The 138,025-nt window shown below is 37.8% G+C and overlaps 6 protein-coding genes across 14 annotated transcripts; 2 read left to right on the top strand and 4 right to left on the bottom strand.

Annotated features, from left to right (window-relative positions):
• Positions 1-22,464: 22,464 nt before the first annotated feature.
• On the bottom strand, positions 22,465-42,753 carry a2ml2 (alpha-2-macroglobulin-like 2). Of its 3 annotated transcripts, none has more exons than XM_056474016.1 (34): positions 42,599-42,751; positions 42,241-42,421; positions 41,969-42,125; positions 40,818-40,870; positions 40,666-40,686; positions 37,270-37,435; positions 37,100-37,184; positions 36,927-37,026; positions 36,699-36,816; positions 36,509-36,618; positions 36,270-36,440; positions 35,950-36,183; positions 35,640-35,855; positions 35,416-35,565; positions 34,767-34,883; positions 34,580-34,655; positions 33,933-34,044; positions 31,935-32,160; positions 31,738-31,864; positions 31,545-31,660; positions 31,412-31,463; positions 31,246-31,329; positions 30,967-31,143; positions 30,791-30,866; positions 30,482-30,638; positions 26,303-26,377; positions 24,415-24,595; positions 24,138-24,331; positions 23,854-24,066; positions 23,627-23,748; positions 23,379-23,463; positions 23,149-23,232; positions 22,792-22,897; positions 22,465-22,671 (listed from the first exon to the last, which is right to left on the bottom strand). In XM_056474016.1, exons 1-34 carry the CDS (start codon positions 42,682-42,684, stop codon positions 22,634-22,636), a joined length of 4,266 nt encoding a protein of 1,421 aa, XP_056329991.1. In that variant the 5' UTR covers positions 42,685-42,751; the 3' UTR covers positions 22,465-22,633. The 3 variants fall into 3 exon arrangements, with proteins under 3 accessions (XP_056329991.1, XP_056329992.1, XP_056329993.1); XM_056474017.1 differs by having other exon boundaries at positions 24,415-24,577; positions 42,599-42,750; XM_056474018.1 differs by lacking the exons at positions 22,465-22,671; positions 22,792-22,897; positions 23,149-23,232; positions 23,627-23,748 and having other exon boundaries at positions 23,383-23,463; positions 42,599-42,753.
• Positions 42,754-47,217: 4,464 nt separating this feature from the next.
• LOC130241993 (alpha-2-macroglobulin-P-like) lies at positions 47,218-62,277 on the bottom strand. The gene is made up of 34 exons (XM_056474014.1): positions 62,165-62,277; positions 61,160-61,340; positions 60,893-61,049; positions 59,250-59,302; positions 59,147-59,167; positions 58,853-59,018; positions 58,667-58,751; positions 58,411-58,516; positions 58,185-58,305; positions 57,967-58,076; positions 57,695-57,865; positions 57,376-57,609; positions 57,080-57,295; positions 56,851-57,000; positions 56,531-56,656; positions 55,810-55,897; positions 55,316-55,457; positions 51,716-51,941; positions 51,519-51,645; positions 51,320-51,441; positions 51,189-51,240; positions 50,657-50,740; positions 50,213-50,389; positions 50,007-50,082; positions 49,768-49,924; positions 49,502-49,576; positions 49,258-49,420; positions 48,981-49,174; positions 48,697-48,909; positions 48,474-48,592; positions 47,952-48,033; positions 47,784-47,864; positions 47,576-47,681; positions 47,218-47,453 (listed from the first exon to the last, which is right to left on the bottom strand). Exons 1-34 carry the CDS (start codon positions 62,269-62,271, stop codon positions 47,395-47,397), a joined length of 4,347 nt encoding a protein of 1,448 aa, XP_056329989.1. The 5' UTR covers positions 62,272-62,277; the 3' UTR covers positions 47,218-47,394.
• An 11,025-nt stretch (positions 62,278-73,302) lies between these two features.
• LOC130241996 (alpha-2-macroglobulin-like) lies at positions 73,303-86,827 on the bottom strand. The gene is made up of 34 exons (XM_056474019.1): positions 86,721-86,827; positions 86,041-86,221; positions 85,657-85,813; positions 84,495-84,547; positions 84,357-84,377; positions 84,042-84,207; positions 83,860-83,944; positions 83,597-83,711; positions 83,373-83,493; positions 83,153-83,262; positions 82,890-83,060; positions 82,571-82,804; positions 82,239-82,454; positions 82,002-82,151; positions 81,706-81,828; positions 81,463-81,556; positions 80,868-80,994; positions 77,713-77,938; positions 77,516-77,642; positions 77,317-77,438; positions 77,184-77,235; positions 76,753-76,836; positions 76,506-76,682; positions 76,338-76,413; positions 76,099-76,255; positions 75,685-75,759; positions 75,441-75,603; positions 75,164-75,357; positions 74,880-75,092; positions 74,654-74,775; positions 74,473-74,556; positions 74,260-74,344; positions 74,060-74,165; positions 73,303-73,966 (listed from the first exon to the last, which is right to left on the bottom strand). The coding sequence occupies exons 1-34, from the start codon at positions 86,825-86,827 to the stop codon at positions 73,926-73,928; spliced, it is 4,335 nt and encodes a 1,444-aa protein (XP_056329994.1). The 3' UTR covers positions 73,303-73,925.
• A 3,024-nt stretch (positions 86,828-89,851) lies between these two features.
• Positions 89,852-105,575, bottom strand: LOC130241707 (alpha-2-macroglobulin-like). Its single transcript, XM_056473623.1, has 34 exons — positions 105,469-105,575; positions 104,498-104,678; positions 104,213-104,369; positions 102,310-102,362; positions 102,172-102,192; positions 101,849-102,014; positions 101,667-101,751; positions 101,404-101,518; positions 101,181-101,301; positions 100,961-101,070; positions 100,698-100,868; positions 100,379-100,612; positions 100,056-100,271; positions 99,815-99,964; positions 99,502-99,627; positions 99,243-99,330; positions 98,692-98,836; positions 97,372-97,597; positions 97,175-97,301; positions 96,977-97,098; positions 96,847-96,898; positions 96,320-96,403; positions 96,073-96,249; positions 92,415-92,490; positions 92,177-92,333; positions 91,998-92,072; positions 91,754-91,916; positions 91,477-91,670; positions 91,193-91,405; positions 90,951-91,072; positions 90,772-90,853; positions 90,336-90,419; positions 90,135-90,240; positions 89,852-90,041 (listed from the first exon to the last, which is right to left on the bottom strand). Exons 1-34 carry the CDS (start codon positions 105,573-105,575, stop codon positions 90,001-90,003), a joined length of 4,347 nt encoding a protein of 1,448 aa, XP_056329598.1. The 3' UTR covers positions 89,852-90,000.
• Positions 105,576-114,185: 8,610 nt separating this feature from the next.
• Positions 114,186-122,723, top strand: usf1 (upstream transcription factor 1). 7 transcript variants are annotated; one of them, XM_056474334.1, is made up of 11 exons: positions 114,186-114,287; positions 114,706-114,773; positions 114,882-114,931; positions 115,029-115,156; positions 116,362-116,475; positions 116,565-116,715; positions 120,537-120,624; positions 120,841-120,899; positions 120,991-121,085; positions 121,179-121,307; positions 122,192-122,723. In XM_056474334.1, the coding sequence occupies exons 2-11, from the start codon at positions 114,766-114,768 to the stop codon at positions 122,279-122,281; spliced, it is 912 nt and encodes a 303-aa protein (XP_056330309.1). In that variant the 5' UTR covers positions 114,186-114,287; positions 114,706-114,765; the 3' UTR covers positions 122,282-122,723. The 7 variants fall into 7 exon arrangements, with proteins under 7 accessions (XP_056330309.1, XP_056330308.1, XP_056330313.1 ...); XM_056474333.1 differs by having other exon boundaries at positions 115,017-115,156; XM_056474338.1 differs by having other exon boundaries at positions 115,011-115,126; positions 120,537-120,591.
• Positions 122,724-124,484: 1,761 nt separating this feature from the next.
• LOC130242336 (uncharacterized) lies at positions 124,485-137,663 on the top strand. Its single transcript, XM_056474415.1, has 23 exons — positions 124,485-124,659; positions 124,780-124,886; positions 125,012-125,056; positions 126,249-126,402; positions 127,255-127,326; positions 127,547-127,635; positions 128,082-128,238; positions 128,333-128,410; positions 128,830-128,921; positions 129,000-129,105; positions 129,689-129,768; positions 129,921-129,989; positions 131,231-131,291; positions 131,396-131,412; positions 131,574-131,631; positions 131,718-131,810; positions 131,888-131,948; positions 132,807-132,920; positions 132,990-133,047; positions 133,183-133,251; positions 136,759-136,822; positions 136,967-137,038; positions 137,389-137,663. Exons 1-23 carry the CDS (start codon positions 124,603-124,605, stop codon positions 137,473-137,475), a joined length of 1,860 nt encoding a protein of 619 aa, XP_056330390.1. The 5' UTR covers positions 124,485-124,602; the 3' UTR covers positions 137,476-137,663.
• The last annotated feature ends 362 nt before the right edge of the window (positions 137,664-138,025 follow it).

The following is a 138,025-nucleotide window of genomic DNA, read 5'->3' as shown; positions in this document are numbered from 1 at the left end:
CGTCATTACATACTTAAAGTCCAGTAAATAAAAAACACATATTCCATAACATAAGACACCAAATAATTTACAAAATACAGCAACAAGGTCTCTACAGCTCTGAATGATAGTGTGTACTACTGACCTCCATGTTTGATAAACTCACAATAATCTTGTTGTTGCAAGCATTAATTCGGGAGATCAATTTATACATAAAGTTCCATCTAGATCTCCTTAATAAAATTCTCAAAGCATCAGTATAAGCAACTTGGAGCTTCTTTAAGCTAGATGCTCTGTAGTTACACCACATGTGAGCATTATACATTACAAACTGACCAAATTGACTAACACATCATAAAATATGCAAAGCTAAATTGAAAAAGTTACAATATAAAAAAACAACAACAGCAAAAGTGAATCTAATCTGTTGTGAAATGGTGCATAGCTCTGATGACTTCAGGTAAGTAGAAACTGTGAAATAACATATCAAGACCAGATTTCCTTACGCATGTCAGCTTCTTCAGAAGGAAGAAACTACACCGATGCCAGAAGTCACCAACAGGTAAGATGTTAAACAATGTTAAAGTACAAGCGGGATTGTAATTAATTAGTACAGTTGTCAGATAATGATTGGTTTTGATACACAAAAGTGAATTAATTTGAGAAGCACATAATATTCTTCAGGGCTTTAGATTTTTTTTAGAGTCACGTTTTACAGTATATTATTATTGTCAAGTCAACTTGTCGCTAGTGACGTCATCAATAAAACAAGATGCAAATGCTTTGCATCATTCCACAGTTTGCTATTTATGTGCAGGAAAAATATATACAGGACTGTTCAAAATAATAGCAGTACAATGTGACTAATCAGAATAATCCAGGTTTTTAGTATATTTATATTGATGCATGGCAAATAAGTTACCAGTAAGTGCAGTAGATTCTCAGAAAACAAACAAGACCCAGCATTCATGATATGCACGCTCTTAAGGCTGTGCAATTGGGCAATTAGTTGAAATGGGTGTGTTCAAAAAATAGCAGTGTCTGCCGTTGACTGTACAAACTCAAAACTATTTTGTACAAATGTTTTTGTTTCTAGGATTTTGCAATCCTATGAATCACTAAACTAATATTTAGTTGTATGACCACAGTTTTTTATAACTGCTTCACATCTGTGTGGAGTAAAGTCAACCAGCTTGTGGCACCTTTTAGCTGTTATTCCACTCCATGATTTTTTAACAACATTCCACAACTCATTTACATTTCTTGGTTTTGCTTCAGAAACAACATTTTTGAGATCATTCCACAAGTTCTCGATTGGATTAAGATTCGGGAATTGGCCTGGCCACTCCATAACATTAATTTTGTTGGTTTGGAACCAAGACTTTGTTCATTTACTAGTGTGTTTAGGGTTATTTTCTTGTTGAAACAACCATTTCAAGGGCATGTGTTCTTCAGCATAAGGCAACATGACCTCTTTAATTATTTTGACTTATGCAAACTGATCCATGATCGCTGCTATGTGATAAATAGGCTCAACACCATAGTAGGAGAAACATACCCATATCATGATGATTGCACCACCATGCTTCACTGTGTACTTGAATTTAGATTTTGGGGGTTGTCTCACAAACGGTCTATAGCCCTTGGACCCAATAAGAACAATTTTACTCTCATCAGTCCACAAAATGTTCCTCCATTTTTCTCTTGGCCTTTAGATGTGTTCTTTGGAAAATTGTAACCTCTTCTGCACATGCCTTTTTTTGACAGAGGGACTTTTCTGGGGATTCTTGAAAATAGATTAGCTTTACACAGACGTCTTCTAACTGTCACTGTACTTACAGGTAGGGCTGCTCGATTCTGGCTAAAATGAGAATCACGATTTCTTATGCTTAAAATCAAAATCACGATTTTCTCACGATTCTGTAGATGTAAAAAAAGGTTAATATGAGTAGCCTATTATTATTGTTGATTCTCAAACATAAGGGTAAAACAACAATAATAATATTAGGTCTATGTGTTGGTCTACTGTTGGTTAAAATGCTACATTTTGTATAGACTTGGAACTGTTGACTTGAACAGAATTTAAATGTTCTGGTTGTTAATTCACAGTAAAGTGATTAGATCAGAATACAACTACTCCTAATTGAATAACTGAAGTTGATTTACTATGTTTGAGACATATGCTTGTCATTTGTCATTGACATTATTAATAGACCTTTTTTTTTTCACTGGTAAAATAAAACATTTGTCATTATCAGATTCCCTCTTGCATTTTATTCAACATTATATAGGCTAGAGTATACTGACCCAGTAAACATTTATTTTCATGCACAACACTTTGAGTTCACTATGAAAGAAAAAACATATCAAATGCTTGTCGTAATCATAAATGTGATATGGTCTAAAATGTGATATGGTCATAGAAATGATGTGTGCGCTAGTTTAACTTTCAACTCTGAGTGCGGCTCATGGCTGCTGTCAATTCGAGATTTTTTTTCTGTGAAGATTTGAGCAACTGCCTTTACGCTTCTCTCTTGACCTTGAAAATATAATTGGCTGAATCGTAGAAAAGCTGAATAAAGATCGTGTCTAGGGTCCAGTGGTGGAAAGAATAAGACAATAATATGATCATGGTGTTTACATTAGTTGGTTTTTGAATGTTCCTTTCATGATCCTGTCTTACATGTTATAGTCAGTGATGGTTCTAGACCAGAGAAACTGTTTTATATAACATTTATAAAATGTTATATATAACTAGTAAAATGTTATGCACTGACTGTCCCCATAGGGAAGATAAAGTAGAAATTAGACATTAGTTAGTTAAACTATTGTTTAAAAATTTGTTGTAAATAAATCATGTGTTGAAGACGGAAATCAAAATGAATGAAGGCAAAAGTAAACGAGTTGAATATGACTTACATGACTGATAACTACATTTGATTGTATTACATCTGTTCTTTGGTACTTGCCGATTGTTTGTAAATTCAATACTGCATTTCCTAACGTAAAACTATGTACACTAGATTTCTGATTAATAATGGTCTCTGCATAGTCCAGCACTTCCTATATTAAAAGTGTTAAAATCGCTATTACCTGTGTCAATTTGGGCATCAACCTCTGACGAATGCGGGGAACTAGGCTAATGTGGGCTGCACCATCACTGACAGAGAGAGCAAGTGCGTGTGGGAGCGAGTGCGTGAGAGACACCTAGAGTGTACAGAGAGGCCTCGGTCATATCTCCGCAGTTTGCCACCGATGGCTGATCTCGCTTCTCCGTGGCGTTTTGACACAAAAATCCGCGCCCAAATTTTGGGGGGCCAAGCTTGGTGACACAGGGACTGGTGGAAGAGTGTCTTTTAATGAAATTTGATACCGCACGTTAAATGGAAAGAAAAAAAACCTCTGCATTTCGCGACGCAAATGTGTTATTAAGTTTGAGGTGTTTTCCCCTTACACGCAACTTTTGTAAAGCATCTGCTTTATGTTGCAGTGTCAGAATCATTGCTTGTAAAATACGTTTTAGAATGCTTAGTTTAAGCAAATATGATGAACGCGATCATGCTTGTTGATCTGAAGAGAGTCGCTCTTGCTCACCGAATAAGCTGTGCTGCGTGTGTCCATTCCCTAAGCAACCAGAACAAACGTCTGACATAGCCTGTCTGTATTCCTCAAAGTTGTTTAGGATTAAATGTTTAGAGACGGTGGGACAACGTGTACCTATGTCTGCCTTTTATGCACCCCTTGATGCTTCTTACGTCCTTGTCGCAGCACCAGTGGCACCGAAATTAGGCACCGAAATTCATATGCTGTTTTGATCCAGTACATACGGGTTACAAAGGTACCGGTACTATAATGGCACCAGGTTTCGGTACCCAACCCTATTCCCAAGACATCATCATCAACATGTCACAGAGTACAACAACCAATCACATTACTTTTCTAGTGTTGCGTAAATGTGATTGGATAGCATCTGTTTGAGGGTAGATGCATGCTGTAATCTAATCTAATGTAATCTGGTTGACACCTGTGTAACAATTTAAAGTTCATTTAAATTTCATGTAAATCATTGACGCTGACATAAGAAAAATAACATTTAAATTAATTTCAATAATACAAGACCTGTAATACAACAACGCTATTTCACCGAGGTAAACTGCTGGAGATAGGATTAGGGTGTGTCCTTTAAGGCCGCGGTGGGTGGGACAGAGTGCACACCCTAAGTTGCCAAAAATGACAATAATTATTTTTGACTGTTTTTGCTATTTTATTAAACAAAATCAAATGTGTGGCTGATTGGCCTTTATGTCTGAGTGCAAAGAAAGAAACGTTGTGGCTCTGCATTATTGCTCAGACTAACTAGTTGTGCGCCCTTTGTGCAATTTGTTATAATCTGAATCTAAGAAACCTGCAAGCAACTGAACAATTAGCATATGACTGTCCATGTAAGACGAGGTAAAATGTTGGGGCACTTGTTTCTTGACTGTTAGACTATCAAGGGCTCAAGAGGAAACTCTGTTATTGTGTACCTTGGCCATCTGGATAATATGGGGACGGCTGTCATTTCACCCTAGGTAAACCGCTGCAGATAGGATTAGGGTGTGTCCTCTAAGGCTGCGGTGGGTGGGACGGAGGGCACACCCTAAGTTGCCAAAAATGACAATAATTATTTTTGACTATTTTTGCTATTTATTAAACAAAATAAAATGTGTGGCTGATTGGCCTTTATGTCTGAGTGCATCCTAGCTCCAGTGCAATACTCTGGGTGGAACTGACTATTTATGCGCCCATGGTGCAGTCTGTCATAGTCTGCATCCAGAGAACTGGCATAAGTCGGAAAGATCAGGTTATGAATGCCCTTTCAAAATGGAAAAAGTAAAGTTATGACACTGCATTTATGCAGGGTGACTGTCAAAAGCCTGAAATGCCATGGTCCAACATTGTAAAACTTTCCAGTCCATAGCATAATATGCATCCTGAACAATCAGGGGATGACTGCCTGTTCAAAACAGCAAAGAAAGAAATGTGGCTTTGCATTATTGGCCAGACTGACTAGTTGTGCGCCCTTTGTGCAACTTGTTACACTCTGTATCTAAGAAACCTGCAAGCAACTGAACAATCAGCATATGACTGTCCATGTAAGACGAGGTAAAATGTTGGGGCACTTGTTTCTTGACTGGAAGACTATCAAGGGCTCAAGAGGAAACTCTGTTATTGTGTACCTTGGCCATCTGGATAATATGGGGACGGCTGTCGTTTCACCCTAGGTAAACCGCTGGAGATAGGATTAGGGTGTGTCCTCTAAGGCTGCGGTGGGTGGGACGGAGGGCACACCCTAAGTTGCCAAAAATGACAATAATTATTTTTGACTGTTTTTGCTTTATTATTAAACAAAATCAAATGTGTGGCTGATTGGCCTTTATGTCTGAGTGCATCCTAGCTCCAGTGCAATACTCGGGGTGGAACTGACAATTTATGCGCCCATGGTGCAGTCTGTCATAGTCTGCATCCTGAGAACTGGCATAAGTCGGAAAGATCAGGTTATGAATGCCCCTTCAAAATTGGAAAAAGGAAAGTTATGACACTGCATTTATGCAGGGTGACTGTCAAAAGCCTGAAATGCCATGGTCCAACATTGTAAAACTTTCCAGTCCATAGCATAATATGCATCTGAACAATCAGGGGATGACTGCCTTTTCAAAACAGCAAAGAAAAAAAAGTGGCTTTGCATTATTGGCCAGACTGACTAGTTGTGCGCCTTTTGTGCAATTTGTTAAATCTGTATCTAAGAAACCTGCAAGCAACTGAACAATCAGCATATGACTGTCCATGTAAGATGAGGTAAAATGTTGGGGCACTTGTTTCTTGACTGGAAGACTATCAAGGGCTCAAGAGGAAACTCTGTTATTGTGTACCTTGGCCATCTGGATAATATGGGGATGGCTGTCGTTTCACCCTAGGTAAACCGCTGGAGATAGGATTAGGGTGTGTCCTCTAAGGCTGCGGTGGGTGGGACGGAGGGCACACCCTAAGTTGCCAAAAATGACAATAATTATTTTTGACTGTTTTTGCTATATTATTAAACAAAATCAAATGTGTGGCTGATTGGCCTTTATGTCTGAGTGCATCCTAGCTCCAGTGCAATGCTCTGGGCGGAACTGACTATTTATGCGCCCATGGTGCAGTCTGTCATAGTCTGCATCCAGAGAACTGGCATAAGTCGGAAAGATCAGGTTATGAATGCCCTTTCAAAATGGAAAAAGGAAAGGTTATGACACTGCATTTATGCAGGGTGACTGTCAAAAGCCTGAAATGCCATGGTCCAACATTGTAAAACTTTCCAGTCCATAGCATAATATGCATCCGAACAATCAGGGGATGACTGCCTATTCAAAACAGCAAAGAAAGAAATGTGGCTTTGCATTATTGGCCAGACTGACTAGTTGTGCGCCCTTTGTGAAATTTGTTATAATCTGTATCTAAGAAACCTGCAAGCAACTGAACAATCAGCATATGACTGTCCATGTAAGATGAGGTAAAATGTTGGGGCACTTGTTTCTTGACTGGAAGACTATCAAGGGCTCAAGAGGAAACTCTGTTATTGTGTACCTTGGCCATCTGGATAATATGGGGACGGCTGTCATTACACCCTAGGTAAACCGCTGGAGATAGGATTAGGGTGTGTCCTCTAAGGCTGCGGTGGGTGGGACGGAGGGCACACCCTAAGTTGCCAAAAATGACAACAATTATTTTTGACTGTTTTTGCTTTATTATTAAACAAAATAAAATTTGTGGCTGATTGGCCTTTATGTCTGAGTGCATCCTAGCTCCAGTGCAATACTCTGGGTGGAACTGACTATTTATGCGCCCATGGTGCAGTCTGTCATATTCTGCATCCAGAGAACTGGCATCAGTCGGAAGGATCAGGTTATGACTGCCTCTTCAAAATGAAAAAAGGAAAGTTAGGGCACTGCATTTATGCAGGGTGACTGTCAAAAGCCTGAAATGCCATGGTCCAACATTGTAAAACTTTCTAGTCCATAGCATAATATGCATCCTGAACAATCAAGGGATGACTGCCTGTTCAAAACAGCAAAGAAAGAAATGTTGTGGCTCTGCATTATTGCCCAGACAGACTAGTTGTGCGCCCTTTGTGCAACTTGTTACACTCTGCATCTAAGAAACCTGCAAGCAACTGAACAATCAGCATATGACTGTCCATGTAAGACGAAGTAAAATGTTGGGGCACTTGTTTCTTGACTGGAAGACTATCAAGGGCTCAAGAGGAAACCCTGTTATTGTGTACCTTGGCCATCTGGATAATATGGGGACGGCTGTCGTTTCACCCTAGGTAAACCGCTGGAGATAGGATTAGGGTGTGTCCTCTAAGGCTGCGGTGGGTGGGACGGAGGGCACACCCTAAGTTGCCAAAAATGACAATAATTATTTTTGACTGTTTTTGCTATATTATTAAACAAAATCAAATGTGTGGCTGATTGGCCTTTATGTCTGAGTGCATCCTAGCTCCAGTGCAATACTCTGGGTGGAACTGACTATTTATGCGCCCATGGTGCAGTCTGTCATAGTCTGCATCCTGAGAACTGGCATAAGTCGGAAAGATCAGGTTATGAATGCCCCTTCAAATTGGAAAAAGTAAAGTTATGACACTGCATTTATGCAGGGTGACTGTCAAAAGCCTGAAATGCCATGGTCCAACATTGTAAAACTTTCCAGTCCATAGCATAATATGCATCTGAACAATCAGGGGATGACTGCCTGTTCAAAACAGCAAAGAAAAAAATGTGGCTTTGCATTATTGGCCAGACTGACTAGTTGTGCGCCTTTTGTGCAATTTGTTAAAATCTGTATTTAAGAAACCTGCAAGCAACTGAACAATCAGCATATGACTGTCCATGTAAGATGAGGTAAAATGTTGGGGCACTTGTTTCTTGACTGGAAGACTATCAAGGGCTCAAGAGGAAACTCTGTTATTGTGTACCTTGGCCATCTGGATAATATGGGGACGGCTGTCGTTTCACCCTAGGTAAACCGCTGGAGATAGGATTAGGGTGTGTCCTCTAAGGCTGCGGTGGGTGGGACGGAGGGCACACCCTAAGTTGCCAAAAATGACAATAATTATTTTTGACTGTTTTTGCTATATTATTAAACAAAATCAAATGTGTGGCTGATTGGCCTTTATGTCTGAGTGCATCCTAGCTCCAGTGCAATGCTCTGGGCGGAACTGACTATTTATGCGCCCATGGTGCAGTCTGTCATAGTCTGCATCCAGAGAACTGGCATAAGTCGGAAAGATCAGGTTATGAATGCCCTTTCAAAATGGAAAAAGGAAAGTTATGACACTGCATTTATGCAGGGTGACTGTCAAAAGCCTGAAATGCCATGGTCCAACATTGTAAAACTTTCCAGTCCATAGCATAATATGCATCCTGAACAATCAGGGGATGACTGTCTGTTCAAAACAGCAAAGAAAGAAATGTTGTGGCTCTGCATTATTGCCCAGACAGACTAGTTGTGCGCCCTTTGTGCAACTTGTTACACTCTGCATCTAAGAAACCTGCAAGCAACTGAACAATCAGCATATGACTGTCCATGTAAGATGAGGTAAAATGTTGGGGCACTTGTTTCTTGACTGGAAGACTATCAAGGGCTCAAGAGGAAACTCTGTTATTGTGTACCTTGGCCATCTGGATAATATGGGGACGGCTGTCGTTTCACCCTAGGTAAACCGCTGGAGATAGGATTAGGGTGTGTCCTCTAAGGCTGCGGTGGGTGGGACGGAGGGCACACCCTAAGTTGCCAAAAAATGACAATAATTATTTTTGACTGTTTTTGCTATATTATTAAACAAAATCAAATGTGTGGCTGATTGGCCTTTATGTCTGAGTGCATCCTAGCTCCAGTGCAATACTCTGGGTGGAACTGACTATTTATGCGCCCATGGTGCAGTCTGTCATAGTCTGCATCCAGAGAACTGGCATAAGTCGGAAAGATCAGGTTATGAATGCCCTTTCAAAATGGAAAAAGTAAAGTTATGACACTGCATTTATGCAGGGTGACTGTCAAAAGCCTGAAATGCCATGGTCCAACATTGTAAAACTTTCCAGTCCATAGCATAATATGCATCCGAACAATCAGGGGATGACTGCCTGTTCAAAACAGCAAAGAAAGAAATGTTGGCTCTGCATTATTGCCAGACAGACTAGTTGTGCGCCCTTTGTGCAACTTGTTACACTCTGCATCTAAGAAACCTGCAAGCAACTGAACAATCAGCATATGACTGTCCATGTAAGACGAGGTAAAATGTTGGGGCACTTGTTTCTTGACTGGAAGACTATCAAGGGCTCAAGAGGAAACTCTGTTATTGTGTACCTTGGCCATCTGGATAATATGGGGACGGCTGTCGTTTCACCCTAGGTAAACCGCTGGAGATAGGATTAGGGTGTGTCCTCTAAGGCTGCGGTGGGTGGGACGGAGGGCACACCCTAAGTTGCCAAAAATGACAATTATTTTTGACTGTTTTTGCTTTATTATTAAACAAAATAAAATTTGTGGCTGATTGGCCTTTATGTCTGAGTGCATCCTAGCTCCAGTGCAATACTCTGGGTGGAACTGACTATTTATGCGCCCATGGTGCAGTCTGTCATAGTCTGCATCCAGAGAACTGGCATAAGTCGGAAAGATCAGGTTATGAATGCCCCTTCAAAATGGAAAAAAGGAAAGTTATGACACTGCATTTATGCAGGGTGACTGTCAAAAGCCCGAAATGCCATGGTCCAACATTATAAAACTTTCCAGTCCATAGCATAATATGCATCCTGAACAATCAGGGGATGACTGCCTGTTCAAAACTGCAAAGAAAGAAATGTTGTGGCTTTGCATTATTGCCCAGACAGACTAGTTGTGCGCCCTTTGTGCAATTTGTTACACTCTGTATCTAAGAAACCTGCAAGCAACTGAACAATCAGCATATGACTGTCCATGTAAGACGAGGTAAAATGTTGGGGCACTTGTTTCTTGACTGGAAGACTATCAAGGGCTCAAGAGGAAACTCTGTTATTGTGTACCTTGGCCATCTGGATAATATGGGGACGGCTGTCGTTTCACCCTAGGTAAACCGCTGGAGATAGGATTAGGGTGTGTCCTCTAAGGCTGCGGTGGGTGGGACGGAGGGCACACCCTAAGTTGCCAAAAATGACAATAATTATTTTTGACTGTTTTTGCTATATTATTAAACAAAATCAAATGTGTGGCTGATTGGCCTTTATGTCTGAGTGCATCCTAGCTCCAGTGCAATACTCTGGGTGGAACTGACTATTTATGCGCCCATGGTGCAGTCTGTCATAGTCTGCATCCAGAGAACTGGCATAAGTCGGAAAGATCAGGTTATGAATGCCCCTTCAAAATGGAAAAAGGAAAGTTATGGCACTGCATTTATGCAGGGTGACTGTCAAAAGCCTGAAATGCCATGGTCCAACATTGTAAAACTTTCCAGTCCATAGCATAATATGCATCCTGAACAATCAGGGGATGACTGTCCTGTTCAAAACAGCAAAGAAAGAAATGTTGTGCTCTGCATTATTGCCCAGACAGACTAGTTGTGCGCCCTTTGTGCAACTTGTTACACTCTGTATCTAAGAAACCTGCAAGCAACTGAACAATCAGCATATGACTGTCCATGTAAGACGAGGTAAAATGTTGGGGCACTTGTTTCTTGACTGGAAGACTATCAAGGGCTCAAGAGGAAACTCTGTTATTGTGTACCTTGGCCATCTGGATAATATGGGGACGGCTGTCGTTTCACCCTAGGTAAACCGCTGGAGATAGGATTAGGGTGTGTCCTCTAAGGCTGCGGTGGGTGGGACGGAGGGCACACCCTAAGTTGCCAAAAATGACAATAATTATTTTTTACTTTTTTTGCTATAATAGTAAACAAAATCAAATGTGTGGCTGATTGGCCTTTATGTCTGAGTGCATCCTAGCTCCAGTGCAATACTCTGGGTGGAACTGACTATTTATGCGCCCATGGTGCAGTCTGTCATAGTCTGCATCCAGAGAACTGGCATAAGTCGGAAAGATCAGGTTATGAATGCCCCTTCAAAATGGAAAAAGGAAAGTTATGACACTGCATTTATGCAGGGTGACTGTCAAAAGCCTGAAATGCCATGGTCCAACATTGTAAAACTTTCCAGTCCATAGCATAATATGCATCCGAACAATCAGGGGATGACTGTCTGTTCAAAACAGCAAAGAAAGAAATGTGGGCTCTGCATTATTGGCCAGACAGACTAGTTGTGCGCCCTTTGTGCAACTTGTTACACTCTGCATCTAAGAAACCTGCAAGCAACTGAACAATCAGCATATGACTGTCCATGTAAGACGAGGTAAATGTTGGGGCACTTGTTTCTTGACTGGAAGACTATCAAGGGCTCAAGAGGAAACTCTGTTATTGTGTACCTTGGCCATCTGGATAATATGGGGACGGCTGTCGTTTCACCCTAGGTAAACCGCTGGAGATAGGATTAGGGTGTGTCCTCTAAGGCTGCGGTGGGTGGGACGGAGGGCACACCCTAAGTTGCCAAAAATGACAATAATTATTTTTGACTATTTTTGCTATTTTATTAAACAAAATAAAATTTGTTGCTGATTGGCCTTTATGTCTGAGTGCATCCTAGCTCCAGTGCAATACTCTGGGTGGAACTGACTATTTATGCGCCCATGGTGCAGTCTGTCATAGTCTGCATCCAGAGAACTGGCATAAGTCGGAAAGATCAGGTTATGAATGCCCCTTCAAAATGGAAAAAGGAAAGTTATGACACTGCATTTATGCAGGGTGACTGTCAAAAGCCTGAAATGCCATGGTCCAACATTGTAAAACTTTCCAGTCCATAGCATAATATGCATCCTGAACAATCAGGGGATGACTGCCTGTTCAAAACAGCAAAGAAAGAAATGTGGCTTTGCATTATTGGCCAGACTGACTAGTTGTGCGCCCTTTGTGCAATTTGTTACACTCTGTATCTAAGAAACCTGCAAGCAACTGAACAATCAGCATATGACTGTCCATGTAAGACGAGGTAAAATGTTGGGGCACTTGTTTCTTGACTGGAAGACTATCAAGGGCTCAAGAGGAAACTCTGTTATTGTGTACCTTGGCCATCTGGATAATATGGGGACGGCTGTCGTTTCACCCTAGGTAAACCGCTGGAGATAGGATTAGGGTGTGTCCTCTAAGGCTGCGGTGGGTGGGACGGAGGGCACACCCTAAGTTGCCAAAAATGACAATAATTATTTTTGACGGTTTTTGCTTTATTATTAAACAAAATCAAATGTGTGGCTGATTGGCCTTTATGTCTGAGTGCATCCTAGCTCCAGTGCAATACTCTGGGTGGAACTGACTATTTATGCGCCCATGGTGCAGTCTGTCATAGTCTGCATCCAGAGAACTGGCATAAGTCGGAAAGATCAGGTTATGAATGCCCTTTCAAAATGGAAAAAGGAAAGTTATGACACTGCATTTATGCAGGGTGACTGTCAAAAGCCTGAAATGCCATGGTCCAACATTGTAAAACTTTCCAGTCCATAGCATAATATGCATCCTGAACAATCAGGGGATGACTGTCTGTTCAAAACAGCAAAGAAAGAAATGTTGTGGCTCTGCATTATTGCCCAGACAGACTAGTTGTGCGCCCTTTGTGCAACTTGTTACACTCTGCATCTAAGAAACCTGCAAGCAACTGAACAATCAGCATATGACTGTCCATGTAAGACGAGGTAAAATGTTGGGGCACTTGTTTCTTGACTGGAAGACTATCAAGGGCTCAAGAGGAAACTCTGTTATTGTGTACCTTGGCCATCTGGATAATATGGGGACGGCTGTCGTTTCACCCTAGGTAAACCGCTGGAGATAGGATTAGGGTGTGTCCTCTAAGGCTGCGGTGGGTGGGACGGAGGGCATACCCTAAGTTGCCAAAAATGACAATAATTATTTTTGACTGTTTTTGCTATATTATTAAACAAAATCAAATGTGTGGCTGATTGGCCTTTATGTCTGAGTGCATCCTAGCTCCAGTGCAATACTCTGGGTGGAACTGACTATTTATGCGCCCATGGTGCAGTCTGTCATAGTCTGCATCCAGAGAACTGGCATAAGTCGGAAAGATCAGGTTATGAATGCCCCTTCAAAATGGAAAAAGGAAAGTTATGGGCACTGCATTTATGCAGGGTGACTGTCAAAAGCCCGAAATGCCATGGTCCAACATTGTAAAACTTTCCAGTCCATAGCATAATATGCATCCTGAACAATCAGGGGATGACTGCCTGTTCAAAACTGCAAAGAAAGAAATGTTGTGGCTCTGCATTATTGCCCAGACAGACTAGTTGTGCGCCCTTTGTGCAATTTGTTACACTCTGTATCTAAGAAACCTGCAAGCAACTGAACAATCAGCATATGACTGTCCATGTAAGATGAGGTAAAATGTTGGGGCACTTGTTTCTTGACTGGAAGACTATCAAGGGCTCAAGAGGAAACTCTGTTATTGTGTACCTTGGCCATCTGGATAATATGGGGACGGCTGTCGTTTCACCCTAGGTAAACCGCTGGAGATAGGATTAGGGTGTGTCCTCTAAGGCTGCGGTGGGTGGGACGGAGGGCACACCCTAAGTTGCCAAAAATGACAATAATTATTTTTGACTATTTTTGCTTTATTATTAAACAAAATCAAATGTGTGGCTGATTGGCCTTTATGTCTGAGTGCATCCTAGCTCCAGTGCAATACTCTGGGTGGAACTGACTATTTATGCGCCCATTGTGCAGTCTGTCATAGTCTGCATCCAGAGAACTGGCATAAGTCGGAAAGATCAGGTTATGAATGCCCTTTCAAAATGGAAAAAGGAAAGTTATGACACTGCATTTATGCAGGGTGACTGTCAAAAGCCTGAAATGCCATGGTCCAACATTGTAAAACTTTCCAGTCCATAGCATAATATGCATCCTGAACAATCAGGGGATGACTGCCTGTTCAAAACTGCAAAGAAAGAAATGTTGTGGCTCTGCATTATTGCCCAGAGAGACTAGTTGTGCGCCCTTTGTGCAACTTGTTACACTCTGCATCTAAGAAACCTGCAAGCAACTGAACAATCAGCATATGACTGTCCATGTAAGACGAGGTAAAATGTTGGGGCACTTGTTTCTTGACTGGAAGACTATCAAGGGCTCAAGAGGAAACTCTGTTATTGTGTACCTTGGCCATCTGGATAATATGGGGACGGCTGTCGTTTCACCCTAGGTAAACCGCTGGAGATAGGATTAGGGTGTGTCCTCTAAGGCTGCGGTGGGTGGGACGGAGGGCACACCCTAAGTTGCCAAAAATGACAATAATTATTTTGACTGTTTTTGCTATATTATTAAACAAAATCAAATGTGTGGCTGATTGGCCTTTATGTCTGAGTGCATCCTAGCTCCAGTGCAATACTCTGGGTGGAACTGACTATTTATGCGCCCATGGTGCAGTCTGTCATAGTCTGCATCCAGAGAACTGGCATAAGTCGGAAAGATCAGGTTATGAATGCCCTTTCAAAATGGAAAAAGGAAAAGTTATGACACTGCATTTATGCAGGGTGACTGTCAAAAGCCTGAAATGCCATGGTCCAACATTGTAAAACTTTCCAGTCCATAGCATAATATGCATCCTGAACAATCAGGGGATGACTGTCTGTTCAAAACAGCAAAGAAAGAAATGTTGTGGCTCTGCATTATTGCCCAGACAGACTAGTTGTGCGCCCTTTGTGCAACTTGTTACACTCTGTATCTAAAAAACCTGCAAGCAACTGAACAATCAGCATATGACTGTCCATGTAAGACGAGGTAAAATGTTGAGGCACTTGTTTCTTGACTGGAAGACTATCAAGGGCTCAAGAGGAAACTCTGTTATTGTGTACCTTGGCCATCTGGATAATATGGGGACGGCTGTCGTTTCACCCTAGGTAAACCGCTGGAGATAGGATTAGGGTGTGTCCTCTAAGGCTGCGGTGGGTGGGACGGAGGGCACACCCTAAGTTGCCAAAAATGACAATAATTATTTTTGACTGTTTTTGCTATAATAGTAAACAAAATCAAATGTGTGGCTGATTGGCCTTTATGTCTGAGTGCATCCTAGCTCCAGTGCAATACTCTGGGTGGAACTGACTATTTATGCGCCCATGGTGCAGTCTGTCATAGTCTGCATCCAGAGAACTGGCATCAGTCGGAAGGATCAGGTTATGAATGCCCCTTCAAAATGGAAAAAGGAAAGTTATGACACTGCATTTATGCAGGGTGACTGTCAAAAGCCTGAAATGCCATGGTCCAACATTGTAAAACTTTCCAGTCCATAGCATAATATGCATCCTGAACAATCAGGGGATGACTGCCTGTTCAAAAGCAGCAAAGAAAGAAATGTTGTGGCTCTGCATTATTGCCCAGACAGACTAGTTGTGCGCCCTTTGTGCAATTTGTTACACTCTGTATCTAAAAACCTGCAAGCAACTGAACAATCAGCATATGACTGTCCATGTAAGACGAGGTAAAATGTTGGGGCATTTGTTTCTTGACTGTAAGACAATCAAGGGCTCAAGAGGAAACTCTGTAATTGTGTACCTTGGCCATCTGGATAATATGGGGACGACTGTCGTTTCACCCTAGGTAAACCGCTGGACATAGGATTAGGGTGTGTCCTCTAAGGCTGCGGTGGGTGGGACGGAGGGCATACCCTAAGTTGCCAAAAATGACAATAATTATTTTTGACTGTTTTTGCTATATTATTAAACAAAATCAAATGTGTGGCTGATTGGCCCTTATGTCTGAGTGCATCCTAGCTCCAGTGCAATACTCTGGGTGGAACTGACTATTTATGCGCCCATGGTGCAGTCTGTCATAGTCTGCATCCAGAGAACTGGCATAAGTCGGAAAGATCAGGTTATGAATGCCCCTTTCAAAATGGAAAAAGTAAAGTTATGACACTGCATTTATGCAGGGTGACTGTCAAAAGCCTGAAATGCCATGGTCCAACATTGTAAAACTTTCCAGTCCATAGCATAATATGCATCCTGAACAATCAGGGTATGACTGCCTGTTCAAAAGAGCAAAGAAAGAAATGTTGTGGCTCTGCATTATTGCCTAGACAGACTAGTTGTGCGCCCTTTGTGCAATTTGTTACACATCTGTATCTAAGAAACCTGCAAGCAACTGAACAATCAGCATATGACTGTCCATGTAAGACGAGGTAAAATGTTGGGGCACTTGTTTCTTGACTGGAAGACTATCAAGGGCTCAAGAGGAAACTCTGTAATTGTGTACCTTGGCCATCTGGATAATATGGGGACGGCTGTCGTTTCACCCTAGGTAAACCGCTGGAGATAGGATTAGGGTGTGTCCTCTAAGGCTGCGGTGGGTGGGACGGAGGGCACACCCTAAGTTGCCAAAAATGACAATAATTATTTTTGACTGTTTTTGCTATATTATTAAACAAAATCAAATGTGTGGCTGATTGGCCCTTATGTCTGAGTGCATCCTAGCTCCAGTGCAATACTCTGGGTGGAACTGACTATTTATGCGCCCATGGTGCAGTCTGTCATAGTCTGCATCCAGAGAACTGGCATAAGTCGGAAAGATCAGGTTATGAATGCCCTTTCAAAATGGAAAAAGGAAAGTTATGACACTGCATTTATGCAGGGTGACTGTCAAAAGCCTGAAATGCCATGGTCCAACATTGTAAAACTTTCCAGTCCATAGCATAATATGCATCCTGAACAATCAGGGGATGACTGTCTGTTCAAAACAGCAAAGAAAGAAATGTTGTGGCTCTGCATTATTGCCCAGACAGACTAGTTGTGCGACCTTTGTGCAACTTGTTACACTCTGCATCTAAGAAACCTGCAAGCAACTGAACAATCAGCATATGACTGTCCATGTAAGACAAGGTAAATGTTGGGGCACTTGTTTCTTGACTGGAAGACTATCAAGGGCTCAAGAGGAAACTCTGTTATTGTGTACCTTGGCCATCTGGATAATATGGGGACGGCTGTCGTTTCACCCTAGGTAAACCGCTGGAGATAGGATTAGGGTGTATCCTCTAAGGCTGCGGTGGGTGGGACGGAGGGCAGACCCTAAGTTGCCAAAAAATGACAATAATTATTTTGACTGTTTTTGCTATAATAGTAAACAAAATCAAATGTGTGGCTGATTGGCCTTTATGTCTGAGTGCATCCTAGCTCCAGTGCAATACTCTGGGTGGAACTGACTATTTATGCGCCCATGGTGCTGTCTGTCATAGTCTGCATCCAGAGAACTGGCATAAGTCGGAAAGATCAGGTTATGAATGCCCCTTCAAATTGGAAAAAGTAAAGTTATGACACTGCATTTATGCAGGGTGACTGTCAAAAGCCTGAAATGCCATGGTCCAACATTGTAAAACTTTCCAGTCCATAGCATAATATGCATCTGAACAATCAGGGGATGACTGCCTGTTCAAAACAGCAAAGAAAAAAATGTGGCTTTGCATTAATGGCCAGACTGACTAGTTGTGCGCCTTTGTGCAATTTGTTAAAATCTGTATTAAAAAACCTGCAAGCAACTGAACAATCAGCATATGACTGTCCATGTAAGATGAGGTAAAATGTTGGGGCACTTGTTTCTTGACTGGAAGACTATTAAGGGCTCAAGAGGAAACTCTGTTATTGTGTACCTTGGCCATCTGGATAATATGGGGACGGCTGTCGTTTCACCCTAGGTAAACCGCTGGAGATAGGATTAGGGTGTGTCCTCTAGGGCTGCGGTGGGTGGGACGGAGGGCACACCCTAAGTTGCCAAAAATGACAATAATTATTTTTGACTGTTTTTGCTATAACAGTAAACAAAATCAAATGTGTGGCTGATTGGCCTTTATGTCTGAGTGCATCCTAGCTCCAGTGCAATACTCTGGGTGGAACTGACTATTTATGTGCCCATGGTGCAGTCTGTCATAGTCTGCATCCAGAGAACTGGCATAAGTCGGAAGGATCAGGTTATGAATGCCCCTTCAAAATGGAAAAAGGAAAGTTATGACACTGCATTTATGCAGGGTGACTGTCAAAAGCCTGAAATGCCATGGTCCAACATTGTAAAACTTTCCAGTCCATAGCATAATATGCATCCTGAACAATCAGGGTATGACTGCCTGTTCAAAAGAGCAAAGAAAGAAATGTTGTGGCTCTGCATTATTGCCTAGACAGACTAGTTGTGCGCCCTTTGTGCAATTTGTTACACTCTGTATCTAAAAAACCTGCAAGCAACTGAACAATCAGCATATGACTGTCCATGTAAGACGAGGTAAAATGTTGGGGCATTTGTTTCTTGACTGTAAGACAATCAAGGGCTCAAGAGGAAACTCTGTAATTGTGTACCTTGGCCATCTGGATAATATGGGGACGACTGTCGTTTCACCCTAGGTAAACCGCTGGACATAGGATTAGGGTGTGTCCTCTAAGGCTGCGGTGGGTGGGACGGAGGGCATACCCTAAGTTGCCAAAAATGACAATAATTATTTTTGACTGTTTTTGCTATATTATTAAACAAAATCAAATGTGTGGCTGATTGGCCTTATGTCTGAGTGCATCCTAGCTCCAGTGCAATACTCTGGGTGGAACTGACTATTTATGCGCCCATGGTGCAGTCTGTCATAGTCTGCATCCAGAGAACTGGCATCAGTCGGAAGGATCAGGTTATGACTGCCCCTTCAAAATGAAAAAAGGAAAGTTAGGGCACTGCATTTATGCAGGGTGACTGTCAAAAGCCCGAAATGCCATGGTCCAACATTGTAATTTTTCCAGTCCATAGCATAATATGCATCCTGAACAATCAGGGGATGACTGCCTGTTCAAAACAGCAAAGAAAGAAATGTGTGGCTTCTGCATTATTGGCCCAGACTGACTAGTTGTGCGACCCTTTGTGCAACTTGTTATACTCTGTATCTAAGAAACCTGCAAGCAACTGAACAATCAGCATATGACTGTCCATGTAAGACTGAGGTAAAATGTTGGGGCACTTGTTTCTTGACTGGAAGACTATCAAGGGCTCAAGAGGAAACTCTGTTATTGTGTACCTTGGCCATCTGGATAATATGGGGACGGCTGTCGTTTCACCCTAGGTAAACCGCTGGAGATAGGATTAGGGTGTGTCCTCTAAGGCTGCGGTGGGTGGGACGGAGGGCACACCCTAAGTTGCCAAAAATGACAATAATTATTTTTGACTGTTTTTGCTATATTATTAAACAAAATCAAATGTGTGGCTGATTGGCCTTTATGTCTGAGTGCATCCTAGCTCCAGTGCAATACTCTGGGTGGAACTGACTATTTATGCGCCCATGGTGCAGTCTGTCATAGTCTGCATCCAGAGAACTGGCATCAGTCGGAAAGATCAGGGTATGAATGCCCCTTCAAAATGGAAAAAGGAAAGTTATGGCACTGCATTTATGCAGTGTGACTGTCAAAAGCCTGAAATGCCATGGTCCAACATTGTAAAACTTTCCAGTCCATAGCATATTATGCATCCTGAACAATCAGGGGATGACTGCCTGTTCAAAACAGCAAAGAAAGAAATTGTGGCTTCTGCATTAGTTGGCCCAGACTGACTAGTTGTGCGCCCTTTGTGCAATTTGTTACACTCTGTATCTAAGAAACCTGCAAGCAACTGAGCAATCAGCATATGACTGTCCATGTAAGATGAGGTAAAATGTTGGGGCACTTGTTTCTTGAATGGAAAACTATCAAGGGCTCAAGAGGAAACTCTGTTATTGTGTACCTTGGCCATCTGGATAATATGGGGACGGCTGTCGTTTCACCCTAGGTAAACCGCTGGAGATAGGATTAGGGTGTGTCCTCTAAGGCTGCGGTGGGTGGGACGGAGGGCACACCCTAAGTTGCCAAAAATGACAAGTAATTATTTTTGACTGTTTTTGCTTATTATTAAACAAAATCAAATGTGTGGCTGATTGGCCTTTATGTCTGAGTGCATCCTAGCTCCAGTGCAATACTCTGGGTGGAACTGACTATTTATGCGCCCATGGTGCAGTCTGTCATAGTCTGCATCCAGAGAACTGGCATCAGTCGGAAGGATCAGGTTATGAATGCCCCTTCAAAATGGAAAAAGGAAAGTTATGACACTGCATTTATGCAGGGTGACTGTCAAAAGCCTGAAATGCCATGGTCCAACATTGTAAAACTTTCCAGTCCATAGCATAATATGCATCCTGAACAATCAGGGGATGACTGCCTGTTCAAAACAGCAAAGAAAAAAATGTGGCTTTGCATTATTGGCCAGACTGACTAGTTGTGCGCCCTTTGTGCAATTTGTTACACTCTGTATCTAAGAAACCTGCAAGCAACTGAACAATCAGCATATGACTGTCCATGTAAGACGAGGTAAAATGTTGGGGCACTTGTTTCTTGACTGGAAGACTATCAAGGGCTCAAGAGGAAACTCTGTTATTGTGTACCTTGGCCATCTGGATAATATGGGGACGGCTGTCGTTTCACCCTAGGTAAACCGCTGGAGATAGGATTAGGGTGTGTCCTCTAAGGCTGCGGTGGGTGGGACGGAGGGCACACCCTAAGTTGCCAAAAATGACAATAATTATTTTTGACTGTTTTTGCTTATTATTAAACAAAATCAAATGTGTGGCTGATTGGCCTTTATGTCTGAGTGCATCCTAGCTCCAGTGCAATACTCTGGGTGGAACTGACTATTTATGCGCCCATGGTGCAGTCTGTCATAGTCTGCATCCAGAGAACTGGCATAAGTCGGAAAGGATCAGGTTATGAATGCCCTTTCAAAATGGAAAAAGGAAAGTTATGGAACTGCATTTAGGCAGAATGACTATTAAAGGACCAAAATGGCATGGACTGCCCTTTATATTGAATGTTTTTTGGACCCTTCATGAAAACACAACTACGACACATTGCAATATAATGTGTTTATTTTACATGAAACTTTATTTCAGGGAATCACTCAACATTTTAGTCACCCATCTGTCATATATAAAGAGCTTAACAAGGTCTCAGTACATTCATTCCAATGCAGGGGTGTCCAAACTCGATCCTGGAGGGCCTATGTTCTGCACAGTTTAGCTCCAACTTCCTTTAACACACCTGCCTTGTTCAGGTGTATTTAATTGGGTTTGGAACTAAAATATGCAGGACACTCGCTCTTCAGGACCGAGCTTGGACACCCCTGTTATAATGGGTTGTTTTCCTGTTGGTTTGTTTGGTTGGGTTGTTTATTTTATATTCTATTTTTTTTGATTAAGTGAAAAAGAACATAAATGCTTGATATAACAAACATAGTGAAAGGCAGACTTTACACTTTTCCCTCTTAAACATTCGTAACAAGACAATAAAACATTTATAAATAATAAAATAGTGATAAATAGCATGACTTCTAATAATACAGCAACAACAACAATAGTAAATGTAAAAGAGTAAACAAAATAATAATAGTAATAAATAAATAAATACAAGCAAACATGATAAAAGAAGGAAAAAAGAAAGGGGGAAAAAGTTTGGAGGTGGTAAAGTCAAAGAATTAGCTAGATACAATCAGTGGACAAACTTAGAATGGAACTTTTACTTATTTACTTACTTATGAAATCTTGTCCTGGATGCAGTAGGTTCTGTGAGTGCGGTTAACCTAACCACCTTTTCTCCCCTTTAAAAGTAGTGAAGCTCAACTTTGTCATCACATCATGAGCAATCTGATCTAGTTATAAAATTGACCCATGTAATTTAAATATGCACAAAAAAACAGGGTACTTACCTCATTGAATTAACAAATAATGGCACTGAAATCAAGAGTCAGAAGTCAGATATTGCATGCCCACTCAGCAAGTTACTGTAAACTAGTAGTAAGGTTTACAAACCTATTGACCAATAGACCCTTTTCACAAGACTGTTATGGTGCCTTTAACGGGCATCATAATCTAAAATCCTTGAATGTATTTAATTAATTTTTTTTAATTGTATGAACATTTATATGCATGTATTAATGTATTATATTACCATCGCGTCAAATGTAAAAAACAAATTGCTGCTTATGCGAGGTGTTTCCAATGCAGTGTCTATGGGGCTCTGCCCTCATCTGTCTCAAACTATTTTTAAGCTTTTTCTGAAAGTCTTGATAACACAATCGTGGAGATTTTCCTTTTATTGTTTCATCAAATAGAGTTTAAAAAAAACTATTTGTTGTACTCTTCGATTCACTGCACTCTAAGTTAACCCAGCTATGATGCCTTCCGCTACTGAGCAACCCGGAAATGTGAAAAGGGTCTACTCTAAATGATATAACAATCTGTCCTATAAGATAGCACAAGCAATCATAAAACAAGTAGGTAAAGATGACTAAATCAAAAGATTTTGAAATGCAAAGATACAGGTAATAATGAATACACAGAGCATAACCTGTTTATTCAGTCATCTTTTAATAATCATATCTTTTGTGGTTTGACTAATCAGAGTCTCACAGGTTTTGAGGGTCTGTTCACATTCGTACTAATGAATTGGGAATAATTTTGCCCAGGATAAAGAATAAACAAATATACATTTGTATTCAAGCTTTACTTGTGCAGCTTCATTAACAGTGGAAGTAGTATTCAGTTTCTGCCTGATCACCTGATGAAAAAAAGAGGATTTTATCATTCATACAGCATACTTATATATTAAATAAATCTGCAATAAACTCAAATCAGCATCACAAATTTAAATATTCAATGCAGGAAAATAAAATCTTACTTGTTTGGTAGTAATCATACACTTTAATCACAGCTGGCTTGAGATTTATCACACGTAGAACCTGTTTCATTTGTATCTGGTAATTCGCAGGAAAATGTTTATGGACCTGCAGATAAACACAACTTTATTAGTCATGCACATTATGAATAAAATGTTTATAAAGAAGTGAATCTCAACCTTTTTGGCTTCAAATCCCCGTTTAAATTGAGGACTGACATAAATAGAAAAACATATATTCGGTTTAGAAATAATAATAATTGTCATGAATGAGAACATTGAAAAAAATTAACTCAGGCCCCCTGGAGTAGAAGATAATTAAAATTGTTAAATTAGTTTGCCATTTTAATGTTCTCTCACCTCCTTCAGATGCACAATGACATGATCATCTTTATAATCGACCTGCTCCACAGGTGGTACATACAATCCTGAAGAACTGCCAAGCTGTGAAGAAAAAGAGCAGGTCAATCTCTTAATACAGCATACTTAATTCCACTGCACCTATTATATCATAGTTAATATCATTATTTAAAACCACTATCACCATATACAGGTTACACATCCCTACTTAACACTCAAACATACAGTACCATTGTTGTATCATCAGCTGTGAATCCAGATAAGAGTTTAATATCCACAATCACCATGTTGGTTGTTTCATGAGGACCATCATAACTGAAAAAAAGAAAAGAAAACCCCGAACATAATAGTACAAATAGTATTAAAAATAGACAACAGTTACTAAAAAACTAATTAAGAATTTCTATTACTCAAATATTTATTATGGTATTTTTCTAAAGTAATTATTAAAGCCAATAAAATGCAAATATGTTCGTACTTCACAGTGAATTTTAACAAAAGTTTATTTCCAAAGGTTTTCTTGCAGTCTCCCGCAATCTTAACATCAATGCTCAATGTTTTAGCTTCAGTGGGAGTGGGAATGTTGTAAAACTGAGCTATCTGAGAGTCAAAACAGACAAACACATTCATAAGAAAATCTCAAAGCAGAATATAGCCCCAAAATGCCAAGAGAGAAGGTGAGCAGATGAAGCTGAAACTGCTGACCTGCACAGACACACAGGCTGAGCCCTTGACTTCAATGCTGTATTTTCCTGGCACATTGGCCAGCTGCTTCTCCTGGTACAGTAACTTGTTGTCCTGATTGACATCAAAGCTGTGAGAGTCTCCTGCTGACTGTACAGTCACTGTGCTGGAGCCGTCAGAGCTGAACACTTTGGTGGCGTACAAAGACAGAGCCTGAAGAGCCACCACTGTGTCCTGGGAAAGAAATGAGTTCAGTCATCTGTCAATTTTAGCCATTCAGCAATAATGCGTTTGATTTGAGGAACCTGTGTGGAGGAGAATCCTCCATAGGCATTCTGCTGCTTCACAAGCCAGCTGACAATCCTGTTAGCAAAGCCCAGATCAGCTGTGGTGAGTGAATCTGCAGTGAGAACAGCTAACAGCACATATGAGCTAATCTCCACATCCAGAGAATCAGAGTCATCAGCAGATGCAGACTGAGACCAGTGGACAAGAGGACCTTTAGGACACAAAAGACAAACTCAACCAGCAGGACAAAAGCAACAGTGCAGTGCAGAAAGTCATCAGAAAGCAATCTCTTACCCTCTGAAATAGCAAGATCCTCCAGTTTGTTGAAAAGCTGCTGTCGAGTGTTGGTGTCTCTAGCCAGACTGAAAGTGTAGGCCAGCAGAGCAGTGGTGTAAGTGTTTTTGACGTCCTCAATGACGGAGCTCAAGCATGACAAACCTTTAGTGATGACAGGATCCTGAAACACAAACAGATGCTGCGAGTGTCATTTGTCCATGAGTTTATCATGGAAGTGATTCTTACAGATTTCCATATTTTCCGAGCTTAATGGGGCGATCTCTGTTATTTGTGTAAATCCTAAGTTTTTTGTGGAGGAGGGGGGGGGGTCTCAGTGAGGTTTATCGTTATCAAAGCAGAAGACCTAATCGATGGTTTGCACCTTCATTGTTCATCATTGTGCACATAAAGGAGCATTAAAGGTGCAGTAGGTGATCTGCCAAAATGCTAACCAGTTAGCATATTATCTTTGGACGGCAGGGGAGGGATTGTGTTTCAGAGCCACGCGCACTGACATGACAACAGACAACTCACTAGTTCATGTCATTCACCAGTTAGAAATGTAGTTGGTGTTAGGTCGGCTGCGTGCAGGAATTACACTTATTACTAAGCCATGCTTGCATGCTATTTCAGAGCGAATATTTAGAGTAGCATGATAAACAGTATAGGGAGGCTGTCATTGTTCAAAAATGAACCAATGTAAATATAAAACAACTTCAGCTCAGTAAAGCAGGCTATTCTGAAAACCGCTAATTCCTGATGTTTTGTTGTTAAACTAAATAAAAATTCACATTATTGATGCTGTAAAAGAACCTTATGAAACTGAAAATAGTCACATCAAGCTTTCGCTGGAAGATTTCAGTGGCTGAACAACACTTCTGTGCATATAACCCATTCATAACATAACACACTCTACATCAGCTTTGGGGGACTAAAACAGTTTTAAAACAGAACATTACCTGTCTAACAGAAATACTTCAGTCATAGTGTCGTTCTTCCTCCAGTGTGCAAAAGAAACTCCAATATTGGTTCAGGATTTTAAAAAGTTTTAACTCAACATCTGATTTTACCGCGAATATGTCTTGTGTGCTCGTGTCGTGAAAGTGCGGTGTGCATGCAGGTGTCCACACATGCACATGCTAATGGCGGATATGCATGAACAGAGATGCGCAGAGTCCAAATATGCATTTGTTGACAGACAGTTTGGGCTACTTATCGGAATTATGGGAGATGTCTGCCCGACAATATTTAATTGGATGAACATGTTTTAGTTTTATGCCTTACCCAAAATATAAAAATAAATAAACACATTTAGATCATTTACTTTAATCATTACTATTGGACTGTGAAGAGACTTTCAACCAGCACAGCAAAAACTGAAGACAATCACCTACTGCACTGTAACTGCTTCATTCTGGATGTCATTCAGGTATAATGATATTGTGCAGTCTTATAATGTGCATGTATGATGAAGCAGCTGACAATATGCAAGATTATAAAATCGCTTTGAATGTGTGCGCGGCTGTGCCTTTTTTTCCCGCGCTCACATTTGCATGTCACGACCACGTGCGCTCTATCTACATTAATAATAAAGCCAGGACGCACTTTTGTTATTATCCTCTGCAAGTCATCTGTCCTGATGTATTCATTTATCCAGTGCTACAGCCTACCACCTGAAATGTAAAACCTGAAATTGTTGTGAAATTGTTTAGATGATAACACCATTTTATTAAATTATTATTAAGTATATTTTATAATAATAAAACCTACTAAAAAGCAGGGATTATGCTGAAGGAAAGGGAAAGTGAAAGTGATAAACTCTTTTGTCTCGTCTCGCCTTCCTTCTTATTTGTCCTCGGCTGATCACATTCCTGGTTTATACTGTGTTTCCTGAAGATGAACTTACTGTGACTGGAGTTTCCAGTTCAAGCAGTGATGCAGTAATGTAGGCCGTCATGGTCACCTTATCATTCACTCCACCCTACGATAGAGGAGACACAGCGGTAAATAAAGCACCACAATCTGTTAAAGGAATATCCATTTAGAAAAAGGAATTGATGTAAAAAATTCTAAATATTAGGATAGAATTGTAACATTTGCATTCTTGTCAAGGCTGGTAACAATGTACAATAACAGTACATGGATAATGATGTATTAATATGTCAACTAAATGTTACTTTATTATGAACTAATGAGTTAAGGCATGCACTAATCAAGAACTAACTTGAACTACAACATGGGTCACGTGAGTTCATCAGTAAACCACAGCTACGTTAATAACTTGTTAGTACAAGTTTGTTAATTAACACTTTAATTTAAGCTGAATCAGAATCAGAAAGAGCTTTATTGCCAGGTATGTTCACACATACTAGGAATTTGTTTTCGTGACAGAGTTTCTACAGTGCAACAGCATTACAGAGACAGGACAAAAAACAGATAATAAATATATTTAAAAAAAATTGAAGTAGTGAGTGCAAATATACAGATGGACAAGTGTATGTACGTGTTTATTACTATATACAACGTTATATGTGCAGCTGTTATGTGCAAATTGGCATGTAAAGTGTGTTGTTAAATAAGTGTATATGTGTATAAAAGTGTATGGCAAGTAGTGATGTTGGTTCCACAATTATTATCATCAAGTGTTCATGAGATGGATTGCCTGAGGAAAGAAACTGTTTCTGTGTCGGGCTGTTCTGGTGCGCAGTGCTCTGTAGCGTCGACCAGAAGGTAAAAGTTCAAAGAGGCAGTGTGCTGGGTGTGAGGGGTCCAGAGTGATTTTGGCAGCCCTTCTGCTCGCTCTGGATAAGTACAGTTCTTGGGGAGTAGGAAGGGTTGTACCAGTGATTCGCTCAGCAGTCCGAACTATTCGACGTAGTCTTTGGAGGTCGTATTTAGTAGCTGAGCTAAACCAGACAGTTATTGATGTGCAGATGACTGATTCAATGATGGAGGTGTAGAACTGTTTCAGCAGCTCCTTTGGGAGGTTAAACTTCCTCAGCTGACGAAGAAAGTACAGCCTCTGTTGAGCTTTTTTGACAATGGAGTCAATGTGAGTGTCCCACTTCAGGTCCTGAGAGATGGTGGTGCCCAGGAACCTGAATGACTCCACTGCTGCCACAATGCTGTCCATGATGCTTAGTGGGGAGAGAGCAGGGGGGTTTCTCCTGAAGTCCACTATCATCTCCACTGTTTTGAGCGTGTTGAGCTCCAGGTTGTTGTGGCTACACCAGACAGCCAACTCCTTAACCTCCTGTCTGTAAGCAGACTCGTCACCGTCCTGAATGAGGCCGATAAGTGTGGTGTCGTCTGCAAACTTCAGGAGCTTCACAGAGGAGTCTTTTGATGTGCAGTCATTCGTGTACAGGGAGAAGAGCAGTGGGGAGAGGACACACCCCTGGGGGGCGCCAGTGCTGATTGTGCGGATGCTAGATGAGAATTTTCCCAGCTTCACCAGCTGCTGCCTGTCCGTTAGGAAGCTGTTGATCCACTGACAGACAGAGGTGGGCACAGAGAGCTGAGTTAATTTGGGCAGGAGAAGTTTTGGGATGATAGTGTTAAACGCCGAGCTGAAGTCAACAAACAAGATCCTCACATAGGTCCCTGCTCTGTCTAGGTGTTGCAGAGCATAATGCAGTCCCATATTTACTGCATCATCCACAGACCTGTTTGCTCTGTAGGCAAACTGAAGAGAGTCCAGTGGTGTCCTTCAGGTGGGCCAGCATCAGTTTTTCAAAGGACTTCATGACCACAGATGTTAGTGCCACTGGTCTGTAGTCATTTAGTCCTGTAAGTTTGGGTTTCTTTGGGATGGGGATGATGGTAGAGCGTTTGAGGCAGGAGGGCACTTCACACAGCTCCAGTGATCTGTTGAAGATCAGGGTGAAGATGGGGGCCAGTTGGTCAGCACAGGACTTTAAACAGGCTGGTGTTATAAAATCTGGGCCTGGTGCTTTTTTCCTCTTCTGTTTTCGGAAGACCTGGTGCACCTCGTCTTCGTTAAACTGTAGGGCAGGGAGGCGGGGGGTGGTGGAGGTGTTAATGGTGGCGTGAAGAGCAGTTCAGAGTGGGTGTGGGGGGTTTTCTCAAACCGGCAGTAAAACTCATTCAGGTCGTTTGCAAGTTGTTCATTGTCTACAGTGCTGGGGGATGGTGTCTTGTAGTTTGTGATGTTTTTCAAACTTTTCCACACGGATGCTGAGTCGCTGAAAGAGAACTGACTCCTTAGTTTCTCAGAATAGTTCCTTTTTGCGACTCTGATCTCCTTTTCCAGTGTGTATTTGGCCTGCTTATACAAGGCCCTATCCCCATTCCTGTAAGCAACCTCCTTGGCCTGACATAGCTGTCTGAGTTTTACAGTGAACCATGGTTTGTCATTGTTGTATGTGAGTTGAGTCCTGGTAGGAATGCACACGTCTTCACAGAAACTGATATAAGATGTTACAGTCTCTGTGAGCTTATCCAGATCGTTTGCAGCAGCTTCAAAAACACTCCAGTCAGTGAGGTCGAAACAGGCTTGTAGATCCCGCTCTGTTACGTTAGTCCATCTTTTCACAGATCTTAATACAGGTTTGGCTGTTTTCAGTTTCTGCCTGTAGGTTGGAATGAGATGAATCAAACAATGGTCAGAGTGTCCCAAAGCTGCTCGTTGGACGGAGCGGTATGCATCCTTTATTGTGGTATAGCAGTGATCCAGAATATTGCTGTCTCTTGTGGGACATGTAACATGCTGTCTATATTTTGGCAGTTCACGGGACAGTTTTGCTTTGTTAAAATCCCCGAGAATGATTAAAGCAGAGTCCGGGTGTTGTTGCTCTAACACCGTGATCTGATCAGCTAGTTTCTGTATCGCCAGACTCGCGTGCGCGAGCGGAGGAATGTAAACACTGACGAGGATAAACGAGCAGAACTCGCGCGGGGAGTAAAAAGGCTTACAGTTAATAAACAGTGCTTCGAGATCTGGACAGCACATCTTCTTTAAAACTGTTACATGTATGTAACCAAGATGAACTCATGACCTGTTAATATATCTTTATCTAATCACTTTACTTGGAGGGGCACATTGTCATTAACTCATGCATTAAATATTCCTGAACTTCATGTTTAATTTGTTCATTTCGATGCAGACAGAATACTTTTCCATTGTTTTTCAATGTAAACACACTAGATGGACGTACATGACCTTTAGGTTTAAACACAGCAGTGTATCAGTAAGTATTTAACTTATTCACACATGAACTCGTGTTGTAGTTAAAGTAAATAATGCTACTAACAGCTGAGTGTGAAATATCTTACAGTGATGAAATCAAACACTCTTGTTGCAAATGTATCATCTTATCACAGTCAACTTAATTTGATGCATTTGTGGCAGCTGGTCTTTCTGAAAGAAAAGCTGTAAATGCTAACTGATGCTCCAGAAGGAAATCCTGTGCAATAACAGCTAGAGGGTGAAAGTGTTTGGCATTTGAAAACTCTGGAGTCTGTGTATGTGTCTTTTTTTAATCTATCTGCGCCCTTTAAGCAGTTGAAAAAGACAAAATGCATTACTGCTTAATGAGTGAACAATGCATAAACGTAACATAAATATAAGATGAAAGATGGCACACTTAAGATGGTAGTAAATCACATTTAAGGCTGTAAATGACAGTAATTTAACGTTGGGCTTTATGCAAAGTGCTAAAATGTAAAAACCGAAATGCCAAATATCTTCTGTTGCTTCCAATGGGCAGAACTAAATGGAATATATGTGTTTCAACCCAATTAGAACAATTTAGACATCTGTTCACAAATTTTCGCCCTGGGCTCTTATTGCATCTTGTTTTCTTCTAGAGCATCACATTTCTTAATAACTGTAAAGATGTTGATCATAGTCAGGAAAGCTAATCCATTTTATCATTGAAACACATTATATGAATTAAAGTTCACAGTGAACTCTGTTGTCTTGAAGTTCATGCTGGCACCATTCATTTAATATATTCAATTCTGACTGTTCCTGCCTGCTGATATGGTGGTATCAACAGAATGGTTCATGTCACCTCCAGAGTTATAGTAATACACATTTTATTGTGGAAGTAAGTTGACAAACCTTCAATCTGTTGTTGAACAGTCTTCCATGCTGGATAAAACAGCCTTCTGGATCCTGTGTTTGTATTAACCACTTCTTTGCACTCTGTACAATTTGTGGATCAATATATATATATTTCTGTGCTTTGCCAAAAGACTTCAAGACAAAAGCAGTCAACCTGGCGGTGTGAAGGATTTAATATTAATAAGTCATCTATTATAAATTGCAAAATAAGCATTTTTTAATTTCTTTTTTACCACTCACTTGGGGTTATAATTGTAAATCATATTAATGCATATGTTTTAGCAAAATTATGAAAACAGTATTTACCATGCATTCCCCTTTCCATTGCCAAATGTGCTGTGTGCGCCATTTCTATGCCTGTAATTCATTTGTCTCTGGTATCCTGTTCAGTTTGATAATCGTTAAACAGTTTTTTAAGTTGACCAGTTTTATCTAAATTCAAACAACTAAACAGTCTTGCTATTTTTTGAAATGTGTCTCACCGCTCTTAAGGAAGCTGCTGGCTTTCTTTCGGATGGCTGATGTGAGCTGCTTTGTGTTCTCCAGATACTGCAGAATGTAAATACTGGGAGAAAGAACAGCCATGTTTTGGTTACCAGATCTGTAAATCATCCATAATGTTCTGTGAAGTTTTTGCAGTGCGCGACCCACAATGTCTCCTACAAACCAAAAAAAGTTTGATTAGCAATATGATCTATTTTAGAACTCCAAATGTAAACTTTTCCCATTTCATTTTGATTTTACATGTAAATAAATATTACCAATGACTGAAACAGAGGATTTGGCTGATCCCTTTATCACGTCTTTAGGAAGAGTCAGATCTACTTCCTCTGAGAGACTGTCTCCTGTGAATCAGAAAGGCAGAGTCACACGTTAGTGATCAACAGTTAAAACTGCGATGATAATAAATACTGTCTAAAGTCAAACCCTTTGGACACAGTAACCAGCTGTTGGTCTCTGTCTTTTCGATTCCTTCAGCCTGCAGCATAAGCAGTAAAAATAGTAACACATACAGTATAAGGATAATGTATATGATTGCAGAAAGCCATTTGATGTGTACCTGCACAAGCAGACTTCGTGTGACGATGTCAATGCGTCCTCTCTCTGGCACACTCACAATCTCATTATCACACACAGTCTGGGACGCCTCTGCACTGACTGTAATATTCACCACTCCTGCAACACAAGACATGTACGTGAAGATACAGCAGACGGAAACACTGAGAAACAATGATTCAGACTGGACAAGTCACCAAGAACAGAAGGAGTGAAGATCCATTTAAAGGTTTTTCTTCCATTAGCACAGAGACAGGATGAATACTGATCATCGGAGGAGGCTTTGAGAGTGTAGTCTGAGGAAGGAGCTGGACTCACTTTAACCTGTCAATCAAGCACATGTGATTAGTGGAATATTTGATCTGATTGGATCAGGCTGAGTCTGAAATCTCACCATGATGCACTTGGACAGATAGTTGAAGACAGTGGCCTTGAGCTCAAAGATCTCTCCACGGATGATGGAGTAAGGCAGAGAGAGCTCCAGGAAGAAGGGCTGGAAAACTGTCAGCTGAGCAGGAGGAGCCAAACCCAGACCTGTGGAGGACAGACAGAAGGCCTCCGTCTCCCAAGAGGTGATGGTGTCAGGAACTGTGACAGGAACCTCAGCTGATCCAGAGTCACTGGAGCAAATATTGTAAAACATATTTTTGTGCTGTCAAAGTTCAGGTTGTCTTATTAAATAATATGAGTGTGGGACATGAAAAATGTACAACATAACTATTTATATACAGTTGAAACCAGAAGATTGCATACACTGTATAAAAAAGCACATAACCATTTTTTAAAAAGTCAGATGTTAATGTGACTAAACTTTTTCTCTTTTAGGTAGGTTAAGATTATCAAATTTGTTTCTGTTATGCTTAATAGCAGAATAATGAGAAATATTTTTTGAGAAATTGTTATAACTTTTCTTGAAAGTCAAGTTTACAATAAGATTATTATGTCTCTGAAAAGGCTCAGATGATGCTGTCAAGGTTTTGGAAGTTTCTGATTGGCTAATTGACAACATTTGAGTTAATTGGAGGCACAACTGTAGAATAATGTAAGGAAAACCTCAAACACACTGCTTCCTTGTGTGACAACATGGGAAAATCAACAAGCCAGAATGAACAAAAAAAAAAGACAATTACAATTTGCTAAATTACACTGAGAAAAATAATTTTTGGAGACATGTCCTGTGGTCTGATGGAACTAAGATTGAACTGTTTGGCCATAATGACCAGTGTTGCATTTGGAGGACAAAGGGGAAAGCTTACAAGCCTAGGAACACCATCCTAACTGTGAAGTATGGGGACAGCAGCATCATGTTGGACTGGTCCACTTCACAGCATAGATGGCATCATGAAGAAAGAACATTATGTAGAAATACTAAAGCAACATCTGACGACATCAGCCACGAAATTAAAACTTGGCCACAAATGGGTCTTCCAAACAGACCATGACCCTAAGCTTACAGCCAAATTAGTTCAAATGTGCCTTAAGGACAACAGAGTGAATGTTTTGTAGTGGCCATCAGAAAGCCCCGATCTCAATCCTATAGAAGATTTGTGTGCAGAGTTGAAAAAGCTTGTGCGAGCAAGACAGCCAACAAATCTGACTCAGTTACACCAATTCTGTCGGGAGGAATGGGCCAAAATTCCCTCAAACTATTGTGAGAGGCTTGTGGAAGGATACCCAAAACATGTGACCAAAGTTATACAGTTTAAAAGCAAAAATACCAAGGAAATGTATGTAAACTTGTCTAGAATTTAAAAAAAATTCTCAAAAAAAAAAAAAATCTCATTATTCTGGCATTTAGCAAATCTAAATCATTAAGGTGGTCTGTTAGGATTATAACGTCTATAAACGTAAATAGTTAACGTTTAGCATGATTTACCATCAGACATTTTTCAAAAAATGGTTATGTTCCCTTTTTTAGATTGTATGTAAACTTCTGGGTTCCAACTGTATGCGACCCTGGACCCAAAAATAGGGTCTTAAGTTGCATACTGTAGGTATACCCAAAATACATAGTATAGGTTGGAATTTGCCATTTTCCTTTTTATTACACAAATTATTAAAATATTAGTTAAAGATCATCTATAAAAACATTCAGTAAATATCCTACTGTAAATGCATTAAAAGTTTGATTTGATTAGTAATATGCATTACTAAGAACTTAATTTGGATGATTTAAATGTAACATACTCAATATTTCAGTTTTAACTCTCAGATTACATATTTCAAACAGTTATCACTTTGCCAAACACGGTCTCATAGTAATAAAACCCTACAGTAAAGAAAAATCTATTTATTCCTAAAACTGGCCCCTTATGACTTGTTTTGTGGCTCAGGGTATCATATTTGCAACTTTGCAATTTTGACATCTGAATTTTGAAGATGCTTCACCAACCTTATTTCAATAAGTTGCCAAAGCCAAGTTTCTGGGAAGACAGATCGAACCTTTTCTTCAAATAAAGTCCAAGGAGTATTTGAATTTTCAGCAATGCCAAAATCCCAAAACACTAAACAAAGAGAACAAAGTATTTGCAACACCACATGCAGTCATTTTGGGGATAAGAAAGAATACTGATTCAATCTCTTTTAGTTTTTTTAATTTCAAATTTACTAAAATAAACTTTAACCATTACTATATGAACATCATTAACGCTACATGGATTTAAAGTCTTGTATAAGACAAATACATTTGAATTAATCAGGTTTAGTTTACTTTAAATTAACATTCAAACTGCTTCAGTCATGGGTTTTTGTTCCACGTCTACAGTAACATCAGTAGCGAGAGAAAGATCTTCATAAGTAACATTTTGAAGATATTATTTTAATACTTTTACACTGTAATAATATAAAAGCCAATATATATTTTTTCTTATTTACAATTTTCAAATATATTTAGAAGGAGGAAAATGATTATTTAGGTTATTGATGAAATGTACAATGGCAGTGTAATTTAATACCATACATGGTTTCTATCGATTTATGGATCCTACATAATGAATTTACTCAATATTTATTAATCAACTGGTAGAATAGCAAACATACTTAAGTTCTTGTACATTTCACAAGTCGAAGTTCCAGATCTCACAGCCAAATTTGTTGCCATCTTCAATCCTATTCTCTGTCAGTCAACAATAATGATTCAAATGAAATGATGATTAATCACATTTGCTTCATTTTGTGTAACGCCGTTTTTATTAAATGTGCAATAATGATCTACTTGAATTCTCACCTTTGAGGATTTAAAGATGTTTTCTATTGGGACAGCCATCATATAAAAACACTCCTTCTCATCTAGAAGACTGGAAAGATACCCTGATCCATACTTTACAGGCAGCAGGTTGAAGATCTGTGATGGGATTAAACTAACAATCAGTCTGAAGATCTGCTTTTCAGGTCTGCGTGTCACTCACTCACTCTCAGTTAATTTCCTTTAGCTTAGTCCCTGATTTATCAAGTGTCACAGAATGAATCGCCAATTACTCCGGCATATGTTTTATGTGACAGATGCCTTTCCAGCCGCAACTTACCACTGAGAGTACACTAACTTGTGAGCCAATACAGCCAATTTTAGTTTATCCAATTTACCTACAATGTCTTTGGACTGTGGGGGAAACTAGAGTAGCTAAAGGAAACCTACGACAACACAGAGAGAACATGCAAAGCTGGGACTCAGATTGGCAAGAATTCTTGCTAGGAGGTGACTGCTATTCTCTGAGCCACCGTGCCACCCCTGTCTGGGTGTCATATAATTAATAAACTAATAATAATAGTTTAACACTTGTCATCTTAGAAATTGATGGATCAAAGAAGACTTAAGATAATTAGTTCTTCATTTGAAGCATGCAGTTAAACAGTTCTGAATCTTAATGCATCTACACCTTGTCAGCATCCAGACGTTTTCCTGACTCCAGGATCAGGACGCTCTGATCTACAGCACTGAGGCCACACAGTGAACCAGGCTGAGCTGAGAGCAGAAGAGTGTTTTTCTCACCAGGAACTGCTCTAGCAGGAGAAAACTGCAGAGAAACCTGTGACGACAACAGCAGGATGTGGCATTTTGGTACTTGTGTGAAACTAGTTTAAACGTGCAAATGTGTTTTACCTTATTTTTAAAACACTTTTCAACATGAAAGTTTTCACTCAGAATAGCAATGTTTTCACTTGGAAGGACACAGTATGTCAGAATCTGCACTTCAGGAGCCACATCTGCACCAACAGACAGTTTGAAGGACATTGTGCCACTTGCTACTCCATTAGAAGAAGACTTCACTTCAACCTTCTCATATCCATGATGAACGATCACTCCTCTGGACAAGACCTGAAACAGACAGACGACACTGTTATAAACTGACCAGTGCAGTCAATTAATGTTAACTTAAGTCAACACTGTAGCAATGAGCACATGCACTCACCATATAGACAATGTCAGTATTGAATTTTTCAACGGTCTCCCTAACAAAATAATACTTGACAGTCACTGTAATCTCAGTGCCACACTTTATTGGCTGCTTAATATTTTCTATAATCAGCTCACTTAAGCTTGGGTTGTATGGAGTGGCAGGTCTGGGAAGCTGCACAGTTTTTTCATCTGTATTGAAGTAGGGTGAATTTTGAAAATGAGAGCGATAGCCTGGATACACACTTGCCTGGAAAACCAAGAACCAGAAATGACTTAATCCAATGAACCATTTAAAAAAAACTGTAAAAAAGTTAATGTAAAGTTAAAAAATACCATCAGATAAATATCACTTTTATCAAGACTTAATGTATTAAGAGAGAAGTTTGCCAGTCCATTGCTGTCTGTAGTAAGATTCAGGAGCACTTTAGGTGGCCAGCTGTAATTTTCTAATATATAAATGTGTTCGCCTGGAACTGCTGTTCCCCTGAATCTTGCCAGTTTGACCTAATAATAATAAAAAAAGAATGAATGAACAGTGATTGTTTTGTTAATCTGACAAAATATTGACTTACTTTTCCCTCTATGACTGATCCATATTCATATGTTTTGGGCAGGTCAATAAATGTGACTTTGCCAATTTCATACGTGAGATATATTGTGTTAGATCGTGTCATGGTGATATCTGTGGAATACATATAGATGAGTGTGAAACTTGTGTTTCAGGTTGTAAAACTCATTTCAGTCCAAAAAACAATAGCTCACCAGTTTCTTCTTCTGTTATTGTAGCTTCAATATGAAAATCATTTAGCAGTTGATGATGTGTTTGGTCAAAAAAGACAGACAAAGCTAAGGTATGGTTGGCACAGCCTGCTTTATTAAGCTAGTAGAAATGGAAGAGCAAGAAACAAACTATTGTAAAAGTATTGTAAAAACAAAACTTCATCTTTTTAATAAAAAGCAGGTTTGGTACTAACAGTGAAACCGACAAACCTCAGTGCTTTCAGTTACACACAGTGGACTGTGTCTATCAGGAGTTTTACGGCACACTTTCACAGATGATTTACCAAGTACAGGCTGTCTGTAAGTGTATCTATTAAAAATGTTCAAGGAAATTAGACATGGTTAAAATCAACACATTTTTTTGTTTTTAAAATGCTACTCACTTTCCGCAAACCTCAATGACCATGAACTCATCATCTATGCTCACAGGATTTGGTGAAATCACAGAAACTCCAAACTTAGGCAAAACTGCAAGTCAGATGACAGAAATCTAGAGTTTCTATTTGCATAAAAATAAACCAAAATTTTATTGCAAATAGTTTTTAAGCCGTACCATATTTATTTACATCAAAATCATGTGAGACCATCCTTTCCCCAATAAAAGCTTTCAGTTTGTACGTTCCTTTATGGGCATCTGGGTTTAATTCATAAGAACACAGCAAAATCCACCTTGTTGAGGAAACATTTGTCCATTGACCAATCCTGTTACCTTGACTGTCCTGTTTAATGAGCACAGATGTTTAATTATTGTGAAAAGAGTGAATGACATGAAGTTTCACATCAAATGAACAGGTCTCTGCAGAGCACTAGCACAATTTTATGCACTTTCCTTGATTTAAAAAAAAAAAAAATTTTATAAAACAACACGATCTATTTCTACTTTCCTAATAGCCTCTGGAGCAGGGGTCACCAATCACGGTCCTGGAGGGCCGGTGTCCCTGCAGGGTTTAGCTACAACTTGCCTCAACACACCTGCTTGATTGTTTAAGGAATACCTAGTAAGACCTTGATGAGCTTGTTCAGGTGTGTTTGATTAGGGTTGGAGCTAAAATCTGCAGGACACCGGCCCTCCAGGAACAAGTTTGGTGACCCCTGCTCTGGAGGATGAGAGCATAAAAAGCTTATTGGTTAGAAAATGCCTATTACGATTCTGCAAAAGATATTAGACCACAATTCACACTCAGAGGTATTTAAGTTGGGATGAAGACCCAATTATGTGTTGAACTGTACAATACTTGACACCATGACACCATTACAACAAATGTCTCTTCTTTTGTCCCTAATAATGAAAGCTAAACATGGAGTTAGCTTATACTATTATGCTAATGATACACAACTTTATATCAACTCTCAACCTGATAACTTATCTGTTTAACTGATATGGAAGGTAAATCCTGCCAATTTTATTTTATTTTTTTTATAATTTTTTCAGGGTTTTCACCTTCAATGGACAGGACAGTAGAGAGTGTTGACAGGAAAGTGTGGGGAGCAGAGAGAGGGGAAGGACCGGCTTAGGACCACGAGGCAGGAATCGAACTCGGGTCGCCGTGAGCACCGGAGTGCATGTGTCGACGCACTAACCACTACACCACTGGCACCGACAATCCTGCCAATTTTAAATAAATCAAATAAACATTTCAATAATTAACAATTGATAATTAAAATGAACTTGCCGATTTAACATTTCATTTTCACTGCATTTCCACATTAAGACTGCCAATACTATAATGAAAAGCCAAACTGAAAAATAAAATGCAAACACAATTTTTTACAAAGCATGTTATTAATGTTCACGCTATAATGGTGACACAATTCTAATTAAAATGTAAATTTAAGCTTTACTTTTATTGACACTTTTATTTCAGTTTTCATTTTCATTTTCTAATTCAACCTCTATGCAAAGCCTATGCTAATCAGTGGGCGGGTCAAATTCAATGTATATAACAGAAGTAAAATGGCAAAAACTGTTAGCCAGCGTTTACGTGAAGCAGCTGCTGCATTGGTACAGCAAAAGGAACAGAGGACACAGGATAACAACCGTCAAACATGTCTCACAGCAGGAGTCATGGGCTTCTTCGATGGGCAGAGAAACTGCAGAATAAATACAGTAGGCCCTGTGATGAAGTCGTATAGTATACTGTATTAGGCCTTGTGACGTTAACATCTTGTTAGTACTAAAATCTTTGAAAGACAGCTAAATTAGCTGGATAAAAGTTGGTTTTAGGTTTGATATTCGCCGATATTCATGCACGCAGTTTTAGGGGTCATCTGCGAATTTTCATCCAGCGCCTAGACTGCAGCTCTGCACAAAACAATTGGCCATAGGAGAAATGGTCGTGCCCAACTGAGCCTGGTTTCTCGCAAGGTTTTTTAATTCTTCACTTTCGCCAATTGGTTTTTTCCTCACCGCTGTCTCCACTGGTTTGCATGGTTCGGGACCTGTGGAGCTGCGCATCAATGGATTTGCTCTTCAGTGTTTGAACTCTCAGCAGTGAATATTAAACCACACTGAAGTAAATTAAACTAAACTAAACTGAACCTAAACACTAAAACTGAACTGACACTGTTTCAATTTACTATAATCTTCTATGTGAAGCTGCTTTGGCACAATCTACAATATAAAAGTGCTATACATCTAAAGATGAATTGAATTGAATTAATGTCCCTGACCTTAAATGTCCTTAACACAGAAGTTCCCAAATTTTTCAGCCCTCTACCCCTAAAATAACAATGCCACTGACTCATGACCCCCACATTCCTCAGAGGTGGGTGTAAATATACAAACATTGCGCACACAATAGGCCTATATAAACACAAACATATTGACAACACAAAAAAGCGCAACAACCATATGGTTTTTATAGTCATTTATTAATTTGTTTAATTTGTCACACTTTATTTTGATAGTCCGTTTGTTGAATTTAAGTTACATTGCATCTATATCCCAACTAATTCTCATTAGATTATAGGTAGACTGTTAGGTTGGGGTTAGGGTTAGTGTAAGTTGACATGTACTTGCAAAGTTTTTTATAGTCTCCCTCTTATAGCAGTATCAACAGATGTTAAGCAGACAGTCTACCAATCCTCAAATGGACCATCAAAATAAAGTGTTGCCATTTAATCTATTATTAATCTCAAAAAATGAGACTTGTAGGCTCTATGCTTTCAGCACAAGTTTATTGTTGGTTTAATTTTGGAGATCGCCACTCAGAGATAGTCCTTAATTTTCAGTTGTAGCCTGTACTGTATTTATTTATAATGTATTTGATTGCCATAAAGGTGTCAGAAAGTTTTTCCTGGTGCTATAAAATCAACCTGCTGCATCTGAAGCTATTACTGTGTTGTTAATCTAATGTAAACACACTAATCCTATGAAAAAAAATTATTGAAAGGCTGATGGCTTTTCAATTGCATCTTGTTGTTGTTCTATGTAACTATTTACTTTTATTTTTATCTTCGGTGGGTTATGGATAAAATATGCTAATTCTAATAATTCAATAAAATTTATTTGACTTTTGGAAATCACCAAGTGACCCCCTGTCATTGTCCCCAGTGGGTCCCGACCCCCATTTTGGGAATTACTGCTCAAAACACAACCATATTTAGTGCTTGCACTTAAAATTCCCTTATGTACATTAAGTGAAACCAAGATTGTTTGGCATCTGTTAAAGGTGTTCACGAATAGCTTTACAAATCCGGTAAACACCTTTAAACTACCATTAGTTCATGGTGATACTGCAATAAGTTAATGCAACAAATTACTCAGACATTTCAAATTTCTTTTCACCCCTAAATGAAGAAAATTTTTTGTAAAATCTCATATGGCCTTTTTAAGATGAGATACATACTTAAATACAACTTTGAAGCAGAATTAGTGATTTTGTAGAGTTATCGTGTGTTGTTAATGGGTTATTTTCAGGCATAGGAAATCTATCTTTTGTGTTCTTACCTCAAGCACAACTGCACTATACTGTAAAAGACAAAATTAGCAAATAAAAATTGTGCATTTAAAAAAAAATAACACCCAACAATACATTTATGTATTTAAAATGAATAAAATAAAAATAAGAGAGATATATACAGATATTAGATAAAACACACCTGCTGATCAAGAGGTCTAAAGCTTTTATCCATTGTAACAACCCTGAAGTTTACTGTGAAAACAATAATGTGAAATGAGAATAACAATACATGTTTTTTTTTTCCAGACAGTGATTATATTAATCACCAAAGTAATTTAAACTCTGGGTTAACATTTTCAAATGTTCAATCTTTACTGTGATTTTGTACTGGGTTTGTTTATTTAATGACCTCCTGTTATTACAGTCTATCTGGATGTCTGTTTTATTCATTTATTCAAGAGTTCACACTTAGCTGATGATTGAAGATAAAGCTTGTTTGGCATGTTGTCCAGGGAGAGAGCCCTGAGCTCATATTAAGATCCTCGAGCCCGGGGCTCCCTCCCGTTGCAAGGCGAGAGGGGAGTTTGAGCTCAGGTAGATCTTGAGAACTCCCCTGTCATGGTGGCTGAAGAGCAGATAGTAATTGCTCTTTTAAAGAGATAAGTACTTGGTAGAAGCATGTCTATGTTGTTGATTTGGATTAGTCAATAAACTTAAGTTGCATGTTTTTGGATGGTGGGAGGAAACTGGGGGATTTTGAGATCCTCTCAAAATTAGTTTCAAGAGTTCCCACTTAGATATGCTTGGCGTTTAAAGCAGGTTTGGCATGCTGTCCCGGGAGAGAACCCTGAGCTCGGAGATATTTGAGCCCAGGGCTCCCGCCCAGTCGATAAGCATATCAGGAGATCCAAGATCAGGTATGTCTCGAGAGCCCCCCTTTTAGAAAAGGGAGGAAAAGGAGGAGATGGGGTGGAAGGGGGATTCTTCCAAACGAAGATAGAGCAGTAGGGAGAAAATGATCCATTTATAGTAAACTAGGATCACTCTGATTGGATTATTACTGATTACAGATGAGCGGCCAGACGTGCTCAATCATATCACGTGCTCCTCTCGAAATTAGTTTATGAAACTTCACACTGTTGTCTGTATGACAAGTGAACACAACTCTCCTGGTTCTTATTAATCTAAAAGCAAAACTAACTAAAAATAATGTTAATGTGCATGCCAAACCAGTAGCTGTCAGTGTCACTTTGTTGGTTGTCAAGTTCCCATGCAAGACTAACACATAATAAACATGCGCATGTTATTTCCATAATTTTCCACAATAATCTTCTAATATTTGCAACTTACCAGTCTGTCCAGGAATATAGAAAGGTTTATCTGTCTGGATAACGGTCAGAGGATGGTAAGATTTGAACATGACTTTTCTCTCCTCAGTCATCTTGAAGGACTCTCCCTGAAGTTCAACCGTCATTTTCTGCACTGATTCTGCTTTTGCTAGAGGAGCCTTGTGAGAAATAATGTACTGTATTTACAACCTCAGCAACAATAACAATTGTTTCAAATAAAATAGATGCATTATGACAACACATATTTGAACATTTTCATAATAATAAGCAGACCTGAAAGTTAAAGCAGCGGTGAAACTCTTGCTCAGCTTTCTCCTGCAGCAGTAATGTGCTCTGGTTACCATGAACCAGATAAATGTTCATGACGAGGCTTTCATTGGGCTTCAGAAGACTTGCACACAATTTCGCATCAGATCCTGACTCAATCACGGCAGGAAAAGTCACCATGAAGATTCTGTTAAAAAGATAATAAAATGTTCAATTTCAGACAAGTTTTTACATTTTAGCATATGATGAAATGTATTTCACTGTAAACTATCAAAGTAAATTGTAGCTGTCTCAATCATTTCTATATCAGAAAAGAGCAAGAGTCAAAACAGAACTTAATCATGTTGCACAGAAAGGTACTTACGGTCTTGTTGTATTTCCATTGACACAGATGAAGAGGATAAAGACCAGGAAAAAACCTTTTAAACAACAGCTAACAATCAGAGCCATGATCTCGGTGATGAAATGAGCTAAACTATCTCTGATAAAGAGACTCTAATGCTAGGTCCTTCAAAACAGTACAATATTGATCATCTGATTAATGATTCATTACTAAACTATGACTTTTACCAAACCAAGAGACCCTAAGTACAGTTAAAACTTTATTTATGCTGACATTGCACTACAATGACTATATATAATATTTATTGTTACCATTATATTTTTATTCAATACTTATATGTAAACTATATACTTATCATCTGAGCAAAGTACACAAAGAAAAAAAGGACAGCTGACCACTTTCCAGTATTAACAGAATATACTGAAATCAAGGGTCAAAACCCACCAAAGAATGAAAGAGTTACCATAAATGTTTGTTTAAACTTGCAAACAGTACCTTCGCTCCCTATACGCAGAGTACGCAGGTTACGTAGGGCACAAACTCTGGAGGGGGGCACCATCTCAGTTGCTCAAAAATAAATTATTATTATTTATTTTTGTAATATTAACATAAACTGGGTGCAAATAACATATATTGATAAATACATTTAATAAGTGCATTTTATGGCGAACGCAAAAAAAAATAAAAATAAAAATAAAACATGTGGCGCGCGTGCCCCGGCCCACTTGTGTCTGCGACTTCTAACAGCTTATGATTATAAATGATGCAAGTTGCAACTCTATGCCCGGGAAAAGACAACAGCAGTCTGGAGCTGAGAAGAGGGAAAAAAAGTACAAGATGAATCCTGTGCAACACCTTAAGGTACCTTCTGTCTATGAATCTGGAAAACATCTGGTTGTTCAAGTAAATTAGTGAGGCTAATTAATGTTTAACTTCGCCACGACTGCACAAAATCTGCCTGATTTGTTTTTTGCTTTACTGCTATCCATTGTGTTTTGAACTATGATAGGACATGTTCTATGACTTCTCATAATAAATCAACCCGTTTGCCCCTCTTTTCAATGTTGATACTAATTACACAAACTCAATTATTTTATTAACTTGTGCAATACTTAATTCTGTTTGCACATTAGTTACATACACAAGCACTGCACAATTAATTCACTGTATGTATTATTTATTATAATTCAGTGCAGTTATCTTTGTTTATTGTTTTGTCTATTTCTATACATTTCTTAGTGCTGCTGTTCTCTCTGAGAGCTGACAAGTTAATTTCGTTGTATTGCTGCAATGACTATCAAGTCTCTTTAGTCTTTACATCAGCACAACTCTAGGGGCACCAACAGCTGCACAGGTATAGACACTGCTGCACTGAGGACTGTCCATCTACTAGCTATAGGTACAGAGAGGGTTTTATGCCATATCTTTTTGTAAATGTTTCAATTTAAGGATGCTTCTGCAGAACATGTCAGTGTTTTTTTAATGTAAACTGTTATTTTGGAAAGTAAATATGTGAATGTTTAGGTTTAATTTTGAGTGTATATATGCATATTTTTATAAATAAATAAATAGATACATGTTTGTGTGTTTTTGTTCCTCTGAGGGGGCACCACAGTAAAATTTCACTTAGGGCATCCTTTTTTCCAGCAGCAGCCCTGCTTGCAAAGTTTAAGTCAGTTTGTTAATAATTAAGAATCTACAACATGGTGAAGAGTTTACATGTTTGTTTGGTCTGTGAGTATTTATAGGTTGAATTTAGTCATGCACATGTTAAGACCTAGTGATGACCTTCTGTTTGAATGTGTTTATGTTATGAATGCCACCTCAAATACCAATGTGTTACGAAGGAATAACAACTCTAACAAATTTATTCACAAAAATTTACAGACACATTAGCTTAAAGTGATTATTTTGAGCCATGCCATTTTCGTGGAGGTCAAGACTAATTATTGATCAATATGAGTGGACTATGGACCATGCAGGACTCATGCACAAATCATACAGGGAACATTCAGGACTTTTGCAGGTATCCTACAGGGAACATGCAAGACACCTGCAGCAATCCAACAAGGAGATTGCAGGACTCCTGTAGGATTCCAACAAGGAGAATGCAGGATTCCTGTAGGACTCCTACAGGAAAAACATAAGAGTACTACAGGGAACATGAAGGACTTCTGAAGGATTACAGGGAACATGCAAAACCCCTAGAGGAATCCTACGTGGACCATGCAGAAATCTTGCCTGATGAAACATGCAAGACTACCTCAGGACTCGTGTAGGGAACTAATACAAGGTTCATGCAGGACTCCTGTATGAATCTTACAGTGAACATGCAGGCCTATAATGTAGAAGTCCTGCACTGAACTCCTGCAGAAAACCTACAGGAGTCCTACAGGGAACATGCAAAACTCCTTCAGGAGTTCAGGAATTCTTCATGGCTTCTTAATAATCAACATTGTGAACACTATGTTTTTAGCTCTTGTTGTTGTTGTTGGACCACCAATAAAAAATTTATTGGCTAATGGCTTTTATGGCTAATTTGGGTACATTTATGTTCTTGGGGAATGTTGTTAATGTACACTGTCCTTTGTTGGGAAATAATTTAATAAATAATATGCAGTTTTCCTACATGAATCATACAGGGAACATGCAAAACTGTAGGAATCATACAGGAATATTATAAGGAACGCATTCTGAATTTGTTATGTCTCAAACACCAATGTGGTAAAACAAAACGAAGTAAATGTGTAAGCGAATTTGGAAATACTTTTGTTAAAGTGATTAGTATGTGTGTTAAAAGTCCCTTTTCTCCATCTCATCTTTTCCTTTTCTTTCCTTGAATGTGGTTGCATGTTCGGTGGAGTCTAATTACTGCCAGAATTGTATAATTATGTATAATTGTTTTTCTTGGCACTGCCACTTTCAGTGAGTTACTCTAAGAAAAACTCTTGCTGGGATCCAGTAAGAACCTCTCGCCTGCACATTTCTATAGGATTTCACAAGAATTTCGTAACCAGGACTCCTTACAGGGAACATTGTTAGAGCAAACAATAGACCAGTAGTGCGGGTAAAAACAAAGACTGTTTATTTGAATTAAAGTCAACAAAGACAGGCTGCCGCACACAGCAAGTTGGTCGGTGCATAGCACTGGAGAGATCAATGACGGCTCGGAAAGAGTTGGAAGCCCGCAGAGAAGGTGAGCCTGGTAGCTGATCAGGTAAGCTGGTGAGTGGCGACAATTCAAGCTGAATGATGTGGTCTACCAATGACCCTTGAGAGCTGGTAGTTGTCGAGCAAAAAATTAACAATCTGAACAGAACGTGGCCCATAATTGTTAATAACTAATGGACCCTAGTGAATTTCCCTTACTTCTTCACCACAGAGTGTTGCAGCTCAACAGTGTTCTTTATGTTGACTGAGAAGTATATGTACATTGTTGCTAGGGGTGGCTATACCCCAATAAATGTTTAGGATAGCAATATTTTAGTCCCCCAATAGGTCGACCCGATGTTTCATTTTTGGCTCTTTTAAAACTTTGAGAACTATCTTATTAAAGGTAAGCAAACCAAGCTTGTAGAACAAAATTTACTTTTCTCAAACACTATTCGCTATTGATTAACTTGGTATAATCGAAATCACGCTGAATGAACTCACAACTGAAGCACTGTCTCTTGCGAACCTTCACTTGCAACAGAAGCAGTGTTTGACCAAATCAAATAGCCCACACACAGCTGTCAAAATGTTTATCATGACGACTGTATATGTCAGGTAAAGGCAGTCGGTTATGGCTAATTGAACCAGTTAAAAAGTGAATGTTTTTATAAATACTTTATATAAATCTTCTAGAACTTCAGAAAACTTTATGATGATATAATTATGGTTTTCTGCTCAGTTTAAGTTAAAAATAGACTGCATTAATGTACTCATTCAGGAAATGTTTTTGATGATTTTTTTCAATTAGTTTAAAGTTCATTACAGCATGTGTTGTATGACAGGTTATTTGCTTGTAGGCCTAATTTTATAGGATACAAAATATATTTATATAATAATCAAATAAAAATCAAATGGTAGCCAAAAAATAAATGGGGCCCGTAAATTGGGTTTGCTATAGCACAGTCTTTGGGAAAATAGGACATCCATTTACAATAAGCAATCAATTTACAATAAGTTCTGAATGCATAACATGAATGCTGGTATTTGTAGCTAAGAGGATAGAATCTTGTATATGAAATATATATATTGTTTGTAAAAACAACTTAGATTTGCAGATCAGCGGGTGATCCAAGAAGGACAATCTGAGTTTAAGAAATGTTGCAAGCTTTTAGAAATAATAGTATAGCTATTTTGCTCACCTGAAAGTGATGAGATTACTGTACTTAAGTTTTTGACCATCTAATGATTTGGTGGAGAAGTGATTTGCTATATGTTATCAGATCATATTTGCTCATAATTTGGCTGTTGTTGGTGTAATTCAACTAATGAAAGGAGAAGTTACATATTCAAAGTCATAAATGATCATCTAATACTGAGATAAGATGAAATTTAAAAATATGCAATCATAAAACATCTCATTCTGAAATGAGAATCTAAAATAACGTGTAGCTTCTAGACATATAAAGACTCAACCAGCTCGCTATAACTTGGGTTCAACACTTTTAATAATCATGTTAAATCATGATGTCAAAGTCTTTTTGTGTGTGTGAATTAATTAGTTAGTTTCTCAAGATATGATGGGTTGGGTTGATGGGTGGGAATGAATTTGCCCAGAATATAGAAAAACATTTCACTGCTTAAACATGTTTCATCATTTAAAAATATTAATTGATGTTCTTCAGTGCTTCACAGTGGAAGGAGTATTCAATCTCTGATTGATCGCCTAAAGGAAATGTAGGATGTTATCATTCATATCACAGCACACTTACACATTAAATAAATCTAAATAAACATTGCATCGCATGATACAAAAAAAAAATTCAGCAATAGCATAAATCATCTTACTTGTTTGGTAGTAATCATACACTTTGACCACAGCTGGCTTGAGATTCTTAACTGGTAGAACCTGTTTCATTTGTATCTGGTAATTCATTGCAACATTTTTAGGGATCTGCAGGAGGACACAACCTCATCAGTTACCGACAAAATGGATTTAATAAATTTGATTGAACCAAAATGACATCAAATCATTTGAATGTTACTGTTCTCTCACCTCCTTCAGATACACAATGACATGATCATCTTTGGAATCGACCCGCTCCACAAGTGATACATACGTTCCTGAAGTACCAAGCTGTAAGAAAAAAAAGAGCAGGTCAGTTAAGGTCTTAACACTGATGTCTAGAGATTTTATCTATGCTTGATGTATCATCAAACACACCGCAGATGTATCAGCTGTGAATCCAGATAACAGTTTGATGTCTACAATGGCCATGTTAGTCTTTTCCTCTGGCCCACCATATCTGGAAATCAGCAAATGGAAATGGTTAGTTAAAAGCTTTTATTGTAATAAAAGTGGTCTAAAAGTAGTTGGCTGTTCATTCCGCAGTGGCGACCCCTGATAAATCAGGGACCAAGCCAAAGGAAAATGAATGAATTAATGATTGAATGAATGAAAATGAGAAATAAGCAACAGTCATGTTCAATATCAATCATAATCATACTCTAGTACAGTGTTTCCCAACCCTGTTCCTGGAGGCACACCAACAGTACATATTTTGGATGTCTCCCTTTTCTGACCCATTAACTTCAGGTGTTGGAGTCTCTTCTGATGTTATGATAAGTTGATTCAGGTGTGTTTGATTAGGGAGAGGCTGAAAATGTGTACTGTTGGTGTGCCTTCAGGAACAGGGTTGGGAAACACTGCTCTAGTATTGTGGATTACTTTCATGTCTATTCTTACTTGACAGTGAAGTCGAAGATGAAATTTTGTCCCAGTGCTTCGCAGTCTCCTTTAATTATAGCATCAATGCTCAATGTTTTAGCTTCAGTAGGAGTGGGAATGTTGTAGAACTGAGCCATCTGAGTCAGTCAAAACAGATAAATATGTTCATAAACAATCTCAAAGCAGAATAACCCCAAAATGCCATAAGAGAAGGTGAGTAAATGAAGGTGACACTGCAGACCTGTACAGACACACAGGCTGAGCCCTTGACTTCAATGCTGTATTTTCCTGGCACATTGGCCAGCTGCTTCTCCTGGTACAGTAACTTGTTGTCCTGATTGACATCAAAGCGGTGAGAGTCTCCTGCTGACTGTACAGTCACTGTGCTGGAGCCGTCAGGGCTGAACACTTTGGTGGCGTACAAAGACAGAGCCTGAAGAGCCACCACTGTGTCCTGGGAAAGAAATGAGTTCAGTCATCTGACAATTTTAGCCATTCAGCAATAATGTGTTTGATTTGAGGAACCTGTGTGGAGGAGAATCCTCCATAGGCATTCTGCTGCTTCACAAGCCAGCTGACAATCCTGTTAGCAAAGCCCAGATCAGCTGGAGTGAGTGAATCTGCAGTGAGAACAGCTAGCAGCACATATGAGCTGATCTCCACATCCAGAGAATTAGAGTCATCAGCAGATGCAGACTGAGACCAGTGGACAAGAGGACCTTTAGGACACAAAAGACAAACTCAACCAGCAGGACAAAAGCAACAGTGCAGTGCAGAAAGTCATCAGAAAGCAATCTCTTACCGTCTGAAATAGCAAGATCCTCCAGTTTGTTGAAAAGCTGCTGTCGAGTGTTGGTGTCTCTAGCCAGACTGAAAGTGTAGGCCAGCAGAGCAGTGGTGTAGGTGTTTTTGACGTCCTCAATGACGGACCTCAAGCATGAAAAACCTTTAGTGATGACAGGATCCTGAGACAGAAACAGACAAACAGATGCTGCTAGTGTCATTTTACTTTGAGTTTATACTGTGTTTCCTTAAGATGAACTTACTGTGACTGGAGTTTCCAGTTCAAGCAGTGATGCAGTAATGTAGGCCGTCATGGTCACATTATCATTCACTCCACCCTATGATAGAGAAGAATTTGGCATAAGGCAACACAATCAATACATTTATGTTAATTTAGACACACATTTTGTTGACTTGATAAATCATAAATGTTTGAAAGAGAAAAGTTTAAAAGTAAAATCAAAGTTTTCTAGTTACTAGATTTGTTTCTAGATTTTTGTTATGGTGATAGACAGACAGACAGACAGACCTTCATTCTGTTGTTAAAGAGTCTTCCCTGTTGGATAAAACAGCCGTCTGAATCCCGTCTGCTTAATAACCAATCCTTTGCACTCTGAATAATTTGTGGATCAATAAATGTGTATTTCTGAGCTTTGCCAAAAGACCTCAGGACAAAGGCAGTCAACCTGGTAGTGTGGAAGTTTTAATTATTTAGAATATTTCCTTGATGTTAATTTTGCTTTAACAAAAGAGTGAAACTATATATACCATGTATTCCCATCACCATAACCAAATGTGCTGTATGCCCCATCAGAATGCTTGTAGTTCAGTTGTCTTTGGTATCCTGTTTAGTGGCATAATGGTTAATGCTAGTTAATGCTAAAACTGATTGTGTCTGACATTCAGCTTTGTTGAGAAATAAATAAATACATTTTCCATCTCAGTAGTTTCTTATCATGACTGATGTGTCTCACCGCTCTTAAGGAAGCTGCTGGCTTTCTCTCGGATGGCTGATGTGAGCTGCTTTGTGTTCTCCAGATACTGCAGAATGTAAATATTAGGAGAAAGAACAGCCATGTTTTGTTCTCCACAGCCGTACGGCATCCGTAATAATCCATGAAGATTCTGCAGCGCTCGACCCAATATGTCTCCTGCAAACCAAACACATTTTAGAAATCCAAACACAAGCTCCTCGTTTCTGTTTCTGTATGTGAATACAATAGTAACTGGATGCAGCATTTATGATACAAGCTGAGATTGCACTTGTCAGAGATGCAGTGTCCGACACAATGCATTCAATGGAGCTAGTGACGTCATTTTGATGGGTAGGGTTAGGTGAGTCCACTAAAAATCATTGCATGCAGCTCAGATTGCATCAGCACCAGGTCTGCATCCAGACACCTCTCTGTAAATGTTACCAATGACTGAAACAGAGGATTTTGCTGATCCCTCTATCACATCTTTAGGAATAGTCAGATCCACTTCCTCTGAGAGACTGTCACCTGTCAATCAGAGAGGCAGAGACGCATCAGTCATCAGGAGTGTAATATTTCAAAATAATATTTAGTTTCAATCACAACTTCCAATAATAAGAAAGTAGCGCCACAATCAGAAATTATTCTGTTTTAACCACTTGGGTAAGAAAGAAAATCAGCCGTTTTAAAATGAGATTTTTCAGTATTGTCACATATTGTAGACATGATAGTATTATTAACATGGTTCCTCCAAATTGTGTAGTCCTTAAATTGAATGTGTGTTCTCAATATGTAATTTTGATACTGCATGCTAATTTACTTATTTGTGCAGAATCCGAGTTTCTTGAGGCAACATTTATATAAATTGGAAAAAGCTTCTTTGCTTGATACTCTGAAAATATTGAATGCAAGCAAAATGTTTCCTGCATTATCAGTGCTTGTACACCAAAATATCTGACTAATTTGTAGAACCCACCCTTTGGACACAGTAACCAGCTCTTGGTCTCTGTCTTTTCACTTCCTTCAGCCTGCAGCATAAAAAAATAACACAAACAACATTAGGATCAATGGTAAATGATGTCTGAGAGTGATTTGACAGAAACTGACCTGCACAAGCAGACTTCGTGTGACGATGTCAATGCGTCCTCTCTCTGGCACACTCACAATCTCATTATCACAAACAGTCTGGGACGCCTCTGCCTCTGCACTGACTGTAATATTCACCACTCCTGCAACACAAGACATGTACGTGAAGATACAGCAGACGGAAACACTGAGAAACAATGATTCAGACGGGACAAGTCACCAAGAACAGAAGGAGTGAGGGTCCATTTAAAGGTTTTTCTTCCATTAGCACAGAGACAGGATGAATACTGATCATCGGAGGAGGCTTTGAGAGTGTAGTCTGAGGAAGGAGCTGGACTCACTTTAACCTGTCAATCAAGCACATGTGATTAGTGGAATATTTGATCTGATTGGATCAGGCTGAGTCTGAAATCTCACCATGATGCATTTAGACAGATAGTTGAAGACAGTGGCCTTGAGCTCAAAGATCTCTCCACGGATGATGGAGTAAGGCAGAGAGAGCTCCAGGAAGAAGGGCTGGAAAACTGTCAGCTGAGCAGGAGGAGCCAAACCCAGACCTGTGGAGGACAGACAGAAGGCCTCCGTCTCCCAAGAGGTGATGGTGTCAGGAACTGTGACAGGAATCTCAGCTGATCCAGAGTCTCTGTGGTGCAATAATAATAATAATAAGTCTGTTATTCTTTCTCAACAATTGAGCAACATTTGGTTACATATGTAAGTCTGGAATTTGAGGGATTTATCTGCATTCTGTCTGGGCACGAATTTGCAAACTACAAACAAATTTTTTTTTGTGTACAGCCATTCTATGTTTTGTGCAATTATGATACCAAGTCAATCCTCTTCAGACACATTTATGTCACAACAACAACAACAATATTGGGCTATATGCATGTAAGGTTTATGCAAAAAAATACAGACAAAGTGAAAAAACATCTTGTTTATCAACTCATTCATCAATTAAAACATGTCAGAGCCACGAATCTCTCCCTCAAAAAACTTTTAACAGGAATTGAGAGCAGAGCAGGCAGGACTCAGGATTCAGGATTAGTACTGTTATGACTCCATTTCATGCTACTCTCAAGAGAGGGTCCATTGAAATAATTTACAGACCCGCTTGGCCCCCACTCTGGGCCCCCTAAATTTGGATGCATATTTTTGTGTCAAAACGGCACAGAAGCAAGATCAGCCATTGGTGGCAGATTACTGAGATAACACTAAGGCCTTTCGCCTGCGCAGTTGTTGTCGCCTGTTGCGCACTACTTCAACTAGTTTAGTTTTGCCTACATTCGTTTTTGATTTCAGTCGTGACAAAGCACTTGTCATCAACACATGATTTATTACAACACGTTTTTAAACATAATAGTTTAACTAACTAATTTATAATAACTTCTTTTTTTATCTCTCCCATGGTGGTGACAGTCAATGCAAACAATTTTACTAGTTATTTTGCAAGATAGTTGTATTCTGACAAAGTCCCTTTAAGTACTCTATAGTCTTTGATTCAGATTTAAGTGTAATTTAAGAATAAAGTGTAATGTAAGACTTCACTAGGTTATCTTTTAAAGTTTACAGGTGTAAAAATGAACCTTGCTGTACTTGAATGTTAGAAATGTGTTATCCTACAATACAAAGTTACTTGCCAAATAAATGAACATGGAAGATTATTTTGAGTTTAAGTTATTTAATTGGCTTGTTTATGAAGACAGGGCAGCACGGTGGTGCAGTGGGTAGCACAATCACCTCACAGCAAGAAGGTCGCTGGGTCAATTGGCATTTCTGTGTGGAGTTTGCATGTTCTCCACGTGTTGGCGTGGGTTTTCTACGGGTGCCCCAGTTTCCCCTACAAGTCCAAAAGCATGTGGGATATGTGAATTGGGTAAGCTAAATTGTCCGTAGTGTATGTGTGTATGAGGGTTTCCAGTGATAGGTTGCAGCTGGAAGGGTATCCGCTGCGTAAAACATATGCTGGATAAGTTGGTGGCTCCTTCTGCTGTGGCGACCCCAGGTTAATAAAGGCACTAAGCCAAAGAGAGAATGAATGAATGTTGAAGACTGCAGAGTGATGCATAAAAAATTACTTTGAATAATTGCTTAAGTAGTTTGTGATGTATGTTAATAGTGTGCCCCCTAAAAGTACAAGTTGAACAGTGTAGCAGCCAGCTACCCTTACAATGATCTGCTGGGGATAGTTTCCAAACAGGAACTCCTAGGTAAGAGATTGCAAAAGAATTTAGGAAATACTGGCAGCAATATAGTTTACGGATGCCAGGACTTCAAATTAGTCTGTCAGTTGATAAATAAAATAAAGCAGCGTATTTCTCCAGCGTATTTAATTTCACCTAGGTGCCAAAATGAAGATGATGCATTGAAGATACAGTGCATCTGGTAAGTATTCATAGCGCTTCACTTTTTCCCACATTTTGTTACAGCCAAATTCCAAAATGGATTAAATTAATTTATTTCCTTTAAATTCTTCACATAATACCCCATAATGACAATGTGAAAAAAGGTTATTTGAAATTGTTGCAATTTTTAAAAAATAAAATAACCCTGAAAAATCACATGTACATAAGTATTCACAGTCTTTGCCGTGAAGCTCCATATTTAGCTCAGGTACATTCTGTTTCAACTGATCATTCTTGAGATTTTTCAGCAGCTTAATTGGAGTTCACCTGTGATAAATTCAGTTGATTATACATGATTTGAAAAGGCATACACCCAGGGTTGACAGTACATGTCAAAGCACAAACCAAGCATGAAGACAAAGGAATTGTCTGTAAACCTCAGAGACATGATTGTCTCGAGGCACAAGGCTGGGGAAGGTTACAGAAAATGTTCTGCTGCTGTGAAAGTTCCAGTGAGCACAGTGGCCCCCATCATCCATAAGTGGAAGATGTTTGGAATCACCAGGACTCTTCCTAGAGATGGCCGGCCATCTAAGCTGAGTAATCGGGGAAAAGGGGCCTTAGTCAGGGAGGTGATCAATAACCCGATGGTCACTCTGTCTGAGCTCCAGCGTTCTTCTGTGGAGAGAGGTGAAACTTACGGAAGGAAAATCATCGGTGCAGCAATCCACCAATCAGGCCTGTATGGTAGAGTGGCCAGAGAGAAGTCACTCCCTGCCTGGAATTTGCCAAAAGGCATCTGAAGGACTCTCAGACCATAAGAAACAAAATTCACTAGACTGATGAGAATAAAATGAACTCTTTGGAGTGAATGTCAGGCGTTACGTTTGGAGAAAACCAGTCAGTCATCGCTCATCACCAGGCTAATACCACGCCTACAGTGAAATATGGTGGTGACATCATCATGCTGTGGGGATGTTTTTCAGCAGCAGGAACTGGAAGACTAGTCAGGATAATGGGAAAGATGAATGCAGCAATGTACAGAGACATTCTGAATAAAAACCTGCTTTAGAGTGCTCTTGACCTCAGGCTGGGGCGACAGTTCATCTTCCAGCAGGACAATGGCCCAAAGCACACCATCAAAATATCAATAGAGTGGCTTCACAACATCTCAGTGAATATTCTTGAGTGGCCCAGCCAGAGGCCAGACCTAAAACCTATTGAACATGTCTAGAGAGATCAGAAAATGGCTGTACATCGTTGCTTCTCATCCAACCAGATAGAGCTTGAGAGGTACTGCAAAGAGGAATGGGCAAAAACTCCCAAAGAAAGGGGTGCCAAGCTTGTGGCATCAAATTCAAAAAGACTTGATGCTGTAATTGCTCAATACTTTGTTGATACACCTTTGGTAGCAAAGGCTGTGAATACTGATGTACATGTGATTTTTCAGGCTTTTTATTTTTAATAAATTTCCAACAATTTCAAAAAAATCTTTTTCTCACATTGTCATTATGGGGTATTGTGTGTAGAATTTTGAGGAAATAAATTAATTTAATCCATTTTGGAATAAGACTGTAACATAAAAAAATGTGGAAAACATGAAGCGCTATGAATACTTTCTGGATGCACTGTATGCGTTGATGGCAAAATGCACCAATTATGGTTCACATACCCCACTTCAGCAAGTTCCCAGATCCATGTTTCTGGAAAGACTGTCCTAATTGTCACTGATGGAGAATGTCCATCCGGTCCATCAATGCCAGCCATTCCTTGAGCAAACATTACTGGTACTGGAGCATACTGACGATACAGCACTGAAAAAAGTAATATTTGGCATTAAGATACAGTTATGTGTAACATATCAAAATAATCAAATCTATATACTGTCATAGAAAAAATATCAAATAGGCGAATAACACAGATTATTTTAATGCAGATTTTAATTTATACATTTCAATTTATTTAATGTTTTACATTTAAGTTAGTGTTCTAAGTCTTTTGAATGATATTTAATGTTGGTGTAATAACACTGACTCAGTCTGAAACTTCTAAAACATGATTACAACTGGAACTGGGCATGGACATGTCTTTCTTTACAATACACTTTAAAACAAACAATGATATATTTAAATGTTAAAGCATAAACAGGAATAACAGTACATATACCTATATTTTTGTGATAAGTCAAGCCTCTGTATGACAGACACTCAGGGACTCGCACAGCCAAATTTGTTGCCATTTTCAGCCCCACACTCTGTTAAAGGATAAACAAAGTTCAGTTTAAATGAAATACAGAATGAGGAGGGCTTTGAGAATTTACTTTTGAAAATGCCGCATTTTCTCTCTCAGACATAATCTACAGCAGGGGTTTTCAAACTGTCGGCAGCACCTATTAAGGGGGGCGCGAGACACTGAGGTGTGCACTTGAGTAAATTATGATGACGATTTCACTAGGTTTGTGTTCACTAGAGGGAATAATGTGATTAATGTTAGCTCCACTTCTAACTATCAGGCACTAGTTAATGCGTTCCAGTAAAATATATACAAATAAAATGGATCGGGTGCTTTTTAAAATGAATGACGGTGAATGAAAGTCAAACCGGTGAGCCGTCTGACAAAAAAGTGCCCATCTGGATCTTTCACTTAATTTGAAGACTACTGACTACGTTTAAATGGACATCAGTAATAGTTATTTGCCTTAATCTGAATGAGACAATAATATAATTAATTGAAGTGCTTTTTGAAGGTTGCGTCACCAGGCTATTCACGTTTCCTGCAGTTTCACATAATTTTGGGTGTTTCATCTTCAATTGGTCTTGTTACAAAATGCGACGAAAAGTCCTACATGACAGTAATTGTTTGACTGTAATTGTAATCCATGTGGTACCTTTAAGCTTTCATAGGTGTTGTCTGTCAGCACAGATCGACGAGGTCTTACATACAGACATGCCTGCTCATCTTCAACACTGTAAGGATAATATGACACCGACTGAACTGGCAGCAGGTTGAAGATCTGCAATGAGACCACATTCACACACTGTCAGTCAGATTACTAATTCTTTCATGGATTTTCCAAAAACTGAATATCAGATGATGGATTATGGCAGACATATCTAAATTAGGTCTTTTTTCACAAAATTCATACTGTAGATTCCTATGACAAAGACAAATACTTTTTAAAAATACCGATTCTTAAAGCATCTACACCTTGTCAGCATCCAGACGTTTTCCTGACTCCAGGATCAAGACGCTCTGATCTACAGCACTGAGGCCACACAGTGAACCAGGCTGGGCAGAAAGCTGGAGAGTGTTTTTCTCACCAGGAACTGCTTTAGCAGGAGAAAACTGCAGAGAAACCTGTGACAATAGTGAAATAGGATTTATTTTAGGACTCAAACAGACACAGAGATTATTTTTAACCTGCTGCAATACATACCTTATTACCAAAACATTTTTCAGTGTCTAGTCTTTTGCTAGCAGCAATAATATTTTCACTGGGCAGAACACAGTACACCAGAATCTGCATTTCAGGAGCCACATCTGCACCAACAGACAGTTTGAAGGACATTGTGCCACTAGCTACTCCATTAGAAGAAGACTTCACTTCAACCTTCTCATATCCATGATGAACGATCGCTCCTCTGGACAAGACCTGAAACAGACAGACGACACTCTGATAAACAAAATTGTAAAGAAAAAGCCATCACTGTAAGAATGAGCACATGTACTCACCATATAGACAATGTCAGTATTGAAGTCTTCAACAGTCTCTCCAACAAAGTAATACTTGACGGTGACTGTAATCTCAGTGTCACACTTTAATGGCTGCTCAATATTCTCTATAATCAGTTCACTTAATGTTGGGGAGTATGGAGCAGCGATTTGGAAGAGTTGAACATTTTTTTTATCTGTAGAGAAGTAAGGTGTCATGTAGCCTTGATAACGGGTATCTGGATACACGTTTGCCTGAAAAGAATTAGAAATAAGTTGACTGTTGCTACTAAAGCCTTTAGGGAACATTAACTAAAACTAGATGAATACAAACTCTTACAATCAGAGAAATGTCTTCTTTAGAAAAACTAGATGTATTAAGAGAGAAGCTGGCCAGTCCATCACTGTCTGTAGTGAGATTTAGGAGAAGTTTGGAGGACCAGTTTTCACCCTCTAAAAGATAAACCTCTTTGTTTGGAATTGGAGCATCTTTAAAATCGGAAAGTTTAATCTGTTGAAAAAAAGATCGTGTTCAGGAATATAATCATGAAAATTTATATTTTTGCATATATTAAATGACATTAAACTGAGACAAATAGGTTTCAGACTTACTTTTCCTTCGATGACTGATCCATGTTCATATGTTTTGGGCAGGTCAATAAGTGTGACTTTGCCAATTTCATATGTGAGAGGTACAGATTCAGATTTAGCCATGGTGATCTCTGTAATAGTAAAATATAGCAAATTAAACATTCATATGTACATTAAAATAAATTAAAAATGAGAGTTAATAAATTCAGATAAAGATCTGACCAAACCCAACAGCTCACCTGTTCCTTCTTCTGTAACCACTGCCTCAACGTGAAAAGAATTCTTTAGTCTCTCCTTAAATGTGGAGTTCAATAACATTGATAAACCGAAGTTATGGATGGCACAGCCAGTCTTTGTTATCTAATTTAAATGAATAAAAAAATAAATATAGCACATTAACTGAAGTGTGGTTTAAATGGACAGAAGAAGGAAAAAATGTTGTGAAGTGCAGTTCAGCTAACATACCTCAATGGTTTCCTCTAAACACAATGGAAAGACAACAATGTAGGGCAAAGAATTACGGCACACTTTTACCCATGATTTACCAGGAACAGGCTGTCCATAAGTGTATCTGTAAAACAAAACGTTCAAGCAATGAATATACAACCCAGGGTTAAGTAAAATAAAAAAAACAATATTCTATGGTAACTGACCCCAGAGAATGCACTTAACAATTAAAGTAACACAATTTAACTATAAAGAAGAGAAATAAACCACTCACTTTGCGCAAACCTCAATTAACAGTTCCTCTTCAACAGCACTCACTTTATTTGGTCTTTTTACTGTAACTTCAAACTTGGGCAAAACTAGAAATCAAGAATCAAGTATTATAACAACTTAATAAACAACAATATAATTTAAATTCTGTGACATGACATATACCAAGTTATTCCCTTTTATGACTCACCGTATTTTTTCACCTGAAAATAATGTGAGATCATTATTTCCCCAATAAAAGCCTTCAGCTGGTATGAGCCTTCACGACATTCTGGGTTTAGTTCATATGAACGCTGCAAAATCCACCTTGTTGAGGAAACATTTGTCCATTGACCAATCCTGTTTTCACGACTGTCCTATTTAATACCAAAAACACAATCTATTTAGTCACACGGTCAACAAAACATCTTGACCATTAATGAAGAAATATTCAAAGCACAGTAATTGCTTTGTAATGACTTTACAGAAGATCTTATGTTCTTACCTCAAGCACGATAATACTGTACTGTAAAGGAGATTTAAAAAGGAGTTCAATAATTTATAATAGATATTTAGAGGATTTAAATCCAACATAAAACATGTCATACCTGCTGATCAACTGGTGCAAAGTTTGAATCCATGGTAACAACTCTGAAGTTCACTTTGAAAACATAAAAATGTGTTATAGCCCCCGCTAATCTCCCAAGGACATTTAAAGGCAATCCTTACAGTGGAGAAAAAAGTATTCAACATGTCGTGTTTTTTAGGGAAAAATATTCAAAAAGCAGCTGTTGACATGAAATTGAAGCAGATTTTGGTAAAAACCCAAACAATACATCATCATTTTCATCTGCTTATCTGGGGCGGAGTCGCGGGGGCAGCAGTCTTAGGAGAGAACTCCAGACTTTTCTCTCCCCAGACACTTCCTCCAGCTCCTCCGGGGGGAACCAGAGGCGTTCACAGGCCAGCCGAGAGACAAAGTCCCTCAAGCGTGTCCTGGGACTTCCCTGAGGTCTCCTCCTAGTGGGACATGCCTGGAACACCTCCCTAGGTAGGAGTCCAGCAGGCATCTGAAACAGATGACTGAGCCACCTAAGCGGACTTCTCTCGATGCGCAGGAGCAGCGGCTCTACTCCGAGCTCCTCCCGGGTGACAGAGCATGGAAGCATGTTCTCCCCAGTGTCATCTGAGAAGGGAAGCTTGGTGAGATACAAGTAGCTATTGGTGCTTGGTCGTCTCCACCATCCAATGCGAGAGTTATTGCAAGGAGATCTGATGACCCATACAACGAGTGGCCCATGTATTGAAAAAACTGATCATTCTTCCTAAATGATCATGTAATGACTTAATGCTCATACAGGATAGAAAGTATGCAAAGATTAATGTTTTTCGCTCTCATGAAGGATTGGCATCTTCTCATTTGATGATGTGATGAGTGCTCCTTGAGAATGCTTTTTCCCAGTACAGACGATGCAACACATATGGGTGCTGCACAAGATGAGGGAGGAATGGGATACTGTGCTTCTGGTCATGCTGAACTGGCTTATCTACCTGTGGTTTCTGGACATACTGGAGCTCACAAGAGCTCCCCATGCCCAGTTCTGTTATGATGACACCTGTTATCTCAAGGCACTGGAAATTGTATAGCACCCCAAGCCAGAGATATGGAATTTGCATGTTTGTGACAGGCAGACATTGAATGTGTCACAGCGGGTTTTGGATATAGCTGCAGAAGCAAAAGCCCTATTCCAAGCAGAAAGGTTGCGCTGAAAGGTTGTGCTTAATGGTTTAAATGGACACAAGGCATCTTATTTAAAGGTGAATGTGACTTAGTTCAACTTTTCACCCTAACATGGCAGCTAAGCAGGATCTGTCTTTGGTGCTTATCACACTTTCTGAGTCACTCTTTGATCTAAAGTGTTCTTATTTAGGCAGTGCTTTACCCACACTCTTGTGTTTTCAAAGCTGTTAGTGATGGACTCTCATTCTTATCTATTTTTAAACTTATCTGGTTCTCTATTCTGTTTACAAGTTTGCAAATACATTTAACTGCTTACAACAAACTTTTAATATCTGCAGGGTTTTGTAATGTGTATTTTTGACCCTGATGTCCTATACTGCTACTTCAGCTCATCGTATGATGATAACATGCTTTACTTAATGTATGTTACATCAGTTGTGGTCAGGGTAAGATGTCAGTGACACCAGGATTATTTACAAAAATTTAGACTTTGAAACATTCACAACTCACCAGTCTGTCCAGGCATATAGATGGGTTTATCAGTCTGGATAAAGGTCAGAGGATCGTAAGATTTGAACATGACTTTTCTCTCCTCAGTCATCTTGAAGGACTCTCCCTGAAGTTCAACCTTGATTTTCTGCACTGATTCTGCTTCTGCTAGAGGAGCCTGATGAGAAATAAAGTCTTGCGTTTACAACTTCTGTAACAGACGGCAACTTTTCTTCAAAAAAGCAAATGTTTACAATTGTATTAGATTCATTTTATTGTGCAAAAGACCTTGAAGTTAAAGCAGCGGTGAAACTCTTGCTCAGCTTTCTCCTGCAGCAGTAATGTGCTCTGACTCCCATCAACCAGATAAATGTTCATGACTAGGCTTTCATTGGGCTTCAGAAGACTTGCACACAGTTTGGCCTCAGATCCTGACTCAATCACGGCAGGAAAAGTCACCATGAAAGATCTTTTGAGAGATAATAATTGTTAAATAAACATGTTTCTCATGCATGCAGTAAGCCTATCAAACAGCGAACATATACTGTGCAACACAGGTCAGTTTGGATAAATCCAAAAGAAATCAAGACATCCTACATATAGTGGCTAATGATATAGTTGTCAGGATTTTCAGTGGAAAGCCACACCAGAGGAAACTCCAAACATCACCTCAGCCACTTACCTGGACTACACGTACCAGAATACTTTGCACCCACACATCTGATTCAATTTATTTAAAACTCACAGCTGCAAGACATTACACACACTATATTAGCACCACTTTCACTCACACTCAGTGCTCAGTTTTGTATGCACTACCAAATATTTAATTGTCTCTATTTTTGTCTTTTTCTTGCCCAGTTTTGTTTTTATTGCATTTTGATTTGTTTGTCTGCCTGTTAACCACTCTCCATTAAAATAAAGCTGTGTTTGGAACTTCACCACTTTAACCATCACCCCATTCATAACAACAGTAAACAGTAGCAAACCCTTTAGTAGTTTCCTACAAAAAATAAAGTGGCTTCAGTTTTTTCATTGAAAATTCTATTTAAAACTGGAGGATTAAAAAAAATAGTTTTGATAAATGTAAAGCATTTACTGTAAAGCATTGCTATCATCATCATATTTTGATGACACAATTTTAAATAAAAATATCAATTTAATTTTTATATTATTCAAATATACACAATAAAAGGGACTAATTTGAAGGAAAATGAATGAATGAAATAATGTACACAATAGTAAATAACTGCCTTCCTCTAAGAAAAAAAAAAAAAAAGTGTTAAAACTTACGTCTCTGCTGCTTCTCCATGGGCACAGATTGAGAGGAAAAAGATCAGGAGGAGCCCTTTCCAACAACAGCTAACATTCAGAGCCATGATGACGAGTGTGCAGGCCATGAGATGAACTGAGCTGTCCCTTATAAAGAGACTCTGCTGCTGAAGGAGGCCCTTAAAAAAATATTGATCATTTGATTAATGATTCAACCAGCTAATGTAGTTTAAATGCCTGTGCGAATGCACATTTGTTGATTTAAACAAAAGAAAAGGAGTTTTAAAAAGCACTGAAATTATAGATTAAAACTTACAAATGTTTAGTCGTAAGCATTTAAATGAACATTCAGTGTGAGTTTCTATGTTGATGTTCTAACAGGTAAATCTTAATTTTAAAAGAAAGGTTGAGGCATTTAATTTGTCAAATAACATGCAAGCCCTTAACTGAAATATTTACATAGACTCAAAAAAGGATTTTATTTTATTACTTATTTGAAATGAGCTGAGCCAGCACAATTTGTTTGGTGTTGTTTTGGCACAACCTAATTGTTTTATGTTCAATCTACTTCAATTTGAAAAATGGATAATTTGAAGGAATTGTGTGGAGCCCAGCATTTTACAGTGTAGAAAGCATAAACATGTCCTGAATACATAACCTGACTCTTAACTTAATTTACATAGAAATACACAGCTACTGACCTTTGACCAAAACAAATATTGGGCTCTGATAACTAACATCCAAAATCACATATTACACCCACTCAAAGTGAGTGGGCGAGTTACGGTAGCTGATGTTTTCATTTGTAGGTTCTCTAACAACACAGTCAAATATTTTCGAACCAGGAGCAATTACCCGAATCTGTGATATTAAATGTATATTTAAAAAGACACTTGCTTATTCCTCAGATTATATGGAATAATTATTTTATGATCCAAAGAGACATTCAGTTTTATAGACAGAGATATATAGCAACGAACTGTACTTAACTACTGAAAGGCTGTATCTGTATTCTACTGGAGTATTGTTTTTTTTCTCCTACTTCCATTTTTACTTAAGTACATATTTTCGATGAGTTTAATACTTTTACTCTGCTAGATTTTTTATGTGCTGCATCGTTACATGTTACTAGGGGTGTCAAATTTATTGATATCAGTTCAGTAATAGATCATAATTGGTAACTACGTACTGACATCATTTATATCCGATGCGCGATGTCGCAATACTATGGCGAAGGAGGCTCTTACTACAATGAAGGCAGCACAGCACACGAGCCGCTATTTCACTACTACGGAGAAATGCTGTAAAACTCCATCTTTACCTCTCTCTCACAGACTTTGGACATTTGACCCGCTGCACTGGCCTGTTTGTGAGGTAACTTTTCCTCTCCTCTTGGCTGTTAAAGCGATACTTGTGGATCCAGACACGAGCGTGCCTGAGGTGCAAGTTATCTCCCATGTGTCTACGGTTTACCTGTGATAACCGCGTATTATGCGCATACAGACAGTAACCATCGGTGAACAGCGCTTTCATTTCTAAAGCCAATAGCAGCCGTTTCTGGTAAGCTGGTGAAGACAATAACCAATCATAGAGACCTCGCCTGTCAGCGCTCAAAAAGCAAGCGGGATAATATTTACATGACTTTATTAGCTATAATTGCTCATGCTGTCTTCTGTGCATATATTGGAGTTTTGTTTGATGCATTCTAAAAGAGTGTTTTCTTTGCCCAGGTCAAATTAAGGGTACAGTTCATATATGTTACTGCTGTATTAAAGAACAGAATTGTATTACAAATAATAGATAAATATATTTATAGATTTTGATTTAAAAAATTCTTGTGTTGTGAAGAAAAAACCTAATTATGTTTGGAAAGCATCGTCAATGCACAGAGATATCAAATTGAACTGAATCGATGGCATGATAATCGTAACCGAACCAAACTGTGAGACCAGTGTAGATTCACACCCCTACTCGTTACAATTATAGACCTTTTTCTTGGCTACTGCATGGGGGCGCCAAAGTGACCAGCGTCTTCCGGTAGAATGTTTAGAACTTCCGTTTACAGTGTTTACAACCAGTAATTTGCAATCTGAAAATGGGTTTCAATAGCGTTTTAAGTGGATTACAGAGTGTTTTTGTGACACACAACGTTGAAATGTGTGTGTTAAAGCTGTTATAATCTGTCAGATCTGTGGTTCAAGCGCAAGAGAAAAACAGTATCGTAAGCCATGTTTCTTTTCATTCTGCTTTATCATGTGCCCCCCAAAAAAAACATTTAAAATAGAAAAAAATATGTCTTTTGATTGCTTTCTTTAATAACTACATTACACAATACTTACTTTTACTTTCAGTACTTGAGTAGTACATTTTGAAATAAACTACTTGAATGTTGAAAACTTTAGTACTTCCACTTAAGTATGGTGCTTAAAGAGCACTTCTACTTCTAAGTCACTTTTTGATAGAGCACTTGTACTTTTACTTAAGTCTGGGTCTCTAATACTTTATACATCTCTAGTTACAGAAATTTCTGTCTTTATATTTCAAATAAGTTATTAGTATTCAATAATATTAAATGCTAGAGTAGATATTTATTAATATTTTATTGTTGTTGTATTATTGAACAAACAGTCTTTACAATGGCACACAATAAATAGGCCATTTTCTCTATTGGCATTTGTCAACTGAGCAATCAGTGTTGTTAAACAACACTGAATGGACTACAGTAATATCCCTTACAGCAGAGGTCTGAAACTTAAATTGGCGGGGGGCATATCAATGACTAACAATTCATAGAAGGACTAGAATATTTTAATTTTCTAGCACACAAAAAAAGTGGAAACCTGATGTAATTGATGCACTCAGACATTCTTTCCCATAGTATAATAAATCTCCTACTTTTTGCTTCTTGTTGTACATATTGAAGGGGTGGTTTAAATAGCTATGAAAATACTACAATTAATTAAAAGGCATAATAATAATAATAATAATAATAATGATGATTATTATTGTGTCCCAATCAATTGAAACTTAAAAGTTTAACAGATCATGTAAGACAGCAGAATGCAGTTTGGGTAACAAATGACTTTACTGGCAATTTTTTTTCTTAATATCATTCTTTTTTGTAAAGCGATAACAAAGAGTGGGAAAGTATATATATGAATACTGCAAAACCCTCTAAATTCATCAGACCTTTTTTTTTGTAAACGAGCATTTTCTATCCTCCTCTGATTAGGCTCCACTGATTAGATTCAGAAGTTTAATTTTTAAATGTAATGATAAGGTTATTAGCTAGTAAAATAATAATAATAATAATAATTTTTTTAAAAATTCACTTTAGACAATTCTTTGGTTTTTAACCAGAGTTAGATTTTTTGTTTGTGTTAAAACCAGTTAAATCCACATGTGCTTTTTTGCAAAAACCTCTAAATCCACCTATTGAGACAAAACAGTGTAACTAGTTAAAATCACTAAAGATGCAATTAGAAATTATTTTACCAAACTTTAAACACCTTAAATTAAAAATATATAAATCTGTCAAGTGGCAGGTCATTCCGCTGTGGTAACCCCTGATAAACCAGGGACAAAGCAGAAGGTAACATTAAAAATCAGTAATATTAAAACTGACATTAATTAAATCTTAATCTTTTGTCTTTTCTGATTTTTAGGATTTAGATTTAATGTAAGTAGAGCAATGTAAACATTGCAAACATTGTAAACTAAGCCTCTCAGATAAAAAATAAAAAAAACGTAGTGTAAAAACATTGTGAAACATCATTATCTGTGCGCTGTCCATTAATACAAAAAGCTTAATATAAAAAGATTATCAGGCGTATAGGTAGGCCCACAAAATTTTCTACAATTTCCGCAGATTTTTAGCCCATCATTGATTCTGTTTATTTACTTGAGTAAATGTAAGTAAATCTATATTTATTCAGCTTTTAAATTAATTATAGTAATATTATTGAGTAATATGAAAATGTTCATCTGATTTATGTACAATGCAGTTTGTACAGTAATATTTTCTGTCTTTTAGTAGATATATTATATGACAGACTTGTTTTGTTTACCAAATAAAGTGAACCTAATTGGATTTGCATTTTAAACATTAAATAAAAGTTAAGATAAATATTTTTATTTCACATATTAAGGTTTTAGTTATGATACTCCCAAATAATTCCGCAGAAATCTGCATATTTTTTACCAAAATTCTCAGCAGAAATAGCAAAAAACGTCCGCAGATTCCATCTGGCCCCACGCATAGGTAATATGAAGAAATATAAATAATGTATAGTTTTATACTTTATATTTATCTTTTTAAAAAATAGCTTACATTAGCAAAAAAAAAAAAAAAAAAAAAAAAAAAAAACACAAGGTAGGCCTACTGGGCAAAAAGGGGATGTCTCTCAGACAATTTTAGAAGCTGTCATTCATTCATTCTCACCATACTCACAGTCCTTGTGTCTTTTTCATCTCTTGTTTATCTTCATAGCATCCATGTGGGATAAAAGAACAGCATCTTAACTTCGTCTTTTGTGAAACACAGTTGCCGTTTAATGTACAGTAAACCAGACTCATTCAAAGTAGCGTCACTGCTCAAACAAACGTTATGAATGCAACTTACACTTCCGACTGTACATTGTGTTTTCTTTTTCTTATAATGCACAAAGTTTTGAGGTAAGGGACGTTTTCATTTGTCATTCACTGACAGTCGGACAGGCTCATCCAGTTCATCAAACTCCATCTTTTAAAATCGAAAGCGGAAAAAAACTCTCCTTATAAAGCCGGCGTATCCGCGTGCTGCTACATTGAAAACATACGATTTGATTCGCGCCTTCTGATTGGGTCTCGGCTTTTGCTGTCAAAGGCAAGTGGCGTTTAGAGGCTTTTACCAACAAACTGTTGTGTGGAAAGAGTACTGAAAAATCATACTTAAGTAAAAGTACCATTTCTTGCCTAAAATGTAGTGCAAGTAGAGTAAAAGTATCTGTAAAAGTAAACATTACTTAAATTATGAGTAAAATGTAGCCCTTTTAAAAGAACTCAAGAGCATTACACTGTAAAATGCTGATGCATTTACATTTTGTGGATGTGTAAACGTAACATTCTGTAGTGCATTTAGTTATTGCCAGCAGCCACACAACGTCATAAGATGTTAATAGGCTCGTTTGAGATGGCCAAAATCTGCGCAGAATCGATCACCGCAAGATGCATGCCGGTTTAGAAATGTGTCCAAGTTGCATTCCCCTCGCTCTGATGTCACGCTGACGTGCACCAAAAAACTCTCGCGACGGCTAGGCGGGTACCTCGGATTGAGCAGTCGGCAGCAGTTGCTCTCCAAAGACTGCGCTCATCAAAAGCATGATGGGAAACGACTGGCTGACGACAGAGCTGAATGCTTATTGAATGAGACGGACAAACTACACTTCATTCTCTATGTAACCCTCTTTTGACACCTCTAGAGGTTTAATAGCGCCCAGGAACCTGGTATCTCAGTTCTTTGATGGAGAAATATACTGAATTTTAAAGTACGGTTGCAGTAAAACAAAAAAAAAAGCTCTAAAAGAAATTACCGGTGCTTCCAAAATGTGACTTTATACTGAAGAGTATAAACATTCCAGCAAATCTGTTTTAGATTAATAAAGTATTTATTAAAAACTATAAGATGTAAATAAATACTATAAGAATAAAACTCAATTGTTTTATGGAAAACAAACAAAATAAGGCAATAGAAAAGAAACAGTGGTGTAAAATTAAAACCGTTACCCAAATAAAATAGTCTCTCTTTTCCTTTGTCTAAGAGAGCTTATAGTTCTAAACCTCACAATAAAATAACACTTACAGTGTTTACTTTACAATTAACACACTTTCCCTAGACAACTTGTGCAAAATAGGGATTTAACACAAACATAGGAACAATAAATCCAAGTCTTCCAGCAATCACACAAAACCATACTGTAAAATATAGCACAAAACACATTTCCCTGAATCAAACTGTCATTCGGTTCTATTGAACGATTCAAATGAACAGATTCAATTGCACTTCCAAACAAATAGTCTCAAACAGTCGCAGTTTTATAACTCAAAAAGTATATACGTCACTCGTTTGTGTGTGTTATTCGTTGGGGCCCAGTATGGTTGGTGCACATGTGAAGCAATTGTTTCCCGAGAAAAAGGCAGTCACGCTACTCACGAATCCTTATGCAGCGATCATCGAAAGGTCCCCGCGGCAGAAACCATCCATGCCTTGATGACACTTTCAGTTGATCTCAGCAGCTGAAGATGATGGAAATATCCGACCACAGAAAAATAAAGTCACCTGGAAATGCGTTGGAGTAGAACGGCGCTCAAACATCAGCCCGGTACACCGCGAATGTAACCTAATGTAGACGTCCGTCTTCGATATAAAATGAAGCTTTGGTCCACAACACAAATAGAGGACACAGCAATCCCGCTAGCCTCGCTATGCTATGATGAACTCGTTATATTCTGTTTTAGTTACCTTTTCCCCTGAGAAAACAAGCCAGAGCACCTGCGTTATCTTCTCACTTTCTTTTTTCTGCTCCCCTCTCATTGGCCAACGTAACCCAATCAACTTTGGAAAAACACTCATTGGCTCAAGCTATAAATCTAGATTAGTACAAAAATATATTTTCACCAGAAAACAAACAATATCAAACGGTTTATATTATGAATGTTTTAAACTAAATGTTTGAAAATAAAAAAATTCTGTCTTAATATACAGATTATAATCCTGACATATTTACACATATTATAGAGCTGGTTACACCAATCTTGTTTTTACTAAGGTTTATACCTGGCTGTTAAATCCCTTTTTTTTTGTATTTTCGTTGATAATAAATAAAAATTAAAAAAAGTTATAAAGAGCATTACATATGGTTATTTATTTAGATTTACACGCAAACAAATCAAAACACATCTTTGTAAAAACATAACATGACCGAATATAAATGTTACTAATAAATCATTAGGATGTGCATGTGCTATATTTTATTTCTCTCTTAGTTTAAAGTCCTTTTTGTTGTGATTTTCACTTTGTGTGATTTTTTTTATTGTAATTAAGCAGCGTTATTCCATGAAAGCCAATCCAATACATACATACAAAAGTAACTGACTTACTTACTGAGTAAAAGACTGCTTAGTCATTATGCCTCATCTTTGTGTGGTTTCATATGAGAAGTGAAAGAGGTGTAGTAAACAAAAACACACACAAATATGTATGTGAAGTCAAAAGTCATGTTTAATAGACCAAGAACAGCATTTCATACAGTCTAATAGTTTTTATTCTGGAGAAAGACTTAGGCTATTTATTTTAGTCTGGCTGGAGTAAAAGCTGTTTATGTAGGCCTAATAAGCATGTCAATATAATAAACCCCTCAAGAATTTCTTTGTCAAACAAACATTTGTCATGACTTGTTCCTCAAAAGCATCTTGCTGTAGCTACTTAATTTATAATGTAGCCAAATGTGCTTTCTTGAAAGCTTTTTTGCTGTATAAGCCGTTTATTTTGTCATTCTTTTAACATTTGTTGAATATACAGGTTTATATTTTAAATACTCCCCTTTAGGTAATGAGCTGTTCATATTCCGTGATTGTGACTATCTTTTTGTAAAAACAGTGATATTTTAATTGCATCCACTCCCACATTAAAAATACTATAGTAAGTTATAGGTAGTGTTTTTGAAACATATAAAAATAGCCTATTTAAATTTTGTAGTTGCTCTGGTATCACAACTACAAACATAACCCAATACTGAAAAAAGTTCAAAAACGCTATATTTATAGACACAAGAGACAATTAATAGAAAAGTTCTCACAATAATTTTAAAACACCAAAATAGGTCCTAATGGCCCATCAGCTCTAGAGGGCTTACTCACAAAAGGCACTTAAACTGGCTAACTTTCAACCCACACAAAGAAAATACTCTATATCATTCTCTCAAATCAATGTTCTCAAATGAAGGTATTAACTCACAGGACTGGGGCTACCCACAAGAGTGATCACCCGTGAAAGTTATCCACCATACACTTTCACACCACAGCACACTCCAGTCACACACCCTGATGCATCCAGTGTCCCACAGCACACACTGGCACAGAAGCACCACCACCAAAAAGGATCCTTCACCCCCAGCTCCTGCAAGAAAAAGAAAGAAAATACCAACAAAAAAAACAAAAAAACACACCAATGGTAAAAAGGGGCTTCTCTCTCAAACCGGGTAATTTTACACAAAGCACAGAAACCAGTAATTCAGAACTCAATACACATTGATGAGGGTCTCTTGAAATGGACTCACTAATTATACAGGCACAGAAAAAGTAACATTGACAAAATACACTTTGGTGCAAATAAACATGGACACAATTTCCAATAATATCCAGCTGCAGGCCCGCAGAACCACACACGTTTTAGGCACACACAATCTAGGCAAACCATATATGGTTATGACGGATGGTAATGGTATTAACGTCTTCTTGGACATTGTCATCGATATATTTTGATATATGTGGTTAATAAATAATGTACACAATAAACAATAGTGTTAACTTTATTTCACAAATATTGCGATCGAGACGGGCGAATGGGGAGCGTTGTTTCCGATTGCCCTTCAATATAATAGACTGAACAGATTTCTGTCAGTCTTCACGGATGATCAGTCATTATTATCTGACAGAGACAACATAGCAGATACTCGTTTGCTGGCCTTGCTGAAAGATCTAAATTGGACAGGTTTAATTTACATAATGGATTCATTTTATAATGAAGGAAATAATAGCAAGTTAATATAGGCAATAATACATCTTTATGTAATAAAAATCTTTTACATGTAATAAATGTATAACACTTTATTAATATTTTAGTGATTTAATAGTGTGTATTTGCTTAATTTTCTAATAACTTTTTCATTTATGATTTCCCACAATAAATACTGTAGTAATTTATAGTAAGCAATATTGTTTTTAAACCAAAATTTAGCAAGAGACAAATTAACTATTAATATTTAATTTTTTAAAAATAATCATATATATATATATATATATATATATATATATATATATATATATATATAACAGCTGTGACAGTTTAGTAAAAGATAGTAGTTTATAATCAGATAATCAGTTAAGATAAGTTTATAACTATATTATATATTAGGATTAACTATAGTAATTCATTTTAATGTGACATTATTGTTTGCTTTTTATATTTTACAACAAAGTTATTTTAACCAAGTATGATAATATTAATATCCTGAATTAGTTTATTACACTTAATCCTACAATTAGACGGTCTATTATGTTTTCTTTGTGTATGTGGACATGTGAATAAAGTCATAAGTGTCTAACCAATTATTTTTATTTACATAATTTGAGTTCAGAAACTGCAGAGATGTTAAAATGATAGTTACCATATAATAATAATGACTGAAATGGGAAGCCATATTTGTGAAATTCAGTAGGTGGCGATAACGCTTCTAAGGAGTTAGTTAGTTCCCATATATGGTTTGCCTAAATCGTGTGTGCCTGAAACGTGTGGTTCTGCGGTTCTGCAGCTGGATATATATCTCACAATTTCACCACATCATTGATGGACCGCTCAAAATTGTCAGCTCCGGGTCTGCCAACGCACCTGGACCTATTTACTTTAAAATACAGTACAAAAAAAAGACTTAGAGTTCAGTCAGCACTCAGACAGTAGCATCGCTCAGAAAGTAGCGTCACACAAAGTAGCATTAAATGCTTCTGGATTGTAGCATGAATGTTCCTAAACTGCAGCGACAGAAATGTGGGCACGTTTACGACCCGAAAATGGAGAATCATCTATAACAAACACACACACTGTTACAATCATTGCATTGGTTAACACTCCCACTTACAACCACATGCAAAACACTTACCAAACATGAATGAGGTGCTCTTATATCAAATCCGTCGAATGATATAAAGTGTCCAACCACACTAAAACTGACAGTCCAAACACTGACGGAAACACACACATACAAACCAGGCAGGCTGGAATGCAACACAGGGTCAGCATTCACCCCAGCCACTAAACAACTAGCAAACCGCTATGCTAACTGCACCTTACCTGGAAGGCCTTGCTCCTCGACTGTGCTGCCATTGCTATTGCTATTGCTATTACCGGAAGTTACCCAGGGGCGGCCATAAACGGAAGTTACAACAGACTACAGCCCTCAGCACTAAATAGGGGAGTACTCTGCACTGATTGGTCATTGCAGACGTCAATCACCATCACTTACCTCATGCACCCTATCGCAGTAGCAACAATCAATATTAATAAACATTTGGCTAGATTTATTAAAATTTTAATTACAACTACCTAGACTATAGAGCAAAATTTGAATAAAACCTACAGTACAGGCAACTTTGCTAAACATGTTAAGCTATCTCCCTTTTTCCTTTTAACATGACTCTATATGAAACAATTTGGAAAATAATGTGCACAAATGAACAACATTATACAATCCCTGAAATGAACAGACACTAATGTCTTTTTACTATGTTTTTACTTTGTTACTAATGTCATGAGCGTTATTTTTATCCCCAAAGTGTACTAAACGGCATGTTTAGTATTTGTCTTTTCCACAAGCAAAATATAATGTTACAACCTACAGTAAATAAACATCAAAAATAGAAATGTAGAATTTTTTTTAATGTTAAATAGCTTCACAACCGGGTGCTATGTTTTCCCAGATAGTCCAAAAACATGTGGTATAGGTGAATTGTATAGGCTGAGTGTCGATGTTTCCCACTGCATGTTTCCCAGTGATGGGTTGCAGCTGGAAGGGCATCCGCTGCGTAAAACTTAAGCTGGATAAGTTGGTGGTTCATTCCGCTGTGGCGACCCCAGATTAATAAAATAACTAAGCCGAAAAGAAAATGAATGAATAGCTTCACAACCACTACACAAACGAGCAGTTTTTTTGTTCCTCCCACTATTCTTCTTCCCCAATAGATCACGAGTTGCTCCGTGTCATGATAATGACATAGTGGGAAGTATGAGCATTTGAGAGACCAGATTTCATAATTGATTAGGATTTTAAAAGTGAGCCCTTTATGCTTTTCTAAATTAAGTCTTGCAGTTACATGCTTAAATGAAGTACAAAAAGTCGTACTCTAAGTTGTTTTTGTAAACACTTTTAATAATTTGCATTTAAAGCGATATGTTTACATGCATTTGCATATGTTGTACATTTAGATACTTAGTTGGAAATTACTTTGCTCAGGATAAAGAAAAACTACTTCTAAAAATGTAAGGCTCATCTCACTCAGCACCTTGTTTTGTAGTCAGTGCACTGATCAGGGTGTCAGCCATTTTAAGTGCTGTCCTAATCACAAAATGTTTAAAGCAAATTGAAGTGTTCACACTCTGAAAAGTTCCACAATGCAACATATTTTTACATGAATGAACATAGCTGGACAGGATAGGAACAATCAAGCACAAATGTATAAATGTTTAATGATTGAAATGTTGCTGGTATATAAAACAGTCAAATTATTTAGCTAAATTGTACTTTTAAAATCTTAGAAAAATAATATCTAAAAAGTATTAGTTATGCTGTTGTATCTCAATTCCAGTTTTGATGGTGTATGAGTACAATTTCATGTCACACTCTGTGTGTTCCAATGTATAGTGAACCAAGCAAGGAGCTAGGGTGCTGATTGAGAGGCAACCAACGTAGCAATAAACATTTAGTCAGTTTTCAGCATCTTCATCCAAGTTGCAGAAATAAAGCCTGAATCTTCATTTACAGTGGGACGAGTACTCCATCTCTGACTGATCACCTAAGGCAAATGTTGATACAGAGAAATTAGTTTAATATTAGCCGATACTTCTAAATAATGTAATAAAAACACAAATGACTCATAAAATCTTACTTGTCTGGTAGTAATCATACACTTTAATAACAGCTGGCTTAAGATTCTTCACTTGAATAATCTGATTCAGTCCAATCTGGAGATTCACTGGGTCTGTTTTTGAAACCTTCAAGAAGATAAAAAAGGTCATAGGTTAAACTATTGAAGAATTTAAAGTCAATCAATGTGACTTAAAAATATAAACATTGGTGATCTTTCACCTCTTTCAGATACACAAGGACATGATTATCTTTGGAATCAATCCGCTCCACAGGTGAGGTATCTGACTGCCGCTTGAGTTTTAAGCTGTGTTTTGTAGAAAAAGCAATTAAAGATTAATAAAAGCATTTATAACACCACATGCCCAGCCATAGATTCTGTCTTAGATGCACAGTAAATCAATACATCGAATTAATCCCTTAACAGTCAAACACACCATGGACGTATCAGCTGTGAATCCTGATAAGAGTTTAATGTCCACAATCACCATGTTAGTTTTGGCCTGTGGACCATCATATCTGGAAAACACAAAAACAAGAAGCATCAGACTTGATGTTGAATGAACTAAAGCCACAACCATAAGCAGGTCTTATAGAGTAAAGTTTCTCTTCCTACGTCACAGTGAAATTTAACAATAGATTTTGTCCAAAGCTTTTCTTGCAGTCTCCCTCAATCTTGGCTTCAATACTCAATGTTTTAGCTTCAGTATGAGTGGGAATGTTGTAGAACTGAGCCATCTGAGAGAGTCAAAACAAACAAACCCATTTTTAAAAACTCTCTAAGCAGAATAACCCCAAAATGCCAAGAGAGAAAATGAGTAAATGAAGCTGAAACTGCAGACCTGCACAGACACACAGGCTGAGCCCTTGACTTCAATGCTGTATTTTCCTGGCACATTGGCCAGCTGCTTCTCCTGGTACAGTAACTTGTTGTCTTGATTGACATCAAAGCTGTGAGAGTCTCCTGCTGACTGTACAGTCACTGTGCTGGAGCCGTCAGAGCTGAACACTTTGGTGGCGTACAAAGACAGAGCCTGAAGAGCCACCACTGTGTCCTGGGAAAGAAATGAGTTCAGTCATCTGACAATTTTAGCCATTCAGCAATAATGTGTTTGATTTGAGGAACCTGTGTGGAGGAGAATCCTCCATAGGCATTCTGCTGCTTCACAAGCCAGCTGACAATCCTGTTAGCAAAGCCCAGATCAGCTGTAGTGAGTGAATCTGCAGTGAGAACAGCTAGCAGCACATATGAACTGATCTCCACATCCAGAGAATCAGAGTCATCAGCAGATGCAGACTGAGACCAGTGGACAAGAGGACCTTTAGGACACAAAAGACAAACTCAACCAGCAGGACAAAAGCAACAGTGCAGTGCAGAAAGTCATCAGAAAGCAATCTCTTACCCTCTGAAATAGCAAGATCCTCCAGTTTGTTGAAAAGCTGCTGTCGAGTGTTGGTGTCTCTAGCCAGACTGAAAGTGTAGGCCAGCAGAGCAGTGGTGTAAGTGTTTTTGACGTCCTCAATGACGGAGCTCAAGCATGACAAACCTTTAGTGATGACAGGATCCTGAGACAGAAACAGACAAACAGATGCTGCGAGTGTCATTTTACTATGAGTTTATACTGTGTTTCCTGAAGATGAACTTACTGTGACTGGAGTTTCCAGTTCAAGCAGTGATGCAGTAATGTAGGCCGTCATTGTAACTTTATCATTCACTCCACCCTATGATAGAGAAGAATTTGGCATAAGGCAACACAATCAATACATTTATGTTAATTTAGACACACATTTTGTTGACTTAATAAATCATAAATGTTTGAAAGAGAAAAGTTTAAAAGTAAAATCGAAGTTTCCTAGTTACTAGATTTGTTTCTAGATGTTTGTTATGGCGATAGATAGATAAATAGACAGATAGACAGACAGACAGACAGACAGATAGACAGATAGACAGATAGATAGATAGATAGATAGATAGATAGATAGATAGATAGATAGATAGATAGATAGATAGATAGATAGATAGATAGATAGATAGATAGATAGATAGATAGATAGATAGACCTTCATTCTGTTGTTAAACAGTCTTCCCTGTTGGATAAAACAGCCATCTGAATCCCGTCTGCGTATTAACCAATCCTTTGCACTCTGAATAATTTGTGGATCAATAAATGTGTATTTCTGAGCTTTGCCAAAAGACCTCAGGACAAAGGCAGTCAACCTGGTAGTGTGGAAGTTTTAATTATTTAGAATATTTCCTTGATGTTAATTTTGCTTTAACAAAAGAGTGAAACTATATATACCATGTATTCCCATCACCATAACCAAATGTGCTGTATGCCCCATCAGAATCCATGTAGTTCAGTTGTCTCTGGTATCCTGTTTAGTGTCATAAGGGTTAATGCTATAACAGTTTTTTCTGACATTAATAAAAAAATCAGTAGCTTCTTATCATGACTGATGTGTCTCACCACTCTTAAGGAAGCTGCTGGCTTTCTCTCGGATGGCTGATGTGAGCTGCTTTGTGTTCTCCAGATACTGCAGAATGTAAATATTAGGAGAAAGAACAGCCATGTTTTGTTCTCCACAGCCGTACGGCATCCGTAATAATCCATGAAGATTCTGCAGCGCTCGACCCAATATGTCTCCTGCAAACCAAACACATTTTAGAAATCCAAACACAAGCTCCTCGTTTCTGTTTCTGTATGTAAATGTTACCAATGACTGAAACTGAGGATTTTGCTGATCCCTCTATCACATCTTTAGGAAGAGTCAGATCTACTTCTTCTGAGAGACTGTCACCTGTGAATCAGAGAAACAGACACATATCACCCATCAGGAGAGTATTACTTTGAAATTAATATTTGAATACTCTGTCAGATACCATTAATAACAAAAACTCAATCACAGCTAGAAATTGTTTTGATTCAAGCACTTTACATACAGAGAAAATAATGGAGTCCTATCAAGTTGCAGACATATCTCAAGAATGATAATTGGAAGGAGGATGTACATGTACCTAAACTCAATTTTAATTTTCATGACAGCTTAGACAGTGTCAAAAGCTGTGTTCACATTAACAAAAAATTCAAACAAACTGTTTTCTCATTGTTAATATAAGGTATTGTTTATAGACTTGTAGAACCCACCCTTTGGACACAGTAACCAGCTGTTGGTCTCTGTCTTTTCAGTTCCTTCAGCCTGCAGCATAAAAAATAATAACACAAACAACATTACGATCAATGGTAAATGATGTCTGTGAGCTGTTTGATGTGAACTGACCTGTACAAGCAGACTTCGTGTGACGATGTCAATGCGTCCTCTCTCTGGCACACTCACAATCTCATTATCACACATAGTCTGGGACGCCTCTGCCTCTGCACTGACTGTAATATTCACCACTCCTGCAAAACAAGACATGTACGTGAAGATACAGCAGACGGAAACACTGAGAAACAATGATTCAGACTGGACAATTCACCAAGAACAGAAGGAGTGAGGATCCATTTAAAGATTTTTCTTCCATTAGCACAGAGACAGGATGAATACTGATCATCAGAGGAGGCTTTGAGAGTGTAGTCTGAGGAAGGAGCTGGACTCACTTTAACCTGTCAATCAAGCACATTTGATTAGTGGAATATTTGATCTGATTGGATCAGGCTGAGTCTGAAATCTCACCATGATGCACTTGGACAGATAGTTGAAGACAGTGGCCTTGAGCTCAAAGATCTCCCCACGGATGATGGAGTAAGGCAGAGAGAGCTCCAGGAAGAAGGGCTGGAAAACTGTCAGCTGAGCAGGAGGAGCCAATCCCAGACCTGTGGAGGACAGACAGAAGGCCTCCGTCTCCCAAGAGGTGATGGTGTCAGGAACTGTGACAGGAACCTCAGCTGATCCAGAGTCTCTGTGGTGCAAAAATAATAATACGCCTGACTGATTCGTTCTCAACTATTAAGCAACACTTGGTTAAACATTTGCAAAAGACGTTCTTTTAAAGTTATCTGAACAAAAGTAATTGAACTCTTGGTAGTGTACATCTGTGCATTCATTGGAACAAAGTGACATTGTCTTTTAATGTTAAAAACACAATTAAGAGAATCACTAAAAACCAAGAGAATCATGCTCTGCTCTTCACTGAATAATTATGGTCAGTTTAGTATAAGTTTAATTGTTCCTTCCAAACAGGATCTCAAAGGGAGATGAGAACACAATAAAGGTTAATCTATTAACCCAGCCAGACTTCTCTGAATTTGTTTGTGTCTGTTTGGCCATTTTGAAAATTACAGTAATTTTTCATAATGATCTAAATCCAATGGCCAACTTGTTTGTAAGCATTCATCTGTGAGGCTTGAATTAGTCAAATTTGTGAGAGGCAAAACGTCCTGGTTACGTACGTAACCCACGTTTCACGAATAGGGAATGGAGATATGTGTCTGTATAAACAGACTTTGGGAGTGCTTTAGACGACCAATCACTTCTGAAGATAAGAAAACGGGCAATTGAAATGCCAATTGAATTGGCGGAGCTTAGCTCCACAGCTGAGACTAATGAGCCAATTAGGGCTATATCAGTCGGCTGCTGGAGCCAGCTCATCAGAATTTGCCTGCTGAAGAGCCGATCGCTCAGCTCCCAGCGAGGGCAATAGCATCAACTAACCAGTGGGCCAACCTCTGTTTTGACAGGGCACTTCCCTTCTGCCGACCACCATAACAGATAAAGAGCTATTCACATGATCTTACATTTTGCGTTCGTTCCACGTAAAGGTGCAAAGCACGAACGGGACAAAGCAGCGAGTGGGCTGGGTCTGCCTCCTCCGCAGGCAGCGCTTGCAGGTTCACCACCTGATCTCTAAATGGGGTGGTAGGAACCTTGGGCACATAGCCAGGTCGGGGTCTCAGGACAATGTGAGAGTAACCCGGCCCGCATTCAAGGCACAATTCACTGACCGAAAATGCCTCCAGATCCCCAACTCTCTTGAATGACGCCAATGCGATCAGCAGAGCTGTCTTAAATGACAGAATTCTAAGGGATACCGAATCGAGTGGCTCGAACGGATCTCTCTGTAGACCCTCCAGGACTATAGAGAGATCCCTAGAGGGCATGAGAGGGGGGCGGAATGGATTTAATCGTTGCGCGCCTCTGAGGAATCAGATGATTAGATCATGCTTCCCGAGCGTGTTGCCATCCACCACGTCATGATGAGCGGAGATCACAGCCACGTAAACCTTCAGTGTGGAGGGTGACAGCCTACGCTCCAGCTTATTCTGAAGGAAGGATAACACAATGCTAATCTGGCAAGTTCGGGGGTCTTCTAGGCGAGAAGCGCACCACTCAGAGAATAGACTCCACTTTAGGGCGTAGGGATGCCTCATAGAGGGTGCTCTAGCTTGAGTGAGGGTGTTAAGTACTGCGGGCGGTAAGTCACCTAAGTCTTCCGCGCTCCATCTATGGACCACACGTGGAGGTTCCAGAGATCTGGGCATGGGTGCCATCTGGGGACTCGATCGCGAAGCTAACGCTGAAGTGGTCTCATATGAAGCAAACCGAGCGGCGTGACCGTGGCTGCGTATGCCATATGCCCCAGGAGCCTCTGAAAACATTTCAGTGGGACCACTATCTTCCTGTGGAGCTCGTTTACACAGGAAAGCATTAGCCTGACACTCCTCAGAGGCCCTTCATGCCTACGTGAGCTCTCTGAGTACCTTCGGGAAGAAGGGGACAGGGGGTCTAGAAGGCTTTGCCTTCTTTTTCACCCCCACGTAACACCCATCTAAGCGGTCCGGCCGTGGTTCTGGGGGACAAGCCATCTCCAGTCCCACAGCCGAAGCAACTCGGGATAACACGGCTAACATGTCCGACTCCAGATCCGAAACCTCACTGACAACCCTGGAGGGTGACAGGGGGTCCGGATCTTCATTGAAGCATGTCAACCCGCCCTCCGATGCAGCGATGGACATCACGTCCCCGGTGTCATCTAATGAAAGCACGGCCAACTCGGAGGATGGACCAGCGATCGCACTTGAAGCAGAAACAGAGCGCACCGACGAGGAGCAAGGGGTCCGCGGGCCCGAAGGCGACGGATTAGCCCCCACTGTAAGCCTCAGGCCTGCCCGAGTGCTAATCGCTTGGCGGGGAGCAGCAGGGGTGACTTGCCCTAATAAAAGAGCTCACCGCGACCTCAGTTGCGCAACAGTCAAGCCATGCAAGCACCGCATCAACATGTTGGACCCCCAAAACCACCGCATCCAGAAACGCACGGTCGAAACGACATCTTTAAAAAGACGCGCTGCACGACCGTGTGCTTTCTTAGGAAATTCTGCTCTTTCAGAAAACTGGTCTTTCATGTCACCAGCGAAACGCCAAGGGGACAGAAAACCCAGCTCGACTGCCGCTAAACGTCTTCCCCTGCACTGGTGAGGATAATGCTTTTTTCATTGTTGGAAGTCAGCTCAGCAGAAGGGTTCTTCAGTCTCAGATCGGGTCTGAAGCAACAATTCTGATGAGCTGGCTCCAGCAGCCGACTGATATAGCCCTAATTGGCTCATCAGTTTCAGCTGTGGAGCTAAGCTCCGCCAATTCAATTGGCATTTCATTGGCCCATTTTCTTATCTTCAGAAGTGATTGGTCCTCTAAAGCACTCCCAAAGTCTGTTTATACAGACACACGTAGAAATTCAAAAAGAGACCAATTATTCCTGTTTTGAATAAAACATTAAACAACACACAATTGCATTCAAAATTTGCAAAGCACCCAGGTATTTTTGTCCTGGGCACCTGAAGAGATGCATGAGAGACATGAGTTGATGCCAAATGCACTGATTATCCTTCACATACCCCACTTCAGCAAGGTCCCAGATCCATGTTTCTGGAAAGACCGTCCGAATTGTCACTGCCGGATTATCAATAGTAGAACTTTCTATTGAAGACCCCATACCCACTCGACCAGAGGTGTCATACATCACTAAAAAGAGTGTTAGTTTGTAGTGTATGAAAAAAGTATAACAATAAAAATTAACCTAGTTAAAATAACTGTATAAGTTTTTTTTTAAGTACTGGCATATGAAGAAAAGAAATAACAGGTGCAAATAACAGTATAACAGTACAAACAGCAATATCAGGGCACACGATTGTTTGTATATGTGTGTGTGCCCTCACAACAATTGGACATTTTTGAGCATGTTTCTTGTTCCAAGTTCCCATCTGTTTTTTTTTTTCTTTGTTTAGGAATTTTTAGATATACGATTGTTTGCTGCCTGTTTCAACCTTTGCCTGTTACTTTTTATGTGTGTGCATGTGTTTATGTATGTAAACAGAAGTAAAACATCACTGTAACCATAAAACCATACAAAGAGGACAAATTCGACAATAGTTAACAATAGTATATTTAAACACTACATCATAAGTAGGAATAACAGTACAGGTACAGTACCTATATCTCTGAATCTGTGATAAGTCAAGCCTCTGAATGACAGACAATCAGGGACTCGCACAGCCAAATTTGAAGCCATTTTCAGCCCCAAACTCTGTCAAAACACAAGTAAAATTGAATGGAAATACAGAATAATGTCTGAAATAAGGGCTTTTGTGCAATTGCAGTTTGCTTGGTATCTACTCTCCCAATCTTAATCTAGCATTCTAATCTGTACTGTCACATGTGTAATCAACCTGTTACCTTTAAGGTTCCATAGACCATGTCTGCCAGCACATTTCGACGGGGTCTCACATGTAGACACGGCTGCTCATCTTCAGCACTATAAGGATAATACACATACTGAAATGGCAGCAGGTTGAAGATCTGCAATGAGACCACATTCACACACAAATAGTTTATAGCAGACGTATTCAAATATGTCACTTGTCATAAAATTCATATATGTAAGTATATGTAAGTACTGTATGTAAGTATACTGCAGATTCACATGATGAAGACAAACTTTTTTTAAGTACTGCATTGTAAAGTATCTACACCTTGTCAGCATCCAGACGTTTTCCTGACTCCAGGATCAAGATGCTCTGATCTACAGCACTGAGGCCACACAGTGAACCAGGCTGAGCTGAAAGCTGGAGAGTGTTTTTCTCACCAGGAACTGCTTTAGCAGGAGAAAACTGCAGAGAAACCTGTGACGATAGTGAAATAGGATTTATTTTAGGACTCAGTAGAAATACAGTATGAAGTAGATTATTTTAACCTGCTGCAATACATACCTTATTACCAAAACATTTTTCAGTGTCTAGTCTTTTGCTAGCAGCAACAATATTTTCACTGGGCAGAACACAGTACGCCAGAATCTGCATTACAGGAGCCACATCTGCACCAACAGACAGTTTGAAGGACATTGTGCCACTTGCTACTCCATAAAAAGAAGACTTCACTTCAACCTTCTCATATCCATGATGAATGATCACTCCTCTGGACAAAACCTGAAACAAACAGACGACACTGTTATAAACTGACCAGTGCAGTCAATTAGTGCTGCAAACAAAATAAATAAATAAATAAATAAGCCATCGCTTTAAGAATTAGCACATGTACTCACCATATAGACAATGTCAGTATTGAAGTCTTTAACAGTCTCTCCAACAAAATAATACTTGACAGTGGCTGTAATCTCAGTGCCACACTTTATTGGCTGCTCAATATTCTCTATAATCAGTTCACTTAATGTTGAGGAGTATGAATCAGCGATCTGGAAGAGCTTAACTGTTTTTTTATCTCTAGAGAAGTGAGGTGTTTTGTACTCACGAAAACGGGTATCTGGAAAAACGTTTGCCTGGGAAGAATCAGAAATGAGTTGACTGTTGCTACTGAACCCTTTGGGGAACATTAACTAAAACTAGGTGAATACAAACTCTTACAATCAGAGAAATGTCTTTTTTAGAAAGACTAGATGTGTTAAGAGAGAAGCTGGCCAGTCCATCACTGTCTGTAGTGAGATTTAGGAGCAGTTTTGAGGACCAGTTTTCACCCTCTAAAAGATAAACCTCTTTGTTTGGAATTGGAGCATCTTTAAAATCGGAAAGTTTGATCTGTTGAAAATAAGATTGTTAAGGAGTTAATTCTGAAATAATTCTGAGTGTATTAATGGTATTAAACTGAGACAAATAGATTTCAGGCTTACTTTTCCCTCGATGACTGATCCATGTTCATATGTTTTGGGCAGGTCAATAACTGTGACTTTGCCAATTTCATAAGTGAGAGGTACAGATTCAGATTTTGTCATGGTGATCTCTGTAATAGTAAAATACGGCTAAATAAATATTTATATTAAAATAAAACATTAAAAATGAAAAAGTTAAGAAATTCAAATAACGAAAGTCTGACCGAACCCAACAGCTCACCTGTTCCTTCTTCTGTAACCACTGCCTCAACATGAAGAGCATTCATTAGTCTCTCCTTTAGTGTGGAGTTCAAAAAGACTGATAAACTGAAGTTATGGATGGCACAGCCAGTCTTTGTTATCTAATTTTAATGAACAAAAAAATAAATATAGCACATTAACTGAAGTGTGGTTTAAATGGATAGGAGGAAAAATACTGTGTGTGATACAGTTCAGCTAACATACCTCAGTGGTTTCCTCTGAACACAAAGGATTGAAATCTATGGTATCAATGTAGGGCAAATAATTACGGCACACTTTCACCCATGATTTACCAGGAACAGGCTGTCCATACGTGTATCTGTAAAAAGAAAATCAAGCAACTGATTTACAACCCAGGGTTAAGTAAAATAAATAATATTCTATGATAACTGTCCCCAGTGAATGCACTTAACAATTCAATCAAAGTAACACAATTTAACTATAAAGAAGAGACATAAACCACTCACTTTGCGCAAACCTTAATTAACAATTCCTCTTCATCAACACTCACTTTATTTGGTCTTTTTACTGTAACTTCAAACTTAGGCAAAACTAGAAATCAGAGGACAGAAATCAAAGTCATTAATAGTAAAATAGCATAATATTTGCATTAATTTGTCAAATGCAGTTATTCCCTTTTATGACTCACCATATTTTTTCACCTTAAAATAATGTGAGATCATCCTTTCCCCAATGAAAGCCTTCAGCTGGTATGAGCCTTCACGACATTCTGGGTTTAGTTCATATGAACGCTGCAAAATCCACCTTGTTGAGGAAACATTTGTCCATTGGGCAATCCTGTTATCACGACTGTCCTGTTTAATACCAAAAACACAATCTATTTAGTAACACGGTCAACAAAACATACCAATATGACTAATATTGGAAAAATATATCATTTCTAGTGTTCTAGGATTTAAAATGTATGTTTGTTATGACAGTACAGGAGGTATTGTGGTCTTACCTCAAGCACGACTGAACTATACTGTAAAAGAGTAAACAGTCATTAAATAATTGTCAATAGTAAAAAGATTCAAAGCCAATAATAAACAAATCAAGAGCAAATGAGGGTGATAAAGGTATTAGATAAAGCACATCAGACCTGCTGATCAAGTGGTGCAAAGTTTTTATCCAGGGTAACAACTCTGAAGTTAACTGTGGAGACAGAAAGGAGTATTATAATCTCTTTTAAGCTTTTTCGCATGTTATTACTGCAGTAACGTGCAGTTAAAGTGTAAACATGCCATACCAGGATGGTCACGTCATTTCGTAATTATGAGATTCCCACTGGTAAAAGACATACACATCCTCAATACAATAATTACATCTTATAAAGTGTGAATTTTTGGAGAGTTAAAACTTCTACATGACCACAATAGATCAATCACAAAATGTATGGATGCTTAAAAAGACACTGATTGTGTGTGTATACAATTTAGTTTCTCCACTGCCATAGCTAAAGGTAAGTAGACAGGCACACAGCACATTTCAACATCTTGGCTACTGGGGTTCCTCCCCTCATTGATACGGCTAATAATCATGATGACGCATGCACAGTTCTGGTATCCATGCAGAGTTTATCTCTATCAAATAGACCTGAACAAGCTAATCAAGGCCTACAGGAACCAGGCAGGTATTTTGTTCAGGTTTGAAGCCGTCCAGGATCAACATTATCCACCCCTAATCTAGCCATGTAGGACAGCAGATTAACTTGCAGCAGAAAGTTAATAGTAAATAAACTCTCTACAACTAAAGTCGGATGATCTGCTCTGAAGTTGTATGTGACTTCAGCTTGCCATTTACGTATTGATATGTGTGTTGGTTCTGCCCCTCTCACCCTGACTTGGTGCCTGTTTGGGATCTGTCCTTGGTGCTTATCACACTTACTGACATTTTGAACTACTGCATGCACTGGAGTTGAAAGTGCTCTCGTTCAAGTGGTGCTTTGCTAGGATTCTTATATTTTCAAAACTATTAGCAAATGACTCCCGTTCTTATCTATTTCCAAACTTATCTGGTTATCTATTTTATTTACAGGTTTATAAATACAATGACCTGCTTACTACATACTTTTACCATCTGCAGGGTTTTGTAACATTTGTATTTTTGACCCTGATCACCTACACTGTTACTTCAGCTCACTGCATAATGATAACATGCTTTACTTCATGTACTGTATGTGTTACATATCAGGGTAAGATGTCAGTGACACCAGATTTATTCACTATATGCTTAGATTATTCTTTGAAACATTCACAACTCACCAGTCTGTCCAGGAATATAGATGGGTTTATCAGTCTGGATAAAGGTCAGAGGATCGTAAGATTTGAACATGACTTTTCTCTCCTCAGTCATCTTGAAGGACTCTCCCTGAAGTTCAACCTTGATTTTCTGCACTGATTCTGCTTCTGCTAGTGGAGCCTGATGAGAAATAAAGTCTTGTGTTTACAACCTCTACAAGTGCGGCATCTCAAAAACAAAAGGCATTGTAAGGGTACATACATAATTATTAGATTTATAAAAAAAAATTTCATTCAATCATTTTCTTTTCGGTTTAGTCGCTTTATTAATCTGGAGTCACCACAGTGGAATGAACCGCCTGTAACATTTTTATAGTTGTGTTAAATTCATTTTGTTGTGTAAAAGACCTTGAAGTTAAAGCAGCGGTGAAACTCTTGCTCAGCTTTCTCCTGCAGCAGTAATGTGCTCTGGCTCCCATGATTCAGGTAAATGTTCATGACGAGGCTTTCATTGGGATTCAGAAGACTTGCACAAAGTTTGGCCTCAGATCCCGACTCAATCACTACAGGAAACATCACCATGAAAGATCTGTTGAGAGATAATAATCATACAGAATTATTAAATGTCTATTATAATGTATACTTTAAATATTTCAGACTGCAAAGACTTAACACAGCAGAGTTTAAAAAATACAAGAGAAAGCTGTCCGACACAGTATATTGAAAGCCAGCAATCACTTTTCTGGTTATCAAAAATACAGAAATTCAATTCTCATTTTAAATTTAAATGTCTGTTTTTTAATATATATAATTTTGATAAATGTAAAACTAAAATGTTAAATTAATGTTAAGTAAAAAAAGAAATGTTCATGAATTGACACTTGTAAGGAAAGTTATTATTTAAATATTCTGTAGTACTGTAAAAGAGGCACCAAATTCCTTTCAAATACCTATAGAAAAGAAAAAGAAATCTAAATCGATACATTTTAATTATTGTAAATTGCTGGTACTGAAACTTATAAATAATAGTACATGTATTATAACTGCAAAATAACTGCGTTCCTCAATTAAAAGTGTTAAAAACTTACGGCCTTGCTGTTTGTCCATTGACACAGACGAGGAGGAAAAAGATCAGGAGGAGCCCTTTCCAACAACAGCCAACATTCAGAGCCATGATGACGAGGGTCCAGGCCATGAGATGAGCTGAACTGTCCCTTATAAAGGGACTGTCCTGCTGAAGGAGGGACTTTAAGAAATTGTATTGATCATTTGATTAATGATTCAACCAGGCAATGTAGTTTAAACGTTTGCGCAAATTCACATATGTTGTCTTGTAAAAAGTGTGATAAAATAAAAACTGAAATGAAGTAAAGACAGAAAAAAGCTTGACATTTAATAAAACAATCATTCAGTTCTGTATGTATTTCTGCCTTCATATTGAAATGGTCTTAACTTTTAATCTAAAAACATTACATTTTATTTGCATTCAAGCAATTTTCAGTCAAACAACATGCAAGACATAAAATCACACAGCAAATATGTGATCTCCTGAAAACATACTCCCACTCTTGAGCTACAGTACATTGAACAACACAGCTACCAACCTTTGACCCTGTGTCTACAAATAGTGGGCTCAGACAACTGATAAAAACATCCAGAAGCACATTCTGGGAAGTGCAAAAATACATTAAAATGTATTTTAAAATAAAATACCAAATACCTCAAATTTACGTGTATCAAAATAAACTACAAACTACAGTAGCCACTTATGTATCAAAATAAAATACTGTATTTTGAAAATACTACAAAATATTTTACAAGGGAGCATGAAATTTCTTCGCAAACCTTCTATAAATAAGCATGTTCGATCAATCTTTTCACAATTAAACTGACTTAGTGAAGTAAACAATGTTTGACAGAAACAGCGTTTTTCTGAGTAAGTTTGTCAGCTTCTTTGTCACCTCCTTCACCTTTATGACTTCACATGAGTAGGTATTCATAAACCTCTCTATGATTTTACTATAAATTTTGTTCAGATTCCATGCAGACAGTCTTGTCTTGAATATGATCTCTTTAATCACTGTAAAAATAATGTAATGCTGAGACTGAGTTGGAACATTGTACTGTATCTCTTTATTTTGCTTCTATCTATTGCATGGCCAGTAAAATTGATACCATTATATTTTGAAAGGATGATTTATGAAGAGGTTATTTTAATTTCTTGCAATATTAAATATTATTACAATTGTTTTTTGCAACTGAAATCGTCCGTACTTACTTTAGAACATGATTTCTGAAAACTACTAAAATCTTTAGTTTTAGTCATTTCCATAAATTTTTCCATTTTGGCAAATGGATTTCCAATTGCTGCTATTGTTGGTAGAGCAAGCAAGTTTTTTACAAGTAAAGTCAGAGTCCGTGGGCAAAATATATGCCAATAAATACGTCTTTATTATGCAATCAACAGAAATTCTTCATCAATTTTCCTTCCTCTATAACGCACACTTTGTTACCTTAAGTTGTTACGTTACGTTGAGTTACGGTCAAAAACTGTGTGCTTCCTACCAACGCTCTCTGCCTCCATGCAGTGAAGCCACAGTTATATAGTCTGATACTGACACCTTGTGGTCAATCACCAATATTCCATGTATGGCTCCTGCAGTATTCTTCAATGCACAATCTGCAGATCAACTTCTGGCATTTGAAAGAGCCAATGAAGTATGGTAATTATCGCCACGACTTATATTAAGGTTGTTTGTTTAATTTTCTTTGCATCTACATCAGCAATCTATCCAAAACTACTATTATTTGTGCATTTTACTCATTCCCCAAAGTTGTTCAGTTCTTCTGGAAGTGTCTCAGTTTAGTGAACATCATCTTTAGGTGTTTTTATTTTTATTTCTGAACTTCCTTTGCATTTCCATCTACAGCCCTGAGACTGATAAGGATTATGTGCTGTAGGCTTCATATTCTTGTTTCTGGACTGATACCTTATTCTGTCTCATTTCCTAAGCAAAGATGATGATAAATTGTACACTTTACTGCCTTTATATATGACTGGTATTGTGCAGTATACTATTTTCAATGAGTGTGTCCCAAATCTACCCTTGCCATTAGTCTGGTATTTTCTTTATGTGTATTGCATAATTTCCATCCATACTCCAAGCAATGACCACCTTCATTCATTCATTCATTCATTCATTCATTTTCTTTTTGGCTTAGTCCCTTTATTAATCTGGGGTCGCCAACCCACGCAAACACGGGGAGAACATGCACACATCACACAGAAACGCCAACTGACCCAGCCGAGGCTTAAACCAGCAACCTTCACACTGTGAGGTGAACGTGCACCACCGTGCAGCCACTCCACCTTCTTCATTATTAGTCAAATTTCTTTTCTGATCTCAAGCTTAGGCAAATAACTGAGAAAGCACAAATAAGAGGCCGCATTTTTATGATGTCATCATGTAGACTTCCTACAAACTATTTTACAATATTTTAAAAATACAAGAAACTAAGGTGTTTTGATACAAAATATAAACCCATTTTCATAAACCCCAGCAAATACATATTCATGCATTCATTCATTTTCTTTTCGGCTTAGCGGAATGAACTGCCAACTTATCCAGCACATGTTTTACGCAGCAAATGCCCTTCCAGCCACAACCCATCTCTGGAAAACATCCATACACACTCACACACAACAGACAATTTAGCCTACCCAATTCACCTGTACCACATGTCTTTGGACTGTGGGGGAAACCGGAGCACCCGGACCTTCTTGCTGTGAGGCGACTGCACTACTACTGCGCCACTGCGTCACCTTTAAATACAAATTACAAAATACTATTTTGTATTTGAAATACGTGTTTGAAATACTTGTATCATAAATACTGCTTGTCCCTGGTTACACCCACTCAAAGTGAGTGGGAAGGTTACAGTAAGTTGTTGTTTATTGACAACAAAATATCATTAAATGAAGAGCATGAAATTCTGATCTGATCTCTGTGGTACCTCATGTTCTGAACAGACATTCAGTGTCCCAAGTTTCATGTTTTTATATTTTAAGCTGAAGAAAATGGAAGTAGATGTTAATAGTGTAACACTGCTATTATCTTTTTCTTTTTTTTTCTTTTTTGTTATGGCATTAATTTTTACTTCTTGGTTTGACCTTAGTCAAGGACCTCATGACCTTTACCATATTATATAAACACAAATGAAAGGTTGTAAAGAACACTTTTATTATATGTAATTATTTACAATAAATTGTTTTGCATTGGATAAAGAATAAATACTTCTAATGTAACATTAAACATTTAGTGAGTATTTAACATCTTTATTCAAGCAGCAGAGGTGAAGCGTGACTCTTTATTCACAGTGGGACGAGTACTCCATCTCTGACTGATCACCTGAGGGAAATGTTGAAACCGAGAAATCAGCTTAATGTCAACTGATACTTCTGAATCATTTAATAAAAACACAAATGACTCATAAAATCTTACTTGTCTGGTAGTAATCATACACTTTAATAACAGCTGGCTTAAGATTCTTCACTTGAATAATCTGATTCAGTCCAATCTGGAGATTCACTGGGTCTGTTTTTGAAACCTTCAAGAAGATAAAAAAGATTAAGAAAAAGATAAAAAGATAATATTTATATGAATCATTATGAATAAAAAATATGACTGTTAGTGATCTTTCACCTCTTTCAGATACACAAGGACATGATCATCTTTGGAATCAATCCGCTCCACAGGTGAGGTATCTGACTGCCGTTGAGTTTTAAGCTGTGTTTTGTAGAAAAAGCAATTAAGTAATTAAACCAATGAAGATTAATAAACACATTTATTACGTTGCATCCCCAACAGAAGATTGTCACAGTCAGTGGCGTAGCGGACGGGGGCCCCGCGTGATCAATGAGCCCCGCGTTGTCGCAACAGCCACCCCCCAACCCCCCCTTTTTTTGTATTGTCTCCCTCCCGCTCATAAGTGATCGCTTCCACTCACCCATCCCCCCTGCCCCCCGAACCACCACCAAAACCCCCACCCAATCACCACCCCACACCCCCACCCAGTGTGCTACACCTCTGTGCACAGTAAATCAATACATCGAATAAATCACTTAGCAGTCAAACACACCATGGACGTATCAGCTGTGAATCCTGATAAGAGTTTAATGTCCACAATCACCATGTTAGTTTTGGCCTGTGGACCATCATATCTGGAAAACACAAAAACAAGAAGCATCAGACTTGATGTTGAATGAACTAAAACCACAATCATTATCAGGTCTTATAGAGTAAAGTTTCTCTTCCTACGTCACAGTGAAATTTAACAATAGATTTTGTCCAAAGCTTTTCTTGCAGTCTCCCTCAATCTTGGCTTCAATACTCAATGTTTTAGCTTCAGTAGGAGTGGGAATGTTGTAGAACTGAGCCATCTGAGAGAGTCAAAACAAACAAACAAACAAACAAACAAACCCATTTTTAAAACCTCTCTTAGCAGAATAACCCCAAAATGCCAAGAGAGAAAATGAGTAAATGAAGCTGAAACTGCAGACCTGCACAGACACACAGGCTGAGCCCTTGACTTCAATGCTGTATTTGCCTGGCACATTGGCCAGCTGCTTCTCCTGGTACAGTAACTTGTTGTCCTGATTGACATCAAAGTGGTGAGAGTCTCCTGCTGACTGTACAGTCACTGTGCTGGAGCCGTCAGAGCTGAACACTTTGGTGGCGTACAAAGACAGAGCCTGAAGAGCCACCACTGTGTCCTGGGAAAGAAATGAGTTCAGTCATCTGACAATTTTAGCCATTCAGCAATAATGTGTTTGATTTGAGGAACCTGTGTGGAGGAGAATCCTCCATAGGCATTCTGCTGCTTCACAAGCCAGCTGACAATCCTGTTAGCAAAGCCCAGATCAGCTGTAGTGAGTGAATCTGCAGTGAGAACAGCTAACAGCACATATGAGCTGATCTCCACATGCAGAGAATCAGAGTCATCAGCAGATGCAGACTGAGACCAGTGGACAAGAGGACCTTTAGGACACAAAAGACAAACTCAACCAGCAGGACAAAAGCAACAGTGCAGTGCAGAAAGTCATCAGAAAGCAATCTCTTACCCTCTGAAATAGCAAGATCCTCCAGTTTGTTGAAAAGCTGCTGTCGAGTGTTGGTGTCTCTAGCCAGACTGAAAGTGTAGGCCAGCAGAGCAGTGGTGTAAGTGTTTTTGACGTCCTCAATGACGGACCTCAAGCATGACAAACCTTTAGTGATGACAGGATCCTGAGACAGAAACAGACAAACAGATGCTGCGAGTGTCATTTTACTATGAGTTTATACTGCGTTTCCTGAAGATGAACTTACTGTGACTGGAGTTTCCAGTTCAAGCAGTGATGCAGTAATGTAGGCCGTCATTGTCACATTATCATTCACTCCACCCTTTTATAAAGGAAAATTTGCAGTCAGCACAACACAATCAATACATTAATGTTTATCTAGGAAAAGATAAATAGATAGAAAGACAGATAGATGCACAGACAGACCTTCATTCTGTTGTTAAACAGTCTTCCCTGTTGGATAAAACAGCCGTCTGAATCCCGTCTGCGTATTAACCAATCCTTTGCACTCTGAATAATTTGTGGATCAATAAATGTGTATTTCTGAGCTTTGCCAAAAGACCTCAGGACAAAGGCGGTCAACCTAGTGGTTGAAAGTTTAAATTATTTAGAATATTTCCTTGACATTATTTTTGTTTTAACAAAAGAGTGAAACTATATATACCATGTATTCCCATCACCATAACCAAATGTACTGTATGCCCCATCAGAATGCTTGTAGTTCAGTTGTCTCTGGTATCCTGTTTAGTGCCATAATGGTTAAATCTTAAACAGTTTGTGTCTGACATTAATAAAAAATAAAATTTTCAGCAAATAGTCTCAGTAGTTCCCCTTCAGAGGCAACTTCGACATATGTCTGGAAAGACACTTTGAGAGTAAGCTATATGACCAATCAAGTAAGATCCGAGTAAGAAAATGGCCCAATGAATGCCAATGAGGTGACAGAGCTTGGTTTCGCAGGTGCCACCAATTAATCATCAGTAGAGTATATAGCCGACACACACAAAGCGAGCACTTTTTTCACTTCAGACCCTAACATGAGACTGAAGAGACTTCTGCCAAGCTGTTTTTCAAGCAGTAATTCCACCAGTGCGGGTTACAATGTGTGCAGTGGCGGTCAAATTGGGTGTCTCTTCCCATCCCTGGGCATTTCGCTGGTGGCTAAGAGAGCAGTTTCCACTAAAAGAACAGAATCCCTTAAGAAAGCAACGGGGTCAAAAAACACATCTTTTTAAAGATACAGTTTTGACCGTGGATGGGCATAAGCACTGCATCACATGTCTGGGGGTCCAGCATGTCAAGGAGGTGCTCGTGGACAGACCCTTACTGTGAGGGCATGACTGTTGTGCAACTGAGATCACGGGATGACCCGGGCTTCTTCGGAGGTCAGGCTGGAGATGGCTTGTCCCCCCAGCTCGACCTCCGGACCGATTAGACGGGTGCAACATGGGGACCAAGAAGAAGGTCAAACCTTCCAGGTTCCCCTTTTTTTCAGAGGTGCACAGTGAGCTCACACAGGCATGGAGGGCACCATTCTCTGCCCGATCCTCGTCAGCCTCCACCCTCACCACTCTTGATGACAGAGCCGTCAGGGGGTACGAAGCAATTCCACAAGTGCCCGCATCCACCTTGCACGATATGGCCACCTATCAGTACTACCTAGTGCAGAAATTGGCTGAGCTGCACAAGGGTGGTTCTTGGCTGATATGCATGATGTTGACAAAGCTCGCTTTCTTAACTTGCCCATTTCTAGGGCGGCCTATTCGGCGACACCATTGAAGACTATTCTCTGGAGTTCTCGGTGGTGAAAGAGCAGTCAAAGGCGATAGGAGTGGTCATCCATCAGTGTGCTCAGCAAACTGCTCTCCCTGCTGACCCATTCACCTTGTCACTAGCTCTGAGCTCTGAGCTGAGTTGAGCACTCCACTCCCGAGCTGCCCCTCCGCTGGCACGCCAGTGACTGCTCCCATGACACTATTCAGTAGAATAATCTACTGCGCATAATCTCTTGGCCCCTTTTTGCCTCCCGTAGCCATCATGGCGCAAAAAGGACAGACATGACAAACAAACACCAACACAAATTGACAAATTGTATGGTGTGTTGGAATATGCAAGGAATAATGGGGATGTAATGTGTTTGTGTGTATGTGTTCCCATTACAGGGCAATCTCTAGTGTGCAACCTCAAGATCGGTCGGTTGAGTAGAGGCAAGTTATGTGTGTTTGTGAATACATGGATTAACTGCTCTGCTGCAGGCCAGTGACAAACTCCTTTGTCACAGTGTCTGTTCTGAGGATTGGTTTGCAGCTATAGACCTGAAGGATGTGTACTTTCATGTCTCCATCCTTCCATGCCAACGCCCTTTTATCCAATTTGCGTTCCAGTGCCCTAGTGCCTCTTTGGCTCTCGCATACTCAACTAACTTGATGATTGGCATATTCTAGCTTCATCCCGGGATCAATTGATTATGCAGAGACAGCGTGCACCGGCACCTCAGCCTGTTGGGGCTCCAGGTAAACATATAATTTGAGTCCACTTTAGCGCTGGCTTTACGATCGGGTTCCCAGACGAGCATGGTGCACAGACGTGCAATGGTTAACCATCACTCCGCTGTGTTGCTGTACCCTCAGTCCCTGGATGGATCTTGCCTGTCTACAGGCGGGTGTGCCCTTAGAACAAGTAACCAGGCATGTTTTCTTATCGACAGATGTCTCGAGCATGGGCTGGGGGGCCATGTGCAGCATGCAACGTGCAGTCAATGTGCCCTTAAGGCAGCTAGCATTCCAAGGAGAATGGAAACTACACCCTGGCGTGGTCCAGCTCATATGGGAGCGCTTCGGGGAAGCTCAGGGTGACCTGTTTGCTTCTCCTAAAAATGCCAATTGCCAGTTGTTTTACTCCCTGACCAAGACCCCCCTCAGCATGGATGTTCTGGCTCACAGATGGTCTCTGGGTATGCGCAAATATGCGTTTCCCCCAGTGAGCCTATTCGCACAGACACTGTGCAAGGTCAGGGAGGATGAGGAGCAGGTCTTGTTAGTTGCGCCTCTCTAGCCCAACTGGACCAGGGTTTCTAAACTCACACTTCTCACGACAGCCCCAACCTGGCATATTCCCCTGAGAGAGGACCTCCTCTCCCAGGGACGGGGCACCCTCTGGCACCCACGCCCAAATCTCTGGTACCTCCAAATGTGGTCCATAGACAGAACATGGAAGGCTTATGTGACTTATTTGCACTTTTACATGGAATGTATGCAGAGTTTAAGATCTTCTTAACAGTTCTTTATCTGTTATGGTGGTTGATCAGAACAGAAGTTGGACCATTGGATAGTAGATGCCATTGCCCTTACCTATCAGTGCCAGGGTGGGTCGTGTCCTCTTGGTGTGAGAGCACACTCAACAAGAAGTATTAGCATGCAGCGTCTCCCTCAGAGATATCTATAGAGCTGTGGGCTGGGCAACACCTAATATATTTGCAAGATTTTATAATCTTTGTGTGGAGCTGGTTTTCCCCCGATTACTGGGTAACCGTGGTTTATCGAGAGTAAACTAAGCTCGGCATCAAAAGCGCTTACTGTGCCTTGCTCCCTAAACTGGAAATACGTGGCTCAGTGGAGCCAGGTGCCTGACCCAGTACGGTGTATGATATGCCTGCTTGGTCTACCCACATGCTGGGATTCGGTGCCATCCCCGGTGATGATCTCATATGCGTATTCAACCACGGTGTGTTCCCTCTTATCAGGCGGACTTGTGTCTTCCCTACCCGCTAACCAGCTTATCATATGTAGCACTCCACCTGGATAGGGCTAGTCTGTATGTCCATATAGGCATCAAGTCTCCCCTTTTGAGTAGCAAGTGGCCTCCGCGGCATCCTTCCCCTTCGGGGACTGGCAGGTTTTCTAAATGTATTGTTGTATTTTTAAAAACCCCTAGACTACAATTAGCTAGATAAAAGCACATTTACCACCCCCGATCCAAATTCTTCTAAATTACTCCCATATAATGGTAATGGTGTCTCTGATGCCACAGCAACTGAGTCTCCAGCTGGTAGCTGAGTGTTTGGCTCTTCAGTGGCTAAAAGATAGTGCTTGCTCTGCGTGCACCGGCTATATACTCTACCAATGATTAATTGTCGGCACCTGCGGTGCCGAGCTCTACCAACTCATTGCCATTCATTGGCCCGATTTCTTACTCTTCAGAGTGATTGGTTGTATGGCATACTCCAAAAGTGTCTTTCCAGACACACGTCTCCGTTCCTTCTATAGAGAACGAGGGTTTAGTTAGTAACAGAGACGTTTTTTATCATGACTGATGTGTCTCACCACTCTTAAGGAAGCTGCTGGCTTTCTCCTGGATGGCTGATATGAGCTGCTTTGTGTTCTCCAGATACTGCAGAATGTAAATATTAGGAGAAAGAACAGCCATGTTTTGTTCTCCACAGCCGTACGGCATCCGTAATAATCCATGAAGATTCTGCAGCGCTCGACCCAATATGTCTCCTGCAAACCAAACACATTTTAGAAATCCAAACACAAGCTTCTCGTTTCTGTTTCTGTTTGTAAATGTTACCAATGACTGAAACTGAGGATTTTGCTGATCCCTCTATCACATCTTTAGGAAGAGCCACATCCATTTTCTCTAAGAGACTGTCTCCTGTGAATCAGAGATATAGATACGTATCAGCCATCAGGAGGATACTTCAAAATAAATATTTTAATACCATCTGTTAAGTATCATTAATAATAAAAACACAATCACAATTAGTAATTATTTTGATTTAAACACATTACAAAAAGATAAAATAGTGTCTAAAATCAAGTTGCAAAAACATCTCTGGAAAAAAATCAGTGGAAGCAGAATGTACATGTATAAAACCCGATAAAACGTAAAATAAAACGTACGATACACGTATAAAACTCAATTTTGAGTGTCATGGCAAATGCTGTTTAAATTTGAAATGCTTAAACAAACTGTTTTTCTCGTTATCAGTATAAGGTATATTTGTAGATTTTTTAAAGTAAATTAATTATGTTTTTTCATTGTGGAATAAGCAAAAATTGTAGACCCAATCTGTAGACTACAATCTGTAGACCCACCCTTTGGACACAGTAACCAGCTGTTGGTCTCTGTCTTTTCAGTTCCTTCAGCCTGCAGCATAAAACAATATCATTAGCAGAATAGGATCATGGGTAGATGATGTCTGAGAGCCATTTGATCTTTGCTGACCTGTACATGCAGACTTCGTGTGACGATGTCAATGCGTCCTCTCTCTGGCACACTCACAATCTCATTATCACATATCGTCTGAGACGCCTCTGCCTCTGCACTGACTGTAATATTCACCACTCCTGCAACACAAGACATGTACGTGAAGATACAACAGACGGAAACACTGAGAAACAATAATCAGACTAGACAAGTCACCTAGAACAGAAGGAGTGAGGATCCATTTAAAGGTTTTTCTTCCATTAGCACAGAGACAGGATGAATACTGATCATCAGAGGAGGCTTTGAGAGTGTAGTCTGAGGAAGGAGCTGGACTCACTTTAACCTGTCAATCAAGCACATGTGATTAGTGGAGTATTTGATCTGATTGGATCAGGCTGAATCTGAAATCTCACCATGATGCATTTAGACAGATAGTTGAAGACAGTGGCTTTGAGCTCAAAGATCTCCCCACGGATGATGGAGTAAGGCAGAGAGAGCTCCAGGAAGAAGGGCTGGAAAACCGTCAGCTGAGCAGGAGGAGCCAAACCCAGACCTGTGGAGGACAGACAGAAGGCCTCCGTCTCCCAAGAGGTGATGGTGTCAGGAACTGTGACAGGAACCTCAGCTGATCCAGAGTCTCTGTGGTGCATAAATAACAATATGCCTGTCTGATTCTGACTCAGCCTTTAAGCAGCATTTGGTTAAACATTTGCAAAAGACGTAATTTTGAAGTTATCTGTTTTTGCAAATGACATCTTAATTTGTAGTGTGAAGTATCTAAGTTTGGGAATGCCATTGGTCTAGTCCCATTTTGAAAAGACCAATTAAACCATGTCTTTGAGTTAGCAGTCCAATCACTGCCAATTCCCCTCCAAATCATGTCAATTCATGTAATTATAGATAGCTGTCAAACTTGGTCAAGGAGATTTTGTTCGCCAGATGGTCTCTACACTTGCGATCAGAGAAGGGGTGAAAGATGTATACCAAAAAATATCCATGTAAAAATATTTTTAAATGTGTGTTATGATGCCTTTATTGAGCATAAACAAATTTAAAAGTAATTGAATTCTTGGCGGTGTACATCTGTGCACAGGATGTTAAAGTGACATTGTCTTTTAAAGTTAAAAGGACAATCAAAAGTATTACTAAAAAGCAAGAGAATCATGCACTCTTTACTGAAAAATTTCAGTAGGTCAGGTCAGTTTAGTATAAGTTTAATTGCTCCTTCCAAACAGGATCTCAAAGGGAGATGAGAAAACAAGGTCCATCCATGTTAGCATTCGTCTGCGGTTTGATTTAGTCAGTCAATAAAACTCCTGCATCACTTATGTTTGGTGTGTCAAAGTAAATGCTGTTTAAATTGGAAATGCTCCAACTATTTTTTTCCCTCGTTATCAATATAAGTTATTTTTGTCAATTTTTTTTTCATTGTGGAATATTCACAAAGTTAAGCACAGTGAATTCTGTCCGGATGCACTGTATCCGGAATCTGTAGACCCACCCTATGTTTGGTGTGTCAAGTGACAGGGTGTAATTGGCGCTTTCAAGACTAGTCATGCCTGAGATAATTTTGAGACACTGAACCAATGGTTGAAAGAGAACATTAAACATTAAACAACACAAAAATGCATTCAGAATCTGCAAAACACCCAGGTGTTTTCTGTCCTGGGCACCTGAAGAGATGTATGAGAGACATGAGTTGATGCCAAATGCACTGATTATGCCTCACATACCCCACTTCAGCAAGGTCCCAGATCCATGTTTCTGGAAAGACGGTCCGAATCGTCACTGCTGGAGAATGTCTTTGATTTACAAGAGTAGAAGCTACTATTGAAGAACCCAATCTCATTCGAGCAGTGTTCACAACAGCAAACCTCCCTAAAAAAGGTGTTAAGTTTTAATTTGTAGTGTATGAAAAAAGTACATATACATTGTAACAATAAAAAATAACCAAGTTAAAAAACATGTTTTTATACAGTACCGGCACATATGCCATAAGAAAAGAGCAAATAGTAAGCAGATAATACAAACAAAATAGTTGATACATTACAGGAGCAAACAACAACATCTGGGCACACAATTGTTTGCATGTATGTATGTGTCCTTACAACAATTGGACAATTGTTTCTTGTTCCTTTCTTTCGTTTTTTTTTTTTGTTTGTTTTAGACTCTCGACTGATTGTCATCTTTTGGATTCATGGTGTATATAATAATGGGAGTGTTTCAAAACAAACAATTGTGTTTTTAGACACTACAGCACAGAGATGAATATCAGTACAGGTACCTTTTTTTCTGTGATAAGTCAGGCCTCTGTAAGACAGACACTCAGGGACTCGCACAAACAAATTTGAAGCCATTTTCAGCCCCACTCTCTGTGAAAACAAAATTATATAAAATCTGTCAAATTTAATTGAAATACAGAATAATCATGTCTGAAATATCAAGAGGGCTTTTTGTGCGTTTACAGTTTGTTCGGTATTCACTCTCCCAAACCTAATCTAGGATTCTATTCTGTACTGTCACACGTGCAATTCACCTGTTACCTTTAAGTTTTCATAGACGTTGTCTGTCAGCACAGATCGACGGAGTCTCACATGCAGACACGGCTGCTCATCTTCAACACTGTAAGGATAATATGACACCGACTGAACTGGCAGCAGGTTGAAAATCTGCAATGAGACCACATTCACGCACTGTCAAGTTTCCCATGTCAAGTAACTCATTCATTAATTTTCCGAAATCTGAATTTCAGAAAATAGATTATGGCAGACATATTTAATTATAAATTTTTTTCACTAGGGCGTAGATTACCAAGATACCAAAGGTTTTTGAAACTGAATCTTAAAGTATCTACACCTTGTCAGCATCTAGACGTTTGCTTGACTCCAGGATCAAGACGCTCTGATCTACAGCACTGAGGCCACACAGTGACCTAGGCTGAGCTGAGAGCTGGAGAGTATTTTTCTCACCAGGAACTGCTCTAGCAGGAGAAAACTGCAGAGAAACCTGTGAGGATGGGAAATAGGGTTTATTTTAGGACTCAACCGGAAATACAGTTTAAAGGAGATAATTTTTTTCAACCTGCTGCAATACATACCTTATTACCAAAACATTTTTCAATGCTTAATCTTTTGTTTGCAGCAACAATATTTTCACTGGGCAGAACACAGTACGCCAGAATCTGCATTACAGGAGCCACATCTGCACCAACAGACAGTTTGAAGGACATTGTGCCACTTGCTACTCCATTAGAAGAAGACTTCACTTCAACCTTCTCATATCCATGACGAACGATCACTCCTCTGGACAAGACCTGAAACAAACAGACGACACTGTTATAAACTGACCAGTGCAGTCAATTAATGCTGCGAACAAAATAAAAAAAAAGTCATCATTATAAGAATGAGCACATGTACTCACCATATAGACAATGTCAGTATTGAAGTCTTCAACGGTCTCTCCAACAAAATAATACTTGACAGTGGCTGTAATCTCAGTGCCACACTTTATTGGCTGCTCAATATTCTCTATAATCAGTTCACTTAATGTTGGAGAGTATGGAGCAGCGATCTGGAAGAGCTTAACTGTTTTTTTATCTGTAGAGAAGTGAGGTGTCATGTAGCCATAATAACGGGTATCTGGATACACGTTTGCCTGAAAAGAATCAGAAATGAGTCGACTGTTGCTACTGAACCCTTCGGGGAACATTAACTAAAACTAGGTGAATACAAACTCTTACAATCAGAGAAATGTCTTTTTTAGAAAGACTAGATGTATTAAGAGAGAAGCTGGCCAGTCCATCACTGTCTGTAGTGAGATTTAGGAGCAGTTTTGAGGACCAGTTTTCACCCTCTAAAAGATAAACCTCTTTGTTTGGAATTGGAGCATCTTTAAAATCGGAAAGTTTGATCTGTTGAAAATAAGATTGTTAAGGAGTTAATTGTGAATTAATTCTGAGTGTATTAATGGCATTAAACCGAGACAAATAGATTTCAGACTTACTTTTCCCTCGATGACTGATCCATGTTCATATGTTTTGGGCAGGTCAATAAGTGTGACTTTGCCAATTTCATATGTGAGAGGTACAGATTCAGATTTTGTCATGGTGATCTCTGTAAAAGTAAAATACGGCTAAATAAATATTTATATTAAAATAAAACATTAAAAATGAAAAAGTTAAGAAATTCAAATAACAAAAGTCTGACCGAACCCAACAGCTCACCTGTTCCTTCTTCTGTAACCACTGCCTCAACATGAAGAGAATTTTTTAGTCTCTCCTTTAGTGTGGAGTTCAAAAAGACTGATAAACTGAAGTTATGGATGGCACAGCCAGTCTTTGTTAACTGATTTTAACGAATAAAAAAAAATATATATAGCACATTAACTGAAGTGTGGTTTAAATACAAGGAGGAAAAATGTTGTGTAGTGCAGTTCAGCTAACATACCTCAGTGGTTTCCTCTGAACACAAAGGATTGAAATCTTTGGTATAAATGTAGGGCAAATAATTACGGCACACTTTTACCCATGATTTACCAGGAACAGGCTGTCCATAAGTGTATCTGTAAAAAAAAAATCAAGCAACTGATTTACAACCCAGGGTTAAGTAAAATAAATAATATTCTATGATAACTGACCCCAGTGAATGCACTTAACAATTCAATCAAAGTAACACAATTTAACTATGAAGAAGAGACATAAACCACTCACTTTGCGCAAACCTCAATTAACAATTCCTCTTCATCAACACTCACTTTATTTGGTCTTTTTACTGTAACTTCAAATTTAGGCAAAACTAGAAATCAGAGGACAGAAATCAAAGTCATTAGTAGTAAAATAGCATAATATTTGCATTAATTTGTCAAATGCAGTTATTTCCTTTTATGACTCACCATATTTTTTCACCTTAAAATAATGTGAGATCATCCTTTCCCCAATGAAAGCCTTCAGCTGGTATGAGCCTTCACGACATTCTGGGTTTAGTTCATATGAACGCTGCAAAATCCACCTTGTTGAGGAAACATTTATCCATTGACCAATCCTGTTATCACGACTGTCCTGTTTAATACCAAAAACAAAATCCATTTAGTCACAAAGGTATGTACATACACGTAAACAGTAGTTATATAAAACACATAAATTGCTTATTCCTACAGTGTTCTAGGATTTAAAATGTATGTTTGTTATGACAGTACAGGAGATATTGTGGTCTTACCTCAAGCACGACTGAACTATACTGTAAAAGAGTAAACAGTCATTAAATAATTGTCAATAGTAAAAAGATTCAAAGCCAATAATAAACAAATCAAGAGTAAATGAGGGTGATAAAGGTATTAGATAAAGCACATCAGACCTGCTGATCAAGTGGTGCAAAGTTTTTATCCAGGGTAACAACTCTGAAGTTAACTGTGGAGACAAAAAATTTATTGTAATCTTTTTTAAGCTTTTCTTTTATAAGCTTTCTGCACATTATTACTAGAGAAAAGTACAGTTAAAGTGTAAACATGCCAGGACAATAGCTATGTTTATGTCATATCATAATTACGAGGTTCCTATTGGTAAAAACACACACATCCTCAACTTCTACCACATGACCACAATAGATTAATCACTAAATGTTTGGATGCTTAGGATGATACTGTTTACGTGTGCATGCAATATAGTTTTTCCCACTTTGCTTGCCATAGCTTGCCAACAATCCCGGAAACTGGGGTTTCTTCCCTCAGAGATACGACTGATAACAAATCACAATGAATAACAAGGTCTACTTGGTGATGGACCTATCACTTAGGAATTCATTGACGACTGCACAGGACATCCACCATCATTTTTGGCTGATACTGATAGAAGTGAGGGAGTCACAGACGGCTCTGTTTCTGGATGCACCTTTAAGTCTCTATAGTCTCTTTAGTGACACTGTGGACTCATTTTACCAAAATCTGATAGAGGCACAGAAGCAATATCAAGTGAGACAGAAGACATTTACCTGATGAATACCTGATGAAAATGGGGGCTGGTCAAGTCTGGACTATATACTTGTTCCAGCCATGTGTGGTCTGAGTAGGAAGTCAGGGGTGGGTAATGTTAATTCTGGAGGTTTGCTATTCTTGCAGAGTTTATCTCTATCAAATGCACCTGAACAACCTAATCAAGGTCTTCAGGAGTCATGCAGGTATTTTTTCAGGTTTCAAGCTAAACTCTGCGGTGGCCGTCCAGGATTAACATTATCCACCCCTAATATATGCCTAGGACAGCAGATTAACTTGTGGCACATGGACAAATTAAAGTGAAAATAGTAAATAATCTCTCTACAACTAAAGTCAGCATTTTCAGCTTAACTTTCTCACACTCATACAGCATTAGCATGTCCAAATTTAAAACTATGTGTGGACATGCTGTTCAGAGGAGGACCAGTCCATGGCCAATACAGGCTACAACGCAAAATGATACTGAAATTAATCCTGTTGTAGTTGATAAGATCAACCTGTTTCCCATTAGGGAAGAATACCTTTCATCCAGTAAAAATATTAAAGTATAATTAAATAAGGCTTCCCCCAGTAAGGTTAATCAGAAAATCAGGGAGGAATGACAAACTGAATTGAACCAACCAATGGGCAGAGAATGAGTGAGTCACAAAAGAAAGAGCCACTTCAGCCATGAATCATATGCTCTGAGACAAGGTTTTGCTTCATTGTGTAGAGCAGTGCATTAAAAATCAGCTGGATGTACTGTGTCTTTTGATGTATTGATCTTGCAAAACTATGAATAACGGATGATCTGCTCTGAAGTTGTTTGTGACTTCAGCTTTCCATTTACGTATTGATATGTGTGTTGGTTCTGCCCCTCTCACCCTGACTTGGTGCCTGTTTGGAATCTGTCCTTGGTGCTTATCACACTTTCTGACACTTTGAACTACTGCATGCACTGGAGTTGAAAGTGCTCTCGTTCAAGTGTTGCTTTGCTTGGATTCTTATTTTCCAAAACAATTATGTAGCAAATGACTCTTGTTCTTATCTATTTCCAAACTTATCTGGTTATCTATTTTATTTACAGGTTTGTAAATACAATGACCTGCTTGCTACATATTTTTACCATCTGCAGGGTTTTGTAACATTTTTATGACCTACACTGTTATTTATTGTTATTGTTATTGTACTTAATGTATGTTACGTCAGCTGTGATCAGGGTAAGATGTCAGTGACACCAGATTAATTTACTCTTTGCTTAGATTATTCTTTGAAACATTCACAACTCACCAGTCTGTCCAGGAATATAGATGGGTTTATCAGTCTGGATAAAGGTCAGAGGATGGTAAGATTTGAACATGACTTTTCTCTCCTCGGTCATCTTGAAGGACTCTCCCTGAAGTTCAACTTTCATTATCTGCACTGATTCTGCTTCTGCTAGAGGAGCCTGATGAGAGATAAAGTCTTGTGTTTACAACCTCTACATCTCAAAAACAAAACGCATTGTAAATACATAATTATTATATTTGTAATATTTTTATAATTGTATTTAATTTATTTTGTTGTGTAAAAGACCTTGAAGTTAAAGCAGCGGTGAAACTCTTGCTCAGCTTTCTCCCGCAGCAGTAATGTGCTCTGGTTCCCATGAACCAGATAAATGTTCATGACGAGGCTTTCATTGGGCTTCAGAAGACTTGCACACAGTTTGGCCTCAGATCCCGACTCAATCACTGCAGGAAAAGTCACCATGAAAGATCTGTTGAAAGATCATAATCATACAGTATTGTTAAATTTCCATGTTCTAATGTATACTTTAAATAGTTCAGACTGCAAAGGCTTACATTGCATAACAGAGGGGCTAAATCAATGCAAGAGAAAGCTGTCCGACACAGTGACTAGTATACTGAAAGGTAGCAATCTCTTTTCCAGATGTCCAAAACTCAGTGTCATCAGAAATTCAATTCTTACTGGAAATTAAAATTAAATGTTTGTGAGGGGAAAGATTTAATAATAATAATAATAATAATAAATGTTTTATGAATTAAAATATAACAGTGTAAATTAAAGTTAAGTGAAAAATAAATGTTCAATCGACACTTGTAGCATTATTGAAATATTCTGTAGTAAACAATTCCTATGTCAAATACCCATAGAAAAGAAAAAAGCTAAATGGATACATTTTAATTATTGTAAATTGCTTGTTCTGTAACTTATAAATAATAATACATTTATTGGTAACACTTTTTTGATGGTCTATTTGAGTTTTAGTAGACTGTCTGCTTAATATTTGCTGATACTTTCTTCAACAGACATTTAACTGACTATAAGAAACTTTGCAAGTGCATGTAAACTCACACTAACCCCAACCCCAACCCTAACCTAACGGTCTACTTATAATCGAATGAGAATTAGTTGGCATGTAGATGCAATCTAACTTAAATTTAACAACGAACTATCAAAATAAAGTGTGACCCATTTATTATACAAAATACAAAACATAACTGCAAAATAACTGCATTACTCAATTAAAACTGCTAAAGACTTACGGCTCTGCCGTTTGTCCATTGACACAAATGAGGAGGGAAAAGAGCAGGAGGAGCCCTTTCCAACAACAGCTAAAGTTCAGTGCCATGATGACGAGGGTCCAGGCCATGAGATGAGCTGAACTACCCCATATAAAGGGACTTTTGTGCTGAAGGAGGGACTTTAAAAAAAGTTTGTTGATCATTTGATTAATAATTCAACCAGGAAAAGTAGTTTAAAAGCTTGTGCAAATCCACATATGTTGATTTGAAAAAAGTGTGATAAAAATAAAAACTGAATTGAAGGAAAAACAAATGAAAGCTTTACAATTACATGCAATAAAACAATCATTCAGTTCTGTATGTGTTTCTGCCTTAATATTGAAATGGTCTTTTAATGTAAAAAACAAACATTTTATTTGCATTCAAGCAATTTTCAGTTAAACACCATAAAATCACACAGTATTTTTGATCACCTGAAAACATACTCCCACTTTTGATCTACAGTATACTGAAAAACACAGCTACTGACCTTTGACCCTGTCTACAAATAGTGGCCTCAGACAACTGATAAAAACATCCAGAAGCACATTCACCCACTCTAAGTGAGTGGGAATGTTACAGTAAGTTGCTGTTTGCTCACAACAAATAGGCTTATTGGGCTTAATAAAAACCTAAGTATCATCTTTTGATATGATGTATTTTTAGGGAAAAACGATGTCCATATATGTGGACTCATGGTTCAAATTTACATAAAACACTTTTTCCTGACCTTTTTTAATGCATTAATAACAAATACATATTTTATGAATGTGTTTTGACTATCAGAGAGTAATTTTCTGTTTCAATTTTTTGCCCATTTTGGACTGTTAAAAATAGTGTTTGGGACTTTTTATATGCTGCAAACCAGTTGCAGGATGACACTGTATGTATGTAACAAAATATAAAACATTCAAAGTATTTTAAATGGCCACTTAAGAGCTAAAATGTGCTGTCCACGTATCGTCACCTTGGAATTATAAGGCTCTGTCTGCGTTCTGAATGATTTTGAGATATTGAGCTTCAAAGTTTTTCCCTTCTATCGCAAACCGTATGTGTGAAACATTTGTTTTTAATTTTAAAAAAAGTCTTAATGTTAACAACTTATATAAAAAAAACATCCCATAATGTAAATCAGTTGTCATTTAATCAGAATACGTGAATAACTCAATTTTGACAATGTCAGATAGCACCTTATAATTCTAAGGTGACGGTATGTGGCCACTAAACCCTAGGAGGTTAAAGGTTCACAGTGAATCAAAACAGCGAATCTAATAATGAATCACTTAAGTCAAACACACCCCTGACGTGTCAGCTGTGAATCCTGATAAGAGTTTAATGTCCACAATTACCAAGTTGGTTCTTGCCTGTGAACCATCATATCTGGAAAAGAAGAATATATGCCAAAGCCACAACCGTAATCATGTCTTATAGGGTTAGGTTACGGTTCGTACTTCACAGTGAAAGTTAACAATAGTTTACAGTATTTATGTACTGTGCTTATGCATACAAATAAAGCAATCAAGACATTTTATTTCAAATCATGCAATATTGCCAACTCTGAATACTTTTAATCATCTTTTATAAACTGTTCTAAAGGACTGATTTATGATTATGAATAATGATTTATGGATGTGTAAATTGTGATATTTCTATTGTATTTGTTGTCTTTGTATGCAACTTTTATGTGGTGCTGTCATGACCAGATTTTACTGGAAAAAGAGATACAGGAGTAATATCTTATTGGGATCTCTTGACTGAATAAAGGATAATAATGTTTCAAGTTTTGAATCCACAACAACAACTAGTACCCGGAAATTAATTACATCCATAATGTATGCTGTTACTCCACATGTAAAAGCCATATTAATGGACTGATAATGGATTCCTTATTGTGTTATATTGCATAAACGAATGCATTTAACCTCCGGCACACCCAAACGAAAGCTATAAAGCTCACCAAAATCCCATTACCATTGATGTCGCTCATTTGATCCCTGCCCACAACATTTCTCAATCTCGATTTGATATCGCTGATGTACTGTAGCATTATATTCGCACAAATAGGACATATATGCAACCAACAATGAATAAAGGTAAGACTTTTTTACTTGTTTTCTTTAATAAATCTTTTACGCTTTCAACTTTTCGATGATTAAAAATGTGTGAACACATATATAGGTAACTCTAAATGTCTGTACATAAAAATAGTATGACATCTATATTGTTGTTTTGCATGTGTGATGACCAAATGAGTGAAATGTAAAGATGTTTATATGGTGTGTACTGTGTTTACTGTTGAACAACTGTTGAATGTGTGTGAATAGAAATGAGCAATTCAACATACAGTAAACTACTCGTATTTAAAGCTGGTTTAATGTCCTGCACAGGGAGCCATGTGAATTATGAAATAATCATTGCCATCCTCCTGTTTTCAGGTAAGAAACAAATCAAGCCTGTTTGATCCTTATTCCTTAATTTGATCTTCAAGATGAACGTTTTTTTAAGTATTAAAATGATTAGTTCACAGCCCGAAAAAAAGATCTTAAAGCCTTATTTTGCAGTGTGGTTAGTTTAAATTGATTTCCATGTGGTTTGAGGGTGTGAATGTCACACTAAGCATTTTTTAAAATCAAATAAAGGAAAAGTAATGGAGATTGATGCTAAATTGCAAAAATGTATATTTGTATATTAAATAAACACATTGTTTCACCTTCAGATGATGATGATTATTATTATTGTCCATTTTTAAAACCAGCAGAAACGCTTATTGAACATTAAAATAAACAAGCCTTCTGAATTTCTGGATTATTTTTGAGGAATTGTAAACACTAGGCAAGGCAAGGTTACTTATAGCACATTTCATACCCTTTTTCTTCCGGTTTCCCTTCATGCAGTGTATCGTTACTTCCGCCTACACAGAACTTCCCATAGAGAGCTCACCCAGTCAGCTGTATACACATTATTATCTGTATATTACTACAGATACATTTAGGCTGTGACTCGTGGCTTTTTTCTGTTGTCTGCATTCAAGGTGAAACATCTGAAGAAAACTTACAGATCAGCCAGATTTACATGACTTTAAATGAAGTGAATAAAGACATAAATAAAACATTTATGTCTATTTAATATTCAAATTGGGCAGCACTGTAGTGCAGTGGGTAACACAATTGCCTCACAGCAAAAAGATCACTGGTTCGAGCCCCGGCTGGGCCAGTTAGCATTTCTGTGTGGAGTTAACATGTTCTCCCCGTGTTGGTGTGGGTTTCCTCCGGGTGCTATGGTTTCGAGAGTGTCTGGATGCAGTGCAATCTGAGCTACATCCAATGCTTTTTAATGGGCTCATCTAACCCCACCCCTAACCCTTCCCCTTACAGTGACGTCACTCGCTCCATTTAAGTGCATTGTGTCTGACATTGCATCGCTAAGTGATAAAGTCATAAAGGCTGCATCCAGATACTATTGGCAGTTTCCCCCACAAGTCTAAAGACATCCACTATAGGTGAATTAGATAGGCTAAATTGTCTGTAGTGTATGTGTGTGAACAAGTGTGTGTGGATGTTTCCAGTGATGGGTTGCAGCTGGAAGGGCATCCGCTGCCCTACATATGCCTGCTAAATTAGTGGTTCATTCCGCTGTAGCGACCCCAGATTAATAAATGGACTAAGCTGAAAAGAAAATGAATGAATGAATGAATGAATAATATTCAGATTAAATGAAATAGAATAACAATGTTGTTTATGACTTTTACTAATCAAACAAAATTATTATAAAAATGTATAGCTGCAACAATAACACCAAGAAGGCTGCATTTTAATTCAGTATTATTAGATTATGAAATTATTTGTAACATTATTAAATAAACGGTGATGCTAATATCAAATTAAATCCACCCTGTAGGTGGTGGCAGGACACTGTCTTAATTCATTCAAATGGAGAAACTGAACAAAACATTAATAGATTAGTAAATAAAAAAAGTGATGAAACTGATTTTTATTTATAGACGACATACTTATCAGGTGTATGTGAAGGTTTACTAAAGAATTTTACTCATGCTGGAACATTTACATAAAACAGATAAAATAAAATTATATTCATAGCAGCATCAAAGAAAAAAGTAATCAATTTTTGATTAAACAAAATAAAACTTAATTAAATAAATTTAACTGATAGGTGAAAAGGTTGCAAACAAATACTTTGCTTGATAGTTTATTCCTATTCTTAATCATTTAAACAAATTTTTTAAACTCAGAAAGCAGTTCAGTATTGAAACATTTGGACACATGCCCAATACTTTAATAGTCTTAAATCACAACAAGCAATGTCAATATTTTCAGTGGTAAATTTTCCAGAGAACTATTCCGTTCAATCAAAGGTAAACCGGAACTAAAAGTACACTGCATTGCCGATAGGGGAAAGCGAAGTGACGTAATTGTGAAAAGGATCTATTTAATGTGCTTAACATAAACAAGAATAAAAGAAATACAACAAGTATAAGACATAAAAATAACAAAGTGAATAATAATAAAAGTAAACAAAAAATAAAATAATAAAAATGTGTTAAAATAAACATCACTATAATCGCTAGCCGGAGAGCAATAGTGTTTATTTGAGCACACATTCAAATCTTATGCACTGTAAGAGGTGAAAGACAATACTGTTTATTTTCTTCCACAGATGTCTGTTCGGAAAGGAAACAAGATTATGGAACATTCACAGCATGTGTCAACACAAACCAAGGCCTAACGCTTAGATGTTTATACCCACGTTGTGAAAGTGATCAAACGCCCTTTAAGTGTAACCTGTATGATGCTGAGGGAGACAGAAGAACTCTTATTAGCAGCTCAGTCCATTCTGAAGAGTGTCGACACATTATCAATGACCACACTACCATTTACCATAACATGACCAAGATTTACATATGTATTCTGTCACGGAGTATAGTTCGGGAAGAAAGGACAATCACTGTGAACTATGCCAATAAAAAAGGTTAGTGATTGTTTTAACTAAAATAAATGATTTGAAAATAGTAAAACATTAATGAAAATTTCACCCAAAAATTAGACTTATCACCAGGCCATTCGAGACGTATCCTTTCTGATAAGATCCTGGAATGTTCCACTAAATCCATAATATCTCAACCCTGCAAGAGAAGGAAACCTCAGATTAGAGACAAATAAAAATTTTATCCATTAAAATTTGAGAACATGAGAAGTTGAGATGCTAAAACCTCTAAATACCATCTAAAATGTTCTTCTAAAATGGGCATTTATATCAGGCTCCTGTGTGTAAGTTCAGTAATTTCCCTTTTATGGCAAAAGAATAAGTCCTGTTCATAATCGTCTATGTTAAATAACTCAACATAAACAAAGGAGGCTGAGAATAATGCCCATTTTTGATGGAAATTTGAGATGGCACTTAGAGGTTTTTGCATCTTCACATCTTTTCCATTAGGATTTAATGGTTTTAACATGCCACTAATAGGAGGGAACAATTACTGAGATGGGATGGCTGTTTTGTTTTTCTTCAGCTGAAGATAAATTAAGCTTTTGGAGGAAAACATTTCAGGATGGAGGTGAACAGGCTTGATGTCATTTTTCGATTCACATTGAAATCTAATTAAAAATAAATGCATAAATAGGCAGCTTCAAAGTAATTGGGATGACCCTAGGCACCTCCCCAACGTGCATAAATCACTTGATAGGTTGTGAACTAAACCTTCTAATAAACTTGCATCAAAAAGCGGGACCAATGTGAGCATTTTTATGTAAAAAGTATATAATAAAAAAATCCAGAAAATAATTATTCGTTTTACTTGCCCTGATTTGTCAGCTTGGGCTGTGTGGATTACTTTGAGCCTGCCTGCACTTGCATTAGATAAAAAAACATATAGGAATGCTTTACTTTAAAACCATCATTTTTTGTTAGCTGAAGAAATAATCTTATATGAAAAAAAAATTGTTTGGGTGAAATGTTCTTTTAATTATTACAAAATAAATTTTTTAAGGTTATTGACTATTGTTTAGTTTAAAAAAATTATAAATAAAAGATGTGTTCTTTCCTCTTGCATTCACATTTAAGTAATGAAATATTTGCAACTATGAATGTGGTATTTTAAATGTTGTCTGGGCAATATCCTTCAACTTTTAACAGATTAATCCTTCTTTGTGCTTCCAGAGCGACCACGGAAATGCAAATCAGGAGGACAATACACACGTGTCTCAGGATTGCTGTACACAATAGCATTTCTTTTCTTTCAAGAAACTTATTTATAAATGCAAACCTCTTTAGAAGTAAACTCAGACAGGAAATCAAATGTTGATTGAATATTATTAAAGCTATAAAGCAGGGACATATAAGGTGTTACAAATTCATTATCATTCACAAGCATTTATATGTTTCTTCATATAAGGGTATGTTGTCTTGCCTTAAACCAAGTTTCATAATCCTACTTAATGTGTTTCTAAGTGTGCAGCGCATGCATCATGATAAAATCATTTTTAAAGTGTGTGTTGTTTATTATCTGAATGCCATGCACACTTTTTTGCTGCTTTGTGTGTTATTCACACGTCTCAAATTTAGCATCTGTCATTTTCATCTTTGTTATTTTGATAGCCAAATGTGTATTTTTTAATAAAGGTTCACAGTTTGCATTGATGGAAAAAAATATGTTGTTTAAACAGTATATATTTCAGAAATTAAGCACTGGAATGACTGGAATGGATTGTTTCGCACTTTGTTTAGGTCAAGGCTGTGATAATTTCTTCAACAATTCTTACAGTCAGTTCAATATTTGCTGTCTTTATTAAAAAAGAAATTAATGGATTAGAGACAAAAAAAATCCAATGATTTGAGTGTCACCTTGTGGGTGTTTTTGGTATAGCGCCTGAATATAATCTCATGAATCTCATTTTCAGATTTGGAAAGGGGATTTTCATATTTATATATATTCAATTCAATTCAATTCACCTTTATTTGTATAGCGCTTATACAATGTAGATTGTGTCAAAGCAGCTTCACATAAAAGGTCACAGTAAATAGGAACAGTGTAGTTCAGTTTGTAGTGTTTAAGTTCAGTTCAGTTTAGCTCAGTTCAGTGTGGTTTAATAATCACTACTGAGAGTCCAAACACTGAAGAGCAAATCCAACGATGCACAGCTCTACAGATCCTGAACCATGCAAGGCAGTGGCGACAACGGAGAGGGAAAAAAAACTTCACTAAACGGCAGAAGTGAAGAAAAAAAACCTTGAGAGAAACCAGGCTCAGTTGGGCACAATCATTTTAATTTCTCCGCTGGCCAAACGTCTTGTGCAGAGCTGCAGTCTCAGTGGCGGAGGCTGGAAGCTGGCCTCAGCGAAGACTCGTCTGTCTCTGGAGCGTCACAGGAATCAGTCTCATGTTCTCCACTCTTCCATGACCACCACAGTAGCTGCTCAGGATACGGCCTGGTCCAGGATATGGAAACCTTGGGATCATCTCGTCGTTGGTCTTGGATCGAATCAGTGACTCTTCATAGTCTGAGGGCCTCGGGAAGAGTATCCCCAGGTGGAAATATTTATATGTATATATATATATTGTTTTTTAGAAAATAAAAAATTATAACTACAGGAGACAACTTCAGTGCTGTTGCCTCACAGCAAGAAGGTCGCTGGTTCAAGCCTCGGCTGGGTCAGTTGGCGTTTCTGTGTGGAGTTTGCATGTTCTCCTTGCGTTCGCGTGGGTTTCGTCTAGGGGCTCCGATTTCCCTCACGGTCCAAAGACATGCGGTACAGGTGAATTAGGTAGGCTAAATTGTCCGTAGTGTATGAGTGTGAATGAGTGTATGGATGATCCCCAGAGATGGGTTGCAGCTCGAAGGGCATCCGCTGCGTAAAACATGTGCTAGATATGTTGGTGGTTAATTCCGCTGTGGCAACCCCAGATTAATAAATGGACTAAGCCGAAAAGAAAATTAATGAATGAGACAACTTTTTACAGTAAAGGGTCTTTACCTTTTTACTCTTTCGGTTACACTTAAGCAAGTGGCTGAGTGAGACCTACCTTTTAAGTAGTCATTCGTTTGAGTAAACATTCAAGTAAGGATCATTTTCACATTCATGTTTAAAACGTTAACATGTTTAATTTTAACAAAGGCTATATCTATTCAATAAGAATTTTTATTACTTTGTATTACATAATTAGCAACTATTGTTGATAAATCTTGTTAAACAGTTATAAGTACAAATGTTAAGTATGCCTACCTGAGGAACATATCAAAGAAGAGACAATAAGGCCATTGTAACTAATGTGCGGCTGACAGAAGCGGAAAGCAGCAGCTACATATTTACTGGATGCATCATGCCTTCCGACGCTGGTTAGCTCAGTGGTTACTTCCGAAAATCTTACTGTTGATTTCTCTCCCGTCATGGGATCGAACCACGGGCACCGTCCAGCGTTTTCTTCGGGCGAACTTTTTACAACACGAAACGTCCCTCAAATAAACATTTTGTTAAACACAACTTAATTTAATAACAAGTTAATCCGAAACAAGTTAACGTATTTAAAAAATGGGTTTTCTGAGGTTCGTTCGACTAGTGAAAGACTGGTTTGTTATATCCACTTGCTATAAAAAATCGACTCGATTTACTTTTTATAAACAACCTAGCCAAATTAAGTTCACAATAATAGTATAATATATCTTGTTACAGTAATGTCAATCGACGTACAAATATTTGAGTTGATGCTGTGCGCATGCGCAGTTAAGTACGTATCCTCTCTGGCTGCGGCTGCTGTTGTAAACAAGACGCCTCGAGATCAGTAAACGGTGAGATGTGAATTAAATCTCATGTTTCTTTTGCTCTTTTCAACTCCATTTTTATGATGGCTATATATAGCTCCAAAATATTTATTTGCGTACGTGACTTAATTAAAACAGTCTCGGTTATTGGTCAAAGCTTGTCACAAAGCGCTAGCTAGCTAGCTACCCATTCAACTGAGATCATTTTGAAATGTATAGTTTATGTATTGTTGTATGTTTATTTAGTTAGCCACCGTGTGCTTATAATAAGGTATTTATTAATGTATTAAATATCTGCAACGTAATACACAACCAATGCAAGTAGTGCATACATATTGTTAGGAGTGACTCCTGTTGGACACTTCTGTTAATAACGTTACGTTACAACTGTAAATGTTGATTTTTACAAGTATGTTGTTATTAAACTCCTCTCTTTCCAGTACAGATTTGATAAGACAACTAGAAGTGGAACACACATTTTAACTGTTACATTCTGACAGTGGAGATGAAAGGGTTTGTATCATGTACTATTATGTTCGTAAATGATAGGAGTATTTGTTACACTATAGCCATTGTAATGCAACCATTCAATCGCAATATTCTAAACTTCTGTATTTTCAGACAACCGAAAAGTTCTGAACCTGATGTCAGTGTTCCAGTCATTGAAGAAGGTATTATCAGGTTAATTCTAAAGCAGCATTATGAGTTTTTTAAATATATTTGGAGAATTGATGCGTCTTATTGTCGCAGGGGCAGTTGCTACTGCAGAAGACCCATCCGCAATCACAACTATTCAATCTGCATCTACGTTTTCCACGGACCAGCCGATTAAATACCTTTTCAAGACGGAGGGAGCTGGGGGGCAGGTAGGGGAGCTGTACCCTCCCTCGGGGCAGGTAGGAGATAGGGGAGGAACAGTTTGTGCGAACTGCCCAGTTTACACCTGGTAGTGACATTCGTCTCAGTGGTCTCTTCACAAGTGGTCAGCTGAGACAGACATGCTTTTGCTCCTAAATATACCAGTACAATGCTTTTGAAAAACAGGTTTACGGTATTTATTTATTTATTTATTTATTTATTTTTTACAATTCCGTCCATTTGGATGTAAGGTTCAGATCAATCTAATTGGTCACATGGAGCAGTGGTTATCAGAATTAATGTTAACAGCATTTACTCCAGACCATAAGTAATTTTAAAAATGAGATCACCCAAATATGGAAATTTACTCACTGTTTACTCATCCTCAAATGGTTCTAAACCTTAGTTTTTTTTTGTCTTCTGTTGAACACAAAATATGACATTTTTGAAGAAAACCTTTATCCACTGACTTCCATAGTATTTGTTTTTCCTATGATGGAAGTCAATGGTTACAGGTTTCCAGCTTTCTTCGAAATATCTTCTTTTGTGTTCAACAGAAGAAAGTAAGTCAAACAGGTTTGGACAGAGGAAAGGGTGAGTGAATTATGACAGAATTTTAAATTTATTTATATTTCTTATTTTATTTAAACATGGAATAACAATTGTGTAATTATTCCTCAGAAATAAAATTTGTATTTTTATCGTTTTGAGAAGTACATTCTGCTGTACAATATTAGTGTATTTTTTAGCAAAATTTTCAAGTTAAACCAGACTTAATCTTTCACAAAGACTTCTGATTTTTTTTTGCAAAAGTATAACAGGAATAGGATAATTTTTCAAGATTATGTGTATTACTTATATACTTAAATGTGCACAACTTTAATGACAGTGTGAGGTAATGTAGCTGTTGTTTATTTTAAAAAATGTGAAAAATTTGTGGACAGCTTAATTTGTGAGTTCTAGCAATAAAATATTCCCTTTATTATTTCCCAGTGGTAGATATAACATTTTAGAAGTCATTTGAATCCAGTTTCTGACTAGGAAACTAGTATTTGTGTTAATTTTGATAGCACGTGAAGGGAGCTTCAACTCTGCAGGAGTATTGAACTTGAGGTTTTTGCTGCCATGGAATAATAGCATTTATCAGTGACCTCTCTTAATTACTTAGGGTAGCATTTACAGACTAGCGTAGTTCTGAAAGATTGTATTGCATAACTTAACTTACTCTCTTCAATTTCTTCAGGTTACATACCGAGTAATTCAGGTTGCAGATGGACAGCTGGAGGCTCAACCTGATGGCACAACAGCTGTTAGTGTAGTGACTGGGTTTCCTGCCACAACACAGCCGGTTACGCAGGTGAAGATCTGTTTATTACTGACCGGTCATAGTTAAATCTAAACAAAGATGAGTGCATCTAGTTTCATCATGACTTGTATGTTTTTCAGGCTGTTTTCTCTCAGTCAGAAGGCTTGGAGGGAGATGGCACAGAAACCCATTACACGTATTATCCTGCTACTATCTCAGATGCTACTGCAGGCACAATGGTGACAGGTGTTCAGGCCTCAGATGCTCTGCTCAGTCAGAGTGCTCCTGCAGGTACATCAACAAACTCTTCTCAAAGGGATGAAAATATCAAATGTTTGGAGATTTAATGCTTAATACAACCTGCATTCAATACAATCTATAAACTAGATATGTAGTCTTATAGCCTGAAAACAAGGAGGGAGAGACAAACAAATATATATAATAATAATAATAAATAGGGATGCTCTGATCAGGATTTGTACAGCTGATACAGAGTACTGATTCCTTGTCTTGGTGATAGGCCGATACTGAGCACCAATTCTGATGCTTCAAGCTTTATAATGCATAAAGCACATTTTGAACTTTAATGGCTCGTTTCCACTGACTGGTACGGTACGGTACGGTATGGTTCGGTTTGGTACGGGTCACCTTTATCAGGCTTGCGTTTCCACTAACAAGGGTACCCTTTGGGTGGGCGTGGTGTATGACAGAAAGTTTCAGTCGACGTCATTCTAGCTTGAGGAAATGTCTACAATAAAGCTGTATGGGTCACTTACATATCATATGAGAAGCACTTCTCACAAAACAGATGCTTCATACACATAAATACTTGTGTAGAAATGTTTATTACTAACTTTTCTATGAACATGAGTTGATTATAACTGCAGATCAATGTGCGATACAGCCTACTGTAACGTCTGTAATTATGTTAAATAACTAAATAAATGAACATATATAAACACATACAGCCCCTTACAGTCTCTGATATGTTACCAACTACAGAAGAACTACATATAGCAGACATTTCGTCAGTATTTAGGTTCAAAACAACACAAAATATAGCCTACAGTCAGCGAAAACCTCTCATCTGTGTCTGTAATCCTCAGCAGCACATGTAGCCTCTGTTAGACAGAATTCCGTCATTCTGAGTTCATATTAGTCCAAAATGTGAAGATAATAAGTTAGTTAAACATGGCATTTTGTTCATGTTTGCTAAAAAAATAATGTGCTCCTTTTTTCCGGCTTCTCCTTTGTTTCTTCACGCTTCACTCTCGCGTTTGTCAATGTCTGACAGGATCGGATTTTAAAAGCACGTCAATAATCAAGCGCAGGTTATTATCATCAGCTCAAGAAGTTTGTTATTTCAGATATAATGTTAGACGCGAGTGCAAGCAAGAAAGCGAAACCGTTCACGCCTCAGACTGGCTTGTAAAAAACTACGGGGCACAGGGTAAATCTGCTCTTCTTCTTGGCTTTGTGGCTGTTCATCCAGACGACGACAAGATTTGTTTGAGCCCAGATCGATCATGGCTCGTTATTATATGTATTTATAATTCCGCTGTAATCTCTCGGCTGTGTATTTCAAACATGGCGGGCTTTTTGTTTTCATTCTGGCTTGTTGCGTAAGCGAATGACGTATCTCTGTAAACCAATAGAGTTCAGCTGCGCGTGTGGCTCCGCCTTTTGGTACCCTTTCTCGTGTTTGGTACCCTTTCGAAAGGGTGCCGAAAAAGTGGTACGGTTTGGTTTACAGTACGCTTTTTGACAGTGGAAACGGCCATAAAGGCATACCAAACCGAACCGTACCGCATGTACCACTCAGTGGAAACGGGCCATCAGTGGAAACGGGCCATAAATGGAGATCTCTCCAAGAGAATAAATTAAGGATGCATACGTTAAAACACGTCCTTAAACACGTCTCTTATAACCATTTAATGTAGACATGTCTTGGCCAGTAGCAGCGTTACAGAACATAGATAGCACAGACAAAAAATTGGTAATAAACATGACTAGCAATGCAATTTGGAAACAACATGTCTGAATCAAGAAAAGGTTTGGAGCGCCTATTTGATGCATAAGAAGTTAAAATGCAAACCTATAAATCCATTACTTATTTAAGGAAAATGAGGAAATAGGCCTATAAACTACTGTTTATTGCAATAAGCAAAGTGAACTTGAAATATTGTCAAAAACACAGAACTTTTAGTTCTTTTATGCAAAAAGGCTTAAATACATGCAAGGTCATTCAAATATTCTGCTCATCTCCAACTAACACAAACACTTGCGATTGGTTCATGAGATCGCCCAGATCACTGAGCACCAATCGAGTCATTAATTGTGATTATCGGCCGATACCGATCTCCGACCAATCAATCGTAGCATCCCTAATAACATGTTTACTTTTGCCTGAAAGAAGCCACTTGAATATTTACTTTGAATGTTGAGCAAAAATAAACGCTTTTGTTTATTAAACAAAAGGACATAGTACAAATTTGCTGAAGTAATTGCTTTTGCACACAGTTTTTTGTAGAGTTGCCAATAAGAGCTAGTATGTTTGATCATTCTCACAAAACGTTTCCTTCCCTCCAGATATTTTGTTGTGTGAATATCTGAACAAATGCAAATACAAAGAAGTGTTATATCTATACAAATGCAAATACAAAGAAGTGTTATATCTATACAAATGCAAATACAAAGAAGTGTTATATATATAAGTGAATATCTGGACAAATACAAATAGAAGTGCCTTTAAACAAAATAATAAAAAAAAAAAAGCTTTATTCCACCCTCATTCATTCATAGTCTTATCAAAACCTGAATGTGAAAATGTCACAAAAAAGCAACTTTTTGAAAAAAAGAAAATCACAGTTTTGTTTAGAAATTACATCTGTAAAAGGTTAAGAATGACAATCAAGTCATAAATAGTATACCCTGACCAATATACCTCTTTGTCGGTTTGATGCAAAATTTGATATGCAGTACACAATGTGTAATGAAGTTACTGTATATTAAACGGATATAACCAATGCTTCTGTTTCTCATTTTGCTTCATCAATACCTTCTGTATTTTTTAAAAGAACCTCTACTGTATAACAGTAAAACATCCACCAATGCCAAGGAAGCACTGTGTTGTAAATTACAGAAAAATCTGACAATTGTGGGAAAGTAGCTGACTTGAGGATTAGGCTGTATGTATTACTTTACATTATTAGTGTTAATACTGGATGCTTTTTGGCTTAGTCGTTTACACATAATACACAAATGATGACATAAATGTCAGTTTTCTTAATGAAAATTAAACAACGGGGCACCAAATATTCCCCACTGTTAGCAATTACATAAACACTGGATTGGAACGTCATAACACTAGTGTGGGTGGTTAAGCAGATTTCAGGTGGTAATTTTCAGCTTGATTAAATGGATAAAACCAAAACTAGAATATACTGTCTGACTATTGCCTTTCATTTTTTTTATTGGACTGTTGACATTAATATTAGAACGGAACATTTCACGCAAACGGGGAATCTGCACACAGACTTTTAATTTCACCCAGCCAGCCTCGGCGCCTCCGGTGGACTGTTTTTCCATTATAAAATTGCCACGTTTAAGGTCTGATTTCTTAAAAAATCAGTGATCTTCACTGCCTGATAGATATACGATATAAAGAGGGTCTCAGACCGAACAAGAAGCACTGCGTTAAATTCCATTTTTCCACACTATGTCTTTAAAATATGACAGTTTATTTTACCCCAGTATTGTCAATAGACTTTCTGCGCTCGACTGCTGATCCTGACGGTGCTAGCAATTACACGGTCTTTCATCTCCTTTTACGCTTGAACAACTAAATAAATGCTTAAGTCTATTTAACTGATTGTATCGTAATTACATTACAACATCGATTCTGTAAAAAGAACCTTGTAAAATTGAATATAATCACATTAAGCTTTCACCGGAAGTTTATCATTGCATATGTACATATACCCCATTGATTATAAAGTGGCAGCCAGTTTATAGTGCATTCATATTTAAAAAATTGTTGCATTATTGTGCATAAATCACACTGATTGAGGATTTTTGAAATATATATTTATTTGTTTTTTTTCCTGCTTTAGGTCAGTTGTATGTTATGATGTCACCACAGGAGGTCCTTACCGGAGCCAACCAGAGGTCTATTGCACCTCGTACACAAGCTTACAATGCGTAATGTTGCCTTTATCAGCCTCTTAAAACACTCCTCATTTATTGCTTTTTTTTCTTTTCACTTAACGCTATTTTGCTATCTTTATTTGCATCCCATACAATTAAAAAAACAAAACATACAGAATGTACTTACCTGAGCTTCATACGCCAATACACTGATTTCTGTTCAAATAAACAAAAACAGTTGTTATAACAGATTTTTTTTAATATGTGCAGCAAATCGGAGGGTCCAAGAACTTCAAGAGATGAGAAAAGACGAGCTCAGCACAATGAAGGTAAGGGTGTTGCGTTTTCAGATATGTTTTATTAATTATTAGACGGTTGCTTATGTGAGCTGTTTCTGAGTGTTTACTTTATGAATTACAGTTGAGCGAAGGCGAAGAGACAAAATTAATAACTGGATTGTTCAGCTCTCAAAAACTATTCCAGACTGCACCATCGACTCCACTAAAACTGGACAGGCATGTGTTCGCTTTAATAAAAGAATTATTAATATAGTTGTTTCAGCAGAACGTTCTGGATCATATTTGATTTTGCTGCGGTTTGTGTTGCAGAGCAAAGGTGGGATTCTATCAAAGGCCTGCGATTACATTCAGGAGCTTCGACAAAGTAACAGCCGGTTAGGAGATGAGCTAAACAGCATTGAGAGGTTGAGGATGGATAACCAGCTGTTACGACAAGAGGTATTTTATTGATTTCATTTCACAATTACAACCTAAATTGATTTAAACTTTTATTTAGGGCTGCACAATATCGTTTCAGCATCGGTATCGCAATGTGCGCATCTGCAATAGTCACATCGCAGCATCTGCAATGTTGAGTTGATATGTTAGTGTTATATTTGATCAAGATAATTCAGAACACTAAATTTTAACCATAATAGAGTTAAAGTTTATCATCTGCATATGTTTTTAAGGCATGTGACTGCATTTAGGCACAAGAAATAGCACCAATTGTAACTTTAATAAAGATTTATCCTATTTACCCATTTACACATGAAGACTATACAGTGCTATCTTGCATATGATTATTCAATGAATTAAATTCCTGAATATACTGATTGACTCCCCAAGGAGACCTAAAGCACCAAGGCTTTAACTTTTTGTCTTCGCTCCCCTGTATTTATCTCTACTTTTACTTTTTTATTATATTTTTAAACATGATTCACATCCAGAATAATCCCAAATCAGTCTAAATAAATTCATTCTTTCCTAATGGATCTATTCAAGCCATTTGGTGAAATTGTATTTATATGGCACCATATATTGCAGGAAACACAAAATATCGCAATGTCATGTTTTTCCAATATCTACTTTTATTTAAATAAGAGGTGAATGTTTTACAGGTTAATTTATTTCAAAAGTTTGTGAACATTTTTGAGATCTATATAAATAAATACATATTAGTATATTGGTATTATATTAGTATTTTAATGTAGTTTATAATTATAATAAAGGTAAAATTAAGTTTTAGTAATATTTGTATATTGTACTGTCTGTATTTATTGCTTATTTGAATCTTTTTGTTGTGTTTTCATTAATAATTTTGTTTATTTAATTTTTTTAAGGTGGAAGACTGGAAATCTAAGAATCAGATATTGAGGAACCAGCTCCGGCAGCATGGCATAGTTGCAGCAGCAAGTGCAGATCCTCAGTGAAGAATTTTAGTTGTGTTATTTTCTTTTGTTTTTATATATCTTGACTTGAACAATGTATAATGCAGGACTTGTGTAATGCAGTATTCAAAATATTGGTGATGATTCTTCATCAGGATCTTGCCTTATGTACATATTTCTTTTTCTTTCTTTGTGCACCCCTTCATATTTTCATGTAATTAAGCATTCTTTTTGTATGTGTCAGGACAGGTCAGAGGAATTTGTTCATTTTGTACTTTTACATCTATTGTTTGTAGAATAATATGTTAACTATTTGAATGCGTTTTCAACTATTTCATACATTGAAGAACGATTTTCAGTTTTATTTGTCTGAATGATAAGCATGTCAAATAACTGCCTAATAATTAACAGTTCACAACATGGTATGGTGTCATAGTAGATTTCATTATGCAGAGTGATGAAATAAATAGACAACTTTACTCTATGCTTTTTTAAAAATCTTTGATCATTTGAGTTTTCAGAATTTACAAGTATATGTTGTCTTAATTTTTTTTTTGTCAAATACCAAGTATTATTTTTAAGAAATGGGTTAAATGTCTCCATATTGTGGACATGTTCTTTATATTTTTGTTAAATACCAATTTTTAAACTTGTATTTACCTTAAAAGGACTTGTCAGTAATTTTTGTCCTTCTATAAGCATCAACTTTATGGCAAGTAATTTATTCCTTAACTAACACGTATCTGTTTTTAATGTTAATTTCTTTGAAACTAACTTTGGAATGATTAAAAAGTAACTTTGTTTTACTAGTCTCTGGTAATTCTATACAGTTGTGCAATATTTTATTAGGCTATTTCAGTTATGTCTTAAATACTCAATTTGTACTAATACTCGTTCCTTTGCCACTAGTTACTTGTCTCATTAGTGGCCTGTGACTTTAAGCTGTTTCTGATAACAAATGATACAACTGAAATCTATGAAAGTCTATGAAATAAGTAAGCTATCACTTCTGAATGTAGATTGCATGTTTTTTTGGGCAAGTCAGGGTGAACTTTGATGCTGATCAAATGCAGTCTTTAGTCACAAATGTTGAAAGTCAAGTTTTTTTAAATGCATCAAATTTCCATTAGTTTTTTTGTCGTCTACTCTTATTCTATATCTTTTCACCCAATTCTAGTTTTCACCTAATTCTAATGTATATGAAACTTGGAACATATGGCATATGGAATCAGTCTGGTTGCTGTTATTGTTGCCAGATTGGGCGGTTTTGAATTTTATTGTGCAGGTAAAAAATGGCATTGGTGGCTTGACAAAATTTGGGCAGTTTTGAAATGTAAAGTTTAAATGCAACTTATTTAACAAAACATAACTGTGTTCCTACTCCATTCAGTTAGTAGTGATGTGGCCAGTGCATAGCGCAAACCATGTGGGCTCACCTGAAAGAGGAGGTAAAGAAAAGTTGTATCAAAACCGGACTACCTATACAAAACTGACTCTCTTTCGAATGCATGCACATCACGCAGCGCCTGCGGTTAAACTCACACCTATCTTTTTTTCACAATTGACAGCAAGAACAAACAGAAGCACTGTCTGAATTGATACCCCATTTTGAAAGTAAAACATACTCTAATCGGTAGTGTAATCTACACAACATTAACTGCAGTGTGTGAGTAAGAGGGAGCAGTGTTTTGATGTGATCTGGTAATGTGGTTGTGACTGCTGGGGTTGGTTTCTGTATGGTTAAATATAATGACAGTTAAAGTAACTAGGTTTATTTCGGTTTAAATTTATTTAAATGAAATATTAATTAATATTTTGTGCATTTGGGCGGGTTTTGGACAGCTTTTGGGCTGGAAAAAATTCTGCTATATCTGGCAACACTGGTTGCTGTGCTATTATATATAGAGTACCTGAGTTTCATTAAAATATGTTGTCATTTTGTTGTCCAAATAGGGTGTTTTCACCATTTACATAATTTTGGGAAAGTACATCAATTTTCGGATGAACTAACCTTTTCTGGAGGCAATAGCTAATGAAATATTAGCCTATTGCTAGTAACATTCATGATCAAGTACTGGTATCTATTGTATGTTATACTAGTGACTATTTACAAGTAATTAAACATGGTTAATGGCATATAAACAAGTAGGGGTTCGTTCAGTTTATTAAATGTTAAAACAGCTTGCCATATTGCAAATGAAATCATGAGCATGTTTCTTTAAGGACTCGTAGGGTTTCCGAATCCGGTGACGCGACTCAGTTCACGGTTGTAACTGTGTTATTAGTTGCACTATGGACTTTCCACAGACCCTTTGATGAAAGGATTATACGTTGCTATTTCCAATAAATAACAAGCCAGAGCAATGATCTGCATACTGTTAGTTGCAGGGCACGGTACGGTTTTGGAGACTCAAATTAAGGTAAGTCAATAATATAGCCGTTTTCCTGTAGCGTAAGCTGCAACTGTTAGGATTTCTTAACTTTGTAACATTTTAGCTTCTAGCTTGAAATGTTCGCTAAATGTCTCTGCGTTCTTCAAGAGTGATGTCTCGGGTCTGTATGCTCATCTGACCGGTGTCCCCAAAGCTCTGCTACCTGGAGTCGGGGGAAAGAAAATATTGGATTTCTGGTGGGAAGCTGTCAACACGTGAGCCATTGCATTTGTACATGTACAAACAGTATTGTATTTGTGTTCTGCTGTACTTTTAGCATTATTGTTAATGGTGTTTTCCATGCAAACTAATGCAACAGAATTTTGATCCTCTCTTACAGCCGTCAGCTCTTCAGTGAAGTCTATCTGGTGACAAATGCTGACAAGTATGTCATATTTGTGTTGTCATGTTTCATAAATGGCATCCTGCTTTGCTCCAATGTTTACATTTTCTTTATATGAGCAAGAAGTGTGGATTCATAGGAATGTGATAGTAACCATTAGCCCAATTTTAATTCTACTTATGGGTTGTTGACTTGATGTTGCATTTTCACTGTCACACATGACAAAAATTATTGTAATTAGAATTGACCTTTAAAATGCAGTAAATTGTTAAATAGGTCTTTGTCTTTCATGGACCTATTGTTACAAAAGCTGCTGTGTTATTAGATGTTTACATTTTGTTAATACATTATTTACATTTTTAAGCCACATCTCAAAACTGTTGTGGTGTGACTGTCTCAAGGATAGTTCAATAAATTACAACTCTTATAATCTTATTTTTCATCCATTCATTTAAAATAACATTGAAACTTTTTGTTTGACAAATTATATCCTCTGGTGTGAATAATTTTCAGGCAGTTCCACACAAAAAAAAACTTTAGTTGAAGGTCCCCACATTAAGTTTTGTCTTTCCTTTGGTGTGACACCCAATTTATTGGAAATGTCCAAAAAGTTATAAATAATATAAAATAAATGGCAATATATGAATGAAGTATCCAACAATGAAAATAGAAAATCACTTTCATACTGTTTGTATGAAAAAAAAGTATGAAAATAAATGAACCTCACACTATTTGTATAGTATTAATAGTTGGTTTTCTTAATTTTTGCTAAGTCAAGCCATAGTGCTTATTTAAGGTACAGTTCAGAGATTAAAAAAACACAGTAAAATAATTGATAAAGTTAGTTACCCCTTATATTTTCTCAAACATCAGACTTGAAACTAATTTTACTCTTAAAAAAAATTATTTTACTGCCTATTTGTCAACTGCCCATATGTGATTCCGGACCACTCATAAGGGTCAATTTTTGGAAATGTAGGGTTCACAAAAATAAAATATTAAGAAATTTTTTTTTGAAGTTGCCTGAATTAAGTTCTTAGCATTGCATATTATTAATGCAAAATTTAATTTTGATATATTTACAGTAGGAAATTTACAAAATGTCAACAGAAAATAAAATTCAATAATTTTGTCTTATACAAAGGTATTTTTTTCTTTTCCTTCAGATGTATCCATGCATATGGTCCATGGTCACATATTTAATTAAATTTTTTATATTTTTTTCTAATTTCAGATACAAACACTACGAACGATGGGCAACAGCAAATGACTTTCCAGTGGAGAATGTTGTGAATGATGGCAGCACTACTTTGGATGACAGACTAGGTGCTGTTGCGGATGTTGAGTTGGCCATCCGAAGCCGACAGCTACAAGATGACATTATGGTGGTAAGACATCCCTTATGCTTTTTCAGATAATATCTTTCACGTAGCGTGTAGTAAATCTGTTTTTATATAGAAAAGGTCTGCAGTTTTAGAGTTCAATGTGCATCCTAAATGGAGTTATTGCCTCCTAGAAGAGCAAAATTGATTTTGAACTACCTGAAATGGGTTTGCAGTAATTCCAGCTTTACTTCCTGCAAAAACAAATGTTTTTGTAGCAATTTTTCTTAATACCAGCCTATGGTGTTCATTGGCTGCCTGCCAACCATGTCTACTTTGACCCTCAAACACTGTAGTTAGCTGAGGCCTGGAAGAATTGGGTTTGTGTTGTCATCATTATATTGATAATACACTGTTTTCTGTGCTACTAAAGCAAAATCACTTTCATGCACTTGTAGAGGATGAGGACTCTAAAAAAACCCTGCATCATTACTGTTAATTTCATTGGTTTAACAATGCGGTCATTGAAGCCTTTGGAAAATAAATTCACATACGATTGTAATACACCAAAAGCAGTTTGTCCAATCAGAAGAGAGTAGACTCACAAGAAAGAGCGGTTTAGAAAGACAGCATACTTGAGCCATTTTGGACACTGCAGCATCAGCTCTCGTCAAATAATATATATTATTAGAAAATTAAAATGTTATATTAACCTTACTGTTGTTGGATTTAATCTTATTGAAGCAGACATCCAAACAAAATGGCACTTGTAAAATGGCAAAACGTGACAATCTGAAATGATTATAAAATCCACTCTAAAAAACTCTATAGAAACTCTAAAATACATCTAGAAAAATCTTTTTGAAGATCCTACTTTATGTAACTTGAATCCAACTAATTCATACATTGCATTTGCAGATCGCAGGAGACATGCTTTGTTCTGATCAGAACTTTGATATAGCTCAAGTCATTCGCTTTTTCAGGTCTAAGGTAAGCGAGACTCCTCATTTTGAAGTGTAGTTCTAGTCTGTAAGATCGATTTCATACGCGCTGAACCAATATGATTCATGCTAATTTGTACTTTCTCATTTATACTATGCCCAGTAATAACCAGATGGATCATGATTTCATTACCATTATTGTGTCCACCTATTGTACATGTTGAAATATAATAATGTAATTCCTGCTGTGCTGTGATTTGATACTTCAGCCTGGAGAACTTGCTATATATTATGAGCTGGAGTCAGGAGAGAAGAGCTATTCCAGAGGCATTGTTGAAGTTTGTCCAAACACTCATCGGTGAGACCCTCTGATATGATCAAATTAGCCAAGATATCTTTTTGACATTATCGAAAATTGCATATATACAGATTATTACATAAATATTAGACATAATCATGAAAATAAATATACCACAAATGGACTAATGTTTTTAATAAAAACATTTAAATAAAAGTTCTACCCAAACATGGAAATTGACTTATCTTTTCATGTTTTGCATGCTTGTGTGTACTGTATATGATATGTTTTGTGGAAATGTTTTGTCTTTGAATAATGCTGAATTCATATTTATAATCATATTCATTTTTCTAGCAACAAAAATAAGAATAATTAATTTTTTTTACAACAAAGGCGCATATAACTGACCCTTAATTTCGAGTATTGGATCTCTCTCTAAAGTTTTAATGGTCATTTGTGTATGTTAGTGTTTTTGTCAGCCTTCTGAACCTACATGTTTACACTAGGGTGACGCGTTTCCTCGAGAAGCCACAGGAGGGCGTCACAGCATCTCGTCTTGCCAGTGTGGTTTTCTACTGTCTGCGCAAGGAGTCATTAACGTACATCTCCGAATTCCTCAATAAACACCCAGATGTTAAAGACAGAACCTTTGGCAAGTTTTGGGTCAGTGTTTAAATTACCCTGTAATTAAAAAGTAATGTAAAGTATCAATGTGTTTTTATTCTTCACATTTTCGATATGATTGTACTGGATGTAGGAATGGCTTGTAAATGAGGAGAAAGTTCCTGTTTACGGAATGAAGTTACCAACAGGATTTCAACTAATTGGACAAGTGGTGGGTATGCTTGTTATTTAGATCAATTTTATATGTGTAAATGTTTTTATTGGGTATATTTGAAACGTTTGGGGTTGGTTAATGTTTGCTTATGTCTAGAAAGAATTGGTTTATGTTTACTACTGCTGCTTTAAAAAAAAACATATTATTTGTTGTTTAAGTGTTAACAAAGGGCTATTTTTTGGTGAAAACATTATTATATCAAGAAATGTTGCTGAATAGAAAGTTTAAAGAAATTATATAGATTTATAAATGTCTTTACTGCTACTTTAGAACGATCTAATTGCTAAATGATGGATCAATTATAAATAAATTAATATTACTGACTACAAATATTTGAACTTTAGTGTACACCACATTATTATAAACATGCGTTTTATATAAATTAAGGTTCAGAATTTTAACATTTGTTATTTCAGGGTTTGTCTGATTACACAAAATGGCTCGCTCACTACTCGTCAAAGCAGCAGTTGTCCCCATCTAAACCCATTACATGCCGCTCGTATGCCAGGTCAGACAGAACACATTTAATTGTACCCCAAAATATTTACCTGTGTTTCATATCAATACATGGTCTGTGTTTTGACAGGGTTGGCCTGATGGGAAACCCGTCTGATGGTTTCAATGGGAAAACTATTGCTATGAGCATCTCTAACTTCTGGGCAGAGGTTACGCTCATAGAGAGCCAGACTCTGGTAAATTAGAACAGACTGAGATAAAGGTCTGTTCGCACTTTAACAATTACAATGAAGGTATAGTTGTGATTCTAAAACACTAGCAGAGTCCCCACCACAGCTGAATGAATAATGACACAGAGAAATAAAGACATTCCAGGGCTTGACGCTTACTTTTTTCAGCAGGAGCACATGCAACTTAGGAGCACATTAAAGAATTTTCGGTGCACAGTGAAAATATATAAAATAAATAGTGTTTTTGCCTAATAAATGTACACAATTTTCCAAAATGTAAATGTACACAAAATGTACATTTTCCAGTTCGCACAAATCTATTTTTAGTCGCAAATGTGAGCAAAATGGTTGCATTGTCTAGCCCTGCAGTCAGAGTCTGTTCTGCTTTAATAGGTTGGCAAAATTTTAGTGGTAGATGTGAAAGATGCTGTGAGCTTTCATAGTAAACAGAACAATATTGTGTCCTGATGTAGATGATAATAAATTCATCATAATATAGTTATAATTATAGCAATTGTTCTTGGTGTGAAATGGCTTTAAGACGATGAGGAATGCACTGTTCTTTACTCACCTCACTTTGTTTATTAAGGTTCTTCTTCCTCATCCTCTAAACGACCCCACAGAATTTGGAGGCTTGCAGGATCTCTTTCGGATAAGCCGGAAAGAAGGGTTTGTCCAGTCATCTAGTATTTGTCTCACTTTTCAAAATGTGTTTTGTATTGACTTAATGAATATCTATCTGTCTGTCTGTCTGTCTGTCTGTCTGTCTGTCTGTCTGTCTCTCTGTCTATTTATTTATCTTCTCTCAATCTTTCCTTTAGGTATTTGGGAGGTCTGAGACTTCTGCAAGCCACCTGTAAAAAGTTTTACCAATTCTGCTCAGAACAAGGGTAAGATAATAATTCAGTCAAATAAGCTTAGCGTAATAAATACTTTTTCCTAAAAGTAGGGTGAAATGACAGTTTACGTCTGAAATGACAGATCACGTCTATGTGCATGACATGCACAGGTATATTACAGGTATATTTTTCATGATTTTTGCCTTTATTATGATAGGACTGTAGATATATTGACAGGAAGTGAAGTTGGAGAGAGGGACATGGGGATGGGATTGAGAAATGTCCATGAGCTGGAACTTGAACTCTGTCACACGCATTGCAGTTTTGTTATATGTCGGCTACTGACCGCTAGACTATCAGTGCCAACAATTATGTTTTTTTTGTATTTTTGAAGCTACATTTTATTAGTTACACTTTATTTCGATGGTCCCTCTACTGACATTCTACTGGCTATAAATATTTTTGTAACTACAGTTGAAGTCAGAATTATTATCCCCCTGTTTATTTTTTTCCCCAATTTCTGTTTAACAGAGAGAAGATTTTTTCAACATTTCTAAACATAATAGTTTGAAAAACTCATTTCTAATAGCTGATTTTTTTAATCTTTGCCATGATGACAGTAAAGAATATTTGACTAGATATTTTTCAAGACACTTGTATACAGCTTAAAGTGACATTTAAAGGCTAGAGTAGATTAGAGTAATTAAGCATGTTATTGTATAACGATGGTTTGTTCTGCAGGCTATCGAAAAAATATAGCTTAAAGGGGCTAATAATTTTGACCTTAAAATCGATGTTTAAAAAATGAAAAATTGCTTTTATTCTAGCCGAAATAGAACAAAGACTTTCTTCAGAAGAAAAAATATTATCAGACATACTGTGAACATTTCCTTGCTCTGTTAAACATCATTTGGAAAATATTTAAAAAAGAAAAGAAAATCAAAGCGGGGCTAATAATTCTGACTTCAACTGTACATACCAAATTATACTACTAATATTAACACTAACCTAACATTCACTAATACTCTTATGCAAGTTAGTTGACATAGGTGTAGTTACCTGTAGTCAATATCATCCTAAAAGTAAACATCAAAATAAAATGAAAACTCAACTCAAAGAGATGTCATACTTTTCTCTGATGACTTGTTCTGGACTTCTCCTACTAGTAAAGTGGCTCAAATCTCCAACCTTCTATTTTTTTATTTTGTGATTTGTCAATGATTCTTGAATGTAAATTACAGTAATCAAGAAAGGATCTGCTTAATTTCAACTTCATTTTTTAATGCTTACAGAATTGCTCTGTCCAAGCAGAATTTCACTCTTAAGTATGACACAAACATTCCCAGACAAGTGGTGAGACTTAATTCTTTTATTTGAAGTTGCTTTTCTTGATATAAAATTCTATTCATGTCTTCTGATACATTTACAATATACTACATTTCTTCTATCACCTCTAGGGATTAGCTGGCAGTAGGTAAGCACAACATTAAATACATCAATGAACGTTAACAGTCAGGTTCTTTACAGCCTAACAAAGCTTATAATCATTATTCAGAATCCAATGCACTTGAAGCGGATGTTTGATTTGCCATAGTATTATTCGAATGAATAATTCGAAAGTGTTTTTCTGTGTAGTGCTATTGTGTCTGCCACCTTGAAGTGCCTGATGAAGTTTTACAACATCACAGACAATGTATGTTCAGTGTTCACCAAACACGGGATCAATTTAGAACTTCTATTTTATGCTGAAAAGATTACATGTACTTTATCATGTTCCAGGATCTTCCTCAACCCATCAGAGCCAACTTCATCCTCAATGTAGAGACCGATGAGCTGTTCATCACAGCTGGTCTACAGGACAGAGTTGTGCAGGTATGTGTAGTCTTATTCATTTTGACTCCTCTGACACTGATTACATCATGACTCCATCTGTTTTAACATTCTAATAGGTCTATGAGGGCCTGGTTTACATGGACTTCAGCAAACAGCTTATGGATGAGCGTGGTTACGGTACAGTCTTTAAACCTAATTATGATTCTGGCCAATATAAATAGAGGATTTCTGCAGGTCTTACTCTTAGAAGTCTAATTTACCCTTCCACAATTCATCAAAGCAGAAGGCCTTAATTACATTAATTGTGCCATTAAATGCTGCACACACCTCAAGAATATTTTCATCCATATTATGCTTTTTAATACAAATTTACAAACATCCTTAAAAAATAAGATACTTTTACTTGAGATGCAAAATTAAGCGTTGTTTTCGGAGAAGATAAATCACACGAGTGAGTTTATGCTTAAAACAAGACTTTGAGTTGGGCATGAAAGCTACTTTTCTGTTTGAGTTGTTGAGCTCACTGCCTGATATTGATTTATAAATATTTAAACATTTGTACACAAAAAAAGAGAGAGGAATGGCATAATATTTCATGTTTGGGCAGAGTTATTCCAATGTTCATCTGTTTTTATGTAAAGTTAATTAAAAAAAATAGTAATCAATACAAATGTTTTTAAATTGTTGCTTAGCAACTGTTTGCTCACTACAAGTTTACATAATACATTTACAAAATGTATTGTTTGAATTGTATTATTAAAAAAGCATGATATATTTTATTTACTTCAAATTATTCATTGCATTTTATTTGCTTGGTCGTAAAAAGGCATTAAGAAAGTCATAAAGCTTCATAAAACCTATGTTACATAATAAAATAATTTAAAAGTTATTAAATAGGTTTCAATTCTAATACTTTATATGTAATTTCTTCCTGTTATCATTACTTTTCTTTTCCCCCCAAAACTTTTAAATGGTTGTGTATTTGCCTTTTGTTTTAACTTTCTGTATTGCATGTCAAATTGTTGTACTCTATAGGAGAATACATTCCCTTGGACATGCGTGATCTTCCCATGTTCTGGCTGGCTTACTTGAGCGATCCAAGTGATTCTGGAAGGATTCACAGCAATGTTAGACAGCGCTGGTTAAACGGTAAGTCCTGCTTTATGTCATGGTTCATGTAAAATTCAACTTTTCCTAGGTCATCTTCTTTCTGGACAGGTGAACCTGCTGTTGTCGAAGCTATGAAAGCATTTGCTGAACTCACAGACCAATCTCGGTTCGTTCATCTTTGAGCATTCATCCTTCAGTCATTGCAGCATTACATTTAAATGTATTTTTTAGCCATAGCTTTTAGCTCATTACAAATAGATGATGATTGTTACTGAAAAGTTCTTTAAACGTGGCTTTGCAGGGCAGCCTTCCAGTGTAAGGACTGGGCCAGACTTGCACAACTCATGGATGAAAACTTTGAGCTACGGCGGTATGATCATTTAATCCATTCGTTAAACTGTCCAAGTAAACATTGTTTATTTTAAAGAGGTCATGAAATGAAAAATCTAAATTCAGAAGGCAATCCTGACAAGTAGTGAACGTGCGGTGGTGTCTGAAGGTGTCAGACGTAGAGCACAGATGCTCTTGATTCTGGAGGTCATTAATAATATAATAACACTAATACAGTAAGGCATTTTAGAATGACCGAAACAACAACTCAGATGTTTTACAATGTGCTCAGTCTGCTGGTTTATCCATTCGCACACATTTTTATCATCACATGATCTCTTATAACAAAGTCACATGACTTTTTTTTATGTGCATAGTTCAATTTGTTTGGTAAAAGAGTTTCCATCGCAGTTTATGCGCATCTTTTCTTATCGAATAAAAAATGTATCCTCCTCAGTTATGCGCATATGCTTTTATGTGAATATCCTAAATGCGCATAAAAATAGGTGAATGGAAATGTAGCTTGTGACATCAAGTCTTTGCATTGCCTTCTTTCTGTTTCCACTAACAAAGAAATGGTGGTTGCAGCTTATTTTTAATGGAGTTCCAGGCTGCTTCAGTAGGAACTATTTGACAAAATTTTACCACAAATTTATTTACGAAGCACAATTCAATTCTGGAATTTTTTGGAAAGGTAAGATGCAAGTAAAGCAGTCCTGTGCAGTGTTTCCTCTAGGATTTTTTTCAGCTGTGGCGGCAGGCCTTTTACACAGATCTACCAACTACATATGGCGTTATTTCAATGACAAATGTTGTGAGCGCAATATTACAAGTCAAGATCGCATTCATGTAATACGAGCATGCGAATCTGTTTGCTTGCACGCCGATTTCCTCATGCACAAAACTACTTGCGCCCCCTCAAATATGCATTGTTCAAGTGCAGACTTTCTTGTGCGCTCTCAAATAAACGCTGCTGAAGTGCAATTTAGTGTGTTTATGTAACAAGTATGTCTCCAACATTTATTAGATTTGCTAGAATTATTTATGAATGTCTCCAATAGACCTACAAAGCAGCATGATTGCATCCTGAAGTAAAGTGAAATGGCTATAAAATCCAGCAAGATAAAGTCACTATGCAGAGCCATAGACCTTTATCTATAAAGTATAATTATGGAAACTGTGTTCATCTTAACTGAAAGCTACGTCATGTTTGCTGGCCTCATGCATCACGCACCTGCCAGTCAGTCAGTCAGTCAGTCAGCAAATCACCTTAAAGGGTTAAACAATTAATACACACCACTACTACGGGTACAGAAATGTTCGCTCTGTTATAATTCTCGTACCTTTTAATACATTTTGGTGCAATTATAACCCGCTATTTAAAAAAAACAACAACAACTGAATGTTTTGAATGAGAAGCTGTAATGTAGCAGTGGCGCCCCACCATGGAAGAATGAATGTAGCGGAAACCATGCTGTGCCTAAATGGGATCTGACAGTAATGTTGTAACTTACAAATGTGAGTAATTATTTAATTATAAAGTAATTTAACTTTGTCTGTTACTTCAGAGAAGTTGACATGTACTCAGTATTTATGCATTTTGTTTAATTAAAATACATCAGTATTCAACTCTGAAGCATATAGGCTGTCAAACATGCATACACAAGTTTTTATTGCTGGACATACAGCTGTCCTGTTGAGATTTATAAATATGCTAAATCTCTGTCAATCACACCAGTGGACACTAGTGAGTCTACAATCTGCCACATCTCTTTATACACTTTGTTCTGATGACACAAAATGGACTGTTACTTCTAAATTATTGTTTTTTTAAAGGTCCAGTGAAATTAACATTAGTTTTAAGGATATCTATGAGCTAATGTGCGCTAAAACATAGACAAAATTTGCCTTCAGAAAATATAAAACTGATATAAACATCCAAAGCTTGCAATTTGTCAGTTCAGCCTAAATGGCTCAACAGTTTTTGTTCACATGCCCTCATACTTCAGTTTCTCATCAAGCCTCGACCAATTAAATGCTTTCTAGTATCTTCCATGTCCAGCTTCTCAATTCATGTCACTTCTTTGCTTTTCATTTGACATGCTTGAGCTCAACTACTCAATTGGCAGAGCTGTGATTAAAAACAAAACCCTACTGGCTGTTTTTAAAAGGGAGAGGAGCTAATCTATGTTCCGCCCTCTTTTCATTTTTCCAGTGGAGATTACGTCAAACATCAAATACAAAATGCACATTTCAAAGCGCTTCACAGGACCTTTAATTTAAAAAAGAACAGTACAAAATAATAAAAAGGTAGCTCATGACCTCTTTAATAGGGGAGCGCTGTGCACAAAGTAACGCAGGGTTAAATGTATTTGCTCAGGGTTAACCATGGCATGCTTCCGAGGTTTACACCACAGTTTCGGCAGACGTCTTCCTGCCAATTATTGAAAAAGTTTGGCGAAATTTGGATAAGAAACACAGGAGAAACCATTTTGCAGCATAAAAGTTTTTTATTACAGTTGATATTTTTTATTAAAAAAAAATCTGTGTCAGTAAAATCGTATATTGTTGTGATTACCGTCTTCTAGGCTAAAAGATGGAATCATTTTGAAAGATGTAAGAAACACAGTGACTGCTAGCCAGTTTTGAGGAAAACATGACACAGCGGGGTTAGTTGTAACAAGGTGTTTCAATTAAGCCAAATACTGTTGGACACCAATTAAACAAACAAAATAACTTTTGAATTTTGAGTGTAACGTTAAAAACTTTTTAAATAAAAATGTTTTTTTAATGAAAATATTGTTTTAATAGAAAAAAAATATTTTATTGCTAATGCTAATGCATTGTATAATAATGGATAAATGGATAATAATGCAAATAGATTCAAATGTTATCCAATAAACACATAAATACATAAACACACTGTGCTATAATAATGTATAATAAAAAAGAAATGAGGCAATTACTGAGGAAATATAGCTACTATTTAAAGTAAACAGAAATTAAATTAACTGTGTAAAATCTGCCTTTGTTAGCATGTGTTACAACTAACCCTCTGTCTGTTACAACTTGCCCCGCAGGTGGGGTAAATAGTACCATTTTTAATCCTGGCACTTTGGGCAATACTGCACAGAAACCACATGTCCGGCGATCATATTTCCAGTGCTCATTTGTAGAAGAGGCTTGTGTATTATTGGTAAAAAAATATATGGTTTGTCTAACCTCATTACTTTGTTCATTATTTGACCAAAACCGAAAAGTGTTACTTTGTGCCCCGCTCTCCCCTACAACCTAAAAGAAGATCTTTTGAAGAAAGCTGATAAACTGTAACAGTTGACTTCCATAAAAGGATAAGCAAGTACTGTGGGAGTCCATGGTTACAGGTTTACAGCTTTCTTCAAAATATCTTTCTTTGTGTTTAAAAAAATAAAGAAAGAAATTCACAAGTCAAGGCTGAGTGAATTGTTCATTCAGTAAATTTCATTTTAATTATTATATCTAAATGCCTGAAAACAGGTTGCCATTGAAGTTACAATTTTTCCATCAGGTCGGTCTATACTGATGACTGCTTGGGGCCTGGAAATCTAAAAATGGTACAGCTTGCAAGACAGGTAAGTAAATCAGGATCTAACTAAATGTTCTCTTAAGTAACTGAGTCAACCTTGAGTTATTCAAAAAATTCACCCCTATATAAATTAGAAGTATTATGACCTCTGAAAAAGAAGCAACAGGTCTGAATGATTCTCTTGTTGTAGTTTGGATCTGCAGTGAAGTTGCCTGGCAGTGGGGGTGCAGTTGTGGGCTTGTGTATGGATCATGAGCGACTGGTATGGCGGATTTTAATATAATGATTGTTGACTTTAATATGATGCTTAGTTGTAATTTAATTTCACTTGATTATAGTAATTAGGAGACAACAACTTCGACTAGATTCTATTGAGAAATCTATTTGAGAGCTAAAATTGTATTATATTGAGAGCTATTTGTGCACACCTAGTAACTAGCAACATCAACTATTTACTAATGCTAAAACATTGTGTCTTTGTTTTCTAATTGAAATTTTTTCATATTAAGACATCAAAATTAATTTGATCAAATGAAATGTTGACTACTCTGCAGTAGTAAAATGGTAATAATTCTGAACCAATGTATATAAATCTCTTTTATTCCCCACTAGATGGAGATGAAGAGGGCTTTCCAAGAGGCAGGATGTGTGTTTTGTTTGATCGTGCCTTACGACCCATCAGTACAGGGTCAGAACTGATTACCCAGAGGAAAGCTTTTATTTTATTATTATTTTTTCTCTCACAAAGAAGATGTGTTGTAAAGGCTCTGCTAGCAGAACATACTGCCCAAAATCTTAATCAGGTCATCATTTATACATTTTCCTGTTGTCCCCAAACTGTATGTCTGTCGTTGTTCTGTGGAAAATAAATCTAATCTATTTTGAGACTTTCAGTTTTTGGGTTCAAGGAAAGGTAGCAAATATTGCTCTTTACCAACATTATTCTAAACGTCTCCTTTTGTGTCTCCCCAGAAGTTTTGAACTTGTTTAAATGAACTTATCAGTGTTTTCCTAGTCCCTAGGCGGGGCTCCAATTGTTGTGCGTTTCAGATAGAAATGAGAAACAATTGACTATGCATTGGAAGCCTTTCACACCCATCCTGTTCTTGTGTTGTAAAGATGTTTTTCTGCAGAGCCAAAAGCCAGAATTCCTCACTCTTAAAACTAAAGGTTCTTTATATGTACCGATGGTTATATAAAGAACCTTTTAAAGGAATGGGATCCTCTCATGCTAGTACAAATGGTTCTT

This window comes from Danio aesculapii, chromosome 15 (assembly GCF_903798145.1).
Source record: "Danio aesculapii chromosome 15, fDanAes4.1, whole genome shotgun sequence".
Lineage (NCBI taxonomy): Eukaryota > Metazoa > Chordata > Actinopteri > Cypriniformes > Danionidae > Danio > Danio aesculapii.
Note: the sequence above shows the minus strand (reverse complement) of the source record. Positions and strands in the feature narration are given on the sequence as shown.

What these genes read in the sequence shown, in the direction of transcription:
- a2ml2 (XM_056474016.1), bottom strand. Translation starts at nt 42,684, where the DNA reads ATGGCTCTGATTGTTAGCTGTTGTTTAAAAGGTTTTTTCCTGGTCTTT. An exon ending in CAGCAGCTTCCTTAAGAGCG is followed by an intron (nt 30,867 to 30,966) that starts GTGAGACACATT and finishes CAAACTGAACAG; the next exon opens with GATACCAGAGACAAATGAAT. An exon ending in CAGCCTGTGTGTCTGTGCAG is followed by an intron (nt 23,749 to 23,853) that starts GTCAGCAGTTTC and finishes TTTGACTCTCAG; the next exon opens with ATAGCTCAGTTTTACAACAT.
- LOC130241993 (XM_056474014.1), bottom strand. Translation starts at nt 62,271, where the DNA reads ATGGCCTGCACACTCGTCATCATGGCTCTGAATGTTAGCTGTTGTTGG. An exon ending in ACCGCTGCTTTAACTTCAAG is followed by an intron (nt 61,050 to 61,159) that starts GTCTTTTGCACA and finishes ATTTCTCATCAG; the next exon opens with GCTCCTCTAGCAGAAGCAGA. An exon ending in ATACTGACATTGTCTATATG is followed by an intron (nt 57,296 to 57,375) that starts GTGAGTACATGT and finishes TGTCTGTTTCAG; the next exon opens with GTCTTGTCCAGAGGAGCGAT.
- LOC130241996 (XM_056474019.1), bottom strand. Translation starts at nt 86,827, where the DNA reads ATGGCCTGGACCCTCGTCATCATGGCTCTGAATGTTGGCTGTTGTTGG. An exon ending in TCACAGATTCAGAGATATAG is followed by an intron (nt 80,995 to 81,462) that starts GTACTGTACCTG and finishes CACTCTTTTTAG; the next exon opens with TGATGTATGACACCTCTGGT. An exon ending in CTGGTTACTGTGTCCAAAGG is followed by an intron (nt 76,837 to 77,183) that starts GTGGGTTCTACA and finishes TCTGATTCACAG; the next exon opens with GTGACAGTCTCTCAGAAGAA.
- LOC130241707 (XM_056473623.1), bottom strand. Translation starts at nt 105,575, where the DNA reads ATGGCCTGGACCCTCGTCATCATGGCACTGAACTTTAGCTGTTGTTGG. An exon ending in TATGGTGATGGGAATACATG is followed by an intron (nt 92,334 to 92,414) that starts GTATATATAGTT and finishes TTCAACCACTAG; the next exon opens with GTTGACCGCCTTTGTCCTGA. An exon ending in CAGCCTGTGTGTCTGTGCAG is followed by an intron (nt 91,073 to 91,192) that starts GTCTGCAGTTTC and finishes TGACTCTCTCAG; the next exon opens with ATGGCTCAGTTCTACAACAT.
- usf1 (XM_056474331.1), top strand. An exon ending in TGTACCCTCCCTCGGGGCAG is followed by an intron (nt 115,157 to 116,361) that starts GTAGGAGATAGG and finishes CAATTTCTTCAG; the next exon opens with GTTACATACCGAGTAATTCA. An exon ending in CAGTCAGAGTGCTCCTGCAG is followed by an intron (nt 116,716 to 120,536) that starts GTACATCAACAA and finishes TTCCTGCTTTAG; the next exon opens with GTCAGTTGTATGTTATGATG.
- LOC130242336 (XM_056474415.1), top strand. Translation starts at nt 124,603, where the DNA reads ATGATCTGCATACTGTTAGTTGCAGGGCACGGTACGGTTTTGGAGACT. An exon ending in GAACCTTTGGCAAGTTTTGG is followed by an intron (nt 128,239 to 128,332) that starts GTCAGTGTTTAA and finishes TACTGGATGTAG; the next exon opens with GAATGGCTTGTAAATGAGGA. An exon ending in TCATAGAGAGCCAGACTCTG is followed by an intron (nt 129,106 to 129,688) that starts GTAAATTAGAAC and finishes TTGTTTATTAAG; the next exon opens with GTTCTTCTTCCTCATCCTCT.